The sequence below is a fragment of the Pseudopodoces humilis genome, chromosome 14, assembly GCF_049639895.1.
Source record: "Pseudopodoces humilis isolate 2021_Gansu_Grassland_sample_001 chromosome 14, ASM4963989v1, whole genome shotgun sequence".
NCBI classification, from domain to species: Eukaryota; Metazoa; Chordata; class Aves; order Passeriformes; family Paridae; genus Pseudopodoces; species Pseudopodoces humilis.
The window spans coordinates 780722-907178 of record NC_142213.1 but is presented as its reverse complement, the minus strand read 5'-3'; the positions used below and the strand labels follow the sequence as shown (position 1 = coordinate 907178).

Sequence of the window (126457 nt, the reverse complement as noted above, 5' to 3'; positions counted from 1 at the left end):
CTCCAGGTGCTTGAGATGCATTTGCAGAAGCCACATGGAAGTCTCCTCTCTTCTCCATCAATGATAAGGGCAGAATGGGATGGAGGCAGGTTGGAGTGAGCCCAGTGCTTCCCTCTGGTGTGGTGGTGAAGCTGCCTCTCCTTCTGTTCTGGCTCGAGGATGGGTCCCACAGGTGTGAAACCGCTCAGGCAGCAAAGGAGGCATTAACAAAGCTTGTTTACTCATTTTGTGTAAGGATTAAAACAGGCAATTGCCAAGCTCTGTCCCCATGCTGAACCCGCACAGCCCGTATTTGCTGCCAGGGCCTCTCACAGCCTGCGTCCGCCACCAGGTCCCTGCACAATGCAGGGACAAAGCTGTCTCAGCTTTCACCCCACAGACACCTCTGTGGGTGGAATTCAATCTGGGCTGTGCTCCGCTTCCTTCAGGTGCTGCGGAGGAGAGGTTGAGTGAGGAGCTGGAAATACGAGCACGGAGGCAGCTCCTGTGGTTAATGTGAGCGTGGTAGGGCTGCCTAGGAGCACAGTGCTGGCCTCTTCTGCCTCTCCATCACCCCAAGTTCCTTGATGACGCAGAATGTAGCTGTTAATTGGGCTGATTTTCCTGTGGAGGAGGGGTGGGAGGTCTGAGGGTGTTTCTGGGGGGAGTTGGTGCATGTTCCTTGGTGCAAGCACCCACAAAATGCCATTTCTTGTACCTGGAGATTGTCTGCCTGGCAGGAGGTGCCAGGCTGTGTTGTTTGCTGTGTTCAATAAAGATGTACAACAAACAGGTGCAGGATCCTGTCTTCTCCCAGGTGTGGCATGATTAGTTACTCCATCCCTGTTATCCTGGGGTGTGTAACCCCCATGTGACAGGGCTCAAATATCCAGCGTTGGTGAGCTACGGCAGGCAAGGGTTTTGCCTTCCTGCTGGTAGAAGAAAAATCTTTTCCTTGGCAGAAGTTGGTGCTGAGCCACTGCCAAGGATGATCAGCAGCACGTGTGGCTCAGTGACCTGATGGTCCCTGTGGGTGTTGGGGAAGCAGCAGTTTGGGGCTAAGTACTGCACAAGCAGCTCCCGATTCTATACAGTATTCCATGATGTAATTACAATGGGAATTTCCAAAACTGCAGCAGGGCAGCTCCCTACATCATCCTGATAATCCAAATCATCTCTTAGGAAGTGCCATGAGCAAGTGGCAGAGCAGCCATGGGCATGGGTTTTCTCTGGAAGCTGCGTGGTCTGTGATGGTGGCACCACTGCCCTGTGGTCCCAGGACTCCCACACTCACAGCTCCACAAGAAGAGTGTGTAGGAAGGTTTTTTTCAATGGAAAGATGACATGGAGACCATAAAATTTGTCTCTTATTTGCATGTCTGCTTATAAAAGGATGTAACATCCCACTCCCATGGCTGTCAGCAGAATCAGGCTCTTAAAATTTGCCTAATTATGGATCTCGCGGTACAATCAGCAGCCTCAGGGAAGCAATATCTAGATGGAGCCTCAGAGAGGGAGCAGGAGGTCAGCAAGGTGCTGACTGGGGAAAGGGCATGGAAAATCAATGGAAACATCTGCTTTGGTCCTGGATTTCAGCTGAGATAATGTAGGGAAAAAGGGCATGAACTGAGTGGGAAGTGCAAGTTTTGGGGAGGAAGGTTGGGCTTTGTGTTCTTGGCAAGCACTGTCTTACTGTAAACTTTATTTATCTTTGATCTAGAGGAATTGGATCCAAAAATCAGAGAAATAAACAGAGGATTTCAGAACTATTTTTAAATCTGCTTTCAAGTGCTGCAGGGTCAGTAGTGCGCATGGTCCCGCTCCTCCGAGCACTGAGGAGGATTTGCAGGGTGTCTGAGACAGAGATGGTAAAATTCAGGGGCAGTGGGCCCCAGAAGAGTCCGACACAGCCAACTTGTGTTTGCACAAGACAGCTCCCACTCTGGGACAGGGAGGCTATGGTGGCTTTATTCCAGGATTAAATGGAAATAACATCTTTAATGGGATTTACGTATCCCCTCTGTTTTTAAAACCCTTACGAACCAGGAACATTTTTAGGACGCCACCAAATCCCGTGCACCTAGAGCTGGACCTTGCCCAGCATCGGCCCCGCAGCCAAGTGTCCTGTTCCCTGTCACCAGGATGGGGACAGAGGGGGACGGTGTCTCCTGACAGCAGTGACCGCCCTGTGCAACCCCAACGGCCCCAGTGCCTCCATCACGAGGGTGAAGTCAACGCCAGTGTCACACGCTGGTGTCACACGCTGGTGTCACACGCTGGTGTCACCCGCACCGTGTTGTCTCTCCTCCAGGGACACCACTAACAGAAATTACTATAAAACAGGTTTCCTGCCAGCCTCAGCAGCTCTAATGAGTCAGGAAGTCGTAAGTAATCTGGGAATAGGGGAACTGTTGACAGAGCCTAATTATTTTCTGACAGTCTTTCTAACACCGTTAGAAAATAAAACACCTACATAGGCTCTGGAATCGCAGACGGGGTTAGTGATATTCTGCAGGCACCTGCAAATTTGTCCCCACGATCCCGCTTTAGGCTCCTTCCCCCTCACACCTGCTGCTCTCCGGCTGCTTCTGCAGGAAGAGGAACTTTATCATAAAGAGAGAAAATACCTCAGTGACACAGAACTGCTGCAGCCTGTTCCCACAGCTTTTCCATGTTCTGGGGCCCAAAAAGAGGAGTTTTATGGCTCTGACTGGATCCCAGGAAACCTTGTACATGTGCTTTGTTGACCTGCCTCAGTGTGGTTATTACCCCTAGTCCTGCTGCTCTGTGCTCCACCATGGACTGACTATTCATTTATTTAGTCCTTTAAAATTCTAATTGTCCAGACTCTTTGGTCCTCCCAAAAAGCCAAATTATTAATTCTTTCTCCAAATTTGGCCTTTGCTCATAGCCTCCCTGTCTTGGAATGCTGGGAGCACCAGGGCCAGTGGGATTGCACAGTCAGACTGCTCCTGCCTTGCTCCACAGAGCACCAGGACTCCTTTTTTCTCTGCTTTGACCCCCATTCTGTGTTGTTATTTATGTTCTCCCAGCTCTGCCCTTCTCAGGACTCTGCAAAGCTCTTCACAGCTAAACACACTCCAGCAGCTGTTGTGGAGCTGATACTGCTGGGCCAGCAGCGTCCCAGCTTTTGGCGCTGTTGTTTCACTGCCCAGCCATGAATGCCTGTGCCTCTCAAAGGCACCTTCTCTATCCCGAATTGCTCCATCCCTGAGCACTCTGTCTCAGAGTGCTCTCTCAGCCACTTCTCTTTCAGGACTAGGATCTGTTTTCCTTCCCCACCACAGCCCATCTGCTGGTGGCACCTTCTCCAAGAGCCTCTGTCTCCCTCATCACTCAGACAGGAGGTGAGTATAGCACAGTCTTACATTATTTTCCGTGGATGCTTCCCAAACAATTCAGTTTTGTAGTGCCAGCATAGCAGTACCTCTCCCTCCCTTCATGGACAGACATTCCTCCCTCCCTTGCAAGGCAGGGCAATCCCTGCCTGGCACAGGTGAATCCCCCTTTCCTTCTGAAGTTGTCAGGCTTAGGATTGCCAAACGGGAACCTTTCCCTTCAGCTCTCCCAAGTATGACTGCTCCAAGAGAGCTGGAGAAGGACTTCAGAGTGCCAGGACAAGGGGGAATGGCTTCCCACTGGAGGGCAGGGTTAGATGGGCTGTTGGGAAGGAATTCTTCCCTGTGAGGTTTGTAAGTCCCTGGAACAGGTTGCCCAGGGAAGCTGTGGCTGCCCCATCCCTGGACATTTTGCTGAGGGACTCAGTGATCACAGCAAACCCTTTTGGAAGATTTTTAACTAGGGAGGACGCTTGTGCCTGACTTGAACAATGCATGGGTGAGCTGTGCTGAGCACCCTGGAGCAGCAGCAGAACTGTGGTGTGCTACGACTGAGTGTTCCTGGGGACTGGCATGGCTGCATCCTGGCTGTCACTGCCTGGGGAGGGGTCTTGGCTGATGATGGCTGATGGACAGGGATGAAATCCATAGATGTACTGGAGTCTTGTGCCCTCCTGCCACACCGTGAATCAACTCAGGTGGAAGAGATGAAAATCCAAAATAGCTCCAGGAATTAAAGCAGCTTGTCTGTCACGAAAGAGGACTGACTTCAAATGCCACCAACCTCACACTGTGCAGCTGCCACTGCTCTTCCAGGGCTGTGAGACACGGACACCACGTGTGTCCCATCCTGACACCACGGACACTGCCTGTGCGGGCAGGGGATGCTGCAGAGCAGGGCAACACGACAGAACAGAGCCCCAGTGCTCCAAGGACCAGCTCAGTGGTGCCACAAGCATGGGACTGTGGTTGAGTGCTTGGTGAGGACACCAGTGTGGCCATCCCACAGTGACCAGCTGATCAGTGGGGCAAGGGGCTCAAGGGTTGTTCACTGGCTGTTGGGCTGCAGCAGGAGCATGAAACTACTGAGTGCTTTTAGAGCGAGATTTCGCTGGGATCCGAGAGCAGGCTGGCAAGGAGCTGGCAGCAGAAGGGACAGGAGCCAACCTTTTGGTGTCCCAGGGAAACTGGACCCTGTGCAGTGCTGGAGGCACGCGGCAGCTGTTCACAGCTCCTTCCGCCTCCATTTTTCACAGCTTAAGCACTTGCCTGGCATCTCCATCCACTCACACACAACCTCTCTTGCTCTCCCATCCTTTCCCCACTTTCAAAGTGTATTTTGGACACTTTGGAAAAGTAATTGTACATCTGTGCGGGACACCTTTCCACACCTTCTCCTCCTTCCTATTCCTTTCAGGAAAAGGGGCTCCCAAACTCCCTCTCAAGAACTGTGCTCGTATCCCAATTACCCACGTGTGGGACACTTGTTTCTTAAGGCAGCTGCCATCCGTGTCAGTGATAACTCTTAACATTGCTTTTGCATTTTCACGTTATTTGGAAATAGCTGATTTTTGGGACAGTATCTGCCAGTGGGCTTGCCAGCTCTGCCTTGTGGGTATCCATGGCGTAGCTCTGAGGGTGGATGGAGCTCTGGTGGCACCACAGCCGGCCCTGACCCCCAGCACCGGGCGAGAAGGGTCGGCCACAGCCCCCCGAGGCACAGCCCCGGCCGCGGGAGCTGGGGACAACCGGTGCTGCCGCCCTTACCCCGGGGCTCCCGCGAGGGTCCATCCCGGCTGCCCTCACCCCGGGAGGCTCCCCTCAGAGCTCATCCTGGGGCCTTGAACGGCCCTGCCGGATCCCAGATCCCGGGGGCTCCCCTGAGCGCCTCTCCCCACCCCGGCTCCCCTCAGTGCAGGGCTCTCCCTTGACAGTCCATGGCGCCCCCCCCAACCCCTTCCAGACTCTTCCCCCGCGCCCCCCCCCCGCCTGCGCACGCGCGGCCGCTCCGCCCCCGCCGGTGCCCGGCCTCACGCACGCGCAGAGCGGCCGCCCCGCCGCCGTTCCCCGCCGGCCCCTCCCGTGCTCCGCGCAGGCGCAGCGGGCTCGGAGCGGCGTCGGGCGCGCTCCGCTGCACACCGGCCCTGCGAGCGCCGCCCGCTCCCGCAGTCCCGGCCCCACCGCCCGCCCGCCCCGCCGCCCGCGGCCCCGCCGTGCGCACCGCGCGCTCCCCCCGCCCCTGTCTCCCCTCCGCTCCGCGCGCGGCGGAGGCAGCCGCGCCCCCCCCCCCCCCCCCCGGCCCGGCCCCCCCTCCTCCCGCCGCCTCCTCGCCCCCGCCGGGCCGCGGAGCTGCGATGCCCTCGGACTTCATCTCTCTGCTCAGCGCCGACCTCGACCTCGAGTCCCCCAAGTCGCTCTACTCCAAGGGTGAGTGACCGCGGCGGGCTGAGGGGGGGCAGGGGGGCAGCGCCGGTACCGCCGGGCCCGCGCTCCGGGCCGCCCCGGGCCCCGCGGGGCATCGCCCGCCCGCCGCCCCCGCCCCGGGATGCGCGTCCGGAGGGGCCCCGGGGCCGCGCGGGGCCGCCCCGGCTCCCCCGGCCGCATTCCTGGCCCGGCCGCGGCCGCCGCAAGAATGTGTCCCGACAGGGTCCGGCGGCGGGGCCGGCGGCGGGGGGCTGCGGCCCGCCCGGGGTCCCTGCCGGGCCGGGGGGAACGGACACGCTCCGGCCTGGAGCGGGAACAACGGGGAGCGCGGGCTGTGGGGGCCCCCAAAGCTGCTCATTAAAGTCTCCCGGGAATGCGGTTTAGTGGCACATGAAAGCTCGGTTTTTTGGGGCGGGATGCCCTGGTTTGGGGTGAGAACGGGCGCAGAGCCCGGGAAGCGGAGGGTCCTGGGTCCCGAGCCGGCAGCGCGGAGCATCTCCGGGCGTTATCCCCGTGGTAAAGCAGCATCGTCTGTGGGGAGTCGGACCCGCAGGGGGTGAAGTGGGTTTAAACGTGAATTAAATTAATTTCTGTCTTCATAATACCGAATTTGAGCTCTGACAAGTGCACATGAACATGGGTAAGTCCATCAGAACAGGTGTTACGTGCTACAGTTTTTAACTCATTTTTTCGTGTTTAAAAGACTTGGAAGCCACTACTATTAGTTTGTGATACTAGAAGTACCTGTTAGTAGTTTACTAGTAATTTGTTGAATATACTTTCCCACAGTACAGCTGGTGAGGGGAGCAATTTTGGGACCATACAATGAAATAAATGGAAAGTCTCTTATTAACCTGAAGTAAAGGTTTAAACCTGTTTAATGTTGTTAAAGGAAAGATTTAATTTTTTCAGACTCTAATATGGTCATTAATTTCGAGTTGTGTGTTGGTAAGAGATGAAGGTATAAGAAATACAAAGACTTCAATGAATTAAAATACGTACTGGAAGCTCTCAGACTGCTCAGAGTAATTGTCTCTCTCTTTAAAGTTACCAGTGGTAGCTTGTAAGTTTTTTTTTACGATGTTACTAGAGGGGCTCAAGGCTTTCTAGTTACCCAGCACAACATATTCCAGTTGGTTTCAGTCCTAATGCCAGCAGTAGGAAAAGCATTTTGGAACAGCATAGTTCAATTATGAATACAAGTGATAAACCCCATTGGAGTTATGATCTATACTACTGGAAATCTGGGGAGTGTGCACTGTTAGTTTGTAACACATTGAAAATAAAACTGTTCCATGTAAGTCACAAAATTGCTTCAAGGACATATTAATTGAGCAGAAGTTTTGAACAGCCCAATCTTATTGTGAATTATCTTTTATTTTTTTTTTTAATTTAATGGAATGGTTGAGTGTTTCAGGTTGGAAAACAGTCTCAAACTGATTAATCAAGAGTGTATTTTTCTTCTGGCGCATAGATGTGGGTTCAGAGCTGGAAGAGGTTGAGGGAAGGATGTTGTGGTCGAAATGAGCTGCTTGATCCAAGCAAGATGCCATGACACCAGTGTATAATGCAGAGAATGGTTATAAAGAGCTTAAAGCGAGTTTTGCTTTTCATATTTTGTCACAACAAAAGATGAAGGAGATGATAAGTTCAGATGCAATTTAAACTTCAGAACCAATGAATATACTTCTTGAGAATGAACAGTGAAGTGATTGTGAGTATGATTTTAGCTGGATTTAGGTAAAGGTGTTACAGGTTCTCTGACCGATCAGAACATGATCCAGTGTACCTGTTTTTTTTCCTAGATAGATACAGATAACTTTATCCCATGGACAAGTGCTCTGGCTCAGGGTACAAGTACAACTGATGAGATAAAGGGAAAGGTCTGAACACAGTGAGAGAACCACAAATATGCATTTATGATGAGGGTGTGTTAGAGCGAGTAGTTTCTTATAACTGCTCTGCTTTTAGCAGCGCAGCCGCCCCACGGGTGGAATCCAGCCCCAGGTTGAACTGGGGCCAGTTCCTCTCCTCTGAATCGCATTCCTGTGCACGCTGGGTGCTTGTGGCTGGCGCTCCTGGCCTTGGGAGGCATCGCTGATGGGCGCTGGGGAGCACAGAGCTTCTGAGAGGAGCTCAGCTTGGGGTGGTCTGCAGAGTCGCTGGGGCTTCTGACATTGACAAAGAGAATTTGGTTTGTTGGAGTTAAAGTGACAGAGTCTGCGTGCACCGATAAAAAAGATGAAGTTACATTTTGAAACCCAGTGACTGAAGTTTTTAGTAGTGTGATTTTTTTTTTCTGGTGTGTTTTCTCCCCTTCTCTGGACAGGCCGAGTTATGTCATCAGCCTCTCCCCACACCATGTGTTAAAAGTTATGGCTTGCACCGCCATCTCAGTTAAGAATTCTGTTTTCATATTCCCATTAAAAAAAAAGTTAAACAGAATTCTAAAAGCCTCCCCACCTCAGGTGAGTGTGAGTGGGTAATATAAACTCACCCCACAGTCTGAGTCGATAATGTAAACTCTGCTCCGATAACTCATTTGAGTAATTTCTTTCCATTTATGCGTATCTTGGGACAGGGAATATTTTCTTTGAGTATCTAAATACTTTATGTTCCAGTTTTTGCCCCTGTAGGTGTGTTTCCACGAGCAGCTCCAGCCAGAACGAATTCCCACGTGCACAGCTCAGGCAGTTGTGTGCTCCTCTTTTCCTTGTTTCTCTGCTCACGCCAACTCTGATGTGGCCACAGGGAGCTGGACTGGGGAGCTGATCATGTTAAAATTAACTCAGCTTCTCCCTTATTCTTTCCCAAAGGAAAAGGAGAGGAGAATGTTGATTTTTAATGGGGTGAGTGTCCTGTGTTTGCTGTGGGTCTTCATGAATGGCTTGTGCTGACTCAAGGAAGGGACATGTGGAAACTGGCCTTAGGGAAAGGTGGGACTAGTTCTTTCAGCAGCTTATGTTGGCTTAAAATGATAGTGAAACTCTGCTCAACTTGCAGGCCTCTGCAATAGGATCTCTAAATGTTTTATATATTGGTTGTAGCTGTTAAAAGTGAAAGAAATGGGAAGTGTGGATTTCAAGGCCCTCATCCCACAAACCCTGAGGAGCTGACTTGTGTGAAGGACCAAAACTAGTCCTTTAATGTATAGTCAGTATTAAATAATGTATAATCAATTAAGAAATGCTTTGTAACCACTGCAGAAGGATGGCATCTCCTGCTAAGAAGTTAACAGAGCTATAAAAAAAATATGCATCACTTCATGCTGAAAATATTTAGGCTGTAGTATGTTTCTTTCCCGTCTTTACATAACACACTGTCCTTTTTGGAATAAACCAACCCAAATGTGCATACAGATTAGTAATGTAGTAGAAAAATCACTGGAGCATAAAACCTAAAACCTCGAGGCTGGTTGTCCTGTGGTTGAATATCATCTGCAGCATTCAAATAGAGCAAAGTTGGCTCTTCGTTGGCAACAGCAGAGGTGAAAACCTGTAATTAAAGCAGTTCATCAGATGTCAGGTACCAAATCTGATTAAACATGGGATTAATTTAGCTAATACATGCACTTTGAGTTACCCAATAACGTGTGTCTGTGCTAATAAAATGGAATTTTTGCACTGCAGCAAGTGCAGTTAGAAGTTTTTATTCAGGTCCCGGATTTTGCTTTCCACAATGGAGTGACTGTAAAGCTGAGAGACTTCCTGGAATTTGGTAGCAACAAGAAGAATGTTAGTCGTCTGATAAATAGTTTGTTTGCCCTAAAAACATCATATAACCAAAAATCAAACATTCTTCATGTGTAAATGTGAACTGACTGTAATCCAGTTGTGTTTGCTTGGAATTGTGATACAAAACATGGGGTTTGGTGATTTTTCTTTTTTCCTACCAGAACTCTTTTCTTCCTGTGATCCCAGGGATAACTCTAGTAAGACAGTGACTAAATTATCCAAGAGGGATGAAAAAGATGCTTTATAAAAATAGCTTAGAACTTTAGAACTAGTACTAGTGGGTTTTAGAAATAGAAATCAGACTTGGCTTCTTTTTGTAGCAATTTTTATCTTCTTTTTGTAGCTGCTAGAAGGTGCCATGGTGGATGGCTGAGTGTTCTGTGAGGGATGGATCCCTGCATCCACCTCTTGCAGCTCTGCCAGCTGCCCTTGGGACATTCTGACTTAACCAAAATGGATTCAACCAGAGTTCCTTAACTTGTGCGTCAGCCTTGTAGACATCCTTTCCTCCTTGGAATCTTCCTCCTTTATTGGCTTTCAAAACAAAACTCTGGAATGTGTTGCTGCAAGATGATTGTGTGGTGCTGGGGGTAGGGGGAGGACTTTGAATTCACAGCTTTCCAGGGTGTAATTTGAATATTCCGGTGGCAGAGCTGTCTGAGCAGCCCCTTTTCCTCACCGTCTGTTCTCACCCATGGACTGTGCTCTGAATCGTGCCAGCACAATTGTTATTTGTGGTTGGGAGATGAATGGGATTGAGAAGCTGATCTAGAATGGGGATATTGTACTTCTGATCGGATTTTCTCACATTGCTCTGCTTCCTGGTCTAGTTACGGTGCAGCTGCAGAAGGAGCGGTGTCACGGTGGGAAAGGGGGGCTCTGGGGCACTGGGATCAAGTGGTGGAGCTGGGAGCAGATGAGCTAAAACTGCTGAACTGACTCTGCCATGGGAAGACATGCTCCTTGCATTGTGCCTTCTGTTGTACTTGCTGTGCCTGTGCTCTTGTGCCGAGACCTGGACAGACAGGATTCCTGCTGGGGCTGCTTTCTGGGAACTGGTGTGGGAATCTGCTTCTGGAGCTTGGAGAGTTGGGCAGGACACCACAAAGGCTTCCTGCCACAGGTGTTGGTGAAGGAGTGCGAGTCTGCTCCTGCCTTGAGTTCCCCAGTGCTTCTCTGTTTGTACCCAAGTGTAAATTGTGCAATGGTTGAGGTTGGAAAAGACCTTTAAGATCCCCAAGCCCAAGTGTCAGCCCAGCACCTCCATGTTCACCACTCACGGTGTCTTCATGTGCCATGTCCACACAGTTCTCAAACACTCCCAGGGTTGGGGATTCCACCAGTGCCCTGGGCAGCTCTGTCCATGAAGAAAGGTGTGGTTCTTTGGTTCTAAGACTAGTTGGATTCTTTGATTGTCAGTTTGACTCGTTTTGGATATTTTATGCTTCTCTGAGAGTTGTAGTTTGTTCTATTAGAGAATGTTCATACATTGCCCAATTCTTCTGTCCCTTGAAGTGTCCAAGGCCAGGTTGGATGAGGCTTGGAGCAACCTGGTCTCTTGGAAGGTGTCCCTGCCCATGGCAGGGGGTGGAAGGAGATGAACTTTTAGGTCCCTTGTAACCCAAACCGTTCTATGGTTCTGTGATTCTCTTGTGCAGATTAGTGTTGCCAAGGGGTAGAATTTTCTCGTCATACATTTCTGAGGTTGTAGGTTAAGATTTTTTCGTTTTTTATGAAGCATCTAACCTTTATTTGTAAATTTTCAGCAGCACAGTTAGCTTTTGATATCTGTAACTAAAAATGATAGGCATCCTGGAGCCTTCATCTGACTTTTGCACTGGTAGACAGGTTATGTAGTTTTATATGAAATGTATTTCACAGAATCATTTAGTTTGGAAAAGACCTCTAAGGTTGAGTTCAACTTTTGAGTGATCTCCACCTGGTTGACCAGAGCAGAGCACTGAGTGCCATGTCCGGTCATTCCTTGAATACCACCAGGGATGGTGGAAATGAAAGCTAAATAATACTTAATTTTATACAAAAAGACAATGGCCTGAACTGATTTTGAAGTGTAGAAGTGCTGGTGAACACCAGCAGGAGTTGGTGAGTGGCCAGAGTGCAGGTGAAGAAAGATGTGTGGTCCTGGTGGGTATGTAGAGAGTAAAGTGATGAGGCTGAACAGTCAGGCCAGTTTGTCATTAGCAATTGTTTTAGGAACTGGCTGAAACAAAGTCTCAGATCCAGCTTTGAACTGTGTAGTAATAGGAAGTGCTAATGGACACAGCAAAATCTCCAGTAACTGCTGTTTGCAAAGCAAGCAGTGCTTCAGCAGTGTTTAAAATGTAAATGTCCAACTTTAGGCACGTTATTTTACTATATTGTGTAGCTCTGAGGCATCTGTGATGTGAGTATCATTTACTAACCTGAGCAATGTTGTCGCTATTTACATAAACACGCCCTGTAATTGTTCTCCATTCCCTTCCAACACTTGTCCCTTCAGCATTTGGAAAGGTTTTGTGGTTGCTTTTTAAATAGCTAGAAAGAATTTGGGGTCACTTTACAAAGTTTATGGAACTGATGTGATGTGCTGAAGAAGCACAAGGTTATGATCCTGAAAGCAGGTTAAGTTGTGATGAAGGTCAGGATGTTTGGCAGACAGAGGGAGGATGGGCAGTGGTTCCTCTCAATGCCCAGACAGGGTGAAGATACGGAAGAGAGGGATTTAAAGACAGTCCTGAAAAGTTTCCAAGTGTTGGAGTTTCCATTCCCGTTCAGAAAAACTGACACTAAGTCCAGTTGTTTCAGTCCCTCACTGTGTGGAGGCCTGATGTTTTTTGTGTGTATGGATTCACTCAGCAGCAGAGTCAGTGGGTTTGGATAGGAGCACTATGGGGCAATGGGGGAATAATCAGCTGCAGAGTTCAGAGCTTCTGTTAATTGACAGTTTTCTGCCTTTGCAGTGAGGATTCTGTAGTGTGGAGATGTGTAAATCCTTACTATCTGGGGCAGAATAGGAGTATCTAGACTTCAACTCAGTTCTTTTTTGACACTTGATCTGGTTTTGGACTCAGCAAGAAATTCCACAGTCTGGTTGTATATATGGTGAAGAAATACTTGTATTTCATTTAAAGTTTATTCTGTTTTCACTTTAGGAATGGGGAGGTCTCCTACTATTTGAGTATGTTTTGTTTCTTAGGGAGGGAAAAGGGCAGCTTTCCTTGGAATGTGTATCCCTATTAAAGCAGATTTACTGAGGAATTTATAATTACAGTTTCTAATAGTCTTGGTTTTATCTCACAAGTAAATGCTGCAGAGCCCAGGAATCTGATTTAGGTTAAAGTTCTGAAAACAGTCAGATGTTCTGGTGGTGGGAGAGGTGGGTGAGTCTTGTTGAAGCAGTGCCAGCTTTTCAGTCCCTTGGGGCTGGCAGGGACTTCTGGAGATCATGGAATCAGTGCTGGAGCAGGTGCTGGGACTGTGCCCAGCAGGGTCTGCCTGTCCTCACGGAGCCTCCACAGCCATCCTGGGCAGCCTGGACCAGTGCTTGGCTGTCATCATGGGTAAGATAATTCAGATGGAATTGAATATGTTTTAATTGGTGCCCTTTGCCTTTTGTCCTGTCATGGGGTACTGCTGAGAGGAGCCTCTCATTGCCCCCCATCAGGAATTTCCGCACAGGGATGAGATCCCCCCGAGCCTTGTCCATCTTTATTTCCCTGAAGAATCCCTTGCAGGTGCAGCAGTTGTCACAGGTTTACCGGCGCATGCTCCTCGTGTCCCTGATCAGTCGGTCCCTTGGAAGCGTTAGAGGTGTCAGACTCCCACCAGAGCTCTGTGTAACTGTGCCAGGAGTGCTCTGTATTGAACTTCCTCAGGGGTTTGGAGAACAGTGTTTATCATCAAACAGTTGAGTTAGCAGTAGATAGCAAAGTGATGGTAGGAAGCACAAACATTTCTCAGTTTTGATGGTGATGAAAGAACACACCTTTTAATGGGAGTCAAGGCAGGGAGGCGTGGAGGCGCTCTGTGGGCTCGAGATGCTGAATGTGGTGTTGAGAGTTACTAGGACAGGTCAGGTCTCAGGAGCACAGCCTGTACATCCAGGTTCATAATGAAATACTGAACCCAAGAGGTGGCTGCAGTGTGTTGGAAGTCTGTCAGAATGCCTTTTATTCCTCACCTTATGTGTTGTGGTACAGCCTCAAAAGAAAGAATCTTGTGTCTTTCATTGCTGCTGCTGCTTTTCTTGCTCACAGCAAATGTAAGAGATGACAAAAATAACCCCATCAGAAAAAATGGTGCTAACCTGTAAAGGCTGAGAAATACTGTTGTGAGACAACAGTAAACTGCAGGTCAGGTTGGTTCTGTGTGTCCCTGAATTTGAGTGGTGCATTGTACCTAAGGAATTGCCTGATTACCTCTGTTTCTGGTGAACTTTGATTTTTGAAACAACACAGGTGTTTTAAAGGGGTTGATAAATAGCTATTACTGATGTTCTTTGATCTCTTTCTATTTGGGTTTCTTTAAACATTTCAAGGCCAGGTTGGATGGGGCTTGGAGCAACCTGGTCTAGAGGAAGGTGTCCCTGCCCATGGCAAGGGGTGGAACGAGGTGAGCTTTAAGGTCCTTCCAAGTTCAGCCAGTCTGGGATTCCATGATTCCTTGTTCATGTGCCTACTGCTCTGCCAGCCTACCTTCTGCTCTCCCTTGTCCACAGTTGTATTTTAGGAGTATTTTTATAGGCTATGGTTTTTGTCTGGAGTTTACAACTGCATAGGATAGATGTCTCAGTAAGTCATTACTGGTCTGTTCCTTGAAGTGACAATTCCTAAATAATGTTGTTCTCTCATTCTGAGATGTGTAAAATTGGAAGCAAACAAGATACAGGATTTATACTGCCTGTCTACATTTGTAAAAGTCCTCTTTGAGCTGTGAATGGGAAACAGCCAGGAAAGCTTTATTTGATATTTGGATGAATGCCATAAATAGAATTCAGCTAACACATGCCTTTGTCAGTTGTTGAAATTCAACTTTAAAAGGATTAATTTCTCAACTCTACCCTGCTGTGCAGAATCCTGAATATTGAGATTAACAACTTTTCTGAAGGTTGGTGGGATATAGTGCAGGTGCTGGTTACGAATTGCTTGCAAAATTACCTATTTAATACTGCCATTTTTGATAGTAATACTTGTCTTTTAAAAAAAATACAAGAAACAATCTTCAGTTGAAATTTTTGTTATTAATTACAAGAAATAATGACATTGTGGAAGTGTTCAAGGCTGGGTTGGGACTTGGAGCAGCCTGGACTTGAAGATACCCATGTCCATGGCAGGAGGTTGGAATGAGATGGGCTTTAAGGTCACTTCCCACCCAAACCAGTCTTGGGTTCTGTGATATTAGAATTGTGATCAAATATTAATGACTTTAATAATTTATGATATATTACTGGTCATCTTTCTCTAAAACAACGGCCTTTCAGAAAACTCCCTCCTGTACCAACACTCCATAATGTCCATTTCAGGGAGTAGCAGCATTTGCAGGCAAGATTTGAATTTTAGTGCACGGTGCTATGTCATCAACACAGAACACTTGGATCCTCTGGGGATTCTTCATAGTGGAGCTGCACCGACATCAGCTTTTTAATCCTGAAGTTTTCTAGCACAGGCAGCGCTGCGGCATCTGCCTTTCCCTCTGCGTGCGTGAAGCCTGTTGATTTAGGGTTTGCTGCTTTTGTCTGAAGCCAGGGGGAACTGGAAGGAAGATTTTCTGTTTGGCTGTGTAAAACATCCTTGTATACACTGCAGTTTCTTTGAAAACCTGCCACTGTTGCTGTAGCAGCAATCTAGCCCTGCCAGGGTTGACAATAACAGGAGACCCGCTTCCAGTCTTTCCCTGCTCCACCGTCACAGATACGCCGAGGGTGGCGTGGCAGATAGAGGGGACAGTGCTCTGCAGTTGGTTTCCTCTGTCAGGACAGCATGGCATGTCTCTGGCGACAGACCTGCATCTGAGAGCTGTGTGGAAATCCATGGGTAGTGTTGGGCAATTAGCATGAACATGCTAATTAGTCTTTATGTATTTTGGGTTGCATGCTCTATTTTTCTTGAGTCCTTTGTTTAACTGAATTCAGACATACTCAAAAATATGAAACAAAAGAAATGTTTCAGTAAGTGTAACCTGGTGGATTTGGCACTGGGGATAGGACTGGGAGCCTTGTCACTTATGATCTTACTACAGCTCAGCTTCAACTCTTGCAAAAATATGAATGATTAGACCAGTAACTGTAAAATATTTTAAGGTGTCTGCATCAAGACTTATGTAGTGTCTGTTGTGCTCCTGCTCAGCCTCACTGCCTATGGGCAGCTTCTTGCTCTGGCTTTTGCTAGTTATGTCACAGGATGTCACAAGTCAGAATCCTAGGATGGTTTGGATTGGAAGAACCTTGAAGCTCATCCTGTTCCACCCCCTGCCATGGGCAGGGACACCTTCTGCTGTCTCAGGTTGCTCCAAGCCCCATCCAGCCTGGCCTTGGACACTTGCAAGGATGGGGCAGCCACAGCTGCTCTGGACACCTGTGCCAGGGCCTGCCCACCCTCACTAGGAAGAATTTCTTCCCAGTATCCCATCAAAATCTATATCCCTGTGGTTTAGTGGGACTTGGTAGTGCTCTGTTAACAGTTGGTCTCTGTGTTCTTAAAGGTCTTTCTCAACCTTAGTGATTCTGTGATTCTTTGAAGAGTTGATGTATTTTATCTGTTCTATGTATGCTCAAGCAGGGTCCTTCATTTTTGCTCTGTGTGAAACCTAAACCTGTTTTCAGGACTGTTTGTCTTGTTTTCCCTTCTGCCAAGCTTGTGATGTTGAATCAGTGAAGTTGCGAAGACGTTAGGAAATGCAGGAGAATGATGGTCTGTAATGTGTCCTAAATCCTCTTTTGACAGATACAGAACAAAAACTGATTTACTCTTTGTTGTGTATTCTTTCCATCTTCCAAATCTTTTTCTTCTAACTTATAATATAAAAATCTCCTCTGTCCCTTAAGCATAGCCTGCAGTTGTCATGGACAATTCTCACTTCTGCAAGTGAGAGTTTGTATCTCCTAAGGGGTACTCAGACAAACCAACCAACCAAAAAAAAAAGGAAAAAAAAAAAGGAGAAAGCCCAAACCTCAACAACAACAAACTCTCGACACTGAAGTAGGAAGTGCTTTAGTGGTCACTGATCTGTCTGGGCTGTGCCTGTCTCAGTCTGTTTCTGTTCTGGTTTATGCACTGAGCTTTGTCTCTCTCCTAGTTTCCTTTCTCAGACTCTCAGAGCTTCCTCTGTTTAGCTTCTTACTGAATCCTTGTTATCCTCCTTTGGCTCCTATCCATGCAGTCCCTGTGCCGGTCCCTGTTATCGGCACTGCCATCTCAATGCCTAAAACAATCCGTGGGCTGGGGACAGATTCCCTGTCATTCTTTGTCAGGGGTTATGGGTGTGCTGTCCCAAAGCAGCTGGAGGAGCAGTTTTGTCTCTCACTCAAACACTAGAAGGTACTGAACTGTTGTATTTTCACTGCAGGAGTTACTCCAGTGGGTCCTGAGGTTGCTTCTCCTGGTTTGGCCTTGAGGAAGGGAGAGCAGTCATGCTATGAGATGTGAACGCTCTCTAGTTTTCTAAAATGTTTTCTGAAATGTATCCTTAATTCTGTTAGGATTCTATTGGGATATTGGGATGAAAATTCTTCCCTGGGAGGGTGGGGAGGCACAGAGTGCCCAGGGAATCTGTGGCAGTGTTCCAGGCCAGGTTGGACAGGGCTTGGGGCAGCCTGGGATAATGGAAGGTGTCCCTGCCCATGGCTAGGGGTTTGAATGAGATGTGTGTGAAAATCTCTTCCCACCCAGACCATTCCAGGATTCTGTGATTCTCTGAATTCTCTGTGTTAATAATCAAACTTAGTCAATGCTGTTCCTGGGGTCTGCACGAAAACCTGTTTATCTTGGGGTGAAGAGCCAGAGGGTTCCTCAGCTGGCTCTTACGGGCTCTTCCTGATGGGCAAAATAATCTGCTTCAAAGTCTTCCCACACCCAAGCTTTTGTGTACAGAAAAATCCCTGAGGGCCATGTGATACAAATGTCTTTTAACAAAGTGAAGCTTTGATTAGATTTTGAATATTTAGAGCTCCCCCATTCCTTCATCATTCTCTAAAAACTCTCTGTGAACTGAGATACTGTGGTGGAATCAGTGGCCTCCAATAAGCTTAACCACTAAGCTGTGGTAGTTATCATGGACACTGAAATTCTGAGTAGAACTGAACTGCAGGATAAACAGATAAATCAAGCACAAGGTCTTCTGGCAGAGGCCTGGAATTTTTAGGCCTAGGGTAGATTCTGGTTTTAGCATCCCTTACCCACAGAAGTTTCTATAATACGTTAAGTCATATGTATTGTTTTATTAAAATGCAGTGGCTTTTGGAGTGAGGAGTGACAATCTTAACATTTGGAGCCTTGGTAATACAGGTTTAGCCCAAAACTGTGTCTTAGATTAGCATTATAGGACCTTTATATGTGTACAGGTGCTCTGAAACGGAATTTGCATCCCTAGCAGGGGGTGAGGTGGAATATGGACACTGTTATTTTTCCTTTATAGTTTAATTTGCTGAGCACATGTGCTCACTTCACTTCACTGACCTGAACAGAGGCTACTTGCTGCTTCATGATTTCTAATTGTTTTTTAATCTCAGTTCGATATAAACAAGTCTCTTGGCCTGTTTGCTTGCTTGTTTTTTTCATCAGCTTAGTGAACATCATTAGAAGAGCTTTCTGTTCCGATGCCGCCAGCTGATTAGAGGAGGACACCAAGGTTTTGTCTAATCTCTGGTGTGACTGTCATGTGCTGCAGCAAGGAAATGGCTTTGGAAGAAGCAGCCAAATCTGTGTGGGTATTAAACCATGTTGAGGAGACGAGTATCAGTGGGGATCAATTGGGCAGCCATTCAGTGCAGGGAGCTTATTAAAAGACAAAGATTAACTTGGCTGTTCATGAGGTCATGGAAGTGGTAAGGGATTTCCAGGATGTACCTTTCCTTAAGGGCAAAAAATGTCAGCAGCAAGTGGAAAATGCCCCATCTCTGCTGCTAGTGCTGATAATTTGGGTGGTTCTCATCTTCTCCCATGTATTGCTCTTGCTCTCCACATGATTTCCGTGGAGCAGGACACCCGTCCTTACCTGTTAGTCCAGGGGTGGGGATGGAAGGGAGGCTGCTGGAGGAGCCCCTGGCATTACAGGGGGTGAAGTCCCAGGGGCAGGTCACAGTGGTGGAGCAGACACTGGTGAGCTGGGGGAGAGCTGGGGCTGGATTCCAACAACTTCCTCAAGGCTGAGGAAGCATGGGAACAGCCTGGAGAAGTGGTGGTGGAGTTGGAGCTGCAGCCAGGGCCCTCTGCATCAGTTATAGCCTCGTTTGCCTGCAGGCCAGAGCAAACTTCTCTATCAGGTTTGTGACTTGGCTTCCGGCTGTGGCAGTCCCAGGTAACATGGCTTGGCTTTTGATATGGAATAGCAAAGCTTGGGGTACCTTTTCTGTATGTAAAGAAAATTCCATAATGTTTGAAGTGTTTGAAGGTCCTGGCAAAGTGAAGATCTCTGCATTACTCATGGATGAGCTGCTGCTGTTTTAAACATTGGAATTGGGTATTCTCTGCTCTTCTCCTTGTCTCTGTGCTTCCAGCATCACCAGGTACCGAGTTCCAGGCAGCAGTGATTTGGTCAGCCAACCAGAAGGACCTCAATTCCATTTGCGTCACAAAAGTTTGAGGACATAGAGGTTCTTTAACACCCTGAGCCAGTCCTAGCACAGTGTGAGATAACAGGGCACTAAATTTCGAGAAATCACCGTTTTTAATCTGTGCAGCTGAAATGTCATGGAGGATTCATGGCCCAGAAGAGGAAGGTGCTGGGTGTGACAGATCCTCGTGGATTTGGTTTGCTGCTTTGCTGCAAACTTTTTCCATGAGGAGGGAAAGTGCTCTCCATGCTGGGAATGCCTACTCTTTGGGAGAAGTAGGGCTTTGTATGGGACATGACCAAGCTGCAGTGACTCCTCACAGAATCTTGGAGTTGTCTGAGCATTCCCACACAGGAAGCAGTCGTGTTCTCTTTGATCCTGTAAGCTTAACTGCTGTGTTCTAAGAATAAAGTTTAAATGGAATCACAGCCTGGTAGTGGGTGAGGAGGAATGTGATGCTGCAGGTCACAAGGTGTGCTGTGTTTCTGAAAGTGCTTTTTGGTGCTTTGAGGATGAGCTAGGAATTCCAGAGATATTTGCTGCTGGTGGGGATAGGAGAAGGCAGAACACTCGGACGTTGCTGTTGGCCCAGGTAACTCAGCCTGATTAGGTTGTGTGTAGAAACCCAAAATCATTCCCAGAAAAGGGCAGCAATGTGTGTGCACTGAGGGGAAGCGAATAAAACAGGTGGTGAAGGACCCTGTAGAATTTGGTTTGCCATCATGAGCCACCAGCCTTTTGCACTCCTTCTGCAGCATCACCACATCAGTTTCACATGCTGTTTTTTGTCCCTTCCCAGTGTTTCTTTTCCTAAATCTTTCCAAGGCCTCTCCTCTCCCCATTGAAGACAGATCCTGTCACCAGCTGCTGGTCCAGGTCCGTGTTGACCCAGGGATGTATTTTGTGTGGACTGGTGGTCATGTGTCACGTGCACCTTTTGTGCAGTTCTTTTAACTTAAAATGACCCAATTCCAGAGAATCTTGGAATGGTTTGGGTTGAAAGGGTCCTTAAAGCCCATCCAGTTCCACCCCCTGCCATGGGGCAGGGACACCTTCCACCAGCCCACGGTGCTCCAAGCCTCATCCAGCCTGGCATTGGACACTTCCAGGGATCCAGGGGCAGCCACAGCTGCTCTGGGCACCCGTGCCAGGACCTGCCCACCCTCACTGGGAAAAATTCCTTCCTAAATTTCTTGATTTTTTTTTTTTAACTAATATATAAATTCAGAATGTTTTGTGCAGATTCAAGTGGTACACAACAAAATCTTCTCTTTCCCTATTCCAAGTGCTGTGTTGTTGGATCCTGATCCCATGTTTGGTGTCGTTCTGGTCCATATAACCATGTGAAATAGAATTTTCTGGACTGTCAGTGCAACTGGCAGGAAGATCAAAGTTCCAAGCAGCTGATCTCAGATGAGAGATTATAGGGGCAGGATAATCGGATAAAGGGCAGTTGAAGAAATTTGACACTTAAAATACTTTTTGTAAATCTGTCTATCCCTGTGTGTCCTTGGTTTTGGAGGAGAATTTGTGAAGCTGGGCTTGTCTAGGCAAGATATTTTGAGGAAAGATAAGAGATTTGGAAGTTTACTGTAGATAATGTCTTATAACTGATTAACTTTATGCAGGTGAGGGTTTATGTGGGGAAATGAGTGTGTGGGACTTTTGGCTGATCACTAGTGTTTATCTTGTTTGTGTGTTATCTTGTTTATATTTCAATATAACATAAATCCTGAAACACGTGTTCCTTGCTTCCTGTAAGGAGAGAGAAAATGTGTTTAAATGTTGAGTATAAATGGAGCTACTTCCAGGAAAAAAACCCAGAAACTTGGAATCAACCAATTTATTTGTCAAAGAAATTTAAATCAGCAATAAATTACAAGACACTTAGTGCTGTCAGACAGCTTAAAGTTCCTCATTGATTCAGCACTAGCTGCTGGAAGCAGGAATTCTGTCTACACGTTTTTTTCTTGCTAATTATGTAGAAATACGTAATGATGCTGAAATGCTATTTTTGCCTGCAAATGGAATACTGCATTTCTGCAGCAGCCTTTCCCTTTAGTGGGTGTTTTCTGCATGAATCAACGTAAAATTCTAGCAGGAAATTTCATGTTCTCAGCATTGGTGAGTGCAGACACATGTAAAACGTGGTGATGGAGAGGGGCTGAGCAGTGCGAGGCACGGGGGGAGCTGTATCCTCTGGGGAAGAATTAATTTCCTTGCAACAACTCTCATGTTTCTGGAATTCGTCAGTTTTTGCTTTAATGCTATTTATAGTTCAGCATATATAAACATTGGCCTGTGTTTAGGTGAAAACACAAAGTTTCATTTGAAGTCTGATGTGTGTGGAGTAGGTTTATGGCAGGAGGAGTTCTTAAAGGTACCCAGGCACTTGGGATTCCTCTGGAAAGTGCTGAACTGCAGTTCACTATCGATGTGTTCTGGACTGTGAAGCTGCATCTGATGCGAGAAAAGCCAGGAGAGTTGTTTTTCTTCTGAAAGCTTGGACTCGACCATAAACTTCTGCCATGAGTTCATAGATTCACAGAATGGATTGGAAGGCAACAATTGTTCTCACTTTTGCTCCTGTTGTACTACAAGGAGCGGCTGCATTTGCTTTTCCTCAGAGATGAGCGCAGCAGTTTGTACAAGCCCTTGTAAATGAGCACCAGCCTTTACTCCAGCTGGCACTGGCACTACTACCTGTAGCAGGACAGGAAAATCACAGGCAGACGTTCAAGGCTGCTGCTACTCAAAATGTTTAGTGAGGGGCTCCAAAATGAGGGATTGCAGCAGTGTGTATCTGCAGGGAACTATAGCACGCTGTCTATTTCATGTGTAAGTTGAACATATACACACACTTCCATTCCTTTCTCCTCCAGAAATCCTCTGAGAGGAGTGAATTGTCATCATCATCATCTATCATGACTCAAAATATTCAGAGTTGACTCCAAAAGCTCCTTTCCAAACCCCAAGTTATTGGGTGATTGAGAGCTTGTCTCTTTGGGCTGGTTCTTAGGGATTTTTTGTTGTTTAAGTAATTTATTTTTGACTCTCCAGTGTGGTGAAGGTTCTGTCAAGCCTTTTGCCTTAGAGGGATGCTTACATCCAAGACTCCCACAGGATATTTTTTTCTCAGGGAGCACATGATTTTTGCAGTAATCCACAAGTGGCACAATTCTAATATTTGAGAATAATTCCAACAATATGATAAAGACAGAGGGAAGGAAAAGCCAGCATTAGAATTGAAGCACATTCCGAAAGATCACAAGACCATTAAGAGCAAATCTTTAATTTCATGCTTCATTGGTAAAGACCAAGTTACTTGAAATGTGGTCTAAAATATGACAGCCAGACTCTATCCTGAAACACCTGGTGAGCACACCTAAGGCTGCAGGTGTACAACAAGCTGGAATTAACTTGAGAGCTGTAAATACCAGAGTATGGAGCAAACTCTTAGGAGGTCTCCTGGGTAACACACAAGGATGAAGAGAGATCGAGCCCCTGGGATTAATACACACATGGGAGACACGGAGCTGTTGGAGCAAGCCCTGAGGAGGTCATGGATCCAAGGACTGGAGCCCCTCTGCTCTGGAGCCAGACGAGGACAGCTGGAGTTGTTCACCTCAAGAGAAGGCTCCAGGGGGATCTTAGAGCCCCTTCCAGCACCTGAAGGGGCTCCTGGAGAGCTGGAGAGGGACTGGGGACAAGGGATGGAGGGACAGGACACAGGGAATGGCTCCCAGTGCCAGAGGGCAGGGATGGATGTGATATGGGGAAGGAATTCCTGGCCCTGGCACAGGTGCCCAGAGCAGCTGGGGCTGCCCCTGGATCCCTGGCAGTGCCCAAGGCCAGGCTGGACACTGGGGCTTGGAGCAGCCTGGGACAGTGGAAGGTGTCCCTGCTGTGGAAAGGGGTGGAACAAGATGAGCTTTAAGGTTGCTTCCCACTCAGATCCAGTCTGTGATTCTAAGACTCCATAGGATGTTGTTAGGATGATGGTGCTAAATTAGGCTTTTTTTCCTTAGGAAGTCAGTTGCACAGTTGGAATTCTGAAAACAGGTTTGTCTCAGATTCTCACGTGATGTGCTGCCCTCAGCCTTTCGTTCTGGATGAGAACAGTTTCTCTGAAATTCATGAATTATTTCTTTGTTTGAACAAGTTTGTGTCCTTTGTTTTGGTCTTCAAAATGTGCATCTTAATGTTTGTTTGTTTTCTGAAATAAGTTTTTTTCATGCTACTATTTCCAAGCACTTACTGTAACATTTTCCAAAGGTTCAGAAAGGGTTGGGTTATAGCTCATATCTTTTAGACAAAAACGTTATTTTTCTTGTGTAAGACATGGGTGACTTTTTGATCAAGTTGTTTTTGTCCCACAGAATCTGTCTATGACCTTCTCCCAAAGGAGCTGCAGTTACCACCTTCCAGAGAAACATCCATAGCATCCATGAGCCAAACAAGCGGCGGTGAGGCCGGTTCGCCGCCTCCAGCTGTAGTTGCTGCTGGTAAGGACTCTCCTTTATTCTGGTGTTTTCTTAAAGTTTGTAACGTTCTGGCCAACATGAACAGTGCTGGCAAAGTTCTGAGTGTAAAAAAGAGCTTGTGGAGAAATAACAGAGTTCATTCTAGGAGAATGTAGGTGATACAATTCAGCTGGGTGATCAAAAGCGCCAGGTATTTTACGTTAATGGTTGCTGTGTTTCATACATGCATCTCCATAAGAAATAAATTACCTGTTCCTCTATTCTGTCATGCCACAGAGGCAATTAACTCCTAGAATGCACTCTGTCTTCCAAGGGAATAAATCCCAGTTTGGAACTAAGGCAGAATGCTGACTGACTGTAAACCAGTGGATTCTAGTTAGGATAAAAATGGAATGGGAGATGACATTTTGGGCCATGAAGCTTTTACCAAAATGTGAGGAGGAAGAAAATGTCATGCTTTCCATTGGGGCCTGAGGAAGTGTAGTATTTAAACTTCTTTCACACACATCTCTAGTGTGATGTGGTAAAAAAGCCCAGATACATGAGGATATAATGCGTGTCAGCTGGAACTCTGTAAATGACCAGTGTAGTTATTTTTCTAATTGGCAACATATAAAAAAGAGGCATGACCTGATAATCTGCATCCTTTTCTTATTCCCATGTTCTAGATTTTAAAGACTCTTGCTGACCTTCATTAAACATAAAAAAGTGAGGATCTAAGGGCAAAGCTTTGATCTGGAAGATTAGCCTCAGTGCTGGCTTGCATCTGGAATTTTTGTCAGTAACTTGTATATATTAGTACACATCTGTGCAATGGGGAAAAAAGATTGTTTTGCCCATTATAGATGTATCTCCCTTCACTGGATAAGGGTTTTTTATCATAATTTGATCCTTGTATTTCTTACAAGGTCATGTTCCACTTTTCTAATTGGCATTAAATTGTTGCTTGAGAAAAAGAATGTCTAAAGGGTGAGGATTCAGATAGCTGCATTATTCCTTTTCCTCTCTCTCCGAGTTCATATGCATTAGATGTTTGTGTGAGAGTGTTTCCCAGATTTGCATGGTCCAGGAATCCTGATCAGAACCTGAAGTGGTTGTAGGTTTGTCAGAGAAACTTTACAGCACTGCTCACCATTCATGTTTTGCCAGACCTCTCCTGAGAACCTGTGGATTTAACTGTGCACAGTGGGACATGGTCATTGAAAGAATTTGGTGCTTTTATTATATTGAAAGGATTTGATGTTTTTATATCACTTACTAAAAAAATAATTTGGGCATCTGTTTCTAAAATCAAGAGCTTAATGATGGGTTTGGTTCATAGACAGCAGCAACCAAATCCTGTAGAAACATGTATCCTAAAAACAACTGAACAAAAACACCCCACAAACCCTGTTACACTCTAAATCCACAGACAGGCCTGAACTGCTAATTAATTCTGTACCTAACAGAAAAGACTTAAACATGAATGGAACTAAAAGTCTGTTGCCTCCAGGTATTTGGTGTCTGCCAACAGCCAGTCCAGATCCTTTAAAAAACCCGAGATGCATTTATTAGGTGTGTTTGGGTTAAACTGCAGCACAAGTTTCTGGAATGAAAAATTTTAAAAATTAATGTTGAGGCTTCTTGTAAACACTGAAAGGAGACCTGATCATTCACCTATGAACACTTTTCAGTGTTAGAGAGCACAGAGGGTCACAAAGACTGAGCTTGATACCAAGTTGAGAGCTGGGACTGTTCAGCGTGGAGAAGGGTCTGGGATGACCTTAGAGCTCTTACAATGCCCGAAGGGACTCCAGGAGACCTGGAGAGAGATTTGGGACAAGGGCCAGGAGTGACAGTTGCTAAAAATTCTGTTTAAACTGCTCCATCCAACAAGACAAAACCCCAGAGGAGCAAAGACCCGTTTGGTTTCCATTGCTGGTTTGAACATGGCACGTTCTGGCTGTGTTCTTCCTGTAGCTGTACCCCCTTGGTAGAGAAAAGGGTGGTTTACTATTTTCTTTAATTGTTGTGGGATTTCTGCAGTGTCTTTGAGAAATTGCCACCACACTTTCAGTCTGTTACCCTGCCTTGAGTAGTAATGAGAGGTCTGGCTGTGGTTTCTTCCCAGAAGAATTGTCCTGGGCTTTGTGCAAACCAGGTGCTTATACAGAGAAGCAAACATACATTTTACACTTACATTTCAAAAGATTAAGATTGACTATCATTTTAATGCATCAAAGGTTTAATAGCAGACTGTAGGCAGATTTTTGGGGAGCTGACACTGAACAGGAGCAGGGTAAGGAGGAAGGAATGGCAATCTCTTGTTCTGTATCTGAATTTTTTTCCCTTGTTTTGTGTAAGTCTTTTTTTTTTTCTTTTTTTTCCTTTTTTTTTTTCCTTTTTTTTTTTTTAGTCTGGTCTTGCCTTAAAATCTCCTTTTTTAGGAATGAGAGGGAAATGATAGTTGTCTGGACAGGGCTGTAGGTAATCTCATTTACTCTTGTTTTTGAAAGGAAGGGCTAATTTGAACAGCTACCCACACCATGTAGAATTCCCCTGCAGATTTAATTACTCTGGATAATGACAGGATTCTCTGAAGGGATTGATCCAAAATGTTCAGAGCTTTTTACTACTCCTCTAGTAGTTCACACAGCTTGTTCTCTGCTTCCTGAAATGCAGAGTAAGGCAATATCTGGCTGAAATTCAGCTTACTCGAGGCTTTTTTGTCACCTTGCTGTGGGGTTTTGTCCCATATAAATCACACTGTAGGTTGGAAGTACTGCTGCAGTTAACTCCTGGTTTTTTTGGAGGAGCAGGATAGGCTGGTTTTAGCAGTGACGACCTCACAGGGACAGACTTCTAGTTCTTCTTCCATTTGGAAATTTGTTTTGTGATTTACAGAACAGTTTTAAGAGTATGAAAATGGAATGTTGCTGATTGGATTTTCATTAATTTGTTAATAAATGTGTATCTCCTATTTATTAATCCAGACAAAAGGTGTTACCCACTCTCTGAGTATCAAACAGACAAATATGATTTCATAGAACTCTGGGATTTTGAGCTGCTATCTCAAGCTTCTAATTCTGTAGTTCTGGAAAACAGAAGGGAGGGAATTGGATCTGTTCTTACCCCTGGAAACCTTCTCTGTGCTCGCTACTTGAATTCCAGTCTTTGTTCAGGGGACAGGAAAAGGAGGATTTTGCTTGGTGCAGCACCATAAACACATTAAATATGAATCATCTCCAGACTCTGGAAATGCATGAGGGTGTCATGCTGAGAAATGTCATTGTGTGCTCTGCCTGGAGATTTTACATGAAATAAATGTGCCTGAAGCTTTCCCAGTGCTCCTGCACGGTGTTTGTGAACTCCAGTTGCGAGGAGTGATGCTCGAGTCTCTTCTCAGTTGGTTCTAAAAGGCTGAACAAATTTTTGGTCTTGATCAAGATGCCTTGAACCTTAAAACGCTTAAAATTCACTCTGCCAATTTAAGTCTGTTCTCAAAGGTATCTTTCCAGCTTGTAGGTAGCACATGGTTCTTGTCTTTGGGGGATGATCAGGAGTATTTTCTATCATATTCTTTAAATGAGTGTTGCTTTTTCATCTTTTATCTCCAGTGCCAGGAATGCGCAAACCTTCTGAACCCCAGTGAACTGTTACAGAGACTCACTTTTCCCTTCTCACCATCCCTTGTTCTTCCTGCAGCAAAACTTGGAATGAGGTGCTTCATCTTGTTGATGATCTCTCAAGCTGCTTTTCATTTCCCACAGAGGCAAATATACATATATATTTCCATATTTTTTGTATTGCTGTCCAGTTTCCAGTTCTTAGTCCCCAGTGGAATTCTCCAGAGTGGCGTTCTTGCTGCAGCAGAAGGGGAATAGGTTTTGTGCTGCTGAAATGTATTTACTGATCTCTTCTTTTGCATTCTCCATATTGGGATACAATAAATCTGTGATGTAGTGAAGTCTTCTGGCTCCCAAACGCCTGTGATTACATCCTAGGAAAATAGTAGGTAAATGATCAAATTTTATCTTTTTGTTATCAATTTTATGCTTATTTTTATGCTTATTTTTAATTAAAGGGACAATCTACTTGTCCAAACGGATGTAATTGGCTTTTTTGTTTGGAGTTGTGATTGAAATGATGCCATAAGTGTCTTTGGTAATTTTAATTATGAAAATAAGGCTTTGCTTCTGAATTGCTACTTTAGAGACATGGATGAAGATACCTGCATTGCCTGTGGGGTAGAGACTGGGTGCTAAGGAGTTGTGTTTTCTGCTGCCAAAATAAAGCTTTTTCATCCTTCTCCAACGGAAGATTCTAATGAAGCCTCAAAATGGAGATGGGTTTGTTTTGGTTTAGTTTTCCCTGAGTAGCTTCTCAGGCTTCTTAATTTTTATTTGAAAATATTTTGTTCAATTGTCATCCTTCCTGGTGTCATTAGTCAGTTTTTCCTGTTAATACAGAAATAATTACCAGAGATTTCAAAGGGGATCTCAGTGCAGTCCCCAGTTCTCTTATCCTGAGCTTACGACTGCTCGTTGTAAACAAATGAGCAGAAAAAAAAGATTCTTCTTTGTAGTTGGTCTCCGATGCCTGTAAAAACTTCCATTTCTTTGTGGGCTTTTCCCTTCCTCTTCCCACCACCCTCCCAGTTGGAAATGCCTTCCTGTCATTTCCAGGAGGATGTCTTCCGGGGATTTCTGTCTGCTGCACTCACGAGTCAAGTACTTCTTTCTTACACAGTGAACTTCCAGCAGATCCTGACACTCGTTCAGAGCTCACCCTCCTGCTGCTCTACATGGGCTTAAGGGTTTCTCCTGGAAGTTCATGTCCCAGAAGAGCCGTGCTGGAGCCCAGTCTGGAGAGGCCAGGTTGTGATGAGGGTCAGCTTAGCTTGGAGAGGTTCCTTCATCATTCCAAAGGGTCTTCTTGTGACACATCATTGCTGAGATAAAGATTTCTCTTATTGTTTCCATTTTATTGAAACATTTTAGGTGGGTTCTCTCCAAATTGAGTTGGAATATCCCAGTTGTAGGGAGTCATGTGTGTTGAGGGCCTTCCTCCTCCACGAGTTTCCTTAGAATTCTGTATTTATATTGTTGTTCATATCTAGTTCATAACGTTTTTCTAAATCCTTTATTTTCAGTCTTCACGAATTTCAAGTCTGGTTCACGTTGTTCTAAATTAAATTTATTTTCAGTCTTTATGGATTTCATTCAGCCAGTACAACAAATTTTCTAGAGCTGCTCAGTCAAACAGAAACTGTTTCATCATTCTGTGAGGTTTTTTCCTTATGGCAATTCCTTGCATTAAATGGCTGCTGTTATTGGGTCAGAAGGACTTGAGATCTAATTTGGGACAGGAGAATTCCCTGTTCCATAAGGAATAATGGAAAACCAAGGCAGCGTGGGGCAAGAACAATCCACTGTGGCACTGCTTGGCCACCTCCTTCTGCAGCAGCATCGTGAAGGCCAAGAGCAGTTCTTGATTTCTTAGGAAAAACCCACCCCTATATCTGAAAGATAAAATAATTTGTGAAATTGAGGTGTTCTTTGCCAGATCCATCGACCCTAAGACCTCATCCAGGGATCTGGGGTGGCAGGCAGGGCTTGGAGACAGCAGCTGTGGGTCCCAGAGTTCTGCCTGCTTGGAATCAGCCTTTTACACCGAGTGGGAAGGATCTAAGATCCATGGAATTGGTGTGTGTGAGCCACTAACAAAAGTCCTCCTTAGATACCTAAACTTGAGTGTTAATTGAATAATGGGAGTCATAACAAAACCATTGATTGATGTTTTTACCCAAAGTATAATAATATACTGCTTGGGTCAGCATGGGAATGTAAAGGGGAATTTACACTGTTGGGCTGAATGTAAATTAAATTAACCTACCTATCTTGAATCTAAGTGTGTTTAATAACTGGTGAATTGGATTGCTTTATGATATTTGCTGGGATGCTAGTTTTTTTCTCTATTAATACACTTAACTTGCATTCTAGCTTCGCCATTCAGAGACAGGCATCGAGTGGTGGGTTGTGTGACAGTGTCTGTCAATAGTGAAGACAAATAGTGCCAGAGACACTTAACCCATCCAATCTCACCCAGGGTATAGGTCGGTCTTGTTTTCAGACTTCTTCATAAGTCTCTTTTCTTTCTTTCTTTTTTTAAATTTTTTTTTAAATTTTATTTATTTTTTTTGTTTATTTCTGAATAGTGGATTGATACTGATTTGAAACTAAACTTTTTGGAAAAGTTTTTGACATGACACCAGTAATACAAGAAGAAGAAAAGTAGAACCCCAAGTTTGGCATGTGAGGTGTTGAAAGCAGGTTTGCAGCCACTTTGTAAGTTCTGGGTTTTACCTTGAAAACCTTTGACAACACAGAGGTTGATGGTGAAAATTTTGCACAGTTTCCTTCTGGCTCTGTCCTGAAATTGTTCTTCTGTGTCCAGGGGTTCAAATAAACCAATTAACATAAAAAAAACTTACCAAGGACGTGACATGTTAGATAAATTAACACATTTCATGAAAGCTGTATTTCACATATTAAGCTTGTGCATCACTTAATCCTCACCCTGTGGGTGAGTTTTCATTTTTGACACTTGTTTTCTGCACAGAACATAGAGGATACCATGGGATCCAGAAGAGGTTCTGAGAAAAAAATTAGTCCTTTGATGGCTTTTTGTTTGTCCTGGCTGTCCATGCACAGGTGGCTGGAAAACTTGTGAAATCAAAAATATCTTCAGTGTATTTATTTGTCTTTATAATGTTAAGCTTTCCAGTCTGGGAAATGACTTCTATTGCAATTTAAAAGCAAAGTCATCAGGACACTGTTTCTGTTTGAGGACTTGGTAATCCTTGTTGTATTTGAAAAGAGTGAACAAGGATTTCAGGATTGGCTCCACACAAGTGTTAACTGAAAAGGCTCCCTCAATGCCAAATAGTGATTTTTTTTTTTTTTTTTCTCTCCTGCCTTTCCAAACCTTTTGTTTTTTTAGAGGCTGAATGCCTCGTTTGACTTGACAGGAGAATAGGATATAGAAGATATGTCATTGCCTTGGTTGCTAATGCAGGAGGTAATAAATTTTCTTTTTTTTCTTTTTCTGTTTTTGGTACTGAAAAGAAAAAGCCTGCCCTGGTTTGCTCACAGGGACACTCTTTGCTATGTGCTCCCTTACTTTTAGTCCTTGTGCTGGACTGATTGATACAATTCTGCCTCTTTTAGGGGAGAAAAACTTGTAGCACAGGCAACAAAATCTGAATTAGTTCTTCCAGCTCCCTTTGATGTTACAGTGATGGCAGTGAAGAGATTCAGGAGGTTTAGTTTCAACAGTGATCACAGTTGCTCTAATGTGGAATATTCTTTTCTCTTGTTTTTTATTTAAAAAAGGAGAAAAAAAACCCCACCTTGTGATGCTGATGCACATTTCATTTCTATTCCTGAGGCTGCACACTTGCCATGACAAGCACTTGGCTTCTGTTCAGTGTCATTGCTCTGAAAGCAAGTTTGATTTTGAGACTGTGTTAAATGAAATATATTCAGTCTTCTATTTCAAAATGTACCTACTCACTCAAAAATACATATATGTATTTGTCATTGCACGCACTGTTAAATTGCAAATCATGAGCCACCTGTACCAATTCCCATTAATATGTGTCTAAAGAAAGTAAAATAAAAGGAATGCTCAAAGTTGGGGAAGGTGTGTGTATGCTCTCACCTTATAAAGCAACACAAGTGAAGTTAAAATTATTAAGTTACTTATTTTCCAAAATGCAGCATGTTCATCCAAGGAATCTCTTTTGGGTGTCAGATACAAGTGTCACTGGCTTTGGAATAAAATGATGGGCCCAAATGGGAGCCATGTAAAGCACTGTTTATTCATTGCAGTACCATGGTGAATTCTTATTTGATTGACCCAGTTTATCAGTTCAAAGGAAGATGAGTTGGCTCAAGGCCTGCATACTCTGAGAAAACATAGATTTCACTGTTTCTTAGTATTTTTGTAACTTAAAATGTTACTGAAGCAATTACTAATTTATCTAATTAATGCCCCCAAAAGTTTTTAAATCTGTAAATTTGCCTGTTCCAACACAGCCAGTTTATTCCATTTGCTGTAGTATTTATCATACTTTTTTATTCATGGGCGGTAATGGCATTAATTTATTATATAAGGCTAAAGAGAGGTTTTCTTGCCATTACAATTCAATTTGGGTCTATTTACAAAACCTAATCTTATCATTACATAGGGGCATCTCTGGTAAATGGAGGAGAGTGTAACCAATTTATAATGGACAGTGTTTATTCACTTTTAAAAAGTATAATAGCCCTTGTACACATATTTATACATATAAGTGCTTTTTAACTCCTAGAAAAAGAAAGAAGTTGTTTTTGGAGAGCAATAATGATGATATTGCAATAATGATAATATTTCACAATGCTGCACCCTAAAACAACACTACCATCACCAGCTCTTTTAGCTTTGTGCTGAAAAGCCTTTGGTTCAGTGATATATTTATTTTTTTCCCTAGGAAAGTGAGGGAAAAGTGCAGGTTTTGCATTCCTGGCCAGGAGATGCACTGAAGCACCAGCTGAGCCCAGTGCTTGGTGTACGTGGCCCACGCAGAGCTGAGCCTGGAGTGTCCAAGGTTTTCTTACACTCCCAGGATTGATGTGAAAAGATAAATCTGATATTAATCTGTTGGAGGAGGAGTCCTGCAGTCGAAGCCCTGCTGCCTGTTCCATGTGTGTAATGATTTCATGGTCTGAGTCCCTGTCCCACAGCCCCCGACGTGCCCTCGCTGCCTCGGGCTCTTCCCTCAATTCATTTACTGACCTTTCCTGGGGCAAATCCTGGGATTCAGCCCCCCAGTCCTGCAGCTCGGCCAGCTGCTCCAGGGGCTCCCTGGTCACACTCCTGCTTCTCTTTGGAGCTGTAAGTGATGGATGGAAACCAATCCTCTCTACCAAAACAAACATCCCAAGTAGCAACGGGCTGTCTCAACTCAAAGTGGCTGCAAATCAACTCCTAAATATTGTCACTGAAATGAATATCTAGATTTAATAGTTCTTGCCAATCCTATAAATGTTTTTGAAAGAAGCATTGCATTAATGCATGATATAGAAAGGAGAAATTTGCCTTTAAATTGGAATGCAAAGTGACTGAATTCTCCAGTTTCAGCCACTGTATTTGCCAAAGAAAAAGCTGGAAAATGGAACTGGTATCATTCAGCTGCTCCTGGTTCACTGGGAGGCTGGGGGAAGGCAGAATAATTTATTGATAAACTGTTATGTATTGATAAACTAAATTTGACAGTCTGAAGTGATTTAAGTTTGCTTTTGCATTCATTTAGCAAAGGAAATCTGTAGAAAACAGTAATGGTTTAAAATTTCTTTATTATCAGTCATTGATGCTCCTGGTAATTCCCAGTGCAGTAAAGTTGGCTGAATTTTACTGTTAATTGATTGTATGTATCATGGCTGAACATCCTTTATTCTGTTACTTCTAAATAATTAAAACTGTATAGAATAGACCAACAGTCTCTAAATCTTTTAGACTTGAGAGACTATTATGATATTTTGGATTTAAAAAAAATCCCAAGCAGCAAAACAGAGAACATCACTTTCCTCTTAGTAACAGGGATTACCTGTTTGTCAGCAGTAACTAGCTGAACAAACATACTGTGTTATTAGGTATATATTTAATATACAATTTGTTTCCAAAATTAGGTTATTTCAGTGCTTCTGGTTTATCAGGTGTGCATGGCAATGCAGAAATACAGAAAACAGATTGCCCCCCAGGAATCTAAAATCTGACTATAAAATTCAGTTATTCCTCAGTGAGCTACAGCTGATTGAAATACATACATATGTTTGCATGGCCTGCTTCCCCTGGGTTATTTAACTTACATATTCCATTGATTTGTCCATTAAAATTCTTCAATGGCAACGATTATGGTGTTCTCCAGAAATCTTTAGGGGTTTGGTTTAATAATTTTCATGTTTCTAAACCAAATTGAGCTCTGGGACTTCTGCAGAAGTCACAGTGTTGGAAATCTTCTGTTTAATGTGAATTTTTCAGAGGTCTGTCCCAAGACGTCTCTGTGGAAGGGACCAATAAAGTGTGAGAGAAATTGATCCCAGTGACTGAATAAGTCAAATTACAGAAATTCCCAGGCCTTGGATCAGCACGTCTCCAACACAGATATTTCACCCCTGTTTTGAACCTTCAAAATCAACAGCTCGCTCATAGTGACTGATACCAGTTCCATTTTGCCTACCAACTCAGTTGATTTTATATTTTATTTCTCATTTATGATGGAATAATCAGCAGCTCTTTTTCTCATTTATTTTCTCATATTTTTATTCCAGGATTTGCCTCTGAAGCAGGGAGTGTCTGCATTAAAAATGACCTGTAGTTCTCTGCTTCATAGGTTAGAAACTTATTTTAATATTTTGTGGCTAAGCACAGTCCCATCTTTTTCAAAAGAAGAAAAATTTTAAAAATTTTGAACAATAAATTGTTTAATTGGCATTGAATGTGGATTATAAGCACTTTGCTTTGGGGCTATTTTAGATGAAATGGCTTCTACACCAATAATTAGTCCAGCTGAGGCAATGAAAGCTCTGTTTACTCGCAGCCATTTGTATGAATTAACATTAAGTCGTAAAAAAATTTGATCACAGTGGATCGTGCTAAGACTCGTTTGGACATTTCCAAAGCATTGGCTAGGCTGTGTTGCTTTAAGCACTTCCATTCCAAAACTGAACCAAATTCCAAACATTTCTTGGGGGAAAGCAATCGGTTCCTAAATCACCTTGATCTCACTGGGACTGCTATAGCCAGCGCACGCCCCACCACGGGTCCTGTATTTACTTGTGAATTGTACACCGCAGATGCTTCTTCAGCTCCCTCCTCTTCCTCCATGGGCGGTGCTTGCAGCTCCTTTACCACCTCTTCCAGCCCTACCATTTACTCTACCTCAGTCACCGACAGCAAGGCTATGCAAGTGGAGAGCTGCTCCGCGGCCGTGGGGGTAAGTACCCGAGGGGTAAGTGAGCAGCAGATAACCGGGAACGCAGCCCCGCAGCAGCCGGCCACGCCGAAGCGCCACACAGTCCTGTACATCTCGCCACCACCCGAGGACTTGCTGGACAACAGCCGGATGTCCTGCCAGGATGAGGGCTGTGGATTGGAGTCAGAGCAGAGCTGCAGTATGTGGATGGAGGATTCACCCTCCAACTTCAGTAACATGAGTACCAGTTCCTACAATGATAACACTGAGGTGCCACGTAAATCGCGCAAGCGCAACCCAAAGCAGAGGCCAGGGATCAAACGCCGAGATTGCGAAGAGTCCAACATGGATATCTTTGATGCCGACAGTGCCAAAGCGCCTCACTATGTCCTTTCTCAGCTCAGCACGGACAGCAAAAGCAACTCAAAAGCAGGAAATGGGTTGGTATCTGCTTTTTTTTTTTTTTTTTTTTTTTTTTTTAAAGAAAGAAAAACATTCTATCTCCATATGTAAACCCAAACTAATAAAAAGTATCCCTGTGCCCCGACAAATGATCTGCTTAGGTTCTCACACAAACCCTTCCCTTCTGTGCTGTCCCTGTCAAGTTCTAGCCCAGGATAAGTTCTTCCTGCCCCCAGAAATTGTGGCTACTCCATCCCTGGAAGTGCCCAAGGCCAGGCTGGATGGGAGCTACCTGGGCTAGTGGAAGGTGTCCCTGCCCGTGGCAGGAGGTGGAACTGGATCTCTTGAAGGTCCCTTTCAACACAAACCACTCCATGATTCTAGGATAAGTTCTCATTAGACTTTATTTAGAAGATAAAACTAAACTTTTCTGCAGCAATTAAACGCAGCACTGATGAGCTCGTCTGTTCTTTGAGAATTTCCCTTAAAGGGCCACACAATTCCATTTATAAAATGGCAATGAAAATGTATTTAAAAAGAAAGGCAGAGTGGAGTTGGTGCACCCTGAATGTTTTTTTGCAGGATTTTATGTGAGGATTTCAGTCTGTACACTTCACCTGCTGCTCTATTTGTCAAATGGAGATAGGGATGGGAGTAGAAGCTAACAGTTAATGTCTCATTAAGATTTCTCATCATTTAAATTATCGCTTGCTTTACTTTTTTTATGAAATGTTAAGACAATACAGTGAACCATTTTTTGGTTTTTCCTTGTGAATTCACTTCTGTATTTGATTTTTTCAGAAATAAATCTCTAATGCTGTTTCTCTCTGTGCTTCTGGGTCGCGTGCGTGTGTCTGCGTGGGCACGCCTGGGTGGTGGCCCCTCATCTCCCACTCCACACTGTTCACTAAATGCATTCCAGTAGCTGCTTAAAGAGGACAATTCCATCAGTTTGCAAGAGTGTGTTGATACATTTCTTTTTCTATTTTATTTTTTAACTTGTTGCTTCTTTAGTACTTTTAAAGTGGTCAAATGAATAGATTTGGCTCTTTTATTTTGGGCTTTTTTGGGGGCAGGAGTGCATTTTGGTTTCACTTTTATGTCTGTGCTTGCAGTACGTTCTGACGTTCATCACAGCAACGATGAATATTAAAATTTGACTGATGGCAAAGATGATGAACTTCTCATATCCCAAAGGGAAAGAGCCTGGAGTCTGTATTCCCAGGGTCAGTGCAGTTCCATACTTAAAATTTCACTGTGAAAAGCAGTTCTGAGAACATGTCCTGAGTGTGCTGCTGCTTCCTGGGCATGGTGGCCTCTGGCCTCGGGGTTTTCACCAGCCAAAATCGATGGTAATAAAGTAAAATATTAGTACCTGGTAGACCCTGGGGAGCTTGGCGTGAGGAAAGTGCCTCCCCCAGCTCCAAGGGACCAGGCTCACCCTTACAGAGGGAAAAGCTTTATGGAGAGACAAGAACTGTGCCACTGTTAGTGTGATCTCAGGGAGGTTTTGTAAACTCTGGAGGAATATGTGAGGTCTCATTGTAAAAACAGAACAAGACTTCCCTGAAAACACTGGGCTGACCAGGGAAATCCATGGGTTCTGTGAGTGCAGAGGGGAATAAAGCGGAATATTTTCCTTTATGTGTCGCAGGCCAGACTGAACTGCAGAAAAACTCCCAGGTAACAGAACCGGCCTTGGAAATAAACTGGGATAAGAAGTGGCCAGGATCTTAGGAAACTTAATTTTGCCATTGGAATATGGAGATCTGGCCTTACCAATCTGGGTCACTGTAGGACTGGAGTTTTTTAAAGTTCCCAGCCTGGTGGAGCTCAGCCAAGGGAGTTCATTTACTTTTGGCTTAAAGAAAAGAGCAAGGAAAGCTGCCGTGCTCCGTGGTGAATGGAAATGGCATTTGCCCCTAAAGAGACAGTTATTGTTAAAGGCCAGGAAGAGAAAAAATATATTCCTGTGGAAACTTGGGGTTTGTGAAAGCCCTTTTAGAAGTGGATGAATTGGTGGTGATTCAGGACAGAGACTCGGGTTTCCGTGGTCTCACTTTCGCTTTCGGGTCTGCCCTGCGTTCAGCCCTGATGGCAGAGCAGGACCAGGCCAAGCTACTCAGGAGATCTGTTGGAGTAGATTCATAAGATCTACCATTTTCATTTTATTCCTTTTAAAAGAGGTGCTAGATTATTATTAGGATTATTATTAGGATATTTTGTCTGGTAACAATCAGATTAATAAATGTGTGTGTATGAAATGTACAAGTGTACAATTGCAGCATGAATAAACTGAATTAAAATTAATTCATTAATTGAAAGGATGTATTATGTGATTTCATCCTTGTATTTTGAGGAGAAAGACCACTGAGAGGTTCTGGTGAAGGCTTTAATTTGCCTCCAGGTTCAGCTAATTGATTGAAAATAGTGATTAAGTTTCTAGAGGAAAGACTAAAACAATTGTGGGGAGCATCTCTCTGCATAAATATGATAATGATAAAATATTAATATGCTGACAAAGTAGTTGGGATTTAAGGGTACAGTTCTCCTGGAGAGGTCAGTGTTAATGTCACTGCTGAAATGTGGCACTGAGAGTGGTAAAGGTGAATGTCATTTTGATGGCCAGCTCTCCCAACATTTCCCTTCAAAATTCAACTAGATCCTGGTCTCCCCAGTGGCTGCACTGAGCAGAGTAATCAGGACTGCTTGGCAGGAAGATAGTTTTATTGTAAGATGGTATTATTATTATTTTGCAGGGTTTTGTGCTAGTTTTTATCTAGTTCCTGCCTCTGCTGGATACTGGTTGAGGATGAGTGTGGAAGGCAGCCAAGGCTGTGGCTGTGAAGTGCTTAACTTCATGGACAGAAAATGGGAATGGAAATATCCAAAATACCTATTCTGCCTGTCTTAACCCTTTTTTATGTGTAGTGAAAGGTTTTGGAAGGCTTAATGGAAATAAGAGTGTGTCAAATAGGACCTGTTGAATTAGGCAAAGAGTGACAGTTTTAAACTAAAGGAGGATTGATTTAGTGTAGATTAAAGGAGGATGTTTTTGACAGGGTGGGGAGGCCCCTGGCAGTGTTCAAGGCCAGGTTGGACACTGGGGCTTGGAGCAGCCTGGGACAGTGGAAGGTGTCCCTGCCATGGCAGGGGATGGGACTGGATGATCTCTAAAGGTCTCTCCCAGCCCACACTGTGCTATGATTCCTTGGCTTTCAGGGCTGTGGGATGTGGTGAGCTTGGGGTGCAGAGGGTGACTTTTCCTGGCAGGAAGAGGAGCAGGGCTGGGGCAGGGCTGGAACTGGGCACATGCTGAGTTCCAGGGGCTGCTGTGTGCACTGCTGGAGCTCTAGGAAAGGTGTGCACCGTGTTTGTCATCTGCTAGTTGAGAAGAGCTGGGTCACCCCAGCTCCAGGTCAGTGACAGCCTCACACAGTGGCAAAGCTCCCAGGGAACAATTTGGGAAAAAAAAGCAGTTTTCACCCTTTTTGAGAAAGAAAAAATCCTGGATAAATTACTGCAGTAACTTGCATGTTGAAACGGGATTTGTTTTCAAGTAATCCACACCTGTCATTTAAAACCACTTTCTTCCCAGGCATTAGCTGTTAGAAACCATACTTTGCTAGGAAGAAAGAATATGATATTTGCATGAATCGTGGAGCCCTTTTCCTGCCTGCACCGTGCACTGTGGCACATTCACATTTCCTAGTGGGAAAGGAGTTTCTTGGACTTCAGGTTCATTCCTAAAGCCTAGTCTGAATAGGATCACGGGTTATTTCCCATTGTGCTCTGAAGGGAACACAAAATGGTTTATGTGCTGCTAAGTCTTGGGAGGGCTCCTTCATCCTGGTTTTAATTATGGAACTGAGAACAAGCCACTACGTCTTATGGAATGCACCTGGAAAGAAAGGCCTTGTGCATACACTGATTTAACATTGGTGTAATTATGCCAGAGCTTTTACAATAACTAATTGGGTTTTAGCATAAATTGGTCAATCTGTTCAGACAGAAACAGGAGCTGGAGTTTGCATGGATATACAAGTTGACGTGGAGACAGGCATGAGGCTATTTTCCTGTTGAAAGAAGTGTCATTTAACCTTAAATCCATCCAGTGTGTGTGTACGTGTGTGTTTGTCACAGCAGCAAAACAGCTTGTTCAGGCTGTGTCATAGACTCTGAAAAAGCAGGTTATGAGCCACCTTCTGTTCGTTAACATCGTTTAATGCTAATTGCTTTTCCCTTCCTTTATGTTTGCTCTCTGAAAAGCAGTTCCCATGTGTTCTGGATGGAGGAGGCAGGGAAGCACCATTCCTCTTCATCCTGCAGGTCTCCTCTTGCAGAAGGAGAATTCCAGAGTTCGCTCTGGAACAGCTACAAATCTCCCTCCCATTAATACACGCTCTTTGCCTCTTTAGCTTTTCTGTGATTTGGAGTGGTTTTACTGGGGAGCAGCTTCTAACATCTTCTCGATGGTGTGTTTTGACTTCTCAGAGCATCAGAGAACCAGAAGGGAGCTGGAGGGAAGAAGACCCCAATGTTGTGTGGTCAGTACCCGACTAAGAGCGAGGGGAAGGAGCTGAAGATCATGGTGCAGCCAGAGACCCAGCACAGGGCTCGGTACCTGACCGAGGGCAGCCGGGGCTCCGTCAAGGACCGGACGCAGCAGGGCTTTCCCACTGTCAAGGTAGGCTGGGGACACGGGCTCTGCCTTCCCAGGGCTGCCCCAGGGCCAGGGCAGCTGCAGTTCAACGGGCTCTGCAGTGCTGAGGGAGCAGACTTTGCAGTCCCTGGGCTGGAGGGGCTGGACTGAGTCTCTTCTTGCAGGTCACAAGCCTTACTGGCATCACAGAGTTACAGGAGGAGGGAATCTGCACGTCAAGGCAGGGATAGAAAATCTGGGATGCACCTCCTGTTAGGCTTCAGTTCCGTGGACTGTAAATACAGAGACATTCCATTCCTGCAAAAGTGGGATAGTGAAGTGCTCTAGCTGTTCTGTGGTTGGTGACAGTGGGCCATCATTGTCCAGTGGTAATACAGACATAAAACCAGGTTTCATTTAAAAATAAAATAAATTGGAAGGGGGGGGTGTTTTGGTTTTGTTGGGGTTTTTTGGTTGTTTTTTTCTTCTTTTTTCTTTTTGATTGTTTGGTGGTTTTTGTTCTTGATTTTGATTCAGCAGTATCTGAATTGACATATGCAGTGTCATTCACATGGGTCATGGAGATCTCACTGAGGTGTGTTTTACAGGTGATACTGCTCAGTGTGTTTAGCATGGTACAGGTGGAGGTAGTGGAGGTAGATGTGGATTTGAACTGGAGAATGGGGCAAGGAAAGAGGCAGCATTTATGTGCACACTTGGCAGTTGCAGCCTGTTTCCTCTATGGACTTTGATGCCTTAACATTCAGGTGCTGAAGGCCTCTTGCTCTGAGGAGGAACACAGGAAGGTTACAAGGAGATGTTTGACATTTCTGCTCAGGAAGGAAGACTGAGGCTGTCCTTCAGGGACTGCGCACGAATGCACAGAGTGGGAATTTGCAGGTCTTGTTTCTTCCCTGTGTATCTTGGGGAAAGCAGTTGGAGAACTTGAGGACTTGGAAAGGTTTCCTAATGGAAATGGCAGAGAGGTTTCCCAGGAGCAAGGCTGGGCTTGACTTAGGGTGACAAACAGAAGAACTGATGTCAAATATCCTCCCACAAGTGATTATGAGAGTTAGCAGAGAACTGGGTCCAGGCCAGCACTGCAGTGGGACTATGGCAAATGGCATACTGGGCAGACTGGGAGGAGTGTGGCCAGCAGGCTGAGCAAGTAGACAGCTAGGTTTGCTATCACATAGATAAGGAGGGTGAAAGACATTTAATTTCATATTTTTTCTTAGTTATGTCACTTTGAGAAAGCAGCAAAGCAGTTCTCAACCCAAACTTACTTAGCGAGTCCACAAGGAGATGTTTGTGACACAGCCCTTAACACTTGTGCTGACTGCTGCTGACAGAATACAGAAGTAGGCTTATCTTCAAAGCCCTGTTCAGCAGTGTTAGGAATGCCAGCAGCCCTTCACTCAGTCCTCCTGAGTAATGCAGAACTCCAGTAAAGTTTCATAAGAAAAGAATCCATTCATATCGGCCTGTTGCTATGGGGATTTAGTGCTCATTTATGTGGATTTTCTTAGTGGGCCTTTGTTCATCTGAATTTCCTTTTAACTCCTTTCCCAGTTACCCTTTAGCACCCATCAGTGAAAATTCTCTTTGGAGGAGTCTCATTTTACTGAATTCCTGGAAGTTCCAGTTTGCTTTACCAGTAGGCAGAGGAGTTCATACCCTGCAGATAAAACTCTGCCAGGGCTGGACTGACAAATGAGTCAGTGAATCTTCAGGAAATCTGAGCTAGTGGGAAAAAACCTATTATGGATAAGGTGTTTGTTTTTTGTTTTGTTTTGTTTGTGGGGTTTAAAGGTGGGGAAGAGCAGTGTAAAGATGTTGGTGCTCAGCAGAGATCTGGCACTTGGGAGCGGCTCAGGTGCGTGGCCCTAACACAGGCCGAGGAGGAGAAGCAGGTCCTGTGGCCACTTAAATAAAACTCTGTTCTTGATGACTTAGAACTGGAGTCTACAATCAGTATGCAACGTTAAAATTGTATAACCAAGCCTTGATCAAGGGCCTGGCTGTTGAGCCTTTGTTGTGAGCTGTGCCTGTGGTTCCCATGTGGATGCCTGTGCTGGGCCACCTCCAGACATCCTGGGCCTTTGCTCATCTCTGTCAGTCACATTTGCTATTTGCTCTTCTTGGACATGAGCACACAATGATCTTACCACTATTTGCTGGTTTATTTATTTTTTTCCTTTATTCAAACTTGCTACAAACTTCAGAACTACATTTTTAAAGTGTGTCAGGGAGTCATCCTCCAAGATTCTCCAGAGGATTCTGCTCTCATTTGCATCTCCTCACTGCTAAAACTGGAGCTTCTTTCTGCAGGTGTTGCCTGGGCTTCCAGGCCTGGAACAAAAGACAGCACTGTCACCCAGAAATCCTCGAGCAACAAACGTGTCTCAGTGGAAACACTGAAATACTCATTTTATCTCCTAGAATGTTCTGGCAAGGAATTTCCATCTCTGGCCTGGAAATTTGGCAACAATCTAATGTTTTTTTTTTCACTTGGAGTACTTTTCTTAACTATTTCCTAAAAAGAAGGAGAATTTCCTTTGTAATGCAATGTCCAGCTTTACTTCAGGACTTCTTTTACCTGAGAGTATTTTTAGTTTGTGGCATCAGTGGGATCCCACTAATAAAAAAAGCATGAAGAGGATACAAACCATTTCATGCCAGGGTGTTGATGTTACAAAAATGAATGTATTTTTCACTGACATGTTCTGGGATAGTTATGGCTTGCACATGGGATTGCAGGAGGATGGTAAAATGCCTGATGTGCTCTTATGAAGTGTTTCAGCGAATCCTGACGTTACCTTTTAAGTAGATCTCAAGTTCCCATTTAAATTTTTATTTTGGTGTCTGAAGGAACACTGGGCTTATGCAGTTGGATGGTTGGACCATTCAGTCATTCCATTTCTCCCTCTGCTTCCCTTTCATTCTATTCTGATTTCTTCAGGAGTTTTGGAAGTGTTGCACAATTCTAATCTGGTTTCACGAGGATTTCAAAATGCATCTGGCATGGAGGTGGGGTCCTGGAATGGACCTGTACACATACAGCAAAACCTCTTCAACTCTGGAATCAGCCCCAGGAAATGTTCTTTTCTTGGCTGACTGGTGGATGTAGATCTGGGGGGGAAGGAGAATCCTGGGCAGAGGCAGGGAATAGTCACATTTGGGGTGAGAACAGGAGGTCGTAAGAGACACGAGAGTCGCAGTTGGGATAATTCTGTCTGAAGGTAGACGGGATTCAGGCTGGTTTAGAAACCAGATATTAATAATGACAATTAAAGCAGTCATTCCTGTGTTAATTGCCCACCTGGCATGTTGCAGCTGGAAGGCCACAATGAGCCCGTGGTGCTGCAGGTGTTCGTGGGGAACGACTCGGGGCGAGTGAAGCCCCACGGCTTCTACCAGGCGTGCAGGGTGACGGGCAGGAACACCACGCCCTGCAAGGAGGTGGACATCGAGGGCACCACTGTCATCGAGGTGGGGCTGGACCCGAGCAACAACATGACACTGGCGTGAGTAGCTCTTCTCAGGAATATTTTAGTTTATTAGCTTGGGTTTGGGAACCAATTTCCTTTTCCCGTTGGATGGGTTACAGTTCAAGTTTGAACATCTCGGCGCCCTCCTCGCTCTGCTCCTTGGCTCTTGCTTGCCAGTCAGTGTACTCAGAGGAGATACCAGGTGGTCCCTGTGCTTTTGGGAACCCAAAATCCTGGGTAAATTGCAATATTCTTCTTTTTAACACATCAGGCTGTGTTTGCTTCTACTGTTCTTGTTTTTTTGGCTGTTTTTTGCTTTAAATCATTTTGCATGGAGCCTGTCTGAAAGCCAGCACTGCATCACTCACCTGGCCCTGTACATCTCCCCTAGGACCACACTTATGGGAGGACTTATCTGTCACTTCCAAGTCCCACTGAACATAAATAATATGACTACAGTAAGTTTTCTTCTACTCCTGCTTTCTTTAAGTGAATGCAGAATATTTTGAAGCAATAATCCTGCAAACACAGATCTCGCCCTGGGGATGGAAGAATGAAGAGCTGTGATTCTAAATTGAATGCTTACCAGAATTATATTGCACTTTCTGTTTTATTCATGCTTTCATATGCCTTTCTGCCATGATTCATCATCCAAATTAGGCAGGGTTGAATGAAAACTTGAAAAAGGTCATAGATTTTATGTAAATAAAAAGAAATCTAATAACATTTCAGTAATTACCTCAAGGCTTTTGACTTTGGCTTATGAAGCTACTTGAGAGATTGTTGGAGCTGCTGAACTTACTAAACTATGAAATTCTGCTCTGTTTTGTATTGTTAGGGTTGATTGTGTGGGAATCCTGAAGCTGAGGAATGCTGATGTGGAAGCCAGGATAGGGATTGCTGGCTCCAAGAAGAAAAGCACCCGCGCTCGGCTCGTCTTTCGCGTCAACATCACGCGCAAGGACGGCTCCACCCTGACCCTGCAGACGCCTTCTTCCCCAATTCTGTGCAGTGAGTGTCAAAGCAAAGAGCTGAGTGTAGAGGGATCAGGGTTTTAGTGTGATCTCAGCGTGGAAAGAGTGGTTAAACATTGGCAGGGGCTGCCCAGGGAGGTTTGGAGTCCCCATCCCTGGAGGTGCCCAAGGAAAGCCTCATTGACACTCAGGGATCTGGGCTGGGGACAAGGTGGGCATCGGGCACAGCTGGGACTGGATGGGCTTGAAGGTCTTTTCCAACCTAAATGATGCTGTGATTCTGTGGAAATGCCTTGGGAGGAAAAAAAACACCCTATGTTAATCTGTGATAATTTCAGAATTGCTGTAGCTAAAATCAAGTGATTTTAGGTTTTAGATTTTTATTCGTGGTGGGATATTAGCTAAAATTATTGTCCAGTATTGAAAAATAGTTACACATTTCCTGATCTTCCATTCAGTGAATTTTTGCCTCCTAAAATGTCACCATTTTTGTTGTGATTGCTTTGAAAAATGACTCCGATATGGCTTCCAGTCTCTTCTGTATTGTCACATTCATGCCTCAGCTTTCAGTGCTAGACAGGACTTGCAGAAAGTCAGCAAACCTGGCTCTCTCAAGCTGTGGTCTTTGCATGGGCCAGAGGCTGAATCTGTTCTGGTTCAGTGCAAGAACAAAACTTTTTATAGCTCTTTATTAAACTGCTCTGTTTAGCATGAGCACAGATGGCTGCCTTGGCTGGGGAGGTTCCACTGACCAGCAGGGAAAAGGGCACTGTGGAATCATGGAATGGTTTGGGCAGGAAGGGACCTTAAAGACCATCTTGTTCCACCCCTTATCTCGATGAATGAGATGGAGAGCTTTTTCTCTGTGCATGGGAAGAGCAGAGAAGCTCCTGGATATGCTCTTTTCATGGTATAATAAGGGTTTTTTGGGGTTATTTTTTAGAAATACAGTCATCTTTGCAACTCCATTCCAGTCAGTAGACCATGGTGGTATCTCACAGTAATGGAGTATCTGATACTAATACTCAGATTTAAGATAAAAACATTCGCTATAAAACCTCTCAAAGCTGTTCCTGTATCTCTTTAGTCTGTAACTTTCTGGTTAAAGATAAAATTATTTCACCCTTAGAAGAAAAGGGAGTGGAAGTCACCTGATGTTTTCTTTAACAGTTCAAAACTTGCTATTGTGAGTAGAAGCTGAGAGTCTGAAATGAAAAATTTAGAGACTGATTTTAAAATAGGCTGTTGAGCTATAAAAAGCTGTATTTGATGCAAAGAGTAAATGGGTTTGGTTTTTGGCAGGCAGGGGTTTGGTCATTTGCTAAGAAAATGTTGTCAATTGTGGAAGTTGCTAAGAGATTGCCCAGGAATTCTACAGTGTCTCCTCTGCTGGAAGTCTTAGAACACAGAAACAAAATACTCTGGTCAGACTTGTGTCTTTGGGGAATGTGTGGGTAAAGCTGATCATGGTGTGAAGGTTGAGAGGGGAATTCCTGAGGCTCTTTCCAGGACTGTGCTTCTGTCTTAACTTAGGCCAAAGCTACAGGGACTTGCAGTAGACCTTAGCCAAGCAAATGGTGTTGGCACATGGGTACTGGCTGATCAAAACAGCATGAAATGTGTTGCTTATTGAATATAAATCATCTCCTCAAGCACATTGCACTGGGTTGGTTTGCTACATAAACCTTACTACAGATGTGTAATGTACCTTCACAACGAGGTTTGCATTTGCACTCATCAGAGCCTGTTTACATTGTGTTTTATAGCTAATAATGTTCCTGAAACCATAGAAAAGACATTAAGGAGCTGCAGGCTCTTTATTTAAGGGCTGTGTTTTAAATAGGCTTTGTTAACTTGTTAGCAAACCTAAATCCAGTTACTCTTTTCATGTGCCTTGAGCATATTCAGTCGTTGCGTAACGGTTGCCTGGGAACCCGCAGCCAGAGTTGTAGAAAAATCCTTTCTGAAAGGTCATAAAATAATTTGGAGTGGTACAGGATGTATATTCTGCTGTGTAGTAAGCCCAGAAAATATTGTTATTAAACACTCAAAGTGGGCCAGGCAAGTGGAGAAGCACGAGTCTGGGTGTGTGCCCTGGGGAGCTGTGGTGAGAAAAGGTGATTGAGAAACCTTCATTAGAAACTGGGATTATTTTATATTAGATGTGTCAAAGCACATTATTTTAAAATGTATCTCTGTTTAAATTGTCTGCAGTGCTCATTTGCATTTGGCACACGTGGTCCTATTTGGTTTAAGTAGAATAGGAGTGGTTTGCATCAATGACAGTTTATGATAAGAATGATTTAAATCATCATCTGGACCTCTGGCACAGGGGCATCCAGAGATGTGTGTCTGTAAAACCATATCCTCTTGTTTATTTGATTTGATTGCTAAAATTCCCAACTCCAGAGAGGTGAGTCTTGCAAGGATTTGGAAGGGACCTTGAAGCTCATCCCATTCCACCCCCTGCCAGGGACCAGGGGACCCCAGGTTGCACCAAGCCCTGGGTTAGTTCTTGCACCAGACAGACACCTGTGTCGTGTAAAAAAACTGTTCAAAGCCCCCCAGGTAATAAGGCAGTTACTCCTTCTGCTCTTTTACACAGCAGAACAAAATAAGCTTCACAAAAAAATAAAGTTTTATGACCCAGAGGCTGAATTTGCAGGTAGGCTTCAGGTGTGTCCAAGGCCTGATGCCTCTGGAAATCACTCTACACCAGGGAATTACAGAACCACATTTCCTTCTCTTCTGAGCACTTGTTAAGCTTTGGCAACACTGGGAGTTTTCTCTTGAAGATTTAATAAGGGCAGGAGAAAAGGAAAAAGATTATCAGTGGCTCATTGAGCTAAGTGTGATTTCTGTGAGCTCATTACGTTTAGTGAGGAAATAATAGAAATGGTTATATTCTGAAGAGTTTGTCATGAAATACATGATAAAGATAGCAGCTCAGGGGCTTTAGTTTTTCCTTCATAACCCTGTAAGTAAAAGTGGTTTGGTTTGGATGTTGAGATTTTCTTGATTCCAGACTCTGTTTTTTTCCCTTGCAGCTCAGCCAGCGGGAGTCCCAGAGATCCTAAAGAAAAGTCTCCACAGCTGTTCAGTGAAGGGTGAAGAGGAAGTTTTTCTGATTGGCAAGAACTTCCTAAAGGGAACAAAAGTGATTTTCCAAGAGAATGTTTCGGGTTAGTGTGAAAGCAGTGCTGGCTTGGGGTGCTGAGCAGAGCCTGGGGTCGGGGTTTCCCTGTGAGGTAAAGCTCAGTCGTGGAGAGCAAACTGAGGAGCAGAGTCAAAGGCACTAAAATAAGTTGCTCTGCAGGATGTGCAATAAGTTGGACTTTTTAATTTTCCTTTAGATGAGAATTCTTGGAAAGCAGAAGCTGAAATTGACATGGAATTATTTCATCAGGTACTTCTGTATTACTGTTCTTATTACTACTATTATCCCTACTACTACTATCCCTACTGCTAGTATTATTATTATTATTGTTATTACTATCATTATAGTTATATTTTTAATTAATACAGTGTGTCCAAAGAAAAATTAATCAAGCCTTTCCCTCTTTCTGTGCATTTCTTGAAATAATACTGATTTTCTTCACATAAGGTCTGTTGTGAGTCTGGTATATAATATAATTTTGGGTTTACACCAGTGTTACTGTTCAGTTTCTAACTGAGACCTTGGATCCCACAGTGGATTTGGTGAGCAGGTCTTTGCCCTTACATACAATGGAATTAAAAGGCCTAATTCAGATTTCCCAGCAGTTCTCCATGGAAAGAGATTGTTTGTACACCACAGTGTTTATAACTGGCTGGATTTTTGTTCCACTGTGAAATGTTTTACAGAATATTTATTCTTTTTGACACAAATAAGTGTCTTTATGGGCTCTTTGGCTGCAAATGATGTCAGGAAAGTGCCATCCTGGTCCCCCCTCTGAGGGGAGGATCCCACATGTGCATTGCCCCCAGTGCCCTGGGGTTTTATGGTGGTTCAGCAGCCTATTTCTCTACCTTGATGTAAGTAAGTACAGTTAAGATCAGTAGTAATAAAACGTGATCTTTTTGCCTGGCAGAATCACCTTATTGTGAAGGTGCCACCATATCACGACCAGCAAATCACCTCAGCAGTGTCTGTGGGAATATACGTGGTGACCAACGCTGGGAGATCGCACGACGTGCAGCCCTTCACCTACACTCCAGAGCCAGGTGTGTGTGAGTGCCTGTTCCACCTGCTCTGACTCCACAGCCCTTAGTCCGTGCAACAGGAGCGTTGAGTAACGGGGATCTCTCCAAACCCCTCTTGCTGGCGGCTGCTGCTCTGTTAATAATAAAATCTAAAGGCTTTGCTTTTCTCATTTATGTGCCAAATACCTCAAATTCCAGCTGTCTTGTGACAGCTCTTCTTATATAGCAGCATCCGTTTCTAGTTTAAGGGTCTAAATGAAGCTGAGCAGGATAAAAAAAACCAATGTATCCCATACAATGCACCAAATAAACCAAGAAATCCCACCAGGCTTTATCCTGAGGAAAGCTGCAATTTGCCCATTTCATGTATTTTAGTTTATTTATTTATCTGTATCACAATAGACAGTGTGAAGGTTTGTGTGGGTTTCAAAGAACCTGAATTTCTTTAAGCTATAAGGAATTGTTTTGGTTTGCTTTGTGTTTTTTTGGCTTGTTTGCTGATTTAACGTAAGGAAGTTCTCAATGTGTTTTGTCTCGGCAGCTGGGACTCTGAATGTTAATGTGAAGAAGGAAATCTCCAGCCCAGCCCAACATTGTTCTTTTGAAGAGGCTATAAAAGGTACTAAATTGATTCTTATCAGTGTTCTTAATAATTTAACTATGAATTCCTATCCAGATTTGGTGAAATGAATCAGACATCCTGTGATAAGTGTGTGCTTATAAAATCTGGCTCTGTTCTTACAGGGAGGTTTGTTTTCTGACTCTGAAACTTTTACTTTATAGCAGTATTCCTGTCAGTATATTTTAGTACAAGCTAATGCAGAACAAAAGAATAGCAAAAAATAATACTAATTTCTTTTTCATTTTTCCTGCATTAGGCTCTGCAGTCTAATCTTTATTTAGTATGTTTGCAAGTGAAGAATAAAAAAGAAGCCTAAGGTTGCAGCTAATACAAAGAATTAGGAACAGTGTAGTGTTAATTTAAGCAAATCTATAAGCTATACAAAATGTGTATAAATATAAATGTATATAAAATATACAGGGTAAGCCTGACATCCAGTTAATTTAGTGTGGAGCTTAACTGAGGGAAAATCCCAACTGCTCCAGGAGAACAGCTGCTGCTCCTCAGAACACAACGTGCTGTTGCTGTTCCTTCATGTCCTCAGTTAATTTATGCAATAAATCTGAATTCACCTTCTCATGGGGTTTTTGTGTCAGCTTCTCTTTGATGCTTCATTCCTGTACCTGTTCTGCTCCAGGCTGACTCTGAACCAGAGGTCAGAGGATCTTGCCCGCTGTATGTACTTGGTCTGTTCTGTCCTTCCTCACTCTATACACACGTGCAGAAATTTTACTGCCACATTGCTGTAAGGTTTAAATTTGCTTTGGGTGTTGAGATCTGTTGCTTTACGTTGAAGAGTCATTCTTTAATTTACTTAAAGGGAGTTCTGGAATGATTGGTTTTACCATTGCCCCTCTTGTTCTCGTTTTGTTTGTGGCTGCAGCAGTGAAGGCCACGGGCTGTAACCTGGAGAAGGTGAACATTCTTCCTAGTGCCTTGATAACTCCACTCATGCCAAGCAGTATGATCAAGAACGAAGATGTGGCTCCAATGGAAGTAAGTGCACAAAAATGCTCTCCCCCCGTGCTCCAGGTGAGTTTGATGGGGGCTGAGCACAGCAGCTTTCAGAGTTAATCTGCTCCTTGGTCCATGCTTTACTAGTGGAGAAGAGTAGTAGGCAGGGAAAGTGCCATGTCCAGGATCAGTCTGGGCAAAACAATCACAGAGCATGAGTGAAACAGGCAGTTTCCTTCAGTAGCTCACCTGGTTCCTTCATCAGACTGATGGCTTAGTGACCCTGTGATGGGGATTTTTATCCTGTGACACAGAACTAGTAAATTGCTGTAAGAATATCCTTTTAATCAGTTCTTAGCATTGCTTTCATTGAGTTGTGCTGTGATTCCATCCTTGAGGTAGCATTTCCACTGCTAATCATTTGCTTGCTGGTTTGGGTGTGTCTGGGTTTCACATCTCCCTCTGATCTTCCCTGGACATCAGGGATTTTGGGAAATTGTATTCACATCACATTTATAAGTTTATAAATTACCAAATGTCTCACTCTTTTCAGGCTTCAAATGTGGTCGGACCAACTCAGCAAACATTGGAAAACAGCATGTCTGGCATATCAACTTCTGCTTCCCATTTACCTTCTGAAAGTGAAAACCAGCAGCAAATCCAGCCCAAGGTGTACACCCCAGAGACCCTGAGCACCATCCAAACGCAGGACATTTCCCAGCCCGGCAGCTTCTCCGCAGTGTCCACCCCGGGCCAGCTGCAGAACAGCGATGCCCTGCTGCAGCAGGCTGCGCAGTTCCAGCCGCGGGATTCGCAGCCCAGGGAGGTGCTGCAGTCGGATGGCACGGTGGTGACTCTGTCCCAGCTGACCGATGCCTCGCAGCAGCAGCAGCCGACGCTCTCGGAGCCGGCACAAGCCCTGCAGCAGCAGATTTCCTCCAGCATCTTCTCGTCGGCCAGCGGCGTGAGTCAGCTCCAGAACACCATCCAGCAGCTCCAGGCTGGGAACTTCCCCACCAACACCGCCACGGGCAGCAGCAGGAACGTCGACTTGGTGCAGCAGGTTCTGGAGGCTCAGCAGCAGTTATCTTCCGTTTTGTTTTCGGGCTCAGACAGCAGCGAGGATGTCCAAGATCAGCTGAACGCAGATATCTTTCAGCAGGTCAGCCAGATACAGAACAGTGTAAATCCAGGGATGTTTTCCTCCTCAGACACAGCTGTCCATTCCAGACCGGAGAACCTTTTGCCTGGACGAGCTGAGAACGTTCACTCCCAGCCTGAAGGTGCCCTGTCCAACCAGCAGCAGCAGCAGCAGCAGCAGCAGCAGGCCATGGAGACGTCGGCCATGGTGATGGGGATGCAGCAGAACATGTGCCAGGCGGCCACGCAGATGCAGTCGGATCTGTTCTCCTCCACCACGGCGGGGAACGGAGCCCTGCAGCAGTCCCCGGTGTACCAGCAGGCGTCTCACATGATGGGTGGGTTATCCTCCAGTGAAGACATGCAGATGCAGTGTGAGCTGTTCTCCTCGTCCCCGGGGGTGTCCGGCGGCGAGGCGCCCGCCCCCGCGCAGCAGCCGGTCTCCAACAACGGCCCTGCCATGTTCCAGCCGACGAGCTCTGCAGAGGGAGAGGAGGCCTCGGGGCAGAGCAAACAGATGCAGAGCTCTGTGTTTCAGACCATGGTTCAGATGCAGCACAGTGGGGAAAGTCAGTCCCAGGTTAATCTCTTCTCATCTACCAAGACCATGATGAGTGTCCAGGCCAGTGGGACTCAGCAGCAGGGCGGGGGTCTGTTCCAGCAAGGTGGAGAAATGATGTCGATTCAGTCGGGAAGCTTCATCCAACAGTCTCCACACTCACAAGCTCAGCTTTTCCACTCTCAGAACCCTATTGGTGACACTCAGAATATATCCCAGGAAACACAAGGATCCCTTTTTCATAGCTCAAATTCCATTGTCCACAACCAGACCAACACTAATTCCTCTGACCAACTGCAGCCCCCGATGTTCCACTCACAGAATGCCATGGGTGTCTTGCAGAGCTCCTCGGTGCCTCAAGACCAGCAGTCTGCCAACATGTTCCTTTCCCAGAGTTCCATGAGCAACCCTGCCACTCAGGAAGAGCAGATGTCATTCTTTACAAGCCCAAATCCCATTTCTCCTCTTCAGACAGCAACAAACACCGAACAGCAGGCTTCTTTCCAGCAGCAGACACAGATCTCTCATATCCAGAGCTCCATGCTTCCCCAGGAGCAGCCCCAGACTCAGCCTGCTCAGCAGGGTTTGTTTCAGTCCCAAGTGTCATTGGGCTCCATCCAGTCCAGCTCCATCCCTCAGAACCAGCAAGGAGCCATCTTCCAGCCTCAGCATTCGATTGTTGCTATCCAGAGCAGCCCTCCGTCTCAGGAGCAGCAGCAGCAGCAGCAGCAGAACATGATGTTCAGCAATCAAAATGCCATGAGTACAATGGCCTCCCAAAAGCAGAACATGATTTTCAATCCAAATCAAAACCCGGTTACCAATCAGGAGCAACAAGGCCAGTCCATTTTCCATCCGCAGTCCAACATGGCCTCAATGAATCAGGAGCAGCAGCCCATGCAATTCCAGAGTCAGACCACAGTGTCTCCTCTCCAGAATCCTGGAACCAACCAGGCCGAAGCACAGCAGCCAACCATCTTCCATAACTCGCCCCAGATTCAGCTGGTCCAAGGGTCCCCAAGTTCTCAAGAGCAACAAGTCACCCTCTTCATCTCCTCAGCTTCCATGTCTGCCCTGCAGAACAGCATGAGCCAGCCGGAGCTGCAGCAGTCCCCCATGTACTCCTCCCAGAGCAGCATGGCAGGAATGCCAGGAACTGCTTCTCCTCCCCAGCAGCAGGCTCCTTTGTTCCACAACACGGCGGGAGGTGCCATCAACCAGCTGCAGAATTCCCCAGCCTCATCCCAGCAGACATCAGGAATATTCCTGTTTGGCATCCAGAACAGTAAGTGACCAGTGCCTGGTGCTGAGCTTACAGTGTGGAGAGCTGCCAACAAAACAGGGAATGCTTTGGGTGGGAAGGGACTTAAAGCTCATCCCGTTCCACCATGGGCAGGGACACTGCCACTATCCCAGGCTGCTCCAAGCCCTGTCCAGCCTGGCCTTGGGCACTTCCAGGGACCCAGGGGCAGCCACAGCTGCTCTGGACACCCTCACAGGGAAGTGTTTCTCCCTAAAATCTAATCTAGGAATGATTGGGCTCTCCTAAGAGAGCATTTCTCTTGCTGTTTTTAGTTTCCACAATAAACACTTTGACTCTCTTGCCATTACTGAAGGAAGGCAAGGGTTTTAGAAGCTGGAGAGTCCAGAAAAGTGTCTGTTAAAAGTGTACTTAGCTGTACAAACCCGCACTTTTCCCTTTCTCCTCTCTGGACCCAGGCTCCATGGCCCTCTGTGGGATGTAGAGCATGTGTGTGTGTGCAGGGGTGTGTGGGTGAGCCCCAGCAGGGAGAGGTGCAGGTGCTGCTGACAGCAGCTTGTAGCAGCTCTCCCAGTGCTCACAGCTGCTGCTGGGGCCGTGTGCTTTGCTCTGGGAACTGCTGCCTGTGCCAGGACACTGAAATGTCCCTCTGTCCCCCAGACTGTGGCCAGTTGCTGCCCCCTGGGCCGGCGGCGCTGCCGGAGGAGCTGATGGCCATGGGCCAGCCCGGGCAGCCCCAGGGCGAGGCGCAGCCCGCGGTGCCCGCGCTCCTGTCCCAGCAGCTCCCCGAGACCCCGCCGCTGCCCTCGGCCATGGCCACCAACCAGAACATGGAGAAGATAGATGATCTGCTCGTGTCCCTGCAGAACCAGGGGAACAACATGGCTGGCTCATTTTGATTAGGCAAGTGGTGAGTTTGGGTCTCTGGGCTCTTTCCTGCCACGCAGGAGCTTTGTTCAGTTTGTGGTGTGTGACCCTGCTTTAAGGGGTCACCTAAAACACCAGTGAGGCTGAATTAAGACTATAATACCAGAATGAAGTTATTAAAACCAGTCAGAGGTCAGAACTTGTATGAAACAGTTGAGACTGCGTTGTGTTCATTTTTCCTACGTTTTATCATCTGCCGTGACACTCTGTTACTTTGTTAGGGAGGAGAGTGGATCACTGGCAGCTTGGCAGATCCAAACCTTATGAAACATGACTGTGGTTAAAGAACTTGAGACTTGCTGAGTAAATAACACCTCAAGTCTGAACTGTTCTGAACTCTTCCCCTGGGTTACAATAATGTAATGTGAAAACAAGTTTTGGTGGAATGTGGCAGCTCCTGAGTGTGCCACATGCTGAGGCTGTGTTAGAAACAGCCGACAGCATCAGCTGTTGCTAGGAGACATTCTGCTTTTAGAAGGTGCCTCTTTCAGAGGAGGGAAAGAGCCTTTGACTACAAATGAGCACCAAGAACCAGCAGGACTCGAGTCCAGTGGAGGTTGTGGTGTGTAACTTGGGCTGGTCTTGTCCTAACTCCCCCCTGAGTTTTCACTGAAGTGATGCACTTCATTCCCTGATCTAGAGGGGTTTGTTATGGAGTTTGGAGTCTCTCCAGAGCTTCTCCTGCTCCTCGCCCCCAGCTGAGTGTCCACTCATGAGGAACACCCTGAAGGTGAAGCCACTGCACAGAAGGAAGAGGGGACTGTGGTTAGTTAGGCCTGACTTTTCTACTTGTTTTCTCATGCAGAAATCCCGTGAAGAAAAAAAAGCGACGATTTCCCAGATCCTGTCAGACCTTCCAACTCTGGATTAGGCTGCGTGGAACCAATTGCTTCTGTGGAAAAGTGGCCTCTTTAAAGAGCACACGCGTGGCCAGTGGCAGACCTGAGGCCATGACCATGCAATTTGGGCTCCACAGTGCCAATAATGCTGAGGAGTTATGCTTTGTGTTACTGGGGCGTGGGGTTGGGCTGTTACCAGGTTCATAAACCTCATTACAGTGGGGGCTCTTGGAATTTAAAGCATATCTGGTCAGTTATTATTGTTGTTGGAAGGTAATCCATGTTACCACGTTTACTTTTTCCCTCCTATTGCTTCTTCACATCCCTTTTTTCCCTCAGGAAGCTCGTGCAGCAGAAACAGCAGCTGCCTCTGCCCCGAGCCGTGACTCAGCTGTCAGTAAGTGAAGGGATCTCTCGATTGACACAGAGTGGGAGAGCCAAACCCTCCCTTTATTAGCTGGACGTATTGATAACTGTAATAACCAAGCAGAGAATTGCTGCTGTAAATAACCAGTTCCCATCTGAGAATGGGATTAACGGTTTTCCACATCCCTTACGTGGAGCTGTACATAGAGCAAGGGTTTGGTGGCTCTACAGAATGAAGAAATGAAGGGGAACTTCCAATTGATCTTAAAATCTTCTCCAAAACACCTTCAGCTTGAAAAGAGCATTCTGTGTGGCTGAGAAAGGGACTCCTCTGTGTCTCTTGTTGTGACTGATGGGTTAGAGCTCTGTAAAGCCTCATGAGCTGTTCCCAAACCAGCCTTCTCCTTTTCATTCTTTCCATGGTTTTCTTTCTCTCCCTCAGTTTTGTATTGTGTTTTTAAAAAATGACATAAATATCCTACTGGCTTTAAAGCTAAAGAAACAGCTCTTAGGAATCCTTGGCAGTAAATTGCTTAGTCAGTAGAAGCTTTGACAAATAATCAAGGAGTAAGGAGAGAGGAAACAATTTCTCCACCACCTTCTAATCACAGGAATCCCCCTTAACCCGCCACCTCCAGCTGTGACTGATGGAAATCTTCAGCTTGGCTTTACTCCAAGTAGGGGGCAAATTGCATCATTTTTAAGCCTTCTTAAAACATCACTTCATCCTGAGCTGTTGCATCTCTGTAGCACATGGAGCTCATCGCAGTTCTGAAGTGATTTTTCCTTTTTCTACCACCGAGCCCCGAGTCTGGTTTCTAGATTGTCGTGTTTAATTAAGGAATAAATCATTGACTGATGTTACCGAATGTAAAAACAACCCACTCCAGACCATGCAGGTGTATTGTGAGGCATGTGGATTTTTTTGGGTGCTTCAACTCTCCGGACAGCGTGTGATCCCTCCCTACAGCCTCGCTCGGATCCGTGTTCCTCCCGCTGCCGCCGGAGCCGAGCCGCTCCCGCGGCGCCCGTTCCGCCTCGCTAGAGTCTAGCTGGTATCACGTCATTTTTCATTTTTGTTATTTGAAATAACAAAAGAACAGTCTGTAAATGGGTTTTTTTTTTTAAGTTCCTCGAGTCTGTTTACTGTGTGTTTTCCCCTTAACTCGTGTGCGTAGTTGAGCCGTGTAGAGTTTTTTGTTGGTTTTCCTGGATTTCCCCCGTTTGTTGGTCTGTCACGACGTTCACTTTCTCTTTCTGTCTCTCTCTTTCTCTCTCTCATTGAGAGGCATTGAATTACGTTTTCAGTAGTAAGGCTTCTTGCCGATATGAAGGGAACTTTTCAGAAAGAGACCTGCTCTGGGTCATTTAATTTTGAATACAGTTTTCAATCGTTCAAGTTTTGGATGGTTTATATCTAATGTGTGTTTCATTTTTTTGGAAAGCTATATTTTGTATTTAGGAAATGGTATAACTATTTTGCTATTTGTACTGAGTGAGTACATTGGCATAAATATAAAAAATTTATATATATACATATATATAAAATATTCTTTTTGCCACACATTTTTGTGGTAAATTTGTGAGTTTGTCTGATGTTCTACCACAACGTGGCGTCTGATAACAGTGGGGTGGGGTGGGGTTTGTTATGTCTTTATTGAGTATTTAAGTACTTTTTGCAACATAAATAACGTGTTCATCTCTCGCCATTCCATCAGGCAGTGTTGGTCCAGCTGGCCACGAGAAGCTTCGCTCTGTGTTTGATGTGTCCCTCACTCACAGCCTAGCCAGGAAACCCACAGGCATTTAGGATTATATAAAATATGAAATATTGGGGTTTCCCTCAGAATGAGCCATTCAGCTTTTCTCTACTCTCATTGCCTATTTAATATTTTATTATTAGCGCCTCTGTGTTTTAACTCCTAATTTATGATTATGCGCAAATGTTGGAAATTTTAATCAGGACAGAAAGAATTCCCTGCTGCATCATGTCCAGAGCTGCTTTAACCCCAACCCAGACTTTTTCTTTCTGTATTTTACTTCTTTTCCCCCTGCTAAGACAAAACATTACCAACATCTTGTAATGGTTCACAACACGAAAGCAGCGGCGCCCAGCAGTGCCCAGGTGCTGTGTGGGGCTGCTCAGCCTGAGAACAATGGACCCAACAACGTCCAGAGGGCTGTGGAAGTCCATAGCCACTCACTGGGAAAGGAACTGGTGGTGTTTGCAGGACGTGTGTCCCAGGATGAGCCTTTGGGTGTCACACAGAGGAGTGACAGGAACGATGGATTCGCTCGTGCGCTGCTGCAGTTTGCTCCTTGTTCCGAAGGGCTCTATCTGTTTGTTGGTCAGTGCCAAGTCACCAGGGACCAATTCTCCGTGGAACAGGATGAGTGACCAGAAGAGAATCTCATCCCAGGCCTGCCACAGCTCCAGGGAAGGGTATGTTTGAATTGTGGGCGTGTTTGAGGTCACTTACGAAGAGAAGAGAGAAAAAAACCATACACAAAAAACCAACCAAGGGCTGTGCTATCTCAGTTTTCCCTTCTGGAAACACCTTCCTTTCCTCGTGTTAGATTTACTTGTTCATTTTAGGTCAATGTTTAAATGTACAACACTTTGAACATGTGATTTGGTTACAAAAAGTATTTGTGTGACTGAAGAGGTCGCTCAGCGGTTGGCGCGTGCTCGGCAGCGGCTCTGAGGGTGGAGGGGTTGGATCAGCCCCAAAAGAGCCAAGGACAGGCTGCAGGGTGTCCTGGCAGGGAGCACAGCCTGAGCCACATCTGTGTTTAACCAGGGGCCTGAACATTCACTTGTGACATTTTTAGCAGTTGAGGCTGGGCAGCAGAGCTTCTCTCTGGCCCCTGCGTTCCCGGAGCACACGGAGCACTGGCACACTGTCTGGGCCCTTTGGGTGACAGAGAAGATCCTGAGCTGTCAGTCTGTGTAAATCCAGCATCCCTGGGGGGTACTGGGGGGTCCCAGAGCACCCATTTGTGGGCACAGGTGAGAGCTGGGGGAGATGGAGCTGCCAACCCCCACCATGTCCCCTCGGCTTTACCCTGAGTGTGCCCAGAGCACAGAATCCACAGAGCCAACACTTAGTGCACAGTTTGAGCTGAACATCTCCTCTGGAGTAAAGGAGTTACTGGTGCTTTGTGCTTAATTAACAGTCGTTTTGTTGTTAATTGCCTCCTCACTGCCTGATCTTGCAGAAAGCCAAACACTTTTCTGTTATTTTAACACAAATCTAGTTCAAGAAATAACTCCAGGCTGGCTTTTCTGAAGTGGATGTCCACTCTCTGATCAGTGATTATGATTATTTCTCATCACTGGCAGGGTGGTTGCTTCCCCTGTAGTTTGGAGATAAAACAAGGCATGAGCAGTTAAACATAACTTTGCAGGTTTTTACTGGAAGCAGCTGTGTCAATGGACATTCCCCTCACTGACATAAGCTGAACTTTATTGTTTAAGCTTTCCATTGATACTTTGATTTAGAATCTAATTTCTAACAGGAAAATATGTCTGAATGGATTTTTATTCCTGTTTTCTTGTGCCTCTGCTTGGCAAACTGTTGTGTTCCTTTTCCAGGGCCATTGGGGGAGAGCAGAGGGAGCACAGACCTGGATCTGAGGGAGGGGAGCAGGAGAGAGGAGAGGGAGTTGCTTGGGCTGCTCTGAGCTGTAGGTGGAAGGCGAGAACAGGAAATGCTGGTCACTGGTGATGACTTCAGTGCAAAACTGAGTTTTGAGGAGTCGATGGGTTTTGTGCTCAGGGGGGCTCCATTCCATAGAAGCTAGAACGAAACAGCAGTGGGATGCTGTGGGATTCAGGGGCTTTGTTTTAATTCAGGCTTGTTTAGTCTTTTGTGGCAGCCTGTGAGCACTTTGTGTTCCTGCTCAGACCAGCTGTGCCAGCTGTGCCAGCTGTGGTGCCCCGGGCAGGGCGTCTGTGCCACAGCACCGAGGGTCAGCGTTGGAAATGGGATAAATGTGGTAGAAACAAGGAAAAATGCAGCAGGGGGTAAACTCCTGCAGAAGGGAACTTGTGAAATTCTCTAGGGGAGTGGGGGACTCGGGGGTTACACAGGAGGAGAGGCTTTTCCTCTCCCAGTCTGTATAGGGATGTAAATATGCACTGCCTGTATATTCTAGGATTATATATATGTATATAGAGGAGTCAGATTATTATATATAAATAATAGTAGACACATGCATAGAATACAGTTATATTTGCATTTTTATAAACATGAAATAATATTCCTTTTCCTCAGTAGGAGGTTTTTGTAGTAACTCATGAGTAGCTGTCTCACACCTCTCAGTCCTGGATGTTTGGCCCTGTTGGTGACATGGCTCCAGAACTTGCTCTGCTTGGGAACCTCACCGGGATCTGCGGGTTGGAAGCAGCTGTGGTCACTTTTGTATTTTTATATCTTTTAGTTTATACTTGCAGATGTGGTTTAGGATAGAAGTGACTCCCAGGATGAGGATGGGCTTCCCTTCAGGCGCTCCAGAGCCTTTTCCACGGCCAGGCTCGCAGCAGCTGCTGCAGACAGGGATTGCTGGTGGCTGTGCTGCGCAGGGGCTGGGCTGACATGGGCTGTTACTGTGGAGCAAAAGGTCCCTGCTTGTGCTGGAGAGGAAACTCCTCTGCCACTTCTCTTTATTCCCAAAAGGGCAGGAGTCTGTAAACAGATTTTTTTTAATGACTCATTAGTGCAACAGTCAAAATGTAGAGAACTCCTTGAAAGCCAGTGGAGCTCCTCTTGGATTCTGTCCGTGAGGAACCTGCCACGACTCGAGCTGATTTCTTTCTTGCAGATTGTGTGAGGAATGAAACCCTAAGAATCATAGAATAACCTGAGCTGGAAGGGACCACAGGGATCATCCAGTCCAACCCCTGGCCCTGCACAGACCCCCAACAATCCCCCCTGGGCACCCCTGGAGTGCTGTCCGAACTCTCCTGGAGCTCTGGCAGCCTCGGGGCCAGGACCATTCCCTGGGCAGTGCCAGCAGCCTCTGGGGGAAGAACCTCTTCTGATATCCACCCTAAACCTCCCCTGACAGCTCCAGCCATTAAATCAGGTCATACAATCAGCAGTGTGTATGGTGTCCAACATGACTTTCAATTCCAAATCCGTGTTCCACTGGAATTGTCATGAGTGGATCAGTGTTGTCCTGGTACAGGTTTTCTTAGATCATCTCCACCACACTGAGAGCCAGTGTTCTTTGTTCTCTTGGAGTCTGCAGAGCTGAACTCTGCTTTTTCCAGAGATTTGTCATTTTTGCTGTTACACTTCATTAAATTGCCCAGTGCCATTCAGTGTGTAGGGACAGGAAAAGGAATCCAGGGATTCCCTGGTCACTGACCCCCCCTGTTCAGGTTCCAAGGTTCCCACACCCAGCAGCCCCCTGTGACACATTCCAGCTCCAGGCCTGTGATTAGGGAAGGGTCCTGGGTTCACCTGGCAGGTAAATAAATGGCCTGGGCTTGGTTTTGGCCCTGGAGCTGCCCCATGGAACGGGGTCTGGCCCCAGCACCCTGGGCAGGATCGTGGCTGCCCCTGGGGTAACGTGTCCAGGGGGAAGTTCCTGTTTGGAAGTGGCTCTTCGGGTGTTGCAGAACTGGGACCCCATTCCAGTATTCTTAGCAGCCTGCAGCATTCCTAAAGCTTTTTTATTCTGGATAAAAGGAGAAAATTTAAATTATTTCCATCTAAGCTGATGCTGACTTAAGCTCCAACCCTTCAGAGCAGAGCTCCAAGCTCCGTCTCTGTCCCTGCACCTCTGGTGGGCTCTCCCCTGCCTGCCAGATGTTCTGGGTGCACCCTCGACCGCTGAGCTGCCTCTTCTGTGTCCTGCAGTGTGAAAGTAGCACCAGATACTCCTTTGTGCAGTTCTGTGTATATGGCTTTCGTAGGTGGGTTTTCCAAGCACTGATTCCCGGTGTTTTCAGTTTGTCTATGAGGGGATATTTTATTTGCATCTATGTTTTTAGCTCTCCTGTGATAACTTGTTGAATATTAAAAAAAATAAAAATATTTTGCTTCTATTGGGACATTTGTATACTCGCAACTATATTTCTGTAAACAGCTGCAGTCGAGAATAAACGATGAAAGTTTTCATTTTACAGTGTAAAGTCTTGTGATGGTTTTTCCAAGGGCATCTCCAGAGCCGTGCCTGGGACGCTGCAGCTGCTGCAGGAACAGGTCCTTAGGAATCACAGGATGGGGTGGGATCCCCAGTCACCCCTGGGGGGCTGCTCAACCCGGCCCACAAACTGTGACCAAGGGAACAGCTTCCACAGCCCAGGATTCTGTCTCTGAGGGACTGGGGGAGATGCAGAGTCTGCCCCAGGGAGGTGCCTGTCCTCAGCAGGATGTGCGGGTGCCTTACCCAGTGCCCTTTATCTGCAGCTTTGACACCCTAAAAATGCCCTGGGGCTGGGGCATTCCCCTCTCCTGTGACTCCCCAGGACCAGGGACTACAGCTGGTATCAGCTATTTCCTTATTTGGAACAATTTCAGCAGGGTTACAGAGAAACTGCAGCAAGAGCTGGGCCCAACAGTCAATAGTGGAAGATTTCAGCAGATTTATCCAAAAAGCTTTACCCCAGAGTCTCCCCCTTCAGCCCTGAGTATCGCCAAGCGCCAGGGTGGGACACAACCCCCTGCCCTGGGCTTCTGTTCTTCTGGAGCTCATTAGCCCATGGGGCAAAAGCTCCAAGGAATCCTCCCTCCCTCTTCCTTCCCTGGCCTTGAGGCTCACAGAAAGGCTCCCCCTGGCACAGGCAGCTGCAGAAATGGGAGCGAGTCACGGTGCTTTGGGGTTTGGTGTTTATTGGGTGACACAGCCCCTGCCCAGGGCCGGGCAGAGCCACGGCAGCTCTCTGGGCACCAGCGCAGCGGGGACAGGATGGCCTGGCCCTGGCAGAGCCACCACCACACCTGGGCAGGCAGGGCCTGTCCTGCCCCTCACCTCCTCTTCACGAACTTCTTGGTAACGGCGTTGGGGTTGAGGCGGCGGCGGCCGGCGCCCAGGGCGGCGTCGCGCAGGTGCAGGTGCGCGGCCCGGCTGTGCACGTCGTTCTCGGCGAAGGGAGAGGCCCTGGCCAGGTAGTCGGGGTCGAAGACGTCGGTTTTCTGCCTGGCCTTGCGGGACAGGCGCTGCTGCGGGAAGCGCTGGTCCTCCACCAGGTGCGGGTTGTTGGCGTGCTTCCCGCCCTGCGGCGCCGGCAGCGGGTACTGCGGGAGAGGAGGGATCAGCCCCGGGTACTGCGGGAGAGGAGGGATCAGCCCCGGGTACTGCGGGAGAGGAGGGATCAGCCCCGGGTACTGCGGGAGAGGAGGGATCAGCCCCGGCTCCCGGGGACTCCCAGGTGGCCACAGCCCCCTGGAGAGCTGAGCAGGGAAGCCCGAAAGGCCTGGGGTCCAAGTGCAACACCTGGAGGATGTTCTGTGTTTTCTGTGATTCCCTCCAACCTGCCAGCCACAGGCTGGGCTCCCATCCCTGTGCTCCCAATGGAAGAATTCCTTCCCAGAAAGGGTTGTTGAACATGGGAAGGGGCTGCCCAGGGAGGTGCTGCAGTCCCCACCCCGGGAGGTGTCCAAGGACTGGATGTGGCACTCAGTGCTCTGGGCTGGGGTTAAGGTGAGGAAAGGTCACAGTTGGATTTGATGATCTTGATGGTCTTTTCCAACCTCAGTGACTCTGGGATTCTGTTGGGGTACTCACCCTGAGCCCCCGGGGGTTCAGCACCTTGGGGTTGCGGGAGAAATGCATGTGGAGACTCCCATCGTCACTGACACTCACTGCCACCTTCTTGAGGGTCTTGTTACCGCAGTGGGGGCAGAACACCTTGGTCATGTCCGAGGTGGTCCTGTGAGGGTGGGACAGAGGGGGTTCAGAGCTCCTGGGGCTGTGGAACACGGGCCCAGCCCGGGATCAGCCCCAGCACCTGAAGCAGCCGTGGCAGCGCAGGATGTAGCTCCGGGCCTGGCGGATCAGCATCCCGTTGACAGCCAGCACGTGGAGACCCATCTGCAGCAGCACGTTCTGCAAGAGCACACCAGGACCCAAGCAGCTGGGAATGCCAGCAGCTGGGGCAGTGAGAGCCCAACAGGCTTTGCAGAGGCCTCTGGGACTGAGACCCTGCTGCTTTGACACAAGCAGCCGTCCCAAAGCTGCTCTCCCCTGCCCAGGGACTCAGCCCTGCCCTGGTGGGAGCAGCCCCGAGGTCTGAGTCCCCCAGCACGCACCTGCATGGCAAAGTCTGTGGTGACACAGCCGACCTGGACACCGACGGGAGCAGTGTCGCGGTGCCCTGTGTCCTGCTGGGCCTGCTTCAGGTTGCTGGGAGTTATCCAGCCTTCGTCATCGCTCTCCTCATCCTCCTCCTCCTCCTCTTCTTCACCAGCGCTGGCCCCACCTGCAGGGCTCCGGTGCTCCTCAGGGGGCTCGGGGCTGCCGGAGACGGCCTGGGCCATGCGCGGGGAGGAGAGGGTCAGGGCGGCACAGAGGGGTCGGCAAAGGCCAGCCAGAAACGGCACAGCGAGGACAGGAAGAAGAGCCCAGAAGATTCTCACCAGCAGCTCCCGCAGCTCCTCCTCGATGCTGGGCAGGGGCGGCCGCCAGTACAGGAAGGATCCGAACGGGTCGCTCTCCGCCGGGGCCGGGTCGCTGCCGGGGCCGGGCTGGCGCGGGCCCTTCCCCGCGGCCTTGTGCTGGGGACACGGCACGGGCAGCCCTCAGCCGCGGCTCCCAGGGGCCGCAGCCCCTCGCCCTCCCGCCGGGCCTTACCTTGGCGGGCAGGTGGAAGCCGGCGAGGTGCAGGGGAGCCTCGGGGTGCCGCGGGGTGGAGCTGAGCCGCACCTGCGGGGCAGCACGGGCCGTCAGCGGCGGCGGCGCTGCCACCGGGGCCCCCCGCCCGCGCCCATCCTACCTTGTCCTGCGGCTCCCAGCGGAGACAGCCGGGGCCGTCCATCTCAGCCTGGAGCTGGCACGTGAGGGCGAGCACCTGCAGGTCCGCGGCCGAGAGGCTCGCGTAGTCCCCGGTCTTCTTGGAGAACTCGGTCACTGCGGGCGGGGAGCAGCGGGGCCGTCGGGCCGGGCCGGGCCGCGGAAGCCGGCAGGGGGAAAGGAGCCGCTACCGGGGCCTGCCCGGCACTCACCGAGGCGCAGCAGCTCGGGGCGGGGGCGGCGGAGCCGCAGCTCGCAGGGCAGCGCGGCGAGGCGGCGGCGAGCGGGCCGGTCGCGGATCTCAGCCAGCACCTCGGGCACGGTGTACAGCGCGTCTGCGATGTCCTGCGGGCAGCGCCGTCACACCGGCCCGTAACCCCTTGTCCCCCCTGTCCCTCCGGTGTCTCCCCGGTGTTCCCCCGGTACCTGCAGCGGGGCCGCGCTCAGGAACGCGCCCGTGTCGGCCACGACGTGCGGAACACGCGCCATGTCTGAGTGCCCCATGGCCCACTCCGGCCACCGTCGAATCGCCTTGGGGAGCACGTCGGGAGTTGTGGTCCGGGCGCGGGGCACGCCGGGAGTTATAGTTCGGTCGGGGCACGCCGGGAGCGGCGGCCGTGCTGCGGGAGCGCTTCCGGCCGGCGCGGTCACGTGATGGGCCGGGGTCACATGACGGCGGGAGCTGGAGCCGGGGAGCGGGAGCGGAGTGGCCGCCGGTAACGGGACGGGCCGGGCCGGGCCGGGCCGGGACGGGCCGGGCCGGGCCGGGCTGGGCTGGGCTGGGCTGGGCTGGGCTGGGCTGGGCTGGGCTGGAGTGGAGTGGAGTGGACTTGGCTTCGCTTCGTTTCCCGGCCCAAGCCGGGGCGCTCCCGTCCGCCCGCCGGACACGGCCTGGTGGGGCGCTCCGGCCGCCGGGAGCTGCTCAGTCTGTGCCGGTACCGGTCCGGGACAGCGGGGCCGTGGGGGGCGCTCGGTCGCCGCCTTCTCTGCGCGGTGTCCGCAGCGCCCGGCCCGGTTCTGTGCGGGGCTGCGGGGCCGGACCGGCCGGTCCCGGGGCGGGTTCGGTGCTTGCTGCGGCCCCGCGGGTGACCCGGGAGGCCGGGCCGGGCTGCCGGAAACGTGAGGCCGCGGAGGGAAGGGAGGCCTCGGCCTGGCCAAGGGGGATCCCGCCGTGTGAAGGGTGCGGGAGAGGCCCGGGCCCGGCCCCGCTCGGCTGAGGGGGAGTGCGGGGCGGGAAGAGGCCGCGGGACAGGAAAGCTGTGCCCGGGGAGGGACACTGGGCACCGAGGCGCTTCTGGGGACTCAGAGGTGTTTGTTGACGTGACTGGGGGTGTCAGAGCAACTGACAGAGAAATGGTGTGGAGTCAGAAAAAGAGGGAATGGGGAAAAGAGTCAGGATTTTTAAGAAGAAGGATGGAGACAGCGCAGCCAGGACAGGCCTGGGCACGGGCTGGCACGGGAGGGACATGTCCCCGATGGAATCCGTGTGATGTGGGGCTGGGGATGTGAGGACCAGGAGTGTCTGATGGCCTCGGGGAACGTCAGGGTGATCTGTGGGCTGGGATAATTGGGATGGGAGTGAGTGACTCCCTCATGGTGAGGGGCAGGAGGCTGGGATGTGTCCAGGAGCCCTGGCTGCTGAGGGATGGAGCCAGGACAGTGATCGGGCAGTGCCAAACAGGGACTTGCAGGGAGAGGTGGGGGCTGTACGAGGCACAGCCAGGTCCTGGGATGCCAGACAGGTTTGTTGTGCTGGCACGGAGAGCAGAGACCCTGGGAGAGGGAATTTCACAGGAATCTGCCAAGGGATGGAGCTCGGTACAGTTTAAGGAGGATGTAGAGAGAGGGCAGGGAAGAGGCTCCTGCACAGGGAGGGGGGCTGGAATTGCTTCCCTCTTTTCCTGCTTGCCCTGATCAGGGCAGGGGGAGGTTGGCAGTGGTCCTGGCCAGGCAGCTCTCCGCTTGGGTGCTGGGCCTTGACCTTGGCCCCCATTCTCTGCAGGCCTCAGGAGGCTGGAGCAGGCCTGGGGCTGACTCCGTGGTCCCAGCGGAGCGTCTCGTGCTCCTGCGTGATGTGTGACCTCATCCCTGCGCTCTGTGGTCGCTGCTTTGGGCAGAGGCCCTGGTCACGTGTCCTGCCACCCTCCCTGGTGTCACAGTGTGTCCTTCTTGTCCGTGGAGTGGCACGATGGTCTGGGAGGCCTTTCCCAACCTCAGTGATCCTGTGGGATTTGGTTCCATAACGAGACCAGGGCTGCCCCTGAGGGATGTGGTCCCCATGCTGTGACCAGACCTTCCTCTGTCCAGCCGGTACCACTGCCATGTCCTTGCCATCTTGTTGGTGATGTGTGGTGAGTCAGTGTCCCCCAGGGCAAGGCTTTGGTGGCTGCTCTGTGCTGCAGCAGCACTGACAGGCTGTGGCTCAGGGCTTCAGGTGCCCAGAGGGGTGTCTGCAGGCGGCACTGCCCAGCGCAGCTCATGGCACTGCCGGGCAGGGGTTCCTCTCCTGGGGACTCAGTGTTGGTGCAGGGCTGCTTTATCAGGAGAGGGAGCCTGCATGTTCTGGGGCTTGCCCAACCCTTTCCCCATGTCCCTGCCATGCCGTGCAGGGCACTTACAGCGGCATCAGGCTGTGTCTGGGCTCCCTGGGTGCCGTGGGAGCGGTGCTGAGGTGTCTCCTCTCTCTGCTTCCAGCTGGGGGTGATGCCATGGCCGCTGCCAGCTCCAGCAGGGCCAGGGCCGGGCTGCCCTGCGAGAAGTCCCCGCTCTCCGTGAAAGGTGGGTCCTGCTGCCTCGCCGGGATTCCCACTGCCAGGAACGTGGCTGTGTGCCCTGCCTGCACCCGGGCTGAGCACACGGACACTCGTGGGGAGCAGGGGCTGGGGGTGGCCAGTGCTGCCCTGTGTGCCATGGGCTGGGTTTGGCCGCCTCCCCCGCCCGGCTGCCGTGGGGACGTGGCTCCGGGGCCCTGCCGGGGCCGCGCTGCTGCTGCCGTGGCCGCGAGATGGCTCCCGGCGCCCGGAGCCGCGTCCACTCGGAGCCACATCCAGCTCTGCCCCTCCGCAGGTTCTGCTGGCCTGGGGGTGCTCCGTCCCATCTTGTCCCCGTGCCCTGGGGTAGGGAGGTGTCTGTGGGGACGGTGGCAGTCCTGCCAGCCTCGGCGGGGGGAAGCTGGGGACAGGCATGGTCAGGGCTTGATGCCAGCCATCGCTGCCACCAGGAGCGTTGCTCCCCACTGCCCCTCTCCCAGCGCTCTGCTGTGAGTCGTGGCTGGCAGGGGTTGGGCGGGGGATCAGGGCAGGGGACAAGGTGTCTCGTAGGCCTGACCCTGTGCCTGTCCCTGCCCAGTTGTGTCTGTGAAGCCCAAGGCCCAGAGCCGCCCAGCACGGATGAACTGCTACGTGGAGGTGGCCGGCGACGGGCTGCCCAGCGAGACCAAGAAGACTGGGAAGCAGATGGGGGTCTCTGAGCTGCTGTGGAACGAGATCCTCACCCTGTGAGTCTGTGTGACCCCTGTTGTGGGGCTGGTCAGGGGCTGGCCCATGTGCCCTGCTGTGCCACCGGCTGGGGACACTCAGGTGTCACAGAGCTTTCTCCTTGCATGGGGACACTGCCAGAGACAGCCAGGCTGGGAGGGTGGTGGGAGGGGGGTCTCCCATTGCCCCTTTCCTCACCCAGCTTCCTCCTCTCCTTGCTGGTGGCACTGCCTGCTCCCCAAGCGCGGAGCAGGTGTGAGGCCACGGTGACAGTCCCCTTCTATGGTCTCTGCAGGAATGTCACGGCTCAGAGCCACTTGGAGCTGAAGGTGTGGATCTGTCACACGCTGAGGAACGAGCTGCTGGGCGCCACCTCCGTCAGCCTGGGCAGCCTGCTCAAGGGCGGTGGCAAACGTACGTCCGAGGGGCCGTGGGCTGCGCTGGCGGGGCAGGGATGGGGCAGGGACGGGGCAGTGGCTGCTGCGCTCCCTGCCAGGGAACAAGGTGCTGTTGTGTGCCCCGGGCCGGGCGTGCCGGAGGCCGTACCTGCGTCAGCCCGGGCGCCGCGGCCGGCTCGGAAACACAAACCCCTCTGCTATTTGCCGCTGTTTGCGGCTGCCAGAGCGTGGCTTGTGACAGCAGCTCCCACATAAAGGCGGCCATTCAGGGCTGGGGCGGCGCGAGCGGCTGCGCGGAGCTGGAAAAGGCTGGCTCTGTCTCTTCTAAGCAAAGCTTGTGAGACACAGACCTGGTATTGAGCGAGGAGAGGGGCCTCCTGCGCCCCGAGGGATTCGGGGCCGGTTCAGACCCTCCCCAGTGCTGGGGGCTGGGGTGAGCTGCTTCCCCTGGTGCCGCCAGCTCTGAAACCACACCGGTGTCCCTGCTGTGCCACCGTGGCTCTGGGTGGCATCGGGTGTCGTGGCAGTGAGACACACGTGGGAGCTGTGCTGTTACTGCTGTCTTCTCACGAGGCCTGTGGGGACTTGGATGTGTGCCTTGGGCTGGCTCTCTTGGGGTAGCTGCCAGCCAGCCCCACAGCTGTGGGACCTGTGTCCCTGGGCACCCTCCCCTGCAGCCATTATTTCCCGAGGTGTGCAGGGACGTGCTGGGCTCCCGGAGCCACCACGGTTCCGCCCTACCTGCCGTGCCACGGGGGCACAATTGGCTCTTTCATTCCCAGCTGTCCCGGGGGGCTGTGTGGAAAATGAATGGAAAAGGCAACTGGCTGTTCTAGCTTGTCCGTTAACATCCCCCAGAAAAAACGTGTCAGATTTTTCCTTGACACTGTGGGCTGGGAGGGAGGAAGGACTCTTAAAGCTGCAGAGCCTGCCCTGCCCAGGAAGGTGCTGCCTGTCTGCTTCTGTCTGCCCTCCTTGTCTGGGCTGGCATCTGCTCCCTCCTCTTCTCTGCAGACTCGTGCTCAGCCTTCGGGCTTTGCTGCAGGTCTGAGCGGGCCAGAGGCTGCTGGGGGTCCCACAGGAGCCTGGGAGATCTCTCCCTCAGGGGCTTCCCACCTCCTGGGAATAGGGGAGTGTGTTCCCTCTGCCTCCCAGGCTGAGGAAGGGGCTGGCCCAGCCAAGGGCGTGCAGGAGGCATCTGGGATTTCAAGCCATCCTGAGTCAGACACTTCATGTGAAGGGCAGTGAAATGCATGTGCCTGCTGCCAGTGTAGGGGCCTGGCCCTCCTCTCCCATCCTGAGAATGCTCAGTCAAGAGTGAGCTCCTGCCAGGCAGCAGCCCTCTCTTCCTTGGGTTTGTTATGGTTTTGGTGAGGCTTTATCAAATATATTAATTTGTGAGGTGGCCTTGGGTTGATGTTCCTGTTGTTCTCCTCCATGGGCAGGACAGTGTCCTCAGTGCTGGTGACACCTGTGGCAGTGTGTGCCAGGCTCCTGCCTGCCAGGATGCTGCTGTCAGCCAAGCATGCCCCACTTCAGGGGGAAAGGTCTCAGCTCTGGGGCCTGGAGCATGGAAGCAGAGCTCAGAGATGAGGCCTGAGCTCCCGGGCAGGCTGTGAGAGCCTCTGGAGCTGACAGCCTGGCTGCCACAGGAGCTCTGCGGGGCCTCTCCGCTGGCAGGCAGCCCCTCCTGCCTTCCCAGGGATTGGCCGGGGAGGTGGAGAGGTGGGTCAGGAGCGGCTCAATCACCGCACGGGCTGGAGCCTTGCAGGAGCCGAGCCGCTCCCAGGGCTCCCATAAAACAGCTCGTTTGCCGTGGCACGGCCCCCGGCCCCGGCCCCTGCCCTGCCGCCGCAGCAGAGGCGCCTCTTTGTTCCCGCCGGCCTCGCATCCCGGGCTGTGTGGGAGCCCATACTGGGCCCTGCTGGTTGTGCTGGTCCCGCTCTGTGCCGAGCGTGCCAGGGCTTTCCAGATCCCACAGGTCCCTGCTGTGCTGGACAGGCAGAGTGGCTGTAAGCCTCCTGGGATCCTCCAGGACACCAGCAGCAATTCCCAGCCTCTGGAAAACTGCAGCTCCACCCTATTGTGGCTGTGATGCCAAAGGAGCTGTGCTGTGCTTCATGTCCCAGCAGCTCTGTGAGCTGGCTGCCATGGCCAGGATGTAATCCCACAAAACTTCTCATCCAGCCAGTGGGTTGCTGGGGGATTGGAGAGTGCCCATCCCATGTCACCTTTTAGAGGAAAGATGCAGAAGCCTGAGGCCCTCCTGGTTATTCCTGGCAGATAAATGGAGCGAGACACTGTTGTCTCTAAGCTGCTGGTGGCTGAGGTTGGATCAGCAGGAAAGGCAAAGCTTCCCTGGGGAGACTTTCATGGGACAATAAAGATCATCCTTTCCCTTGAACTCTGGGTTCCTTCTTGGTTTGGGAATGTCTGTGGCAGGTTTAACTTTCCCCTTGCTTGTTCCTGGAGGGACTGTAGCCACTGTAGCAAGGAGTCATTCCTTCTGTGGGAACACACAAAGGCTGAGCTGGTGTTCACCTGCTCAGCAGGAGGGAGCTTTGGTTCATCCCAGACAAAATCCAGATGATCAAATGGAGCTGTTGGAATGGGAACTGGCCTTTGCATCCAGTGGGATTGGGCAAAGAGCCTGGTGCTAGGTTTGGGAAGCTGAGAGACTGGGAAGCTCATTTTTGGTCATCTGTCTGAAAGTCTTTGGGGACGCAGCTGTGGAGATGGAGCCAACTCACACAGGGTCTTCCAGAGGGGTGCCCACCCCGTGTGGCTGCTCCCTGGGGTCAGACACGTGTGGTTCCCAGGGGTCCCAGGGCTGGGGCTCGGCCCAGGGCTGTTACCACGCTGGCTGCTCCCAGCCTCCTTTCGTGGAGCCGTAAATCCGCTTAATGGGCCGGGTGGGAATTCCAGCTCACCTCTGCTAAATGTGAGCTCTGATGCTGCGTGCAGGGCACTGGAAGTAGCTGAACTGAGACCTTATTCAGGACCAAATCACCCCCCGACCCCCTCCCAAAATACTAATAATCCCTCTGACATTCTGGCAGCCGGCAGGACAGAGGCAGCCTTTGTGCCGGGCCCTTCGGGGGACCCGCCGTCGGTGCAGCAGCAATGTCCCTTTGTGTGTCCCGCACGCTGCACGGGGACTGGGAGTGGAAGGTTCTGCGAGTGTTTATTTTCTTTAAAAAAGCTGGAGGGGGTGGAGGGGGGGAGAAGGAAGCTGGCTGGGAGGTTCATGTTCACATCCTCCACTTGGAGACACCTTGTCTTTGCGCCTCAGCTGGGCGCCCACACAATGAGGGCTTGTGCAGCCCCGGAGCGTGGCGTGCGTGGAGGGGGTGGAGGGACCCTGGAGAAAATGTGGATTCCTACGGTTTGGAGGAGCCAGGGGGGAAACAGGGTCTGGATTTGTTCTGGTTTTTGGCTGTGCTCAGTAGCATCTTCTGTCTCAGGCTCTTAAAACTGTCTGTGAGGTCGGTTTCCTATGGAGGCAAGCAGAGTGCAGCTCTGTGAGGCAGAGGGGAAGACCAGGCTCAGCAGAATCCCTTGTCAGATGATGGTGATCAGTGACAGAGCTGTGCCCCTGTCGTGCAGGAGACACCTGCCTTCTTGGCACTAAAACTGGAGACTAAACTGGAGAATTCCCTCAGATCCACAAGTGCCACCAGTCCCACAGCCCTGTGTTCACTGCAGACCCTGTGTCACTGGGTTCTGGGGAGCCTTGGAGAAGGAAGTGTCAAGTCCCAGTGCAGGACAGCTCGTAGCTCAAGGTGGGACAAGAGCTCCATGGGGATGTGCTCCCATCCTGCTCCTGCTGGCCTGGATGAGCCACACCCCATCCCTGCGTCACACCGGGACAAAGCAGGTTGCTAAAAAATGGTGCCATTGTGTCATGAGCAATCTGTGGATAATAAAAATATTATTTGAGCAAATGAGTCAGGGAGTGTCTGGGCCAGTGTCCCAGGCTGGTGCAGCCAAATTTTTCTGGCCTTCTGTGACGGAGCCGGGTGTTTCAGTCTGGCTGGCACTGGCAGGCATTGCTTCGATGGGGTTGGTGCTGAGGGCTGTGTTGTGCCCCCGTTGCCCCCAGGGACCAGCAAAACCTTGCTGAAGCTGCTGATGAAGCCAGACTGGTTCGCACAGGAGGGAGTGGAGCTGGCAGCTGTCTCCAGGAGCCTCCCAGCCTGTGGCACCCTCTCCAGAACCTTCTGTGAACGCAGTCCAGCAGTGTTCCTGTCTGGGGACAGCACTCTGTGCTAGTTTCCTTCAGTGGATGTGGATGGAGGGATGGTCACCATCATGCAGGACCCCTCTTGCCCCATGAGTCATCTTAAAGGAGCCCCTCAGTTCAGGAAGGACCTTGAGATGCTTGAGCCCCTCCAGAGGAGGCAACGAGGCTGGTGAGGGGTTTGGAACATGAGCCCTGTGAGGAACGGCTGAGGGAGCTGGGGTTGTTTAGCCTGGAGAAAAGGAGACTCAGAGGTGACCTTATTACTCTCTACAACTCCCTGAAAGGTGGTTGTAGGCAGGTGGGGCTGGTCTTTATCACCAGGCAACAACTGACAGAATGAGAGGACACAGTCTTAAGCTGTACCAAGAGAAATTTAGGTTGGATGTTAGGAAAAAGTTTTTTATGGAAAGAGTGATAAAGTATTGGAATGGTCTGCCCAGAGAGGTGGTGGAGTCACCATCCCTGGATGTGCTTAAAAAAGGACTGGATATGGCACTCAGTGCCATGGTTTAGTTGAGGTGTTAGGGCATGGGTTGGACCCAGTGATCTTGAAGGTCTCTTCAACTTGGTGATTCTGTGAAATCCCTTGGCTTTCCTGCCAGGGTCTGCCCTAGAGCCCCAGCTCCTGGATCTGTGAGCGATGGGGGTCTCGGTGTCACAGCCAGGGCCTTGGGGCACCTGCAGCCCCAGTAAAGGGGTGAAGGGATCCCGAGGGCTGCTGAAGAAGGATCTTCCTCAGGAACAGGTGGTGGGACTGGCTGGGGTCCTCTGGCAGCGCTGGTAGGTGTGTGCAGGTGTGGGGCTGACACCGGTGGTGCTCGCCGGGACAGGTGGCCCCGAGGGAGTGGGCACCGTGGGGATGGGGGGCGGCCTGGAGGAGCCCGGGAGGCTGACACGGGGGCTGGGGCAGTGGAGCCTCCTCCAGGCTGGTGTCCTGTGGTGACCAGGGGTCTCTTTCTCCATGTCCTGTCTGCTGCAGTGGAGAACAGGCAGCTGACCCTGGACCTGCAGACGGAGAACAAAGGCAGCGTTGTGTCTGGCGGGGAGCTGACGATTTTCCTGGACGGGCCGGCTGTTGCTCTGGGCAGCGTTCCCGACGGCAGCGCCGGCTCGGAGGGTGAGTGCCCAGCACCCTGGGACAGTGTCCCAGAGCCCAGCCCCAGTGAGACCCCAGGACAGTGTCCCAGAGTCCAGCCCCAGTGAGACCCCAGGACAGTGTCCCAGAGCCCACCCCTGGTGAGACCCTGGCCCCGTGGGCTCCCGCTGGTGCGAGTGTGCGGCAGGAGCGGAACGGGAGCATCGACAGGCTCACACCAGCCTCCCCAGCAGCCTGGGAGGAGCAGCCCTTCTCCAGCCCTCCTCCAGCCTTCCAGGCGGATCAGCCCCTTCCCTCGCTGGCTGTGAGGGCTGAGGAAATGGTGTCAGTATCTACTGATGCACTCACAAGAGCTGCCCATGGCAGAGCGTGCGTGGGGTCGTGGGCTGGTGGCTGATCTCTCAGGGCTGCCAGGGGAGCGAAGCTTGTACGAAACAGGGGTTGGTGCATTGCTTGGCTCCTTCTCTTTGTCGCTGGAAGACAAAACCTGTGAGACCAGGGAGCTGTGGATGCAGTGCTCTCCTGGCACTGCCAGCTCTGCAGAGTCCTGTGACCCCATGGAGCTATGGGGTGCTACGGGCGCCGGGCTGTGTGGTGTGAAGTGGGGGTTGCTTGGGTGCTGGGGGTCTGTCCTGCAAGGGATGGGGCTGCTGTGCTTTTGGAGCTCCTTTCTGGAAGGCGGGAGGGAAGGAAGGAGGTTGGATCAGTCCTTTTTTCAGCCCTTGTTCTTCCCCCATGCAGGGTCCCAGGTGCCTGGACGGGACCCCACCAGCACAGCTGTGGCCACGGAGGGCCGGCACCAACCTCCCAGCACCAACTGCTTTGGCAGCAGAGCGAGGTGAGGGTCCCATGCCATGTTCCCATTATGGAGGGGTTGCTGTGGCAGTGTCTGGATCGTGCTTGTGCTGTGCAGCCCACTCCAGATCTCACAGTGAGCCCCTGTCACTCAGCACGGGCGGTCTAGAGCAGGGGTGGCCTGTGCTGAGGGGCAGCAGAGCTGGGAGTGCAGAGGGGTGACTCCACAGCTGGGCTGTGGCTGGCCTGAGCCTCTCCTAAGTGTTGGTGTCTCGAGGAATATCAAGTCTGTGATGGCTCAGAGAGTTTCCAACAGTTGCTCCACTAGCAGCTGGAAAATGGTCTGTCTGGGGGTGGGGCAGGCTGTGACCAGGCAAGCCAGCAGGGTGGGGTCCCTTCAAATGGGGATCCCAGGAACTCCAGCTCTTCCCTCAAGCACAGCCCTGGCCAGACTGGGAAGCACAATACCCCTCTGGGCAATTGCCACAGGGAGATGCTTACAAAGGTCCAGGGAGAGCAGGAGAAGCAGAGCTGCAGGGAAATAACAGCTGCTTCCAAAGGAAGTGAGATGCTTGGGCAGCAGGCCATCCTGCACCTGGCTCTGTGCCCTGCCCTGCCCTGCCTCCTTGCCGGGCTGGAGTGGCTCAGCACTGCTCCTTTTGGAGCTGTGGTTACTGAGAGACGTGTCACACTGTCAACATGGAGTTGAATTTAACACCTATTTATATTTTCAGAGCATGGCAGTGGCCCAGCAGCCTGTACAGATGTTCTGGGTAGGAGTGTGGCTGTGGAGAGGGTGCCTGCAGCCTGTCTGTGGGAGGTTCTGCGTGGCCCAGGTTCAGGAGCACTCTAAAATACAAGCTCCACACCTTGAGCTCTTCTGCTTCTTCTTTACCTGCAGGGCACACACCAGAGTTGGTGTTTTTGGCTCAAAAAGTGACTTTGTCTTTCCATGTTGTGTGTTCATCTTCAACCCGAGGAGGGAGAGGGATGGAAATCAGGAGCAGTTTGTGAACACAGATCATGTGCCCTTTTGTGGTGGCTGCTCCTGTTGATTCCTGCTGTCCAGGTGTTAGAACCTCCCCAGGGGTGGGAAGTGCTCAGTGACCTGACTGAGCCGGGCTTGGCGGGCGCTTAGCAGCTCTCAGTAGGTGCTAGAAAACCTGCAAAGAAAATTCTGGTTTGGGAGGCTGAGCCTGGGCACTGCTTCTTGCCCATTCCCCGCTGCTTTCCCATCGGCTGTGAGGAGTTTCTGCTTCAGGTGTCACCTTGAGTGTGGTGAAGTCTGGCCAGGACTTGTTCAGGGCACCTTCAGACACCTGCCAGGTGTGTCTGCCATCAGCCAAATCCTCTTGCTGCCCTGGCATGGAAACCTCGGAGGTCATTCTCAATCCATTCTGCACTCACCTGAATTTGGGGTTGTTCTGGACATCCTGCTCAGCTTGATGTGTTGCTGCTCCATGGGGCAGAGCACTGCTCTCCGTACCCACAGTGGAGGCAGCTGCCTGCTCCAGAGTGGAATGTGGGTCCCTTGCACTTGGGAATGTTGTTTGATGGTTGCTGTGTTTATACACAGAGCCGTGTTTATTTTCTTGGGCTTGCTGATGGATGCTGGCAAAGTCGCTCAGCGGCAGGATGGGAAGAAAAGGGGCATTCTTTCCTCCTCAGCTATTTCTACACTGTCCCTGCAAGGGAAATTGCTTGGTCAGGGCTTCTCTTTCTTCTCCTGAACAAATGTCATCTTGGGATTTGCTGCTAATCTTGGTGATTGGGTGTGAAATTCCACAGCCCTCTGTGCAGGGAGAGAGGGAGCTCTGGCTGAGAGCTGGGGCCATGGGTGCCACAACCCCTGTTTGTGAAGTCCCTGGCACAGGATGCTCAGAGAAGCTGTGGCTGCCCCTGGATCCCTGGAAATGTCCAAGGTCAGGCTGGACGGAGCTTGGAGCACCCTGGCATAGTGGAAGGTGTCCCTGCCCATGGCAGGAGCTGGAACAGAATGAGTTTTCGGGTCCCTTTGCACCCAGACTATCCCACGATTCTCTCATTTGGGTGCTGGGGGATGTGGCTGCCTCCCCCCACCTTGGCAGGGACAGGGGGAATTTCTCAGCCCCGTGTTTCGGGAACTGTGCTCTGCCCTCCTCCTCCTCAGACACAGCCTGGAGTCTGATGTGCTGAGTGAGACCAAGACATGCTGCCACCTCTGCTGCATCTCATGAGGGACCTTCTGGCCATCTCAGCTGCAGGAACTGGCTGTTCCTGGGTTTCCTGGCTGGGGTCCGTGTTGGCCACCATGGCGAGGGGACTCCGCCTTGGCAGAAGGAGAAGAGGAAAGGCTGATGTCACCTGGCTGATGCCACTTAACTCTTTGGCATCCTCTGCCCCAGCCCAGGAGAGGCAGTGGGGCAGCCAGCCAAGGTCCCCAAGTTGATGTGGGACAGCAGGGTCTTGCCCCTGGCATGGGAGAGGGGCTGCCATCCTCACACCCCGCTCCATCCACCCCCCGTCGTTCCCATCCGTGCTCTGCCTGGTTTTTTCCTTGCTCCTATTTTAAGCGCACGCTCCCATCCCGCCGTGCTCTGTGGCCTTGCTGGGTTTGTTTCCAGTGTCTATTAAAAGACAATGCCCAGATGGGAGCACTCGTAGGAGGGCTGGGCGGCGGGCTGGCTAATTCAGGCTGGTAACCCTGTGCCGCCGCCTGGCAGCCTGGAAACATCCTGTTTTGGATTCTAAAAACTCCCTGGGCAGTTCTGAGCTCATCCGTGCTGAGGAGGGCAGGGACCAGACCCATCCCATGCCAGAGAGGTTGCTCCCAGTGGGACAGGCTTGTGCCACCTGCCTGCTCTCCTCTGGCCAGGGCTCCGGGGCTGCCTCCAGCCTCACCATGGGGGATCTGTGGGGAGAGGTCTCAGCCAGCTTTTGGGAGGTGGGTGGTACCAGTGTGCCCTGCTGAGCCACGGCAGTGAGGGGCTCCCTTCACCTCCTCTTGGGGGAGGAGGAGCCCCTTCTCTACCCACAGATGCTCCGTGTTCCTGGGTGCTGGTGGCCAAAGCAAACCCCAGCCCGGAGTCGTGTCTGGGGGCCAGCCAAGTTCACTCTCTGAGGAGCCCCTCGAGGAGCCCCTGGCTGGGGCTGCCCTCCTAGGGGTCTGTGACTCACTCAAGTGATCACAGCAGCTCTGGCTCTGCCCCTGGCTCTCATCTAATCTATTTTCAACAACCATCTCCTGCTTTCCCATGTCTCCTCCCGATCCCAGTCGTGCCATGAGCCACTCCCCAAGGAGAGCAGCTTTGGAGCAAGTGGGAGGGTTCCAGTTGCTAGAGCTGCTGAGAGTGGCATGACTGATCTGTGCCCTGTTGCTGCCAAGCTGCTGTCCCCTCCCAGTGCCAGCCCTGAGACTTTGGGGACAGTTTGTGGGTTTTGCCCTTTTAAGGTAGATTTTGGCTGGGAGAAACTGATGTACTTTTCCCTGCAGTCTCTACCATCTGTGGTTGCTGTCTGGGTTGCCAACCTGGCTGGAGGTGTCTGGACTCTGCCTCTGCTCCCCAGGCCTCCCAGATCTGGGATGGCAGCATCTCCCCTCCTGCCCTGTCCCCCTCCTCGCTCACAGGAATGAATTCTTAAGGTGAAACCCAGCTTTTTCAGGAATGCTTTTGTGCTGCCTTTGGGGCCCTGGATGTTCCAAGGGAGTGAGTTTGCTTGGGGGAGCTGCAGGTGCTCTGCCAGGGAACACTGGGCTGCCCTGGCCATGGAGAACAGTGGCAGGTGAGCTCCAGGGTGGCAGTGATCCCCAGGAGATGGAGCAGCTACACCTGGGCTGGTCACAACTTGTGCTGTGATTCAGCTCCCATCTTTTCTGACTGCTTGTTCCCTCCTTTTCTGGAGGCCACTGCTGTCCTGGGAGCACCTTCCTCACCTGCCTCTGTGCTAGGCTTGGAGCCAGGCACGAGGCACTGCTGAGGGTCCCCACTGTGGTGCAGGACCCAGGGCTGGTGTGGGATCTCCTGGGATCTGCAGGGATGGACAGAGCAAGCTGGGATCCACTGTGGTGAGCAGGTGTCTGTCTGCCAGCATCCAGGGCCATTCCTTGGCACGTAGAGTGACCACCTGTCAACAAAGCAAGGTGGTGTCACCCAGGTGACTGCTCTGTGGGTCTCTGCCACCAGCAGGTGTGTGCCAGCACTGTGGGCAGGTCTGAGCAGGCAGCACGAAGCTCCAGGCACTGCCCTGAGCAGAGGCACGGAACCGTATCCTGGCCCTTCCCAGGGACACCGGTGGCTGTGCTGTGCAGAAGCAGCAGAGGACCAGGGTGGAAGACAGCAGTGGCGTTTCCCATGTGATGTTTCTCACCTGCTGCGTTCCCTTCCCTCGCAGGACGCACCGACATGCGGCCGGAGCAGCCCGGGGAAACACGGGGAGTGGAGAGCAAAGTCCCAGTGCCAGGAGCCGGCACCGGCAGCAGGCCAAGAGCTCACAGCACACCAGCACAGCCACCAGCACGGCCAACGGCACGGCCACCAGCATGGCCAATGGCACAGCCAACGGCACGGCCACCAGCATGGCCAATGGCACAGCCAACGGCACGGCCACCAGCATGGCCAATGGCACGGCCAACGGCACGGCCGCCAGCATGGCCAATGGCACAGCCACCAGCATGGCCAATGGTGTGGCCACCAGCATGGCCAACGGCGTGGCCAATGGCACAGGTGACCCAGCGCTCGTGGGAGGTGGGGGCAGAGCTCAGGGCTGTTTTCTGTGGAGAAAATGAATCTCTGCTGAGATAATGCATCTTGTAGCACCCAGGAATTTTGTCCCTATGGATTGATGGGTTTTTATTGATTTTCCTTCTGATAAGCCAGGCAGCTCTGCAGAGTGCACTGGGAGGATCTGTGCTGCCTGTCAGGAATGATTTCTGTGATCTCAGAGACCCTGGGCACAAATGCAGAGTACTTTCTGCTTCTGTCTCGGGATGGAGGCGGTGGCAGTGGTTCCCAGAGGGGTCTGGGTGAAGCAGGTGCTGCCTTTGCTGCAGGCTGGGAGCACTGAGATTGCTGTGCTTGGGTTGTCACCCACCATGTGCTCTGCTTCCTGGGAAGATCATCTGGCCTTGGGCCCTCTCCCTGGTGCTGACTGCTGCTGTCTGCCCTTCCAGTGAACGGGGACTCCGTGGGTGCCGTGGACATGGATGAGGACAGGCCAGCAGCAGGTGCCAGCGTTCCGACCCCGGCGGCATCCGGCACGGCCGATGGCTCCACTGCTCCTGCCCTTCCTGCCCTGAGCAGCTCCAGAGAGGCAGAGGAGGCGGCCTCAGCCCCCACTGTTCCCCCAGCCCGGGCAGCCCTGCTTGCCCTGGATGCTCTGCCCCCCGGGTAAGCTCTGCCTGTGGCCCTCGGGGAGGGGGACAGGAACCAACTGGGGCCCTGCTGTGTGCTGGGACAAGAGGCTGTTTGAGGGAGGGAAGGTGCTGCCCCGGGAGCTGGTGGAGATGCTGGTGCTCAGTGGAACAGGGAGGGCCTGGGGCAGGTGCCAGGGATCCTGTGCCCTTTGCCTGGCACAGCTGGTGCTCCTTGTCCTGCCTGTCTGCCCAGGATGCTCGGGGCTGGGGCCTGGCCTGTACCCGCTGGATGGCATCTCTGTGCCAGGCAGCATCTCAGCATCTCACGGGGGTGCTCAAGGGATCAGTCAGAGGAAAACGCCCAGGAGACTGAGCGTGGATTGTCAGGGAGCTCCCACTGAGCAGGAGGGCATGGACACGCTCCGGGGGACACCACAGAGGCATTGGCCACTGCTGGGGACAGGACCCTCGAGTAGTGGTGCTCACTCCCGCAATGTGGATGCTGCTCATCCTCCTTCTCCTCCAGGGGATGTCGGGAAGGGGCTGGAGGGGAATGGGAGCTGCTGGCTCGGGGTGGGGGGCAGCAGTTGGGGTCTGGGCTCAGCCCCCACTGTGCTGCAGCTGCACCATTCTCCCCTTGTGTCAGACCCCTGGAGTTCTGGGTGGGGGTGAAATGGCCTGTGTTTGGGATGAAGGGAGCTGTTTATTTTGCTTTGGCTGAGGCGATGCCTGGAAGGTCAGGGCCCCGCTCGCGTGTCAGTCACAGGTAATTAGGGTTAACGGCTCACTGTGCCTTTATGCGGGTGTGTGAGGGTTTCTGTTCTCCTGGCCTGGGCACTTCCTGTTTCCAGGCAGCTGGAAAAGTCCACTGCTCTCAAAAAGGCCTTTATTCCAGCCAGAGCTTGTGCCCCTTTCTGCTTCTACCAGGTAGACTGAAGGTCTCCTTTTCCCCACCTGGGGTTGGAAACAGGCTGTTGTTTCTTTGCTGGGGCGGGGAAGCCTGCAGATACCTCAGGATTCTGGAGGCTCGGGAGGCTGCAGGCACTGCTTTCTAAGACACACCAGGCTGGGTTTTCCTGGCCCAGCCAGGTGGAAAGGTGGCCATGTCCTCCTTGCCCATTTCCCTGTGGAGCTCACACCCCAGAGAATCAGGTGTGTCAGAGCGGGGAGGAGGATAAAGCTGTTGTGCTTTGGGAGATGGATGGAGAGGAACACTGAAGGGGTAGTGAGGCATTCTCCAGGCTGAGCTGCTGGAATCTGGATCTCTGGAGACACCTTTGATTAGCAGCTTCTGTGCTGGCAGTGGGATCTGTAAGGGGAAGAAGGGCAGCATTGAGCTGTGCTGGCCTGGGCAGGGGGAGACCAGAGATCAAGGGTTTCCCAGGGAAGGAGAGCAGAGTTGAATCCATTGAGCTCTCCACAGCGGGAGCCCTTCCAGAGAGCTGCCAGAGCAGGTCCTGGGCTAATGGGGGCTTGCTGAACTGGGGTTGCACAAGGCTGTGTCCCTGGGGTGGTGTAAATGAGCTGCTGCAGTTCTCTTGAGCCCTGATCCAGGGAGGCTGTTTTTGGCGGGCTCACCTCACCACGGAATTATTTTGCCTGGTGGTTTGGGGCCCAGCTTGGGAGATGGGGATGCAGGATGGCCCCTTGCTGGGATGGCTGTGGGAGCACTGCAGGGCCCAAGGGCATGGCTCCTGCTCTGCCACTCCAGAGCTGCCAGGCACGTCCCTCCCAAGCCCTGCCCCATTCTCTGAGTGTCTCCTTCCTTCCTGGGGAGCGTGGGGAGCACTCACTTCAGCCTCTGAAGGGTGGCCCCAGCCTCCCTGCTCATTCTGGGCTCTGACAGATGGTTGGGTTCATGTGGGGATCCCGAGCCATTTGCTGTGCTCAGATCTTCCTGTCTCAACATCTGCACCAGGTGTGGCGGCTCAAAGGCATCCCTCACACAACTGGGAGTCTGTCCTAGGGGTTGGAGAGGGCTGGAAGGAGTTCTGAGTAATTCCAGCCCTGACAGTGCCCAAAACCTCCTTCACATCCTCTGGGCAGTGTTCCCCAGCCGAGCTGGAGCGCGTGTGGTGCCGAAGCTGCGGCCGCAGTGCCCCAGGCCTCGGGGGTCTCAGCTCTCCTGCTGGGGTTTCTGAGAGGAGTGACAGTGAAGGGAGGGGAGGGGGCTGCTGGCTCCTACATCTGGATCCTATCAGGGATGATCCCGTGTGGGGACAGGCAGCCGGAGTGGGGGGTGTGCGCTGCCTTGCCCACACAAAGAGGTGCTTTATGCTGCCTGGCAGAGCCCACGGGGCTGTGGTTCCTTACGTAAGGAGGGCGTTTTGTTTGGACTGCAGGGTTGCCTCAGCTCTGCCACTTCCCAGTGCCTGTGGCTCCCTGCATCCATGGGTATCGTGAGCCTGTGGGCATCTGGAGGAGAGCTGGCTGGGACTGGCATGTTGGGTGCTTTATGGTGCCAGTGTGGTGCTTGTGGGGAGAGCTCCCACCATCCAGCTCTCCCAAAACCGTGGCTGTCCCCTGCTGGGGGCTGTGTGGAGCTGGGCAAGGTGGTCTGAGCGAGGATGGGTTGTCCCCAGTGTCCCCATCTCCGTGAGATCTCCCCATCTCCGTGTGGCAGCAGTATCCACAGCTGATCACCACCAGCGGTGACTCATAGGGTGAGCCAGCCCTCGGCAGATTGACTCCTCACATCACCCAGGAGCTGCTGGTGAGGAGTTTGTGAGCTCATCAGTGTTTTTACAGGCAGTGAGGTGGGGACACGGAGCATCAAGCAGTGGCTGCCACCATCAGCAGCTCTCCTCAGTCCCACATGGCTCTTTGCAGTCATCAGTGCACTCAGAGGGATCCAGAAACCTGACGGAATTCTCATAACGGGAATTCTGGTCTCTATAGCCACAGAAATGGTACCTTCCAAGTTCTCAGAGCCATATGGATCAGAGAATCTGTTGTTAATGAGACTGGAGGAGCTGTCCAGGGCAATTCCACTGTCCTAAATGTGCCTGGGCACCTTCTGCCATCTGTCTCATGGGGTAGACCTGCTCATGTCTTAGGACACCCCAGCTGTGCTGATTTTCTCTTTAGAGATTTCACTCTTGTTTTGCCTGTCCTAGTGTTTTTATGCTCATGAAGCACCAAGTTCATGGTTTGTGAGCAGGAAACCGGGCAGTGTGAGGCTTGGCATTCATCACTCTTACAGTGTAGGGGCACAGCAGGTGCCCTCAGGGATACCCTCCCTGTCTCTGACCTGTTCCAAGGTCCAGTGCTGCTGACTGGAAGCAGTGTGTGCAGGTGCTGCATTGGCTCCGCAGAGGCTGCAGTGCAGCTGAGCTGTGTCACTGCAGGTGTGTGGCTGTGGTGAGGTCAGTGATGGCATTGCTGTCCTTGGAGCCGTGGGGCAGAGCTGGGATGAGCCCAGGCCGTGGGGCAGCAGCACTCGGAGCAGCTCCATCCCCAGGGCTGCCTGCTCCCTCCCTGCCAGCTGGGCTGGCTCCCTTGCTGTCACACAGAAGCTGGTGTATTAATTTCCGAGGGCTTTTTGTGGTGATTAATTGAGACAGATGATTGAATGGGGAGAGAGGCCTGTGGGAGCAGAAGTGTGGCAGGAGAACACTTTATCTGTCAGCAGCTGCTGGCTCGCCTCCTCTGCTGCAGGATAAAAGCTGACAAGAAAGCACGGGCTCCACAGAGCATTTACCTTTGCCATGGTAAATTTATGAATGAATTCATACAAAGAACGGTTGCAGCGTGGCCCTGTAACACCAGGCTCGCTGTCACCTGTCCTCAGGGCCACCCCAGCCCGAGCGCCGTGGCCACACGTGTGTTTGAGCCTCAGCTGTCAGCAGCAAGCCCAGGGCTGCCAGGGAGAGAACCCAGCCCCAGCCTCAGCTCAAATGCTCCCCTTTGAAGATGTATTAAGAGAAACCAAACCAAAACATCAGAAACACAGGGCATAAAACTTACCCTGTGTGAAATCCTTTCTGGGGGACCTGTGCTGACCTTTCTGGGGGAAGTTAGGAATTTGTGCTCCAGTTATGCCTGTTGATGAAGCAGAGTGCTGCAGCCCCTCTCCCAGAGTCTCCATCTGGGAGGCCCAGTAGCTGCCACACAGGCCTGTCAAATAAAGGTTGGAGTGCCGAGGATGTGAGGGGCTGGGCTCCCTGACCCCACAGGGGCAGCCCTCTGGATGTTCTTGGTCCAGCACATATCACCTGCCTCATGATTCTATTTTTCTTGCAGGTGGGAGCAGCGGGAGCTGCCCAACGGTAGAGTCTACTATGTAGACCACAACAACAAAACCACGACGTGGGAGAGACCCCTTCCTCCAGGGTAAGGGGCTCGGGAGCTCAGGCCTTGACTCAGTCAGAGGTCAGCTGTCCTGGAGGGATGTTCATGGCATCCTGGTGGGAGCTCCACCGGTGTCCCAGCACCCTGTCAGGCTTCGTGTGTCCTTGCAGGAGCTACTTGAAGAGTTATCCATTCTTTGTATTTCCTTCTGGTGGGTCCTTGTCCAAAAGAGCCCCTTCAGGTGTGAAAGCAGTGGTTATGCCGAGCTGGGCACGGAGGGTTGGAGGGTGTCAGTCAGCAGGACCCGCCAAGCGGCGTGAGACCCACAGTGACAACTTCCTTGGGTGCTTCCAGGTGGGAGAAACGCGTGGATCCTCGGGGCAGGTATTATTACGTGGACCACAACACCCGGACCACCACGTGGCAGCGCCCCACGGCCGAGTACGTCAGGAACTACGAGCAGTGGCAGTCGCAGCGCAACCAGCTGCAAGGGGCCATGCAGCAGTTCAGCCAGCGCTTCCTGTACCAGGTGAGTGCAGGTGTGGCCATACCCAGGTCTCACCTGGCTCTCCAGCTGTTCTCCCAGGGCTGCCCAGGAGCCATGGAGCATGGGAAGGTGCTTGCTGGGCTGGGTGGGGTCTGTGTGAGCTCAGAGCAGTGCCTGGCTGGGAGCTCACAAACTCCTCAGCTGCCTGCAGAGGCCTTGGGGGAGTGACTCGCTTTTTATAAACCAGCTTGCATGGCCCTGAAGGGTGGTGGGAGGTGTCCTCAGCAGCCTGTCCCCACAGTTTCTCCAGTGCCAATGTGGCCAGCCACACATTCTCCTGTGGCTCCCATCAGACAAGCCTTGCTGCTGACCTGTGGGGCTGCAGAACCTGCTGTTGGAGCTGAGGGAGCTGTGGTGTGTGCAGCAGGAGCAGCTGGGGTACAAGTGGAGAGGGCTGCAGGGACCAGAGAGTGCAGGGAATGAGCTGGACTTGGCCAGCATCTTCCTGCTTCCTCTGCTGCTTCCCCTCGTTCCTGGTTTGGGCCGAGTATTTGCGTTTCCTTGCTCAGGGAATGGTCTCGACCATTCTTTTCCTGGGCAGGGGCCACACCTGTCCTGTCCACACCTTTGCCATGGATCTGGACCCAGCTGTGGGGGACTCAGCTGACCTGAGCAGTGCTGGTGGCCGTGGGCTGCAGGGAGAGCAGTGCCTGGGACAAGGCCAGGGCCAGGCTGGAGCAGTTCTGCTCCTGGAGAGCAGTGCTGAAACTGCACTCGTGCCAGAGACAGGTGAACACGTGTGGAGGGAAGGTGGGCAGCATACAGGGACCAACTTTTCATTGACTTCTATCTCCCCAGAGAAAGCCAGGAGTCCCAGCTGGGACTGGAGTGAGCTCAGGGCTCCATCGAGGAGCTCAGCTGCTCTCTGGGAAGGGCTGTAGTGCAAAGTCCATTCCGTGTGTGCTCGTGGGGCTGCGGGAACAGCTCAGCCCCTCTCCTCCCCTGCCTGTCCCTCCCTGGGTGTCTCTCCAACCCTTCCAGAGCCCAGTGGAGGGGCTCCCCCGGGAGGGGCTCTGGGCCCGTCCCTCGCTCCCTGCCAGCGCCAGCCTTGGAGCTGCTCCAGCGCCGTGCAACTCGCCCTGGCCGCACTCTGCCGAGGGAGGGACTCGGGCTCCAAATTTAGCCTGATGAAACGATTGCACTTTTTGTTTCGAGCTCTGCTGCCAGCAGTGATGGCTCCTGCTCTGCCTCCTGCCCCACGGGGGCTTTCTGCTTGACTTGCCCCTGCCTCCAGCATCCCTCTGCCCTCCTTGCTGGAGGGGACGGCAGGGGGGTGATGAGCAGTGGGGCAGAGCCTGGGAAAGGCACAGTCTGGGGGGCTTGGGTGAAGCCAGGGACCGCTCTCCAGCAGATGCCCCAGTGCTGCATCCTTTCCAGCAAGGGTCTCTGGCACAGGGGCCAGATTGTTCACGGGGACTGTGGGGAGCTGCAGGAGCTGTCTGGTGCTCTGCCCTGGTAGCTTTAATTGGCACTTTTGGGGTACCAGTGAGGTCCCCCTGGACACGACTCGCTGCGTGCGTGGGCAGCCTGTCCCGGGGGGGAGGGAGTGGACACTGCCCCAAGGCCTCCTGGCACACGGGGCACGGGCTGTGCCAGGCCATCCTTGGGGTGCTGGGCTGCCATGAGCTGTACCCAGGTTTTGGTGCTGTTCTGGGAGTGGGGGGCCCTGGCACCCCGAGGGCCGGGCTGCCCCTGGTTCCAGGCAGGAGGGCAGGGTCTGGCTGCGGGTGGCATTCCCTGGGCCCACACCGACTGAGATCCATCCCAGTGCGGGAAGCTGGAACACAGCCCTCCTCCAGCAGATGGGTTTTTTTACCTTTTGGGTAACAATTCTTATTTAACCATTAGAAGCACTTCCAGGCCCCCTCCTGCGCTGGAGGCCGGGGACCCTCCATCCCCAGGGAGCCCAGCGGGGCAGGACAGGGTGCCCGGGGCTGGCTCGGGAGAAAGGGGCTTTGTGCGGGGCGGGCTGAATGCGGGCTCAGTGCAGCGCATCCCGCAGCCGGCCTGCCCGCGGAGGAGGGGGCCGCCATCCCGCCAGGAAGCGCGGGGCGTGGACAGCGCTTGTGGGAATGATTTCATTGGAAAGGCCTGCGATATTTTTTCCCCTCTTGTGTGTGGTTCTTGGAGGAGGCTGGAGGTGTATGTGGAGGGGACGGCGGCGCAGCCGAGCAGCCGTGCACGTCCGGAGCCCTCCGGGCCGTTCTGCTGCCCTGGGCCGGCACAGCCCCTGCCCCGCTGCCCCTTGGCTGCCCCAGCCCCTGCTTAGGCTGAGCTTCTGAGCTTTTTTGGTTTTTTCCTTTTTTTTTCTTTTTTTTTTTTTTTTTTTAATTTTCTTTTTTTTTTTCTTTTTTTTTTTCTTTTTTTAACCCCCTTTGAGTGTGCAGGGTTTTGGTTTTTTTAGTTCCCTGGGAGGTGTGGGCCAAGGAGAGGCGAGTGGAAGCGGGGCTGGCCGGCTCACCTCTATGTTCTGCTCCTCCCAGCCATCCCGGCTCTGGGGTTTATTCCGTGTTTTTGCTCTCTCTGTTGTCTCTAGTCCTCCGGAGCCCCGTCTGACAATGATCCTCTGGGGCCCCTTCCTCCCGGCTGGGGTAAGTACTGCACTGCCTCACCTGGCCCTGCATGGCCCCAGGGGACACTCCTGTCACCCGCGGCAGGAGCTGCCCATCCCATCCCCTCCCTGCCATTTCTGGGAAGGGTGAAGGGTGGTCATGGAGCTCCCTGTGCTCAGCTGCACGTGGGGCTGTGTCTGCCTGTGACTAGCACAATCTCTTATGTGAAATTCAGCCTTTTTTCCCCTTTTCTTGGAGGAGTTCCCAGCCTCTCTCAGCTGCTGAATGCCAAATTGGTTGTGATTGTTCTTTGAATTGGGGAAGATCCCAAGCTTGGGGATTGAAGTCCTTGCTTGTCCCTGGACCGCTTCTCTGGCGAGCAGGGATCTGTCCTGCTGCCGTGCTGCCTCCCGGGATGCTCTGCCCGGGTCTGGAGCAGGGCTGGGAGCTGGCAGGAGCAGAGCTGCTCGTCCCCACATGGCCCATTGTGTGCCAGGACATTTTGAAAGGTCCCTGTGCCACCCCCAGTTGAGAGAGACCCCCTCCACGGTGAGGGCATCCCTGGAGAGGGCAGGCTGGCATGCTTGTGGGTGCAGCTGGGCTGTGCTGTGCCAGAGAGAGCAGGAGAAGGGTTAAAATTGTGTGAGCTTGGAGCAGGACAGAGGGGCCAAGGCTGCTCAGGCAGTCTGCAGGGGCAGTGTCATGATGGGGGGCGGTGGTGGAGCCCTTGCTGGGTGTCCCCCCTCCCATCAGCAAGGAGAAGGGACCCATGCCCAGCTGGGCAGGCACAGCTCTGCATGGGCCCGAGCAGCCTGGCGTGGGAGAACCCAGGATGGATGGGATCCTTGGGATGGATGCAGTCCTGGCCATCATTTGGGGGCTGCTGCCCACAGTCCAGGAGGGATTGGAGTGAGGGGCTGGCACTGGCCAGAAGGGTGACAGGGAGGTGACAAGGTGTCCCTGCCTGCGTGGTGGTGGTGCGGGGCTGAGCGTGTGGGAGTGGCGCTGCACATGGAGGAGGAGGAGGAGGTGTGTGGAGGCAGGGGGTGTGTGCAGGGCTGGCTGGGGTGTGTGCTGGAGCTGTTTTGTGCCTGTGTGCAGCCCAGGGAGCGGGTGTGTGTTCACACACGTGTGCACTGGAGCAAGGCCATGCGGGGAGTTTGCGAAAGCGCCTGTGGATCCATGTGGAGGGCTGCTGCTGCGTGTCCCAGGAGGGGCTGTGTGTGTGCACGAGGCTGTGTGGCTGAGCACAGCCCCTGTGCCAGCCTGGCAGCGCAGTGGCAGCGCTGGCCTCTGCCCTGGCACCTCCCGCACACTGGCACTGCCAGGCTGAGGAGGCTCGGGCACACGGAAGGAACGTGGGGTTTATCCTGCCTTTCCCAAACGAGCCAGGGAGGTGGAATGGGGGAGCTGACAAATTTCCTGTGATCTGGAAAGGGGAGGGCTGTTCCCAGGACTCCAGCTAATGCTTCCTCTCCCTTTTCTCCCAGAGAAGAGACAGGACAATGGGCGAGTGTATTACGTGAACCACAACACCCGGACCACGCAGTGGGAAGACCCTCGCACGCAGGGGTAGGCGGCCGTGGAGGGAGCAGGGTTTGGGAAGGTGCAGTTCTCCAGGGACCTGGCCTGCACTGAGGCCACGCATCCCACAGATGGAGAGTGAAGCTCTGACAGTGCCGTGGCCGGAGTGCTGCCCAGGCAGGACTCCTCTCCTGGGGTGTGGACTGTCGCTCACCAGTCCCATGCCATGGATCCTTCCTGTTGCCTGGCACAGAGCTGTAGTTGAGGGGGGAAATGTCTGCTGAGCCATTTCTTGCCAGCAGGATGATCCAGGAGCCGCCGCTGCCGCCGGGCTGGGAGATGAAGTACACAAACGAGAGCGTGCGGTACTTTGTGGACCACAACACCCGCACCACCACCTTCAAGGACCCGCGCCCGGGCTTCGAGTCTGGGTAAGCCCCGAGCAGCGGGGCTGGGGGCTCTCCTCTGACAGAGGAGAGCTGCACCCCAGTGACCCTTATCCCACCTGGCTGGTGACGGGGGCTGCTGGGGGCAGGGTGTGTGACCGAGGCCCTGCTGCTTTGGCAGGAGCAAGCACGGCGGCTCTCCGGGCGCGTACGACCGGAGCTTTCGTTGGAAGTACCACCAATTCCGCTTCCTCTGCCACGTGAGTAGAGCGGCTGTGGGCAGCTGTGTGGGTGTCCTGAGCACTGTGGGTAGGTGTGGGTGAGGAGAGCCGTGCCAGCCTCACACAGCCCCATGCCTTTGCCCTGCCTGCAGTCAAACGCGCTGCCCAGCCACGTGAAGATCAGTGTGTCTCGGCAGACGCTCTTCGAGGACTCCTTCCAGCAGGTAAGGGGGTGCTGGGGCTGTGGAGCCAGGCAGAAGTGGAGCTGGCCCTCAGGAGTGGAGCTGGCCCTGGGGGGGTGACACTGGCCTGCTCATCCCCAGATCATGAACATGAAGCCGTACGACCTGCGGCGCCGGCTGTACATCATCATGCGAGGGGAGGAGGGCCTGGACTACGGTGGCATCGCCAGGTAAGCGTGGCACGCCGGGCCCCAGGGCCATGCCCTGCCTGTGCCGTGTCCTGTGGGCAGTGCAGGCATAGGACAGCTGCACTTGGGGCTCCCAGCCCTTGAGCAGAGTCCAGGGGCATTCCGATGGGAAAGTGGGTTTTAGGAGCAGTGGAGCACCCTGAAAGCATTGCACCAGCCTGGCCCTGGTGGTGAGAGCACAGGGGACCCAGCTGGAGCCCCCCTGCTGCCCCCAGCTGTGGGACTCATGGGCTGAGTGGCCTTGTGTCCCTGAGCAAACAGGCCCTGGTGTTCCCAGACAGTGTGTGCCAGGGCAGACAGGCTGTGATGTGGTTGCTGCAGCTCTGCTGCTGCCCAGGGATGATGTTACTACAGGGCATGGGCTGTGGCTTGGCTGGAGGGGGTCCTGTGTCCCTGTGAGCCCCCTCTGTCTCACCTGGGACATTTTCCATGGAGCTGGGTTAGCGTGTCCCTGCCCGCTGCCCCCCCCCACTCGCCTGCTGCCCTTCGTGGGGCTGCTAGCCCGGCTCCTGCTCCTGCTCCAGCTCTCTCCGTGTCCTGCCAGTGGTTTTACCCTATGGTAGGTTACGTCATGCTGTTCTACCACAGGGTAGAACCACGGACGGGATGCCGGGGCTGCCTCCACGTCTGAGGATTCCTGCCTGCACGGCCAGGGGAGCAAAGCCAGGATGGTGCTGTCCAGAGCTTGGCGTGGGGCTCCCGGGGCAGCGTGTGCGGAGGGACCGGGTGCGCTCGGGGGCTGTGTATGTGTGGGGCAGCCCAGCTGGGACTGCACGTGGCACGTGCCGAGGTTCCCGATGCTCTGAGCGGGGCCTGCAGCAAGCTGGCGTCTCCAGAAACGCTTCACAAACCCCACACAGCACCCCGGGGAGGGGAAACACCCTGGCCCGGTCACAGCAGTGCCCTACACCTGCCTGGCACCCTGAGGAGGTGGGACACGCACTGTCCCCCCCGAGCTGCTTGTCACCGCGCTCCCCTTGTCTCATGCCAGGGAGTGGTTCTTCCTCCTGTCCCACGAGGTGCTCAACCCCATGTACTGCCTCTTCGAGTACGCGGGCAAGAACAACTACTGCCTGCAGATCAACCCCGCCTCCTCCATCAACCCCGACCACCTCACCTACTTCCGCTTCATCGGCCGCTTCATCGCCATGGTGAGAGCCAGGGCATGGCAGCATTTGTGTCCCCTGTGGCAGGGGACAGGCTGCTCAGCAGGGCAAGGGGCAGCTCCTCGTGTGTGCCTGCGCTGGGCTCGGCACTGCTGCCCTCCCTGAGCCCCTTCTTGCCCACGTGTGGGTCCGTGGGAGATGAGCCTTCAAGGGCATGCTGTGGGGTGATGTGTTTTAAACCCACGGAATGGCTGCGGGGCCAGAGGAGAGCTGGTTTCCCAGGAGTTGTGGCGGGGAGGGGATGGCTCCAGGTCTTTGGCTCTCACCCCAGGTGCTGTTGGGTCTGCAGCTCCAGGGACTATTTTTAGACACAGCAGTGTGAGATTTTCCAGCTGCCCAAGCTCCAGAGCAGCTCCTCCCGTTTTGTCACGGATTGCCCAAGGCCAGCGTGCCCCGGGCTGGCAGGGGGGCTCCTTGAGCCTGGGGAAGGGTCCCTGGCCCACAGCCCCACGGGGTGTGCGCGGAGGCGGCTCCGGCCCCGCTGTCCTGCCCTGCCCTGCCCCGCCTCGCAGGATACCAATAAAACCCCAGACTATTACTCACCGCTGGGCCGTTCTAGACAAGCGTCTGCATTATTTTTGGCTGCCTTTGCCTCGGGGCTCCTGGAAGCCAGGGATTCAGGGAAGCCACAGCACAGCTCTGTTTAAACAAGTGCTCTTAATAGAGCTGTGAGGGGAGAGGGAGATGCAGTGGAATTTGTGGTGGGGAGGGAGAGGGGCTGCAGCCCACCTGGCCCGGGAAGCGCTGTTGGGGCAGGCCACCCTTCCCCTCCATGTGTGCCGGCCAGGAGCAAGTGCCACAGCTCAGGAACCCCCAAATGACTCCCTTCTGCCCCAGGGTGGAGCATTGTCTTGCCCCAGGGCTGTGTCCCAGGGTCCCCCGTGACCTGGTGTCCCCTCCCTGCCACAGGCTCTGTACCACGGGAAGTTCATCGATACCGGCTTCACGCTGCCCTTCTACAAACGGATGCTGAACAAGCGCCCGACGCTGAAGGACCTGGAGTCCATCGACCCCGAGTTCTACAACTCCATCGTCTGGACCAAGTGAGTGCCCTGCTGCAGAGCTCTCCCCACAGCCCCTCACTGCTGCTGGCTGCCTCCATCAGGACTCACATCCCGGTGTCCCCCGCAGGGAGAACAGCCTGGAGGAGTGCGGCCTGGAGCTGTACTTCATCCAGGACATGGAGATCCTGGGCAAGGTGACCACCCACGAGCTGAAGGAGGGTGGTGAGAGCATCCGTGTGACGGAGGAGAACAAGGAGGAGTACATCATGTGAGTGGCTGTCCCAAGGGTCCTGTCAGGCACCCGCCCCCAGCGGCTGCAGGGGTGGGACCAGGGGCTTGGGACGTGGCCGCTTCCCTGGCTACGTGGCCTGTGACAGGCCCGGGCTGGCGCGGTCGGCTGAGCTCTGCTGCGGTCTGGATTGCTGCGGGCTGGGCACTTGCCAGTACTTTCAGGAAAAAGGAGAGGGGAGAGAGGCTGAGGCTGCGCTCCCGTCCCATGGCTGTTCCCCCTGCCTGCCTGGGGGCTGCCAGGGCCAGCTCAGCTCCAGCCAGGGGATGTGGTTTGCACCCCTGGAGTTCCTAAGGCCGCTGTCGGGACTGAATGCTGCTCATGGCTTTGGGAGCAGAGACAGAAACCCACCAGTGCGAGTTAAAGGGAGCCCCTCTCCCATTCCCCACACTCCTGTGGCCCTCCCTGCTGGTGGGAGGGATCCTGGGGTTTCCCTGAGCCAGGCCAGCGGTGCTGGCTCTGTGCTGACCCGTGTGCCTCCCCAGGCTGCTGACAGACTGGAGGTTCACACGGGGCGTGGAGGAGCAGACCAAGGCGTTCCTGGATGGCTTCAACGAGGTGGTGCCACTTGAGTGGCTGCGCTACTTCGACGAGAAGGAGCTGGAGGTGAGCTAGCAGCTGGGGTGGGGATGTGGGTGGAAAGTGGCACATGGTGACCCTGCTCATGCTCTGTGCCCATCAGCTCTGCTGACGAGGGTACGGCCTCGGGTGTTGGGTCTGGGGGGGCTCGTTGGGTTCATTGGCAAGAGAACGTCCTGTTGGATGGGAGGAATTCGTCCCAGACACCTCAGTGCTGGTGCCTGGGCCAGGTGAAGGCTGGCACCAGAGGGGTTGGTGCTCAGAGTGTGGGCACAGGGCCCTGTCTGTCCCCTGCTGAGTGTCCCCTGTCCCCAGCTGATGCTGTGCGGGATGCAGGAGATCGACATGAACGACTGGCAGAAAAATACCATCTACAGGCACTACACCAAGAACAGCAAACAGATCCAGTGGTTCTGGCAGGTCAGTGTGAGCCAGCTGAGGGCGTGGGGTGCCCTGGCAGGAGCCATCCTGCAGGATGGGGCCAGGATCCCACTCAGCTGCTGCGTTCCTGCTGCAGGTGGTTAAGGAGATGGACAATGAGAAGAGGATCCGGCTGCTGCAGTTCGTGACGGGGACGTGCCGCCTGCCCGTCGGGGGCTTTGCTGAGCTCATCGGTGTGTCCTGGGGGGCCAGGGGGTGGCACCTTCCTGTCCCTGTCCCCACACAGAGCACACGAGTAGGAAAGCAGCTGTGAGGTCTGAGCACAGTGATCCCATCTGGTGTTGTGCCATTTCCAGACACGTTCTTTGGCCATGACCATCCCGCCACGGTTAACTTTGTTGGGCTGGTTTGTGATCTCAATCTGAATGAGATTGGATTTCTGATTCAATTTTGATTTTTGTGCGACAAAGCTTCTTTTTGAGAAAACCACAGTGTAGTTCCACTCATCCTTTAATGTACTGCTTTTTGGGGCCTATACCAGCCTTTCCCTGACTTCCCTGGCATTCATGTCAAGCCAACCAGCTCACTTAACCCATTCAGTTGTTCTTGCTGGCACATTAGCTTTTTCCACCCCCTGGAACCTCTCCAAGGTTCCCAATATGTTAAAAAGCTACCTCAGTGACTCAGACTTCCTGTGCCAGGTCCTTTAAAACTCTTGGATGGACTGGCACAGTCCCGAGGGTTTGCAGATCACTAAGTTTTAGCCCTTGCTATGGAACCGTTGTGCTCAGAGATGGTGCTCTTGCCCCTCTGTGCTCTCAATCTGCTACTTTCTTTCTCCTTTGTTTTTTGAACATCTTCTCTGCAAACAGGCAGGGATTGCTGCCGTGGATTTGTGCCCTGTGTGAGCTTGGGACCGTAGGGCCATGGCAGTGGATCTCAGTGTGTGTGGGAGGGGTTTCTTTTCCAGCTCCTGATGGTGTTAAGAGCTTTGCTGTGCTCCTCGTTAACAGGCAGCAACGGGCCCCAGAAGTTCTGCATCGATAAAGTTGGCAAAGAGACGTGGCTGCCACGGAGCCACACGTGGTAAGTCACTGTCCCTCGGCCTGGCTGGGGACACGGGGAGCTCTGCGGGGCTGTGCCGGGCTCTCCATCCCGTGGCACGGGACTGCTCTTCCTGGCCTGTCCCAGCCTCCACTCTCTCCCCAGCTTCAACCGCCTGGATCTCCCTCCCTACAAGAGCTATGAACAGCTGAAGGAGAAGCTGCTTTACGCCATCGAGGAGACGGAAGGGTTTGGACAGGAGTGATGGAGCTGTGGGGCGTTCCCGGAGCGCTGCTGGCCGGTGCCCAGGGCCGAGCCTTCCCCGGGATGTGCGCAGGCCCCTATGGACACTGCGGCTCTTGTTCCTGGGCCAGGTCTGCACTGACATGGCCCTGGGGGAACGGGGCTGTTTCCCTCCCTAAGGAAATCCGAGGTGTGATGGAGAGGAGGACACAAGGGCTTGGCTCGCGAGGGCTGGCACAGAGGGGCTGGGGGGCAGCACGGGGGGCACTGGGGCTCCCCGGCCCCCCTGCAGACACAGCTCCGTGTTTGGTAGAAGCTCTTCTTCCCCCCCCTCCTGTTTTCTGCCTTTTCATGGCATTTTGGTAGTGGCAAATGAGGAGGAAAATGGCTCTCAGATTGACTTCTGGGCCCCATGCTGCAGCCAGCACTCAGTGACAGGGACCCCCACGACGATGCTTCTGAGGGGCTCTTGCACACCATCTCATTGCCAGCACAGCCCCTTCCCAGGCCAGACACACAGCCACTGGAGCCAGAGCCTGGCTGAGTGTCCGTGATGTGTCCCTATTTGCAGCCTGTGGCCCCTGGGCAGTTGTACTGAAGTGGTTTCTGCCTGGAGCTGGTGCTCCACAGCAGCCCCGGGGGCTCCGGGCACTGCCAGGCCTTCGCTCGGATCCTGGGTTCTGCCCACACTCCTGGACAGGCTGCAGTGAGGGCAAGAGCACCTGGATGTCACTTCTGCCCCTCCCCGTGTGTGCGGGCGACACACCCGGCGTGTCCGTGTGTCCGGGGCCTGTGGAGACGGGACCCGGGAACGGCTCCGGGCTGGGAACCGGCCGGTTCCGCACGGCCCCGCCTGCCCCGCGCGGCTTCGTGTGCAATAAACAACAAAGCAGCTGCCGAGGTGTGCCTGTGTGCTGGGTCCCTGTGTGTCCTTTATGTGTGTCCCGTGTGTGCCCTGTGTCCCTGTGCATGTGTCTTGTGTGTCCTGGGTCTGTACCTGTCCAGTGTCCCTGCGTGTGTGTCCTGTGTCCCTGTGTCTCCTGGGTCTGTAGCTGTCCTGGGTCTGTGCCTGTCCTGGGTCAGTGCCTGTCACCCTGGCTGGGGTCAGTGCAGGGCTGGGGCTCCAGGGCCATAATGGCATCTGGAGCTCAGCACTGGGATCACAGATGCCGTGGATTTGGTCCCTGCCTGCTCTGTGTCACTGGTGATGGCCTCAGTGCCTCCTTGGGCTCATGGCCTCCTGCAGCCCCTAGAGCTGCTTGGTCCCAGCCAGAGGTGACAGGGCCACCAGCGCTGTCCCCAGGGAGGGGCTGGGGGGCCTCTAGCACTGTGACAGCAGTGACAACATCCCAGCTGTGCCACACCCCGAGGGACTGGGGCAAGAGCCAGTTAAACACAGGGATGCCTATGCTGCACCAAAGTGGCTGACGGCAAAGGATTAGCCCTGGACCATGGGAATATGCTCAATGAGAGCAGTGTGCATGAGCTGAGGCCTCAACATCCCCAAAGATGCACTGGGGAAAGGAAAAGTGCTGTCTAACTAAAATCAAATCAAAAGCCTCCACATGGCTCCCCCCAACCCTGCCTGGCTGAGGAGGAGCAGAGTGCTGAGCACAACATACGAGACCCCAGCAGCAGGGATTTAGTTTACAAGATTTTTAATTTACAAATAAAAAAAAACCTACACCTTTTACTTTTTCTCCTTTTTCTCCTCTTTCTTGCCATCACTCTTCTCCTTGTCTTTCTCCTTCTCATCTTTCCTCTCCTTTTTACTTTCTTCTTTTTCCTGTCCTTCCTTCTTCTCTGCATCCCTGTTGGCAATCTTGTTGTTGATGAGGTTGTGCAGGGCCACAACGGAGCGGATGAGCGAGGCCAGGTACACCACCACCATCTGGTCGTTGGTCTTCAGGTAAAAGGCCTTGACAAACTCCTGCAGGTTCACGTCTGGCAGCAGGTTGAAGACGTCCTGGAGGTGGTAGATGATCTGGTGGTTGATGGGGAGTTTGCCCAGGGCTACTTTCTCTAGGTAGCTCCTGACGTCCAGAAGCTTGGAGTTCAGTCCCTTCAAGCCGTGGACCTGGTTTGTGATCCGCTGGGATAGCGTGCCCACCGTGGTGTCCTTGATGTCCCTGAAAGCCAGAGAGAATCGGGATTAGAACCTCACCCTGCTGGGCACCGTCCCTTTCCAGCTGAGAGCTGTGGGATGATGGGATGCAGGCTCCCAGGATTTATGCCGTGTGTTTGGTGTGCTCCTCGGGCAGCGGGAGTGCCGCTGGGAGCGGGGCAGGGCCCGGGACAGCTGTCCCCTCACCTCAGCAGATGCTCCACACCCACTTCCTCGGCCTCCTCGGCACCGATCTCACTCGTCACATGCTCAAAGGTCTTGGAGGTTGGGGTGCCATCCTGAGGGGACACAAACAGAGTGTTTTAGACAGGGACAAGGGATTGCACTGAGGGAACCAGAAAAGCAGCCCCACACAGGCCACAAGGGATCTGAGAGAACGGCTCTAGCTGGGATGTCCTTGATTTAATCAGTGTCACCGACTGCCCCAGCAATCTCTCCTCCTCTGGGTAACTTCCCATTTCTGCATTTTGCTGCTCTGTGCCCAGGGGGGAGCAATGGAAATTCTCAATATCACAATTATTTCCCTCCTCCCTCATCCAACCTGGCTGCATTTTGGGAGAGCAGCTCCTGCTCCGTAGTGAAGGCCTCGGAAAGGCACAAAGATACAGTATTTTACAGACATCCAGAATGAATTTAAATGCAGCAATTACAGTGACTCACTGCTGGGTGTTGTTTGTCTGCATGGGGCTCAGCGAGGAGTGAGCTGCTCAGGGCAGGCCCACAATGACTGGGCACAGCTGGGAGCACCTGCAGCCAGTGACACCCACGAGTGACAGCCTCTGAGTGCTCCCAGCTGGGACTGTGACACTTCACACACTGAGAACTCACATCATGGACCTCCTCCACAGAGATGTAGGCTTCTGTGGGCAGCCCCAGGTCCTTTGGCTTCACGTCAATGATCACCAGCACCTCGGGGAGAAAGAAAACGTGCAGAAAACTGGACTTTGGTCAAGGAGTAGGAAAAAAATAGCCAAGACAGCTCTTCCCTCCTCAGCACCAGCACGAGGCTGCTCAGAGGGGTAACCTCAGGCACTCAATGAATCAAGAAACTCCTGATCACAGTTCCTCAATCACTTTACAGCCACCATGCTGTGTCACCAGCAAAACAGGTGGGGGATAAGGCTTCCCCAATGCCCCTTTTAGGGAAAGAGAGAAGAACAACCCCACGGGCCAAAGGTGGCCCCACTTACAGAGTTGGGGCAGTATCTCTTCATCAATTCGTTGATGGCGATGTCGTTCTTGTGCAGCTTTGGGCCCGTGTGGTACCACCCCACGATTCTTTCTCTGGCTGAGCAAAAGCAGAAAGGATTTGGAATCAGACCAGTGGGGAGGCCCCAGCAGAGAGACCTGGGCAGAGACTAGGTGGGCTGACGGAGGATGAGAGTCTGATCCGTGTGCAGGAGAGAGAAATGAATTACAAGGCCATGGCTTGAGTGGTGACCACACTCACTCATCACCGTTACTGACCCTCAGCTTTTCTTCTGGCCCCTTCACTGAGTAATTAACAGCTTCTGTTAATTGTATTGTTCTCAGGGTCCGATAGCCTGCACCTCTGACATCTTGAGATACAAGTCCCTTCCCTGAAGTGCTCAAAACTACGTGGATGTGGGACACAGTGGGGAACACGTGGTGCTGGTTGATGGTTGGACTCGATAATCTTATAGGTCTTTTCCAACCTTGAGGATTCTGCAATTAATAGGAATTCCCTTTTCCACAGCCCTGAAAGTTTTTGGGAGCACATTTCTGATTTCAGAATCACCAGTGGTCAGACTCACCATTGACCTTCTTAAACATTCCATACATGTTCTCCAGATAGTCATGGTCCAGGAACCACACGGTATCATCCTTGTCATCCTCATCAAAAGGTACTGGGAATAAAACAAAACACCAGCATTTAAGAATCCAACTTCCTGAATTAAAATATTTATCCAAATGCTCTGAGTTTGGGTAATTTTGGCTGCTAAAGGAGAGTGAGCTTTACTTAGGGCTGTCACAGCAGTTTGCATTGGTTGTTGGATATGGGGTGATTTGTAGATGGACAGACCAAGGGTTTCTTCAAAAACCCCAACACAATCCATCTGTTACATCCACTAAATAGTTCAGTGGCTTTGGAGAAGGGCAGGACACCCAAACTCACCTGCAAAACTGTTGGACACATCCAGGATCTTCTTCTGCCAGGAGCCCAGCAGCACTCCAACCACTCGCTTCTGATTTCCCACTTTTCCTATTCTAAAAGGAAAAACGACTGTCAGTCCCTGCCACAAACGGGGAGGAGGAAGAAGGGACCCCCACGCACAGCGGGGGTGGAAGAGAGGGGTTATGTGTTATCACTGCTTGTGTTTACAGCCACAGAAGGGCGTGCCGGTGCCTCGGAACCAAAGCCTGGCCCCAGGGACGGGCCGATGTCACTGGCGGGGGACGCCAACAGTGAGCAGCAAGCGACCCGTGTCACCCACCGCGGGCTCGGCCCCCTCCTGAGACTTGGGGCTTCACTTCTGACTCCAGAACCGCTCGGCACCGGCGGGAGGGATGGAATTAGGCCCAAATTACCCGGGGTGCCGGAGGGACCGGGTCCCCTCCCGGCTCCGGGGCCCTCCCGCTCCGCCGGGTCCCCTCCCGGCCCCGGGCTCCTTCGGGGCCCCGCTCCCGGCCCGGCCGTGACTCAGCGCCGCGGCGCCACTCCCGCCCGGCCGCACCTGTTGAAGTGATCGACGACGCTGAGCAGCACCAGCGGGTGCACGACCACCCTGTCCACGGCCAGCTCCGGCATGGCGCCCGCCCTGGCCTGCCCGGCCCCGCTCGCTCCGCCCGCCCGCGGCCGCACCAGGCCCGACCGCCCCGCGCCCTCAGCCCGCCCCGCGCGCCGGGCGGGCGGCGCGCAGGGCGGGGCCGGCCGGCCGGGGCGGGACCGCGGCCATCTTGGGAGGGTGCTTTCGCCATCTTGGGAGGGGATTCGCCACATCGGGGCGTGGCAGCCGCCATCTTGGGAAGGAGACAGCCGCCATCTTGGGAAGGAGACAGCCGCCATCTTGGGACGGTAACGCCGCCATCTTGGGAAGGTAACGCCGCCATCTTGGGGCTGAGGCGTTGTCCCGCCCCGAGGTGGGGAAGGGGCGGCCCTCAGAGGCGGCCCCGCCCTTTCCCCGCCCATTTCCCCCGCCCCTTCTCTAAATTTTCTCTACCTTACCCCCCTTTTTCCTATTTTCCTCCCCTTTTCCCCCTTTCCCCACTTTCTTTCCTGTTTTCCTCCACTTTTCCCCCCTTTTCCCCCCTTTCCTCTCTTTTTCACTCCTCTCCCCTCTTTTTTTCCCTCTGCTTTTTTTAACCCCTCTTTTTCTTGCCCCGCTTTTTTAAACACCTCTTCTTTTTTTTTCCCCTGGTTTTTTAAACCTCTCTTTCCCCTCCCCATTTTTTTCCTCCTTTTCCCCTATCTTTTTCCCTCATTTCCCCCCTTCCCTCCCCTAAGTGTCCCCGGTCCTCCCGGGGTCTGGGCCCCGCGGCTGCTCCCGTGGAAGATGCATTCTCCTTTCCCAGGGTCAGGGATCTCCGTGACCTCCCGAGAATCCCTCAGGAATCCTCAGGTGGCGATCCCGGCCGTGCCATCCCTCATGGGTGCCATCCCCGCTGGGATAAAGTGCCCACCCCGGGTTTAATCCTCCCCCTCCAGGTGCTGTCCTTGCCGCCCGGCCCGGGAGAGCGCCATGGTCCCAGAGCCTCGGGACGCCAGGAATCCCGCTTCCGCAGCCATAAAAGTCCACGAAAATAGGTAGAAATCTTTATTAGTGTTTGGTTCCTTCCCAAGGATCGTGTCAGGTAAAGCCAATGCCGTTCAGCCTCTCTGATTTTGTAGAGGTTTTTGCTGGGTGTAAAGGTGGAACAGGCTCAGGTGAGACTTTGGAGAAGGGTTTTTTGCGCCTCAGGAGCAGAAGTTGACACAGAAGTTGTCTTTCACACTTTATTTCTAGCAAAAAAGAAAAAAAAAAAAAAAAAAAAAAAGAAAAGTATTACCTGAGGCTGTTACTTCAGAGTTTACACAGAGGAATTATTAACATGAAAAATATCAAAGTTGTTGAGGGTGATCTCAGTTTTTAAAGCGCTATTATATCCCCTTATTTTTCACACTGTTCTCTACGGTTTTTGTATATTTCTGTATATAGTGGTAATATTTTGGAATTTCAAAATACCAAATGGTATTTGGGGTGCAATTGAATGTTTTGTGCTGCTGTTCAGCATTGTAAAAACTTCAGAGATTTTGGCAAAAGCAACAATAATTTACAAACCCTTCAGAGTCTGAGACCTCTCGTGGAGTTTTCAGTTGCTACATCCTTTAGTGCTCCTACTAAAAAAATTAAGAGAAAAAAAAAAAAAAAGAGGGAGTCTCTAGTGGAGGTTTCCGAGGTTTTTTTCCCGGCAGAGGGAGATATCTGACCGTGGAATTCGAACACAGCCAGGGTTCTTGTCGCTTGTTTTATCAATATACATATAAAACTCAATGTTCAAATTAACTAGTTCAATAAGTAATTTAGCTCATTGATTTTCGGGCATATCCTAAGTGCCATTACAAGCTACGGATATTTTAAATGCCATTACCTAATAGAAGGAATGTTTTAAGCACCTTTTATTGATTTTATTACTGCTTTATTTTGCTGTCTTGGTTTAAAAATCATTTTAACCACTCTGTCATCGAGAAGAAATATATCGTTGGTGAAATACAGTCAATTTCCTAAAAACCTTTGACATCGTTAAATAAGGAATTACAGTTGTTAAATCACGCCAGGCGGTGCCGGGGGACAGCGGGGAGATGGACGGGGGGCAGAGGCCAGGGGCTGTCCCCGGCGGTGACAGAGCCACCTCGGGGCTGCCCCAGCTCCCAGAGCGCCTTTGGAACCTCCGGAGGGACCGGCCGCAAGCAGCACGGAGCGCGATGCGAACACAATTAAGGGGCATTTTAATCACCTGTTGTGGCTTTTTATCGAAATGACGCTGGAACTTGGCGCGTTTGAAGTTGGATTCTGCGGGTTCTGTTGCTGGGGGTTTGGGGTATTGATGTTGTACACAAAGGGGTAAATGGAGGCAGCTCCCAGGGATTGCGGCTCCTTCCCTTCCCAGCTTTCTGGGTTTGAGATTAGCAGAATTACTGAGCTAATCAGCTGGCAGATGCAGGCTGGGGATCCCGGCAGTGTGGTGCTTAATCAGAGAATTGAGAAGTCGGTAATGAGCGCTGGTGCTCAATAAAGAGCAGCTAATGACGTGTTTGAGCTGTGGAGTGGTAAATACCCACACTGGGAGAGGATCCTGCTCCCAGTGCTGAGCTGGGGCTGCCCCTGAGCACTGGCACCTCACCTAGAGTGGGGATGGAAGGAGGAGGGGACCTGGGATCTACTCTTTAAAACGGAACAAGTGATTCTTCTATTTGCTGGGCTTTTATTTTGTTGAAAAAAGCCCAATCCAACGCATACGCAACCCTTAAAAGTTACACACAACTGATCTCAGAGGTTTAAGAATGGTTTCCGGTTTGGAAAATAAGACTAAACCATCTTAAAGGAGTTTAAAAGTCAAAGTAATGATTATAGATGTTAAAGCAGGCTGCAGTTGTTGCCTCGGTGAGCTGCAGGGGGAGTGGGCAGCAGGGGAATGTCCATGGAAGGGGAGGGGGCTGTGCTGGCTCTGTGTCCAGCTCAGGGGGTCCCAGAGGGGAACATAAGGAACCTGGAACTCCCTTCCAAATCCACGTCTGCCCTGACTCTCCTCCTTTTGCGTGGTTGCGGGTTGTGCACTGGCCCCAAGTGCCAGGTTACTCTTTCCAGTGGCACAGGGGCCACACCTTTGCAGATATTCTTTCCAGAGGTGAGAGGTGGAAAGATCCATGCAGCTGGGAAAGATTGATACCTGATACTTTGGATCCTAATCCTTAGGGACTCTTACTAATGTGCTCCTTTAATAATTGTTGGGGGTTGTTTTTAGGGAAAGACCTTCTTTTATTTTTCCTACTCTTACAGACCATGTCTACTAGCATGTATTTTCCTTGAGGTACCTTCTCAAATGTGTTTTATCCGCCAGGAGAAGCTGGACTTTCTCCAGATCTGTTGATAGTCTGTCACATAATATCTTTGTGCTCCCAGTTTGAACAGGAAATACATTTATTTCCCTATAAATACATTTAGCTTTGTCCAAATAACTGTAGTTTCCTGTTAAGATTTCCTCAGCCAGGGTGTGCCCTAAACTGGTTTAGAAGGGATGATGCTGCCTAGAATTGAGCAAGGATAACACAAGCCAAGGAAGCAGAACAGAAAGCCACCACCACATGAATTGTGATTTATTTTGGTTGAAATGTAATTCAGCAATGAGCTGACACTGTCTATCATGAGGGCCTGAGCCAAGCTGCACTTTGCTTCTGAACACCTCCAAACAGCCTTATTCCCCCTCAAATATCTGTTCTATAATGTCATCTCTGAAGCAAACAATTAAATCTGTAATTATAAGTGAGTCTATCCACTTTCCAATATGAACTTTAAATATTTGTGTTGTAATAATTTATTTCTGTTTCCCTATAGAGTGCTTGACCAAAGTTGTGTGAGTATAAATATATAAAATTATATATAATATGTGGAAGTCGTTACTGACCACTTCTATGAACATTGTTGCAGTTGCTGCCAAGGGATTTAAACCCTTTTGTTCCCACCTGGGGGGTAGCAGGTGACTCAGATAATCCTGCCCTCTCTCAAAGAGTGGAATTTTGACCGATAAGTGTGGAGTTGAATCCTCACTGTCTTTAGTTAAAAACCAGGAGTATTGTCAACATGTCATATCACACCATGGAAGATATTTAATGTTTTATATTCTATGCCTCTGATTTTGTTGCTCTGTCCAGACATCATAGGGTATAGAAATATGATATATATGATGAATGATGATGATGAATATAGAATATCAGAAATATGGGGTTTTAATAACTAAGTCCTGACTAATTTTTTATTTTAATTCAGACCGTTTTCCTTCTGTTATTCTGGTCCCTTTGCTACAAAATGATTTAAAAAAATAATAGTGGAAACAAACAGTTAAAAACAGCAAGCACAACAGGTTCTAGTCATACTTATTTTTCCACACCTTGAGGACTAGCAAATTCTTTAATATGAGATTTTATTTGTACAAAGCAAAACTTCAAACCCACTCCAAAGCTTTCTTATTAAGTGCTGTCAGTGTGGTGATTTACAGGGGCAATAAAGATCTGGAGGGGGCACATTCATCACGGGGTTCAGCGCACCAGGAGCCATTTTCTCCAACGCTAAAGCCAAGTGATAAAATGAATTCTTTTGTTCTATAACCAAGATACATTCCCCATTCGTTTTTTTTTTTTTCTTTTTTTTTTCTTTTCTTTTTTTTTTTTTTTAAATGTGTGTTGGACTCCTTGGTTTGTAGCTTGGCTGTGTTCCTGTAATGCATTTATAAATAATGAAAACTTGCTTATATGCAGATGTGATGATGCATCTGGCAAAGCCACTGTTGGAAACACAGGAACTTGCTTTCTACTTAGCCTTATTCGCTAACTTTTCTCCATTGTTAATTCTTGTATGAAATTTTAACAGCATTTTTTTAACTACACGGTTTGGGGAGTTTTGTTTGGTGTGTTCTTTTTTTATTATTTTTTGAGTGATTCTGTACCTCTCTGCAAAGCTCAGAGAATTCTGGTTAGGAAGCAATAAAAGTATTCAAAATGAAGAGCCATGCTCATGGGGTACAGTGAGATTCGGAAAACTTCACTTGCTTCCTCTGCTCCTAAAGTTCTGTTTTCGTGCCTTCTGGGATGCTGCTCCTTAACAGCGGTGGGGAGGAAAGTGGGGTTTGTGGTCAGAGGGAAATGCTGCTGCTTGCGCGGGCACTGCCCGGCCCCGGCTGGGGAGAGGAGCGTGTCACCAGCGGGCTCAGAATGGCTGTCCAGTACTGTAAAATCGGAATTCTGCTTTTCCTCACCGAAACGCCGCCACCTGCGGGCTCTGCCTGGGAGTTCTGGGGAGCCCCCGCCACTCTCAGGGGCCGGGGCAGTTGCACTGGCACCTTTGGGACAGAAGGAGAGCCAAGTTGCAAAAAATGCTAGAGAGTGTAATTCTGAACATCTTTAATTGTAAATGTAAGCCTGTGTGAAGCCGCTGCCAGTGCTGCGGTGTGGCTTGGGCTGCAGCCAGAGCCTGTGGAAGCGGGAGGCTGGAAATGCCCCGCTGCGGGGTCTGGGTGGGATTGAAGGTGGCACCACACTGGGCAGGGACACCTTCCTCTAGACCAGGTCCCTCCGAGCCCCTTCCAGCCTGCCTCAGGCACGTCCAGGGCTCCTGACCAACCCATTCATTAATCTCGGGTAAATGCTCCTCAGCAGTCCCGGCTGAGAGTGGGATGAGCAGTTTCCCAAGTGCTGTGCCCTACATCCAGGAGTTTGGAAACAGGACTGGGGCTCTGGACAGTGTCCATCCACGGCTGCCCTGCAGGAGTCACTCATCCAGAGGGAAGAGCTGCTGCACCAGCCCCAAATCCCACCACGGCTGCTGTATGGCTGCTGGAAAACTAGAGCTTCACTTGACCCAAAAAAGGGATTTTGGAGATCTCTTTACTGTAATTTTATGTTGGCACTTGAAATTTAGCAAGGAAAGCTGTGGTCTTGGAGGCTTTTTGTGGAGCCATGCATGTTACTGCTGATTCTTTTATTGCAAAACCTTTAGTCTCTGATATTTAAGGTCAGAAATTGTAAGTGTGTGTGCGCTATTTTTTTTTTTTTTTAACCCAGGGGCCTCTTACACTGTAGTGTCATGAAAGATCCTAAAGCTTTGAGGGGGAAAAAAATGGAAATACTTCATTTTATGAAGCAGTTTTGGGGTCAGTTTTTCTGAAATGAATGCTTTTATGTTGGATAGTTTAAAGCCCATCTGTTAACTGAAACCAACCCTAAGTGAAGTTGCAGTTGTGTTTCCTATTAGTCTTGTATCTTTCCTATTAGTCATGTATGAAAGAATACAGAGCCATCCAGCAGAATTCCAAACAAAAATGGAAAAAGCAGATGGTGAAACTATTGCCTTGTTGCCTTTCTTTTACAGGAGCGAGTAATTATTAATAGATCACAAAAATACTGTAAGAGTAGTTCTGTAAAGTGTTACCAGAGTCCCCGCTCAAGGTGTCCTTCAGATCATTGCGTATTGCAGGTGAAAATTGGCACATTTCACTCAGAGACACTGAAGAGGGTTTGAAAAATAGATCATGGATGTTATGTCTGGAAGCCTACAGTGAAAGATAAAATACACAATTTTAAATAGTTAAGCACTGCAAGTCTCTCAGGGCTCATTTATTATGTTGTCATGGTGAGCAAGGAATAAAAAAATAAAATAAAAAGGCTGTTCCTTGGGTAGCTGGTACTTAGAGGCACTTTTCTTTTACAAGAGTTCCATGCTGGCTTAAGGAAAGATCTTGGAGAAAAAGAACAAACTTTATTTTTCAAATAAATTCAGCTAGGAACTCACAGCCTCCCCTGACACAGGGCTGAATTATTGTTAGTGTACACTGCTGGGAGAGTAACACTTACTGCTGTTTAACAACAATGCCTTTCCATGGAATTTCAGAAAGGCAGTAGGAAAAAGAAAGGCAGAGTTGAGTCCTGAAGCAGAAGGAAGCACATCCAGCCCGGACCCAGGCTCCTTTATCAGGGCTGCTGGAAGGGAGAAGGAACAGGTTCTGTGCATGCAGCTCCAAACAATTTGGTTGTAAAATTCTTAATGGCTTGTGTGTGTGAAGCAGGAGGTCCTCTCTTCCCTGAGCAAAATCTCCTAAGGTGTATTTCTGCCAGACTTTCTCTCTTTTTCGTTCTTAGACTGCAGCCAAATATTGGGAATGTTGTATCTGCAAAGCTCCATTCGTCATGAACAGGAGACAGTAACTCCTCAGTGTTGTGATGGAAGGTTATGGGTCGGGCTTGGTCGGTGATGGGTTTAAAATAGCTGTGTCCAGGCTGTCCCAGCAAGGTTCCCTGGCTGTGGAATTCCACAGAGCAAGCTCTTGGATGCTCCCACATTCCCGTATTTTCAGGCTCTGGAGGGAACCTGTACTCCTCGGTACTTAACCTGTCCCACATGAGTTTTTATAGTGCTGGAAGCAGCGATGAAATGGTACAGAATATTCAGGATCTATAAGGGGGTGCCTCTGAGGTTTGTGTGTACAGTTTGGGGGGTGTTTCCCGGGGGTATAATCACTGGTGAACTCCCAAATTACTCTTTAACTGGTAATCTGATTGGGATGATTGTGTTCTGGCTGTTGAGTTTGGTAGGGTTTTTTAATGGAAATCATTCTTTACTGATTTTACACCAGGGAGACAATTGCCCAGGTGATGTTTTCATATGAAAATGTCATAAGCTGTATTTGTTGATGTAAAAATGAGTCAGTTTTAGTAAAGATTATTCCCTCAGCTCATGGAAAACTGGTGTTCTAGCTTACTTCCCATTGCTCCTGTTGCATTCTAGAGAAGGCTAATTAGTTCTCCACTGAGCTTGAAAAAAAAAGGATTTTTAAAATATAATATTAAAAGGTGTTCTATTGGGGCACAAAGGTAACACCACAAGGGGGTACTATAATTTTATCAAATTTGCCTTCGTAAGTTGTTTTATTAAGGTAAAGTGATTACAGCCAGCAGAGTTAATTTTAATATGCTAATGCAGCACAGCAAGTTGGAAACTTAAATAAAACGATACTAATAATTTAAATGTAGAGAAGGTAGAGAAGCTTAGGAAGGTGACCTGTGTGTTACACTGAGATTGCAAACAGTAAAGGGTTTCTCAGCAGGCTCCGGGAGGTTCCAGCACTGACCTTTGTGGGAGGACGTTAATGCAGCTCTGCGAAAACCGCCTTCTCCAAAAAGTTTGCTTTTTGAGAGAGAAAGAATTTTTTTATGTGAGAGAAAGAACCTTTTCCTCTCTCAGCTGTGGGGGTTAATGGGTTTTACACCTGTGTAAAGGTGGCTGTTTATTAGGACTTTTTTTTCAATGGAAAAATGCATTCGCTGGCATTCCTCTATTAGTGGAGTGATTGCTCTCAATTAAAATGCATTGCTGGGACTCGATGTTGGCACCCAGGGGGGAGGTTCGGTGGGTGTTAAATCCCCAGGGCTGCCCTGAGGGGTGGAGAGCTGCTGCCTGCCCTCCTTTTTTTGTCAGGAGCTTTGCATGAGCTCCAGAGAGCCAAGCTGGAAAACAGGGAAGAAACAACACGTTAGTAGAACATCTGAGACAAATATTTTCTGCTAATTTCTACAGAAGGGAATGAATCTGTCTTTCCTGTGATCCTGTTGAGTGAGTTTTACTTTCATTAGGAGGTTCCCAAGATCACCGTTTTCCCCCAGGACATGGAAGACCAAATTGCATGTCAACAGCCCAGTGGAGAGGCTGGTTTGCCAGGGATGGTAATTGGAAATGATGTAAGGACGGCTTTTCCAAATGCTTGTCAAATGTTTTCAGTGTGTGATTGAAATCCTCACATGGCATCAGACTGTGTGGAGAACCTGGCCACAGAATGCTCTTTGTTCTGGTCACATTCCGTGGTCATTCCCTGCCTTTGTGTGAAAGGTGTGCCCAAGGAGTATCATCAGAACATCATTAACAAAGAGCTGCAGCCCCAATGTTCTGCATCCTCCACACAAAGCCCCGGGGGCTGGATTTAAGGACGTTTGAGCGCCACTAAAAGGCTTTGATTTCCCTGGGCGTGAGCTGTGTCCTGCTTAGGATGACTGCAGGTGAAATATGGCAAAATTGGGACTTCTAGTGGGAATGTTTGGCCACAAAGAACTCACAGGTAACTTTTTTTCCAAGGAAGAAACCAAATGAGTGCATTCTAGATTTGTATAACAAATTATTGGTATTGAATTATCAAATTATATGCACAATTAAATTTTTATTAAATAAGGAATAACGTATGCAATATTATGCTAATCTGGTGCAGTATAACAAGTTTGTAAGTTTAACACACCGTGCGCTGTGCCTCTGCCTCCCAGGGGACTCGTTTGAGATGTAAGGCATTCAGCAATTGAAAAGGAAATTATAAAATTAGTCACTTGAGTAATTTAAACATGCAAATAAGTGTCCCAACTGTGGTGATACCAGATTTAGCTGAATTTACTCGGGCTGCTTCGACTTTATCACCCTAATTATTCCAGCTTTGTGTCAGGCTTAAGAAAGCAGGAAGCCAGAATTCTCAGTTACACAAGTTTCTTGTGGTGCTATTACTGCGCTGTGTGCCCTAACGCACTCACTGGGAAAAACTTGTTCCAAGGGTTTTTTTCCCTGCTAATTAGCAGAACAAAGGCAATCAGGACTGTTCTATCATCAGAGATTTAACACACTCGGATTTTATGAGCCAAGCTGAGTGAGGTATATATGTTCTGATAGCAAACATGCAGCACAGCCGAGGGAATTCCGTGTGCTGGAGCCCCTCAGGAATTCAGTAAAAATTACCTGTTTAGGTAATGACTTATTTTTCTCAGCTATCTCTTTGCGTGTCTCTGACGTTAAAACATAGCTGGCTCCATGAAAGTATTAATTATTTTAGAAATCCTATCTTCAAGGAGCTGGTTGTGGGAGGAACACTGATGGAAATAAGCACATGATCCAGTCGCACATGCAGGGCTGTTTTCAGGCTCCTGTTAATATTAAAAGAATGTTAATGTAAAACATTAGGATAAGAAATCAGAGGATAGTCTCTACCTCCATGAAGCCCAGGAGCTCCTGCTGAGCTTTGCTCAACCAGCAAGTACAGAAGCTCTGTGATTAAATTGATTTAGCCCTTATTATTGGCAATAGAGTGACCATTGCTTGGATGTAAGAGTCATTTTTAAAAAGGTATCTTGGTGATTAAATGATGAGAGTCTAACAGACTTCTTGTCTTAGTTTTTGGCATAACTCTTTAAATTTTTTCCTCAGGAAGTGTACACAACCACCCCATTTTTCACATGAATAAATGGAAATAATCTTTGCAGCCATGGATGCTTCTTAATATTAGTTGAAAGCAAAGATGCACATAGGGCTTCTAGTCTATAAAGAAGGTGAGAAAACAAATAAGAGCAAGTGTTAATTCATGTACACAGAATTTGTGTCTGCACAGCAGGTGAAAATGCTACATTAATGCTGGAAATATCTGTCCTGCTGTGTAGTTTTCCTTCCTTCTTATTACTCTAGCGTTTGGTCTCGTATGAATGCACCGTAGTTATTTGCATGTTATCACGACAGATTCCTCTTTGCTTCTAGTTATCCATATGAAGAGATAGATGCTCCACATGACCTCAAGAAAGTATTCAGATGAAACACTGTCTTAAAATATTGTGGGTTTCATAGCACAGTGTATATACACATAAATTTTATTTTTAGTCAAGGTTACTAATTGCTCACAAAAATGCCAACTAAGAAGAATGTTGTTAAAGTGTAACAACATGTTACACTGTCAAATGCTTCTAATTATGGCAATGTCAGGAGCAGGGGTCAGTTGGAATGTCCACGAGATTAAATAGAAAATTATCCTGTGTGACTCAAAGCTTTGGACACCCCTGTTTGAGGAGCCACCAGCTGTGGCCATGGTCCCTCCTGGAGGTCAGTAAGGCACCGTGGATCAATGCCCGTGTTTGTCACTGGGCCCAGACCTTGCTCTGGACATTGCAGGGACGGACAGGCCACGGCCGTGGCGAGTGACTTGTCAGCCACCAGCCCTGCCACTGCTGTCACCTGGGGTGGATGTGTGGGTGAGCCTGTCCCCGGTAAGAGCAGCCTGGCCTTGGTGTGAGGGAGCGCAGTGACCGTGGCCAGGGCTGGGCCAGAGAGCCGTGTGCCAGTGCCTGACCCAGCTCCAGGTGTGTGATGCTGCTTGCTTGGCCTGGCTTCCCTCTCCTTTGCAGCTGGGCTGTTCACTCTGTTGCTAAAAAGAAGAGAGCCTACTCTTGCCATGGTTCCACTTGCTGCATGCGTGAGGCTGGTGCTCTCCAACCTTCTGGCATGCTGTCAGTCTGGATCTGCAGCTGTCATAAGATGTATATTGTAGAAATAATTCCTCTTTTTGTTTTTTAGGGTTTTTTTTTTCTATTAGAATAACAAGGAAAAAAATGCAAAATGTGAATTAATTTGATAATTCAGTCTTGCTGGCCACAAAAATTACAGTTAAAGCCTGTACTTTGTGAGTAGCCAAGTGTGATAGATTACATGCTCTGTTTTGGTCTGGATGTTTGTCTACCTCTGTTATTAATGGTGTATCATACGCTGAAAGGATCAAAAAACACTGTATAAGGGGAATAGGTTTTTAAAAAAGGGAAACGAGTACAGTGAGTGGAAGAAGAGTAAGAATACATACAACAGTGACAAGCAGCCCATGAGTCATTTTAAGTTACTCTTCCAGACAGCTTTGTGTGGCATTCATGTTTTTCCAGTGTTTTTTTCTGATTATGCTTTATGTATTTTGCTTGACACAGCAGGTACTTGGGGTTTTTGTACTTTTGTCCACGTGACTCACAAAATGGGCTTTTCTTTAAAATAGGTATTTTTTCACTGTTTTATGTGGAATCGTGGTGGATTGGTGTGCCTGTGCCTCAGACTGGCAGGTCAGTGAAGCCTGGGGACAGTCAGCACAGGAGTGGGGAGCAGGAAGCCTCTGAAGGGTTCTCTGAGATCTTGGCTGCTCCTCGGGTTCCTTTTTCTTGATATCCTACAAAATAATCTGCTGTCAGAGAATTTCCTGCCTGCGTGCAACTTCCCTGGTGCCTTCGGTGTTGGTAAGTTCAGGTAGCGCTGGGCTGCTCCAAGATGAGGTGTTTGGATAAGGGGTGGTGCTGGAGCGATGTTCAGCGTGCCCCTGTCCCATTACCGAAACCACAGCCGCTGTCACACTCCACAGGTATCTGCCAGAGTGGCCAGCATGGACATTACCTCCTGGGGACTGCCCCTCCCAGCCCTGAACAGCAAGCCATTTGCATGAGGTAATTAAAAGGAACAGTTTCTATTGCCGGGTGGTCGGAGGAATCTCTTGCAGGAGGCAGTGCATGACACAGAGGCTCAGGGAACCCTCTCAGCTGGCCACACAGGACATGTGAGCTGCTGTGTGTGTGTGAGATCCTGCACAGGCTGCGCTGAGCTCTCTTTGTGGTTCCTGGCCGGGGCAGGAGCTGGGCCAGAACCCTGGGAAATGAATGCATCGATGGCAGCGTGGCAGGGCAGCAGGGTAATTTCTGGGTCCACATCTTCGTAGTGCTTATTGTGTTTTCAGCATTTTAGAAAAGTTCATCCTTCAGGTCTTCAGTACACAATGAAACACTTAATCATTTAAAGTTCGTATTAGGTCTAAAATTGAAAGTAGTCTGGATCATCTGGAGAAATTTCAGTGTCTCCAGAAAATATCAATACCAGCTCTTTGGCTGCTCAGGTGACCCTGGGGCATCCCTGCTACTCTAAGTCACTGAGAAGACTTTGTGTTTCTCTCAAAGTTCTTTTTGGAGCTTTCACTGGGCCATGAAAATGTCACTCAAAAAAACCTGTCATTGAATGAAGCTGTTGCTCTGCAAAGAACAAGTTTAGATGAGGTAGCTGTCGAAATATGTGCTTGGTCCTCTTCTGACCTAAAAAGTCTGGGTTTGGTCCCTGATGTCATGAGGCCAAACTTTCTCACCTCATTGACTTTAGGAAGGCAACTGTGACTGAGATGCTGCACTGCATGTGTTGGGGACTGCATAATTAGTGTCTGAAATCAGTGCTTAATAGCTTGTCTTGAGAAATTTATTTTCCCTTCTGGAAAACAGTGTTGATACTTTAAGCATTTTAACTGTTACTGCTTATTTTTTTGCTTCCTTTTATGATATAAAAATTCAGTTTGGTTCATTTTGAGCCTGACTGGAAGGCGAAGTTTGTTTATTTTGGCAGCTTAGTTGTAGATCGGCCAAGAGGAAAATGAAAAACTGTAGCCTGTGGGCATTCTGTGTGTGCTTATCTTTGTCCTGCTGGAGCAGGGATAACTGTCTCCTTCCTAGGAAAGTAAACAGGTTGAGGAAAAGCCTTATGTATTTATATTTTCTCTTTTTTTTTTTTTTTTTTTTTTTTTTTTTTAAACTGTAGCAATTCTGCACAAGGTCTTTTGGCAATATTGGAGGTGGCACAGACACACCCACAGCTCAGGGTATGCTCTGAAGTACTTTTGCCCAACAGAAGTTTAATCAATTTATTAAATATTTGTTTTTTCTACTCCTAATGTTTGGAAAATAACTTGAGATTGTATATCTTTGAGTATTAGTCTAAGAGTGAATCAGAAAACACTAGTTTTTGCAGGCTCCTTTTTTGGTGCTACAATTCTGCCAAGGGCACACATTCCAACAGCCCGGGCACTTGGCTGGTCCCCTCAGGACTGTGCTCACCACAGCCAAGGACGGGCATTTTCAGGTCGTCCTGCTGGATCCCAAACACCTCCCAAGCTCCACTGGTGCCGCCAGGACCAGCTGGGACACGAGGGGGGCAGAGGGAGCCTCGCTGCCAGCCCTGATGCTGTGAGACCCCCTCAGCTGCAGCAGCCTCTGCACCCACCTGCGCTGCGTGGCACTGTCAGCAGAGCTCTACCTGTGAGCCAATTCCTGCTCCAACAGGACCTGCAACATTGCATGTCAGGTACTGAATGGCCTTTATTTACAAATCCCAGGATGCTCACTGTGTTTGCTTTTGCATTATCAGCTCTTTCACGTGAAACATTTTAAAGATTCACAGTTAGGAACTTTCCACCAAGTTTTCTCGCTTTGTGTTGTGTGTTGTTTCCCGCTTGGATATATGGGACTTTCTTCTTATGGGGGATGAGAAACATGTAAAATCCTGATTTTTAGGAGTTGGTACAAGTTTAAATACTATTGCTTTAGAAGAAAAGGATTCTAGTAAGACACAGAGAAGAAAATAGAAAAAGTGAAGGACCTGTGTGCTTTTTGGTAGTTTTTTAAAAGCTTCTTGCCCAAAGGCATCTACCCTGTTTTTGGAGGACTTGGGTATTGGTTTGATGTCAATTCTTTCACAAATAAACTCTTCTTTCTGGTATTCTCATCACACATGTATGCTGCTAATAAAATTCTTCCTCAGGGTATCTGAGAGGAAAGCCTCATTCCTTTGTTTTGGGCCAGCCGGCAACTGCGGCACTGGTGGATTAGCAGATGAGAAGCTTATTCCAGAGAAACAGCTTTTTCTGGAAAATTGCTTTGACAGAAACCCCTCATTCCTGTGACCAGAATCCACAGACTTTCAAAGTAATTAGGGGGACTTCAGTTACAAAGAAATACAGACAGCAAATCCAACAAGAGATTTGGCTGTTGCTCCGCAGCCTCCCCGTCTGTGTGTCCCTCCTGTTGTGGGAGGGAGCAGGGAAATGAAGGGGAAGAGGAGTTGCTGATGGTGCTGAGAAGCCTGGGGAACTAAAGTCATCCCTCTCCTTTTAGGCAGAGCTCTGTTTTTGGGAGCAGGAACATGAGCATGGCCGTGGAGGTGCGCTGTGGCAGCAGGCACCTGGCAGGAGAGGTCTAACACATGTCTGCTCCAAGGATCAGGGCAAGGGGGTGTTCCAGAAACTGGGTGTTGTGGAATGGAATGGCACTGGCAGTGGGTGTCCCAGCCAGTGGCATCTCCCATGGGTGCTCCCTGTGGCCAGCTCCTGGTGTGTCCCAGCGTGGGGCGCGGGGGCTGCGCTGGCCGCTCAGTTCCCCGGTTCCCGTTAAGGGAAGAAAGCATCTGTGTTTTCTCAATGTGTCTTTAAAGCATTAAAAAGTCTTTGGAGGTGAGAAGGGGAAGGATAAAACCCCTCTGTAGAAGAAGTGCTTTTAATGGCCTTCATTCTGTGGGCAATGTCCCCCACCAAGCATTGCTCCCCTTCTTTTGTCCTTATAACAGACCCACATGGTGGGGTTAGGGGTTGCTGCTGCAACTTGTGGGCACCTTCCTTCTGGCCCAGGGTTACTGAGGGGGTGCTGGGGTTCTGGGCCAGCCTGGCCCAAGGGAAAATCAGCTTTCCTGCATCTTTTTGGGGACTGACTCCAGTTGTATTTCCTTACACTGCCCAAGTGAGTTTCTCTCCCTTGTGCCTCTGGTCCTTTGGCAACAGAAATCACAGGTCATGAATAAGTAAATGCACAATCTGTGGTGTTTGATCCACGTGGGATGTGGTGGCAGCCAGGTGAGTGGGAGTATCCATGTGCTTTCTTGCAAAAGTTTGGGAAAAAATCAATTTGCACAGTCAGGATGACTGTCAGTGCAGAATTCCTGTGAAGGCAAGGTGGCCTGGTGCCACCAGAGCATCTTCATCCCAAGGCCAGAGCCTGCAGGATGCCAGGTGTGCTGGGGGGTGCAGGTGCCCCCCAGCCTAGCCCGGCAGGAATGTGCCCAGCGGCTTTCCCTCAAAGGAAACATGAGGAAAACATCTTTTTTTAGAGAGATATTTAATATGTTTTTCATATTTGGAAGGCAGTTAATGTCTGGGAATGTCCTTTTGCTCCCCAGCCAGCATGATTAATGTTACTTTTGATCTTTTATAAAAAAAATTCAGAGTAAAAGTGATTTATTTGCAAGGAAAGCAACAGCAATTATTTACTCTGTATTCATGGTGAAAGTTGCTTTCTTTTAAACATTATTTCTGGGAGGGTAAAAGTTCTTAAAAATAAACATGGTTCAAATTATTTTTAGATTAAAATACTTTATGGAAGGAGAGCTGAGTTTTAGTGTTTGAGCATTAAACCAGGTAGTTAAGTCTTTGGGGAAAGGCCAAGCAAAAATGTGTTTTCAACTACCTGGAGCTAATTACACAGAGTGGCTAATGAGGATTCTGATGAGGATGCTCCTGGGTCAGGTGGTTGTGCCCAGGTGGGCTGTTCTGCTGCCCTCCTGCCAGCCCTGTGCTGGGGCTCCCCGTGCATGGGGCTGTCTGGGTTGGTGGGCACAGGGATTGGGAATGGGAACTGGGCACAGGAATTGGCACAGGGCGTCCCCAGAGCAGGGTGGGAGGCACCCAGGCATTGCATGTGCTGCTCTGCTGAAGCGTTGGTGAAAGCTGCCCTCAGCAGAGCACCACTGGGACTTGGCAGGGGGCCATAGGTAATGTGCAGATAAATCAGAGCGTGTTTGAAGAAGTCCATCAGAACGATTGCTGTAGCTTTTTTGCCTGTGAAGCTGAAAACTTCTGACTAGGAACCACAGAGCCATGCAACAGCTCAAGGTCATGGGATGGAGTTTGTGGTATTTTAGTACATATTAATTTGATCATGGTGCCATCCAGAACCAGCAGCAGATGTGATGTTCTGAGGCCAGGGATGGTCCCTCTCTGCCCTGGGGGGCTGCAAACTTGGGTCCACTATTTATACCAAAACCAGGTGGCTGTTAGGGCTCACACCCCTCTCCATGCATCCCTTTGGGATGCTGCTGCACTGGAGTGGGAAGAGAGAAGCCTTTCTTGGTTGGGATGTACAGGCTGGAACTGCAGGTGTGGGACTTTGGCACAACTGTTGCCATGGCACAGCTGTTGGCATGGTTCCCTTATAGTCAGAGAGAACAGCAGCTTTACAGCCACTGAGGTCCTGGCCCAGACTGTCACAGGTTTTGTACTAATTTTATGCCCAGAGGTGTCTCTTGGGCAGTCAGAGGCAGTGAGGGTCCAGCTGGGCAATGAGCATGGTCCTGTGGAGGCAGGTGCAATGACTCTGGATCTTTGCTCCTTCTTCTGATTGCTTTCTGCCTCTGGCTACACCGTGTGTAATTAGTAGTAACATATAAAAAACCAAGACTGAGCTATTGAGTTCATAATGCATGAGTAAACTAAAAGGATAACCCCAAGTTACTTCTCTACTTATAGAAAATAGCCCTGAGTTCTTAATTTTGTATTAAGGCAGTTCTGGTGTGACAGCAGGTCATGTACCACAGACATGATTGTCAAAGGAAACACCATTTATCCTTCTCATTTGATTAAAATCTGGGATGAGTAACACAGGTATCCTTTTACTTACACCTTCCATTATGGTCATGCAGATGCCATTTGGGTGGAAATACTGCACCGGTCTGATTATTGTGTAAAATCACCCATGTTATTTCCAGCCTTAAAAGCCCAAAGTGAAGTGTGTCCACCCCAGCTGGGGCAGAGACTCCTGAGAATGGTTCTGCAGGACTCATGTGTATTAAATCCTGTGGAGCAAATCACGATGGACTCATTCCTAGCTGGAGCTCTCTAGGCTTTTTCACCTGTGTCTTTACCTGGCAATATAGAAAGTGGTTTGTGTTTCATATCCCTGCTCATAACCTCACATCATTTGGCTGCAAAATCCCTTGGGGTGCTGCTGTTCTGGATGCAGCAGCTCAGGCTTGACTGAAGGAGTTTTATAGTTTCCTTTTGCCATGGCTGATGCAATTAGTGGGGTTTGGTCTTATTAGCACTACGTGATAAAGGGATGTGGCCAGAGCAAACCCATTTACTGAGCCACGACTCACTTCTGCATGTGAGTAACCCATGACTCACTCGTGTGCACCCTGTGATACCGTCCTTCATCTACGAGGCTGCTCTGTTGAACATCTGATGATTTTGATTTGTCTCCTGGGAACAGGATGACCCTGTTGATCAGCAGCTCCTTCAGATACCCAAAAGTTTCCTTGTGGGTGATGCACAGTGCCCTCCACACTCGACCTCTAGACTGCAGCAGAGATGTGTAGTGGTTGAATCATCCTCACTGGGGGCCATCCCCGTTGCACACCTGGGCCCACTGAGTGGCTGGCCCTTGTTCTCAATGTGCAGTTCACTACCAGAGTGCTTTGATTAATGCAAGTGGCTCCTGCAGGGCAGCATTTTCTGTATCAGGATGCTGAGAGTCCAAACCTTCCATCTCACCTACTTTGATATAGGTTTTGTTTTTACTCATAATGAGTTTATGCACCTAAAACTACCCTGTTCCTAAGGAGAATTTAGATTGCCATTAGATATTGGAACAGTTCTCTGAAAAATTGTCAATAAATTTCTGCTTTTCCTCAAGTGTCTCAGTATTTGACAGCTGGTTCTTCCAATTGTTTTTTTTGTGTTTTGTTCTGTTTGTTTTTTTTTTTTTTAATTATACATATTCTCACTTTTGGGCAGGGAGTCCACTGGTCTCTCCCAAGCTGCTTCAGAACCACAGACGAGAATCATCTGCTTCAACTCCACAGTGAGCTGAGAAATATCTCCTCACAAGTGCTCAGAGTTGTGAACACTGTAAATGAGAGCAGCAATGGCAGAGATATAGGAAACAGATGTTGTGGTTTCCGGTTGGAAATTCAGTGACTGTTCTGGCAAAATACTTTAGACTTATTAGATGGAAAAAGGTGCTACAAACCCACACAAACCTGTCAGACTTGAGCGCTGCAGCCTTAGATGGTGGTGGTTACCGTGCTGGCTCACGAGCTGTAGAAACCTGAAGTTGTAAGAATCTGTTGTCTTGAATTTGGTCAGAACATGCTCTTAGTGAGCGGCAAAATCACTTGAAGGAAATGTCAGTGATACCACAGAATCCCAAATGCTTTGGGTTGGCAAGGGACCTTAAAGCTCATCCAGTCCCACTGGCAGGGACGACTTCTGCTGTCCCAGGCTGTTCCAAGCCCTGTCCAGCCTGGCCTTGGACACATCCAGGGACCCAGGGGCAGCCACAGCTGCTCTGGACACCTGTGCCAGGGTCTCACTACCCTCATAGCCAGGAATTCCTTCCCAATATCCCACCTAACCCTGCCCTCTGGCAGAGTGAAGCCATTCTCCCCTGTCCTGTCGTTCCTTGTCAATAGTCTCCAGCTTTCTTGTAGGCTTCCTCAGGTACTGGAAGGGCAGAAAGAGAAAAAAAACTTTCCTTACCAGGTGGTAGATTTGTACCCACCTGAGTTTGCTAAATCCCGGGGGTTTTTTGGGATGCTGAGCTGTGGTCAGTACTGGGTGAATGTAAGTGATGTGGTGTAGTGATTTTACAGCTGGTTCTTGCCAGTCTGTGTGGGTGTGAAAACAGACCCTGTCACACACACCACCTTTACCGAGTGTATAAACAGGGGTTTCATCTGCTTCCCATTTACTGGTACATTTTGTTGTCTTTGCCATGGGCATTTAAAACTGAGATGTTCTGAAGAGCCCTGCATGAAATTTTAAAGAGACTGGACCTTTCATCTGCACACCAGCAGGACACCAGATAGATGAACAAGAAAGAAAGAGAAATTGTTTTTGAAGCAATAGCAAAAAAAATAACAGTAGAAGCAATTATTTTATCAAAGGTTTATTTTCTTTCTTGTTTTTTAAAGACCTTTCCTCGGCTAAAGTTGGCTACCTTCTTATGTATGTTTGATTTGGGGTTTTCACAAGGTCCAAATGAAAAATGTCAGCTGGAAGATGTGTATTGTTAATGAGCAATCACAATGGCCCTGGTGATTTCAGTGAATTTTGGTGCTCAGAGGATTGCAAAGCTCTTGTCTTCTATCCCCCAAACAGGAACACATTTCTCTTTCACATTTCACTCTGTTCCTTGACTATGGACAGACCTTTTCAAAGAGGAAGGATGGAGTTAGTCTTTGTTTGTCTTTGTTTGTCATGTTCTTGCTTGTAGTGACATAAATGGTGTTCCTTGCAGCAAGGAGCTGGACTGTGATCCCTCGGTCGCCTCTACCAGGCCATTAGGCAGTAATCTCCACTTGGGTTGCCTTGGCTTGTGTTGGTGGCCCAGCTGTGAGGAGTTCAGTATCGCATCAGTGGTTCCAGGTCCTTTCAAATCCCTGCTGGTTTTGATCAGTTTTCTTTTTGCTGACTGATCTCCTGCCTGCTGCTCCTCACCCTGCTGGGAGATGTTCCCCTGGGGTGATTCCCCAGTTCCAGCTGGACCCTGTCGCCTGGCTGAGGTGGCACTGACTTGCTCCAGATGTGCAGGTGGGATGGTTTCCGTTTTAATATTGATGGTGCTCTGGTGGGAAGGAAAATAAAGCTCCTCTCCTTGTGTGTTTACCAGCACTCTGTGAGCAGACTGCAAGTACCATGGGCTGCCCCGAGAATTGGAGTGCAGAAAGAGTTTGAGGAGAGAGAAGAGCCACTGGCTGTGACAGCCCTGATTCATGGGGAGGAAAGTGATCTGTGGGGTTGGGACTGGCAGCTGGGCTGGGTTTTACTCCCAGGCTGATTAGAACAATGTTTTGCGGGAGCTTTGCTGTCCAGAACATGCAGGACAAGACACCGTGCTGGTGGCTTCTTCCAGGCTGAGGAAAACTCAGAGAAATCTAAAATATGAACAAACATATCTCGTGCTCCTCGCTGCCAGATCTATAGATCTTGTATTGATTAAATAGGGCAAGTGGACAGGAAAGGGGTTTGTACTGCCAGTAAATATTGGAACTGGAATCTTGTTTGAATTAGGGTGATGTCTGCTGGGCGAGAGACACCTACAGCCATATATAAGACCAAAGCTTCCAGCAGTCCATACTGACTTCCTTGAAAAGCATATTTATATCTTCCAGACCGGTAATTAATCACTCAGTAGGACTTCTTGGGACGTGAATTCACAGAAGATCTTTTTGTACTGCCAGGAACCACAAAGCATGGGCACAATTAAAACTCTGATTTAATTTATTACATAGAGGCATGGAATGGGAATGTTCTAAGTGATGTTGACAGAACAGCATTTCAGAACCACCTATTTTTTTTAAAATAGAAAACAAATGCTGCTCCTTACAAAAATTAAATTACATTAATAGCAGTTTTCTAATACACTGCTAAGAAAGAAAATCAAGTTTTGGCATTAATTAAGATGTGAAGAACTGGTATAATTTTAAAGAGAATGCATTTCAAAGTTGTCTGTTTATATAAAACAAACGATACTGCCTTTTGTTGAAATGCACTTTAAAAGTACATGGCTCTTTTGAAATATTAAAAATAATTGCCGAAAAGTTTTTGCATGCTGATAATTTCCCTTTAGTTAATCTTGGGAGTCTCTGCAGCTCCTCTGGTGCCTTCATGTGCTGTCCATTTCTTGCCCTGACACTTGGAAAACTGAAACAGATGCACTGAAAATCCACAACAGTGATTAAATAAGGGAAAATTTTATCTTATGGTGACAGATAAGCAAAAAAAAAAAAAAAATCAAGCCTCTTCTGTTATCAGAAAGGCACTAAAGAGGTGGCTGCACTTGGTCAGTAAGTGCCTATATGGGCAAAAAGAATTAGTGAACAGAGGGCTCTTAAGAGTAGAAGAAAAAAGTACAAAGAGATTCAGTGAATTAAAATAAAGGTAGACAAAAATTTGACTAGAAATAATGTATGTGTTAATCAGGAAAGGTGATTAATCACTGGAACAACTTAATGGCTGTTATGGTGGGTATTTTAACATCAAGAGTGGATGATTTTCTAAACCTGTAGTTCAAGTGCAACTGTTGAGCTTTAAACTGGAAGTAATGCAGAAAAGTCCAGTGGCCTGTATTATGCAAGGTGTTGGGTGAAATAATCACATTATCCTGAATCCTGTGAATTAACAAGGCACTTTCATTTCTGAATAAACATGACCTCTAATAAATTCCTTTTTCTTGAAGAGCTCCGTCCTACCAGCTTGATTTTTTCATGATGTTTTAGTCCATCTTCATGAATTATCTGAACAGGGATTTCTTTAGTGGTGAAACAAAGTACAGAAAATAAATATGAGGAGTTGTCAGGAAAATATAATTTAAAAAAAAATTATTGCTGTTTCTGCCTTTTTGTATATTCCTACCTGTTCTTCTCTTAAATCTCCCATGCTTTATGTGGCAGTGGCACCTGTGTCACACGTGGTGTAATGCAGGGCAGGAGTGACACTCCCAGCTGTAATTCTGCTGCCTTCTGTGCATGTCACAACATTGGCTTCTGTGTTTTATTATTTGGTGTTTACCACATCTGTGTGTGAATGTTGTGTTAGGGTAGCAGTGGGATAAACCACGAGGAGCTGGGAGAAGTGACAATGGAGAGAAAGGGTTTAATGTTAATAAACTGCAAGTAAACTTGTGCTGGTAAAAATCCTCCTCTGCTGCGCTGCAATGCCGAGTGAACCCAGCGAGTTACAAAGATGTGACCCAGAGAGGGACTGAGCTCTCACCCTCAATCAGAGGAGGCCTTTTGGAAGTGGCACTGAAGGTTATCTTGGCATAGCTTTCCAAGCTGGTGGTACATTTCAAGTGCAGAGAAATTGCTGCATGGATGGAAAGGTTGGAGAGTCATGGAAATTAAATGTGGGTCACCATCTGCATAAGCAGAGGTTTTCATACCTCTGGTGCTGAGATGAAGCCAAGCTCATAGAAGCCAATAGGAGAAGCTTGTGGTGCTTTCTGCTGCCCAAAGATGATTTGAGCTGTGCTGGGAATGCTGGAGCTCAGGGAGCAGAGAGAAACACAGGACAATCGTAGTGCTGCCCTTTGGGTGCCAACACCAACAAATCCGGCATGAATGGATGAGGTAATGGCACTCAACTGTACAGATCAATCAAATGTGATAAAAAAAGAGTAAATTTTTTAAAACTGTAAAAATAATTGAGTTTGCAGAGCAAATTTGTCAGCAGTTTAAAGCTATTTTAAAATAACACGTATAGAGATCTTTCCACTGGAGTTTGAAGGACTCTTTCATTTCTGAACTGACCAGATACAGTTCAAGATATGTAGAAGAAACCACAAACAGATTTTCCAACCTGTTCCAGGACAAGTGAAATTTGGGTATGATTTACAGGATTCCTGGGGGGATACTTCACAGTGCACGTCTCTGTTTCTTCTGTGACTTTAGAGGCATTTGTTATCCACGTTTCCGTGTTTTAAGGAGCGGTATTATCCCATGTGCTGGTACCAAATGGTTTGGTGCTGGACTGGGAAGAGTTTTATTGCGCTGTTAATGTTGGGGTCGGGAGGCCAGGGGACACCTGTTTGTTTGGCTCTCGGAAGAACTCCGTCCCTTGATGGATTTTAGATTTATTCACACACTGGAGATTGCAGATGACAGTTTCTCTGACTTTCTTTTGAGATTCATGGTTTGCAAAAGTTTTTTTCTTAATGAGCTGTTAATTCGTAACAGTATTCACCAGTGATGTAAAATAGCCGTCTGGTGCTTTCCAAGCTGGTTTGCATTGTGCTGGAGTTTGCAATTTTTAAAAGAAAAGGATTTATTTCCTCCTGAGATTTACTTTTTTAGATCACAAAGTTTCATGAGTAAAATTTTTAAAACTTGTTTGTGCTTAATATTTCCCCAAATATGTGCAACATCTGACCATGGTTTGCACTGTGTTTTTGTAAATAAATTCTCTTACATCTAAGGCCCCCCTCTGATCTTTCAGAGCCCCAGTAGTGTCACCATGTCATCCAGGTCTAGCACAGCTCCTTCTGCTCCCTTACAGACTTGCTCTAAAAACCCCTGCACACACTGATGCATTAGCTCATGGATACACAAAATTTGCTTTTAAAACATCTTTTGGCATGAAATCCATCTTCTCCATCCCTGGAAGTGTCCTAGGCCAATTTGGACAGGACTTGGAGTAACATGGTCTAGTGGAAGACGTCCCCTTGAAATATCTGTCATACACAGGTACAATGAAGAGCTATCCTGACTAAGTTTTAAGTTTTTCCTGTTCAAACATTTTATTCCATTTTGTTTCTGAGCAATACCAAACCTCTAAATAACTTCATAATTAGTTTCTGCAGTGGTGTGGAAATAAAACTGAAGTGAGAAGTTAACACTCAAAGCACCAGTTTGGTAGCTGGGTGAGGAATGAACTCTCGGGCACTGGACACCTGAGGATCGTATTGCCACTGCTCAGAGAGACAGAAAGCAGCAGTGGATGCCAGCAGCAGGGAATGCTGGCATGCTGCAATCCCCACACGTGCAGCAGGTGCCAGGGCCAGCCCTGCTCGGCTTTTCCAGCAGCTGCCAGAGGAGCAGGAGAAGCTGCGGCCGGAGCTGAGCACTCCCACTGCCAGCGGCTCCCAAGGGCACTGGGGGGAGCGCGGCCGCAGACTTCAAAGATGGGCAGAAATAGGAAAGAAGCCAGAGATAAAAAGGACCATAAGGCTGGAACAGTCCATGGAGATATTCCATGTTTATAGCGGGGTCTGGGGGAATAATGGGTGTTTATAAATGAGTTCAAGGGGATAATGTGTATTGAAATATGAGTCCGGAGGGAGAGTACGTATTCAAAAACTATCTACTGTATATAGCATAATAATCCCAGTATTTCATAAGCTCGTAGGAAAGTATTAAATAAAAATAAATTACAAATGTCTGTGGCTTGATTGCAAATCATTTCAGAGCAAAGGGAAAGAAAGTCCTTTGCAAAATGTGGAAACCATCTTGTGTTAAACAGCACCAGAAAAAAAACCCTAATTGTAAAAAGTAAATGTCAGTTACAGTTATTACAGTGGCCATGTTGTTTCCAATAACAATTTGGCATTTTATTTAGTCTGTAACAATCTACAATTTAAATTTAAAATAAAGATTTTTCTTTTATTTCCCTCTGAAGTTGTGTGCCAAGCACAGCAGAGCAGAATGTAACATCTGTTGATGATTAAAACAAGCTTTCCTATGGGCCCTGAATACAAAGTAAACATGGATTTTATCCATAGTCAACAGCATTTACAAATGTAAGGGGAGGAAGCTACTGAGTTTTTGAAGAATGAGCTGTGAGAGAGGAAATATAAGACTGGGGACGGCAGATGGCGATAATTAGTTCCATATCGTGAAAGGCTTCTATTAAAAAATAAAGAGGACAGAGTCCTGGATTATGCTGCTGGTTTATTAAAGGCCCTTTCTTTGCCATCGGCCCCTGTGCACTCCCCTCTGGGCTGGGATGGGTGGGCACAGCTGCTGTCTGTGGGCACTGGCGGCTGGCACTGGGCGCGCCCACTCCAAATGGGCAATTTCCAAGCTTTTCCCAGTGCACTGCTATAAATGCTCTGCTGGCAGGAGGCAGACTTCAGGAGGAATTCTATTATGTGGACCTATAGGCTAGTAATCTTGCATTTTATTCTGGTTTAATTTAGATTTAGGGGCAGGGTATCCAAAGTTGAAGGCTACTGAACTTGCTGATGCCTCTTGTCTGCTGCTTCTGCCCTGTTCAGTCACTCAGTGGCGTGGTCCCACCTCGGGGCTCACCTCTCCTCACTGAGAGCTGCTGTGGTTTATCTCTTACCAAAGGATTGTGCCTCTACTCCACATGTTTCTGGTATGGTCTGTGTGTTCTTACTTCACTGGGTTTCACCATAGTGTTCTGTCCCTGGAAGTGTCCCAGGCCAGGCTGGATGGGGCTTGGAGCACCCTGGGACAGTGGAAAGTGTCCCTGCCCATGGCAGAGGGTGGGACAGGATAGGTTTTAAGGTCCCTTCCAGCCGAAACCATTCTGACATTCTGTAGTTAAAGAACTAATTATTACAGCTGGAACCATTTCATTTCATAGGGCTTTGCTCAGCCTGTTTGCCTGGTTTTGTCTTGTTTTAATTTTTTCCCCTAGTTATACATAGAGTATATTAAGTGAAGTGTCAAAGTAAAATTCCAATTTGCTGAGATTTACCTGCTTCCCAGGGAGAGGACAGCCCTCCTCCAGCTCCTGGGGCCTGAGCCAGCCCCAGGCTTGCACAAGAGGTTTTTGACTCTTCTTCCCAATCTGGGCTGGTTTCAGTTTGCTACAAAAGTCTCCTTTTTCCCTTTTTTCAAAGTATTTTGTAGCGTTCCAATTCATGTGTTATGTTGGAATTCATTTCAGTTTTTAGTTGCAATTTCTTCTCTCCTTGCTTCCATCCTCTTTCAATTTTCTTTCCAACTGGAAGCTGTTGTAGCCGAACTCTCAGCGCAGGCAGCCGTGCAAGCACCTTTGTAGCCCTGCACAAACACACTGAGTGTTAATCTGACACTTACTCGCTTTTTTCCCTTTCCCTTCCGTCATTTTATAATTACCTGAGGTGGTAACAGCTCTTAAGAGCCTCGTCTGTCACCCTAGAACCAAATGCTTTTCATTGAAAATTAAGGAGAGGCTTCAAAAGTTTTGAGTTCTTTCAGCAATGAAATACACCAGTCCTCCAGCAGAAAGAGCATTTTGCTGCTGGATCCCATTAGAGCGCTGCTCTGGGGTGCTGCTGTGGTTAGGGGGGAGCAGGAACACTGGGGGCTTCTCCTCGCTCCCACAGCCTCAGCTTGCCTGGGGAGGGGCCCACGCGATTGCAGGGCTCTGTCAAGGTGGGCACCGATCCCCACCTGGCAGCAAAGGTGTTAGCACAGCCCCTGGCCCTGCTCTTCTCCCAGGTGTCAGTGGAACCATCTCGTTTGTGTTTGTGAACTGTGTTTGTGAACTGTCACAGCAACAGCGGGGAGGGGCTGAGCAAGGAGAGGGTCGGCGCTGGATGGAAATGGAGGCAGTTCGTCCCCACGGTACCAAATGCATGCATTAAATTTAATGAAATCCCTCCTTGTGGCACAGGGTGCCCAGAGAAGCTGTGGCTGCCCCATCCCTGGAAGTGTCCAAGGCCAGCTTGGATGGGACTTGGAGCAACCTGGGATATAGAAGGTGTGGAAGGTGTCCCTGCCCATGGCAGGGGGTGGGATGGAGTGGGCTGTGAGGTCCCTTCCCACCCAAAACCATTCTGTGATCCTATGATTCTGATTTAAATTTAAAATGCAAAAAAGAAAACTGCATGGAAATCAAAATTACTTTAATTTTGCTGAAAGAATGTACAGGAAGAGTTTTAGGCAAAATAAAACCAGCTCAAACCATACTAAGTGTCCAGATCTGCTGAGACATATGTTTTGGGCAGTTTTCCTAAAGTCATAGCTTTAGCAGAGTCTTCAGGTAACAGATTTTATATTTAAATGTCCAACTTCAAAGTGAAATGACAGCAGAAGCAGCCTTGCTTTTATTTTTAATTAAAAATTCAAAAGCATTACCCAAAAGCAAAGAATGGACCCCAAAAGTTAAAAAGCAGAAGGCAAATAAAATGTTATGTCCTTTAGTGTCTTTGAAGTTGAATGTTACAGTTGTTGGATCTCGTTTTGTGGGGGTTTGTGCCTGTTTGTGAGTGGGTGTCTTGTGTCAGGCTGGCAGTGAAGGGGGATGAATGGAAGGATGGAAATTGCAGAGGAGTTTTTACTTTTTATTATTAAATAATTTACAGATAGACTGGCAATAGTGAGTGCAGTGAAAATGCCATGGTTTAAATGACCATATGACCTTGCAGCATCAGAAAATGCTCTTAAATTAGAAAACTCAGCCAAAACTCCAAAACTCAGCCCTTGCT

The 126457-nt window shown here is 49.8% G+C and overlaps 4 protein-coding genes across 10 annotated transcripts; 2 read left to right on the top strand and 2 right to left on the bottom strand.

The window, feature by feature from the left end:
• The first annotated feature begins 5649 nt into the window (after positions 1-5649).
• Positions 5650-59169, top strand: NFAT5 (nuclear factor of activated T cells 5). 5 transcript variants are annotated; one of them, XM_088062098.1, is made up of 14 exons: positions 5650-5765; positions 23645-23770; positions 34627-35185; positions 39642-39834; positions 43126-43316; positions 44119-44291; positions 47302-47436; positions 47608-47660; positions 48325-48457; positions 48978-49055; positions 49945-50054; positions 50566-52996; positions 53633-53882; positions 54705-59169. In XM_088062098.1, the coding sequence occupies exons 1-13, from the start codon at positions 5693-5695 to the stop codon at positions 53869-53871; spliced, it is 4494 nt and encodes a 1497-aa protein (XP_087918224.1). In that variant the 5' UTR covers positions 5650-5692; the 3' UTR covers positions 53872-53882; positions 54705-59169. The 5 variants fall into 5 exon arrangements, with proteins under 5 accessions (XP_087918224.1, XP_014116008.2, XP_014116007.2 ...); XM_014260533.2 differs by having other exon boundaries at positions 49942-50054; positions 53633-53875; XM_014260532.2 differs by having other exon boundaries at positions 49942-50054.
• A 155-nt stretch (positions 59170-59324) lies between these two features.
• Positions 59325-64615, bottom strand: NOB1 (NIN1 (RPN12) binding protein 1 homolog). Of its 2 annotated transcripts, XM_088062099.1 has the most exons (10): positions 64492-64615; positions 64278-64410; positions 64049-64182; positions 63907-63978; positions 63693-63830; positions 63366-63584; positions 63065-63162; positions 62842-62986; positions 62086-62351; positions 59325-59792 (listed from the first exon to the last, which is right to left on the bottom strand). In XM_088062099.1, the coding sequence occupies exons 1-10, from the start codon at positions 64567-64569 to the stop codon at positions 59771-59773; spliced, it is 1305 nt and encodes a 434-aa protein (XP_087918225.1). In that variant the 5' UTR covers positions 64570-64615; the 3' UTR covers positions 59325-59770. The 2 variants fall into 2 exon arrangements, with proteins under 2 accessions (XP_087918225.1, XP_087918226.1); XM_088062100.1 differs by lacking the exon at positions 59325-59792 and having other exon boundaries at positions 61930-62351.
• Positions 64616-64666: 51 nt separating this feature from the next.
• Positions 64667-95635, top strand: WWP2 (WW domain containing E3 ubiquitin protein ligase 2). 2 transcript variants are annotated; one of them, XM_014260536.2, is made up of 24 exons: positions 64667-64781; positions 66760-66843; positions 67414-67561; positions 67837-67955; positions 73162-73299; positions 74020-74116; positions 78445-78776; positions 79223-79439; positions 83648-83737; positions 84050-84224; positions 86779-86833; positions 88285-88366; positions 88621-88749; positions 88886-88964; positions 89078-89149; positions 89249-89337; positions 90347-90506; positions 91431-91564; positions 91653-91793; positions 92300-92420; positions 92709-92813; positions 92911-93007; positions 93788-93860; positions 93984-95635. In XM_014260536.2, exons 2-24 carry the CDS (start codon positions 66774-66776, stop codon positions 94081-94083), a joined length of 2823 nt encoding a protein of 940 aa, XP_014116011.2. In that variant the 5' UTR covers positions 64667-64781; positions 66760-66773; the 3' UTR covers positions 94084-95635. The 2 variants fall into 2 exon arrangements, with proteins under 2 accessions (XP_014116011.2, XP_014116012.2); XM_014260537.2 differs by lacking the exons at positions 78445-78776; positions 79223-79439.
• A 67-nt stretch (positions 95636-95702) lies between these two features.
• PSMD7 (proteasome 26S subunit, non-ATPase 7) lies at positions 95703-99040 on the bottom strand. The gene is made up of 7 exons (XM_005531908.2): positions 98883-99040; positions 98324-98415; positions 97962-98054; positions 97377-97474; positions 97015-97095; positions 96373-96464; positions 95703-96190 (listed from the first exon to the last, which is right to left on the bottom strand). The coding sequence occupies exons 1-7, from the start codon at positions 98954-98956 to the stop codon at positions 95752-95754; spliced, it is 969 nt and encodes a 322-aa protein (XP_005531965.1). The 5' UTR covers positions 98957-99040; the 3' UTR covers positions 95703-95751.
• Positions 99041-126457: the final 27417 nt, after the last annotated feature.

Bases quoted from the DNA above. Each gene is read 5' to 3' on its own strand.
- NFAT5 (XM_014260533.2), top strand. From the start codon at position 5,693: ATGCCCTCGGACTTCATCTCTCTGCTCAGCGCCGACCTCGACCTCGAG. The intron at 35,186-39,641 runs GTTGGTATCTGC...TTGACTTCTCAG, and splicing joins AACTCAAAAGCAGGAAATGG to AGCATCAGAGAACCAGAAGG. The intron at 47,661-48,324 runs GTACTTCTGTAT...TTTGCCTGGCAG, and splicing joins ACATGGAATTATTTCATCAG to AATCACCTTATTGTGAAGGT.
- PSMD7 (XM_005531908.2), bottom strand. From the start codon at position 98,956: ATGCCGGAGCTGGCCGTGGACAGGGTGGTCGTGCACCCGCTGGTGCTG. The intron at 98,416-98,882 runs GTGCGGCCGGGC...TTTTCCTTTTAG, and splicing joins GTCGTCGATCACTTCAACAG to AATAGGAAAAGTGGGAAATC. The intron at 97,475-97,961 runs GTGAGTCTGACC...GCTTTTGCTCAG, and splicing joins AATGTTTAAGAAGGTCAATG to CCAGAGAAAGAATCGTGGGG.
- WWP2 (XM_014260536.2), top strand. From the start codon at position 66,774: ATGGCCGCTGCCAGCTCCAGCAGGGCCAGGGCCGGGCTGCCCTGCGAG. The intron at 89,150-89,248 runs GTAAGGGGGTGC...GCTCATCCCCAG, and splicing joins TCGAGGACTCCTTCCAGCAG to ATCATGAACATGAAGCCGTA. The intron at 93,008-93,787 runs GTGTGTCCTGGG...CCTCGTTAACAG, and splicing joins GGGCTTTGCTGAGCTCATCG to GCAGCAACGGGCCCCAGAAG.
- NOB1 (XM_088062099.1), bottom strand. From the start codon at position 64,569: ATGGGGCACTCAGACATGGCGCGTGTTCCGCACGTCGTGGCCGACACG. The intron at 64,183-64,277 runs GTGAGTGCCGGG...CCCCGCCCGCAG, and splicing joins CCCCGAGCTGCTGCGCCTCG to TGACCGAGTTCTCCAAGAAG. The intron at 62,987-63,064 runs GTGCTGGGGCTG...CCACCCTCACAG, and splicing joins CGCTGCCACGGCTGCTTCAG to GACCACCTCGGACATGACCA.